The sequence below is a fragment of the Neofelis nebulosa genome, chromosome 13 (assembly GCF_028018385.1).
Source record: "Neofelis nebulosa isolate mNeoNeb1 chromosome 13, mNeoNeb1.pri, whole genome shotgun sequence".
NCBI lineage: Eukaryota > Metazoa > Chordata > Mammalia > Carnivora > Felidae > Neofelis > Neofelis nebulosa.
In genome coordinates, this window is record NC_080794.1 from 84,821,423 (window position 1) to 84,961,108 (window position 139,686).

The following is a 139,686-nucleotide window of genomic DNA, read 5'->3' on the forward strand; positions in this document are numbered from 1 at the left end:
AGGTGTCCTGAACTGGGTGCAAGTCCTAAGATTCCGACAATTTCTTCATCCTATCTGTGACTCGACAGGCTGAAATGAAGTGGTCATTCAAATATGGTCTTCTTTTGATACCTCAAAGCTAAGTCATGCCCAGAGGAGTCTGATTTTTTTCAAATTTCAGTTTAAAACTTGGAAAAGTCAGAGGGACAGTTAAGGGAACCCTCCCTCTTTTCTACCAATTTTTATTTATTGTAAAAATGATGTAGCGTTAGGGGCGCCTGGGTGGCTCAGTGTGTGGAGCATCTGACTTCGGCTCAGGTCACGATCTCGTGGTTCGTGAGTTCGAGCCCTGTGTTGGGCTCTGTGCTGACAGCTCGGAGCCTGGAGCCTGCTTCAGATTCTGTTTCTCCTCTCTCTGCCCCTTCCCTCCTCTCACTCTGTCTCTCTCTCTCAAAAAGAAATAAACAGTAAAAAAATTTTTTAAATAAAAAATGATGTAATATTAAAGGGACTGTAACAATTCATCCAAAATATGACTGGCCTAACACACTGCAATATTCCCATGTTCCTCCCAGCCCTATTCCTATGCACCCTTAATTTTGCATGGCGGTGGTCTACATTATAGTTTCGTAGTCTGCTTTCTCATATGTTATAACATGAGCACTTTCCGTGTTGCTATCTAGTCTTCATTTTTGATGGCATATTTCTTTCTGTTGCCATGTTATACGTGCTTACACATTCACTTTTCTTCCAACTCGTTGTGGCATGATAGCTTCCATTGCACTCATGGTCTTGAGAATCATTTCTGGAGCATCACTTCCCAGGCATAGGATTGTCTGGCCAATTGATCCAACTATCTCCACTGCTGCTTTTTTCTTTCTTTCTTTTTTTTTTTTTTAACATTTATTTATTATTGAGAGACAGAGAGAAACAGAGCGTGAGCACGGTAGGGGCAGAGAGAGAGGGAGACATCGAATCTGAAGCAGGCTCCAGGCTCTGAGCTGTCAGCATAGGGCTTGACGCGGGGGCTCGCACTCACAAACCCGCGAGATTATGACCTGAGCCACCCAGGCGCCCCCAACTATCTCCTTTGTTTTTAAGGCTGGTTATACTCTTCAGCCAGAGGATGAGGACACCAGTGATCTCTTTAAGTTTTGCTACAGGTGTCTCCGTGTGGTCTAGAAGTGCCTCGTTCTGGTTTTTAGGGAGGGGCTTGTTTTTTGCTTTTCCTGCCTTTGGTCCACTGATCTGGGGAAACGGCTCCCATTTCGCGCGCGTGCGGCCGGGAGTTGGGAGGCGGCGACCGGCGGCCCCGGGTTTGCGCCCCGCGGTTCCGGGTTTGCGCCCGGCGGAACGGCCCCGCTGGCCCCGCCCCGTCGGACTACCCGGCCCAGGACTACACTTCCCAGGCGCCCCTGCGCCGTAAGCCCGGCCGCAGTTCCCAGCCGCGAGTTGGAACGCGGAGTCTGAGGAGTCAGAGGTGCACAGCGGCGCGCGATGGCTGCGTGGAGCGAGCGGCTGGCAGGCGTGCGCGGGGTGCTGCTCGACATCTCGGGTGTCCTGCACGATAGCGGCGAGGGCGGCGGCGTGCCCATCCCTGGCTCCGTGGAGGCGCTGGCGAGGTGAGTGGGCCGTGCCGGCCGCGGTGGGCGCGAGGCTCGGCGCGCTGCCGGATCCCACCGGCAGCTTCTGGCTGCCGCCGGGGACGGGGCGGGGCTGTTGCACTGGCCCCGCCCCGGTCCCTGAGAGCCCACCCGGGCCGGACCCCGTCACAGTCCCCCGCCGCCCCTCCACCCCCGCGAGCATAGGGCCTGTGCTGGTCAGAGCTGCCCGGTCCTCTGGGGCTGCCTTTTGCTTCCTGCCGCTGCTGAGCGTTAGGTAAAATAACATACATTACATTCCTTTTTTTTTTTTACATTTTTGTTAATGTGGTTACAGGAAAACTTTAAATGACGTATGCGCTGGCATCGTTTGTTTAGAGGGGAGGAGGAAGAGGAGGAGGGCATCTTGCCCACCAAATCTTGTGCACAGAGGACGACACAGGGACCACAGTTGGTACTACTGGACCCTCCGCTTTGTAGCTGCCATTGATTGGCACGACAGGCCAGTGCTGCCATGATGTTGATGGACAACCAGGAAGGGCCAATGGCCCAGGACTTGACTTCCCAGAGGCACTAGCTGGGAAACCCTGGATTAGTGGCCTGACCTCACTAGGACTCAGTTTACCTACCTATGGATGGCGGTTAAGTGAGCCTCTTTGTCGTTCTCAGGGAGCCCACCCCACCTGTCTGGACAGGAGCCTAAGTGTCTTGTGTAGCAAAGCAGGAGAGGCCAGGAACTCAGAAAAGGGAGATGTGACCTCCAAGAGAGCATGTGAAGAGCAGCCAGACCTGGGAGACTCTTGACACCCCCTGGGAGCTTCGTTTCCTAAAGTCAGGTTTAAGTCCTGGCCTTTGCCAAGTCTTCATGGGGCTCGTGTCTGCAGGGGAAGTGAACAGTAAACTTAGACGCAGATGAGTAAACATAAGATTTGCTGAGAAAGTGACAGAGGTGAGGCTGGACTTCTCTGAAGAGAAGGCATTGGATGCAACCGAAGGGTAAGAAGGGCTGTCTGGGCGAAGGGGCGGAGGAAGTGCATTCCCGCTAGAGGGAACAGCAGTGGCTAAGGCGTGCGGCAGAAGAGAACTCGGCACCTTCATGTTCATGGAACTGAAGAGGGGGAGCTTGGCTATCGCAGGGACTTGTCACAGAGCGGTGCCTGGATTTTAACCTGAGTGTGGGGGAAGGCTTTGAAGATTTAGGCAGAAGGGTCATGGGATCTGATTTATGTTTTTAACGTTTATTTATTTTTGAGACAGAGAGAGACAGCATGAACGGGGGAGGGGCAGAGAGAGAGGGAGACACAGAATCGGAAGCAGGCTCCAGGCTCCGGGCCATCAGCCTAGAGCCAGACGCGGGGCTCGAACTCACGGATGGCGAGATCGTGACCTGAGCTGAAGTTGGACGCTTAACCGACTGAGCCACCCAGGCGCCCCATGATTTATGTTTTTAAAACATAATTGAAACATAATTGAAATTGAAACGTTAAAAGTGGGACCGTGTAAGTACTAGATGGAAACAGGAGAGACTTCCTTCGAAATCTCAGAGTAGAGGACCTTTATAATTATGCCCCCAGATCTAGATATCAACGACAACAAATCAACAGCCTAGTAGAAAAATGCACAAAAGATATAAACAATTCACAAGGCAGAAAAAGCAAATGACCCCTAGTCATATGAAAGATGCTCAGCCTTACTTAGATAAGAGAGATGCACAGGCACTTGAATGGCTCAGTTGGTTCAGCATCTGACTTCGGCTCAGGTTATGATCTCACAGGAGATCAAACTCTCACAGCCCGAGAGTTTGAGCCCGGCGCCGGGCTCTGTGCTGACAGCTCAGAGCCTGGAGCCTGCTTTAGAGTCTGTCTGTGTCTCTCTCTGTCCCTCCCTGGCTTACACACTGTCTCTCTCCCTCTCTCTACCTCTGTCTCTCTCTCAAATATAAATGAATATTAAAAAAAATAAGAGAAATGCACATTGAAACTATGCCAAGGTGCCATTTTTTCAAGAGTATGAGAAAACTGGCAATAATGCACAACTTGGGGCACACATTCACTTGGTGAGAGTTTGCAGAAACGGACCCTGTCATACGTTGCTTGTGGAAGATGCGTTTGGCATTAGCTCTCAGCGGCCCCACTTCTGGAAATTTGCCCTGCCTCCTACGTGAGAAAGGACATCAGCGCCAGGGCATTCACGACAGTAACTTTGTAAATAAATAAAATAAATATATGTATGTATGGAAATAGCTCAGGTATCTACCACGAGGGGAGCTTCGTGGTCCATCTGTGTAGGAGGGGGGAGGTGGCGAGAAGGGAGTGAATGAAAGAGAGGTTTTGGAAGTAGGACTGGTAGGGGAGGGGAGGGGAAGTAGGACTGGGAGGGGAGGGAAGGGGAGGGGAGGGAAAGTAGGACAGTGAGTATTGCGGGGGCCAGGGAGAAGACGAAATAAAGAATGGCCTCCAGTGTCAGACTAGAGCACCCGAATGGATGGAGACAGGGGCGGGGAGGGGGTGAAGGGGTGCAGGGCAGGTGCCGTGATGGCTCATGATGTATGTCAAGTTCTTGGCCCAGTGCTAAACACATGATAGAGCCCATGACAGCCCAACAAATATGCATATATTTATTTATTTATTTATTTATTTATTTATTTAAATTATGGAATTTTTTTTAAGTTTTTTTTTTTTTAATTTATTATTTTTTTAATTTACATCCAAGTTAGTTAGCATATAGTGCAACAATGATTTCAGGAGTAGATTCCTTAATGCCCCTGACCCATTTAGCCATCCCCCCTCCCACAGCCCCTCCAGTAACCCTCTGTTTGTTCTCCACATTTAAGAGTCTCTTATGTTTTGTCCCCTTCCCTGGTTTTATATTATTTTTGCTTCCCTTCCCTTATGTTCATCTTTAAGTTTTGTTTTTTTTCTTTGTTTTTTTTTTTTTTTTTAATGTTTATTTTTACCTTTGAGAGAGAGAAAGAACGCCAGCAGGGCAGGGACAGAGAGAGAGGGAGACACAGAAACAGAAGCAGGCTCCAGGCTCTGAGCTGTCAGCACAGAGCCCGATGCCGGGCTCGAACTCACAAACCACAAGATCACGACCTGGGCTGAAGCCGGACGCTTAACCGACTGAGCCACCCAGGTACCCCTAAGTGATGGAATTTTTTCAACTTGAAGTTTAAATAATAACATACTATTGTACATTAGTTTCAGGCGCACAACACAGTGATTTAGCCATTCTGTACGGTACTCAGTGCTCACCACGGTACGTGTTGTCACCATCGGTCAGCAAACATTATTACAATGTTATTGACCGTATTTCCTATTATTTCCCGGGGAGGTGAGGCCGCTTCTTCTGTGCTAGGCATTCATGCTCTCCTGTCTCTATCTGGGGAGGTCCGCTGACAGTCTGGGGCGTGGAGGGGCTGTGATTCCCCTTTATCAGCTGAAGCTCAGGTCTTGTTGGGGTCCCAGCCTGGATGGTGCGAGGACCACGGAGACCCAAGTCTGCCTGACTCCCAGCCGCTGCGACCCCCAGAGCCACACTTAGAGACCTTTGCGGGAGGAGTGGGTATTGAGAAAGGTCAGGGGCTTCCAACAGCCCCTCCTGAGTAATGCTCCCACCCTGATCCAGGCCTGCCCAACAGATGGGTGCACAGATCCCGGGGTGTGGCAGTAAGCAGGGCTCCCCAGGCTGTTCACCTCTGTGGGTTCTGCACTGGCACCTTCCCACTCATCCCTAGGAGGGGACGGGTTTTGATTTTCTTTCACCCAGGCCGGTTTATGTAGCTGGGATGTCTCTGGCAGCAGCTATACCCGTATAAATCTAACAGCTATGGGAGAGTCTTCAAACATAGCAGAGCCGGTTTTGTGGGCCGAGAGGGCGATTTCCTTCCCCAGAGCATTTAGGATTATTTTCCACGAGGGGACATGGTGCTCCTTCTCCTGGGAGGTTTTATCGCTGTGCTGCCCAGGGGCCTGAAAAACCAATGGCCTCATCCCTCTGAAACCTCCTGGGCCTAAGTGCCCACGCCCCCTCCTGCTCCACCAGGGCCATCTCAAGTGAGCTTTGTGGCCCTTCTCTGCCTCCTCGCCCACCTCAACCCCTTGCTCTCAGCAGCATAAAGACTCCTGGGCAGGATTTTCACTGATGAACCCCCCCTTGTGGCCTGGCACCCACTGAGCCGGGGCCCACGCAGTGCCCGCACCGCGATGCCCTCTGGCGCTCTGGATATTCCTTTTCAGCTCCTCTGCCTGTTCTTGTGCCCAGCCCCCAGCGGCCCACCGATCACACTCGGGCTCAGGGAAGCCCCACACGCCTTCCTTGTGGGTGGCCCTGGGCACGCACCACGTCCAGAGTCCAGACACTCGGTGGTAGTGAGTGCGGTGCTGGAGACTTCCCCCTGCTTTGGGAGTTTTCCGTGGGGGTGCTTCACACATACAGGATGAGGATACCCCTCTTTTGTGGTGGCCGAGCCAAGCATGGGCTCTCCCAGGAACCGTTCGTGGAAGGAACAGGTGCCGTCTGCCAGGGTGAATAACACCATGCGTGTGGCTGCTTTCTGTCGTGTTTACAGCCCCCTGCACTCGATGTGTGTGTGTGTGTGGGGGGCGCTCCTTGATATGCGTGGCTCACTTTGATGTCCTGGGGAGCTCAGTGGAAGCCCTTGGAGCCAGAGCAGCTGCTGGGGAACAGGCATGGTGGGGAGGGGACGAGGTCCCGGGGAACCTTCGTTCACCCGAATGGCGGCTCCCCAGCGCCTCAGATTTCCAGCAGCACCTTCCATTCTGGGAGCCCCGGAGGGGCCGGCTCCCCACTCGTCTTCCTAGACTTTCCCGAGTGACATGCGTCCTCCGATTTTCTGAAAGGTTCCCACTGTTTTGGAGACACAGAGCACACGGAGGGTACGAACTCTGCTTTTCTGGGGTGCCTGCGTGGCTCAGTCGGTGAAGCGTCCGACTTTGGTGCAGCCCTCTGTACTGTCAGAGTTCAGATCCTCTGTCTCCTTCCCTCCCCCCCCCACCCCCCCCCCCCCGTCTCAAAAATGAACACGAAAAATAAATAAAGAAATACAAATCATTAAACTCTGCTTTTCAGAATGGTGTGGACCACAGTAACAGTGGTCACCAATCACTGAAGGAGGCCTGTGATGCCCCGGGTGGCTGCTCGACCCCATAGCTACGTTCACCGCCAGTCGTGAGGTAGGGATTTGGGGCCCCTTTTTAAAGTGACTGAGGCGCAGAGATTCAGGAACGGGCAGAAGCAGAAAAAGTGGCCGGGCCAGGTTAGCCCCTGGGTCCGTGTGACTCCAGGGCCTCAGTGTCCCTCGCAGTGCCACACTGCCTCTCAGTAACGTGCATTTGCTCCTTCATTCACTCCCACACCCGGCAGGTATTTACTGAGCGTTTCTAAACTCTGCAACACCTGCTGTAGGCTCCGGGGACGCTCCGCAGCGAACGAGGTAGATAGAGGTCTCTGCCCTTGCGAAGCTGGGGGTCCGGATGGGAGATCAGTGTAGGCAGCACCCAGAAGGGCCCGCTTCAGACAGAGACCAGGCGGGCGGGGAACTGGGAGCTGGGGTGGGGGAGCACAGTCTCGCAGAGCCGCCACTGTGTGCGCTGGGGTCTTGAAGATGCCAGCTGGGCCGGGAGCATCCCAGATGGAACCGAAGGCCGCACAGGCCACACCGACTCCTTCCTGGAGCTGTGGGGGCCAGCGAGCCCTCTTTCTGCTCTAGGATTTGTGGGCGGGCGTGGTAATGGGACATCTGTAACCGTCCCGGGTCCCCCCAACAGGCCCTTTATTGGAGCCCATTCTTGGGCAGTTGGGATCTCCGAGGGGAGCCATTCAGAGGCAGGGCCCGGCACAGCGGGGGCGACAGGGGCCGGCCCAGGCGCTGACCGGCACAAAGGAGAGCCCCGGAGGCATCTGCATGTGAAAGGCAGGTGGGCATTTACTGCATCCTGTCTCAGGCCACTAAAGCACATCTGCCGGGCCCCGCTGGGTCCAGCCTTTTTGTGGCCGGCGGAAGAAAGTGGACCTCGGCCCAGGGCAGCTTCATAAAGCAATTCCCACCCAGGACCGCCGGGCCCACAACCCTCCTTCCAAGTGGGGCCTCTCAAGCCCCCGGGTGCACCGGAAGCAACCCTGTTACAACTCAGGCGCCTCCCAGCAGGTTCTGGAGCCTTGAGGGACTGGGCCAAGGGAGCCTTGTCCGAAGTCGCCACCCTGCAGACAATAGGACTGACCCCTCCTCGATGCCGGGCCGCCCTGGCAGCGTCCGGCCGTAGGAGTGGCAATAATAATCGCTAGGGACCAGGGGACAGCCGGGAGCCTCACCTTGCTGCCTCATGCCATCCTCCCAGTCATGGCCCAGCACCTGCCAGAGGAGGCCCTTTCGGGATGTCAGAGGGGGCGGCCACTTGTTTGAGCTTGTTTAAGCCAACAGGAGCCGCTCTGTCTTCAGAGATGGCGCCAGGAGAACACGACACCCTCTCCTGGGCTGTGTTCTGTCTGGTTTTGTAACTTTTACAGTGTCAGCTTTAAAAGTTGTAAGTGGCCCCCTCCTCGAGAACAGTCCCGCAGATACGTGAATGTGTGGAGTAAAAAGTCCAAACCCTCGTCACCGGCCCTGGCCCACGCGTTCCCCCACGGTGACACTGTGCTTCCTCCCACACTCCTTCCTCTGTGTTTCCCCACAACCACAGAGGACTTGAAGACACAGTGCCCCCCTTTCCTGACATCACACCGTCCTTGCTCCCTGCCCCGCACTCCTCCCTCATCCACACAGTTCTCACGGCTCTCTGGAGGCTGAGTCCCTGCCGATCCGGAGCTGGGGCGTTCTGACCCTTATGTAGCCTCAGGGCACTTATCCCCCAAATGAAACCCAGGGTGGAACCCCCCCAAATTAAAAAAAAAAAAAGAACAGTGTTTGACAAGTGTATATTTTCTCCGTTCAAATCTACAAATGATTATGAAGCCAGTCAGTGATCACGGTCAAAGTGTTTTGATGAATAACAATATTGAAGTCTGGGCCAGCGGACGGCTCAATGGTTCATAGGTTTATAATTTCATATGTGTGGCTGGGAACAAGCTGCTTGTCCGTCAGGAGAGGAGGAGTGAAGAAATTAGTTTACCCAGACTGGAGTACTCTGTAGCTATTCAGAAAGACCGGGGTAGGGACGCCTGGGGGGCTCAGTCAGTTAAGCATCTGCCTTCAGCTCGGGTCATGATCTCTTGGTTCCTGAGTTCAAGCCCCACATCGGGCTCTGCGCTGACAGCGTGGAGTCTGCTTGGGATTCTCTCTCTCCCCTCTCTGCCTCTACCCTGCTTGCATGCTCTCTCTCAAAATAAATAAACAGACTTAAAAAAAATAAAAACAAAAAAGAATCATGCACGCTGACCCACATAGAGGGAAACTGAGGGATGCTGGATGGGTGTGTGAGACCACACCGGACAAGAGCTGTTTCTCGGTTTCTGATCTCAGCATGGGTGCACAGGGCTACCACGTGGAAATCAAGCGTAGCCAGGCTGCTGGTTCTGGAACAGAGTTAATGGTGTATTCTACCCGTGCTGCCTCTGGTAGGTAGCCCCTGCGGATTAGGGGGTCACTGAGGCATGGGTTACTCAGGGGGCTCACAAAAAGAGGCCATACGCCTCCCCCAGCACCCCGAGGACGTACGGGGAAGCCATATTGGCAAACCCTGCCTGATCCCTGCCCGCAGTGGGGTTCAGGGCGATCTCCCATGACCGTGGGGCTGGCGGGATGCTGCCCACGTATAGAGGAGGACCAAGAGACTCAACCTTGCTTAAAGATGCCTCATGAGGAAGAGTGGGGCCCGTGCTGTCCTCAGGGCAGGCTCTGCCTCTTACCTGTCACCTGAAGAAAGGTAGGGGTACCTGGGTGGCTCAGCGGATTAAGCATCGATTTCAGCTCAGGTCGTGATCCCAGGGTCGTGAGTTTGAGCTCCACGTCAGGCTCAGCGCTGACGGTGCAGACCCTGCTTGGAATTCTTTCTCTCTCCCCTTCTCTCTGTGCCCCTCCCTCGCTCACTTTCTCTCACTGTATCTCAAAATACATAAATAAATTTTAAAAGATTTCTTTTTTTATTTTATTATTTTTTATTATTGTTATTTTTAATAAATTTTTAACGTTTATTTATTATTGAGAGACAGAGCATGAGCAGGGGAGGGGCAGAGAGAGACAGAGAGGGAGACACAGAATCTGAAGCAGGCTCCAGGCTCCGAGCTGTCAGCACAGAGCCCGACATGTGGCTCGAACCCACAAACCGTGAGATTATGACCTGAGCTGAAGTCGGCCGTTCAGCCGACTGAGCCACCCGGGCGCCCCCAGATTTCTTTTTTTTAAAGTTAGGTGTCAGCTTTTGTGTGTGAGAGCCTGGGTTTTGAGTCCCGACTCTGTCCTGTGATCGTGATGTGGTCTTGGACAGGTTTTATAGCCTTTTTGTGCCTCAGTTTCCCACCTGTGTCATGGGGCGGTGTAAGTTAAGTGAGGTGTTTTAACCACCATTTTGCTTGTCCCACATCTAGAAGCTAAAGGAGTATGTTGTTGCTTGAAGGATCAGACGGTGGTCAGGAGGTGGTTACTTAGCAAATAAGTCTTTGAGTTGTTGAACTTGGTGCTGATTTCAACACGAAATCATTCAGCTCTGCCCAAGCTGCTGTATTTTTCACATTTGTATACATTCTCGTGAGGCCAGTTCGTACTAAAGGGTTGTCGGCCCCTCCGAACCCCAGGTCCTCATCTGTGAATGGGGATATTGACCGATCTCTCAGACTGTCTTGAGAATTCAGTGTGAGCCTGTGGATGATGCATTGGGTGGTTGGGAGAGGTGCTGGAGGCCAGTCACCGGGAGCTTTGGCAGCTGCTGTCAGGGTTCCCTTTTGTCCCAGGTGCCCCAGGATTGTTCATCAGGACGGTCAGCCCTGGATTTTTGCCCCAGCCTCCCTTTGCTGGGTTGAACTTTACACTCTTTCTTAACGGTGCTCTCTGGGCTCCCTCACCTCCTGGCCCCTTCTGGCCCTGGTTCACTGGGCATCAGGCTTCCCCCCAGACTGCCTGCTTCGAGGGCCCACATGTCCCCAGCCTGGGCTTGCCAGGGATATGGTTGGTGCTGTCACTACCCATGTCTTCACTGGTACTCATTTTTTGTAATATGCCACGTGCTTCTGATATGGTTGTTACTTCATTTCATTTCATTTCATTTCATTTCATTTCATTTCATTTCATTTCATTTTTAGAGGGGGCGGGGCAGGCAAGCCAGGGAGAAGGGGAGAGACAGAGAGATAGAGAGAGATTGAGAATCCCAAGTAGGCTCTACACCGAGCCCGATGTGGGGCTCAGTCTCTCACAACCATGAGATCGTGACCTGAGCCCAAATCAAGAGTCAGTGTTTAACCAACTGAGCTACCCAGACGCTCAGTTATGTGGCTTTTCAATATAGTCTTCATGATAGCCCCATCAGTAGCTACCGTTAGTGTCCCATTTTATAGATGCGGAAACTGAGGTTGGAGAGGGTCAGGTCACAAGCCTCAGCCACACATTCAGAGGTGTGGGCAGTAGGTGTGTTGCTTTCTGAGTCAGGCTGCCACCCCCTGCCACCTGACCTCGGGAGCGCCTGGCCTCTGTCGGCTGCAGCTCCTGGCCTGGACCAGCCTCTGATGGTGCTCGGGGAGGACTGGCTAGCAACTGGCTCTCCAAGATTGGGAGTGGTCCAAAGACACCTTGCGTCCCTCTGCACCTCAGTCTCCCGTTTGGTGAAATGAGCCATTGGTCGAACACTATGCGAGGTCTCCTCTGGCTTCTGGATTCCCTGGCACTTGATTCTAAGTTGTGTTTATTAATAAATAGTAAATCGATGCCTGTGGGCTCAGCACGTCCCTTTGGTCTGAGCTCCGAGGCTCGGGCGGGTCAGAGGGAACATGCTGGATGGCAGTCCCAGGCACGGGGAAGGCAAACCTCGCGTTTCACAAGGGCTCTGGCTTTGGAGCCTGCCCGGTGTCTGACCTCCTTGCTGTTCCCTGAGGTCACTGGCCGGCTGGTCCCGACTGAGAGGCCCAGCCAGGGCCCGGCTGTGTGCGTCACCACGTCCCTTGTTCTCTCTCTTCTCTCCGTCCAGACTTTGGACTCTGTTTCTTGCCTGGACTCTGACGACACAGTGATGTGCATCGCTGCCCACAGAATGTCGGATGGAGACTAGGGAGGGACTTGAGGGCAGGGGAACAGCTGGCTGTCAGCCTAGCCAAAAGGTCTGCCCTGCTGGGTCGGTGGAAGGAAAGGGGAGGTGCAGCGGGTCCAGCCTGAGCTACTGGCAAAGGCTGTTACTGGTGCCCCTCGGTGTTTCTAGACCGATGGTCACACCATCATGTGGGATGGCTCACGGCGTGCCCGGTGCTGGAGAGCAGAAGACCAGGCACCTATTACCCCATTTCATGGCTGGGATTCAGGGACCCCAAGAGTCTGGCCTTTGGATGCCTCCTGGCCAAGGGCATTTGCAAGGTGCAAGTGCAGGACCCCAGCTGGGAAGCCAGACCCGATTCTCATGGGCCCAAAGCCCTTCTGCTGCTGCTCTGGCCACCGGGCGGCTCCCTGACCCCAGCTGATGCCCATCATTGGAGCCCTCGGGGAGCTGGGCTGGTCCCCTCCCTGAATCAACACGGGCACCTCTTGGTATGCACGAATGACTGGGTTTTTCTACAGCAAAACTGTTCCTGTTCCACTCCTGGGCTCCTGTTTGACCTTCTATTTTTAAAAATTGGGTTCTTAGGGGCGCCTGGGTGGCTCAGTCGGTTAAGCGTCTGACTCTTGGTCTCGGCTCAGGCCGTGATCTCTCGGTTTGTGTGTTCGAGCCCCATGTCGGGCCCTGAGCTGACAGCGCAGAGCCTGCTTGGGATTCTCTCTCTCCCTCTCTCTCTGTCCCTCCCCTGCTCTCTCTCTCTCTCTCTCTCTCTCTCTCAAAATAAATACATAAACTTAAAAAAAAAATAAAAGATTGTGTTCTAAGAGCAAACAAGTACTTCGTAGGATTCAGTTCTTCCAAATGTGTGTTCTCAAGCACTGTGGCTTTCCAAAAGAGAAGCAGCCAAAGGTGTCAGAGTCAGAGAGCGCTGGCACCACTACGGGGCCCTGCTGCCTACGCGTCTTGGTGCCCATAGGGCCGCCGAGACTGATGTTCGCCGCCGCCGGCGGCCTTGACCGGGTGCTGACACCCGCATTTCGGTTCGTAACAGCCCCCTGAGGCGTCGTGAAGGTCCTTTTCCTCTCTGGGGGAGACCGAGGCATAGTTTTATCTCTCTGCCGCTGTCCCCCTTTAGTAGTAACAGGGACCCTCCACTCCACCAGAGAACGTCTTAGTTGTGGCCCCTGGGGCAAAGCAGGCCGCCGAAAGGGGGTGGGGGACGTCCCTCCCCGCCCCTCCCCTTCCCCTCCCCTCCTGGTGTGTTTTTCTGGCATCCCTCGGAGAAGGTTCCAGGCTCCAGCCGGGAGGCCACAACTCCAGCCCAGCCCACGGGCCTCCTGCAGCTCTTGGCGGACCAGCCCAGGGATGCGACAGGATCCAGGAAAAGCACACTCAGCTTTCTCTCCACGCGGAGAAGTCACCCACCCCCTCTGCGTGCTAATCTCATTTGTCGCTGGAAGTTTGACCTGCCAGCCGGGAATCACCCAGGAGCCCACTCGGGGCTCGGGGCCTCCTCCCCACACCGGCCCGGAGAGGTCTCTCCTCGGGGGGGGGGGGGGGGGCGAGGGCGCGCGGGGATTTGGAGTCTGGTTGGCCTGGCCTCCCAGACCCTCCGCACCCTCCGACTCAGAGGCCCCAGGTGGGTGCAGGTGGTGGGGGGGTGGGGGTGGGGGGTCCCGGCTGCCGCTGCTTGCTGACAGGGTGGCCGGGGTGAGGGGGGCGAGTGCCCCTGTGTACTCTGAGACATTAGAGCGGGTAGAGGGGGAGTGAATAAGGCCGGGGCAGCCAGTCCCCAGGCCACTGGCAGGCGTTCACAGCTGTCACGTAGTGAGCACTTACTGTGTGCCAGGCCTCTGCAGGCACATTACAGGTTTCGTTGGAGCCTCATAATGGGAGGCAGGTGCTATTTTCATCCCCGTTTTACAGATGAGGAAACTGAGTCACAGAAGGAATGGCGCGCTGAAGGTCCCACAGCCACTGGGTGGCAGAGCTGGGACCCCGGCCACGGTCACCAGCCTCTGAGGTGCGTCCTCGTCACCACGTGGCCACCGGGCCCGCCGCCTGGCAGTAGGAGTACTTTCCGGCACGTGTGCGCCACAGCAACTCGCTCCGTAGGCCCAGCCTCCTGTTTACCTGTCTGGATGCATCCAGCTCCACTGTGCTTTCTCCTCTGGAATCCTCTAGAAACCTTGCACCAGAGACAGACGCTGGAGCAGCGGTTGAGCAGTGGGGAAGCAGTGCTGCCCGTGGGTGGGCTTAGCTGTGAGCACGGGGTTTCTTCCTGAGGTTCCCTGGGTACTGGAGCAATGTGGTTCCATTCCCCGGTGGGCCCGTCAGATCTGGAATTTGGGTTATTTAGGTGCCCCCCACAGATAGGCATTGCCAGGCTCCGAGGGCTGTGAAAGCAGAGCCGAAGTGGGGCTCTGCCTGGGCGGGCATGGGATGGGGCCTGGGGGGCTTCCTGGAGGAAGGGAGACATGAGCCAGGCCTTGAAGGCCGAGTGAGATTTGGCTGCAGAGGAGGATGCGGCAGGCTCTGGGTGGCTGAAGGTCTCCCTGGGTCACACGAAGGCGACAGCTTCCTGAGGGCCAGAGGGGAGGGGTGGAGGGAGGAGGGAGGAGGGAGGACGGGCCCAGTTGGGAGGGTCTTGTCTGGGGCAGCAGCCTCCTTGCCCCCTGTGTGGTCTCCCCTCCCAGCCCCGCTGTGGCAAGCCGGAGAGGGCAGCGGGCTGGGGAGCTCTGCCAAGGTCGGTCGGGATGGCCAGGAATCGCCCCAGCGCTCTACTTGCTACCGAGCGATAATGAGAGGGTTTCCATTATTTTCGGGTGAGCGCCCCTGGCAGATGCCGACAGCCAGCAGATGTGTGAGGTCCGAGGTGATTTGCAAGGGACCAGTTCATGTGATGCACAGTAATTGCACCAGGCGACGTTGTCACTCAGAGGCTTGTCCTGGCCTGCCGGGATGAGGTAAAGGTCAGTTCAAAGATCTGGTGTGGCCACCGGAAGTGGGGGCAAGCCCCACTCTCGTGGGACTCCCGGGGAGGGGGCGGCAGGGTGAGGTGGTGGCCGAGGTCTCAGAAAGGCGGTCTGGCTGGAGCCGCACCCTGGGATCCTGCAGTAGGGCCCCCGTTCCAGGGGTTCTTGGGTTTTGGGGGTGGGGATAACTGCTGGAGCCGGGCCCAGCCTGCGGCTGAAATCCTGTGGCTTTGCTTTCCTGAGCTGAAGGCCTGAAGCCATGCCTGCCTGGGGCTTTCCCCGCATTCGGAATTCTTGTGTTCCAGGCCTCGTGAGGCCAAATCTGTGACATCTGGCAAGGATGGCAAGGACCCTTTCCCCCCAGGAGATGCTGAGGGTTTGGTTCGTGGGCTATCTTAGTCTGTTTGTCCCGACACATCGAGAAACCGCAGACAGATGTTTGCTGGGAAGTCCGGGATCTCGTGCCTGGAGCATCGGTTTCTGGTGACACTTCTCGTCCTGGCTTCTTGGTGGCACAGAGAGAGAGGGCTCTGGTGTGTCCGCTAAGGGCACGGATCCTGTCCTGTCACAGGACAGGTGTGACACAGCGTCAGGACAAGTGTCCTGCCACACTTGTGGCCTCATTATGTCCTGAGGGCTTCAACATAGGAATTTGCAGGGTGGGGGACACAACTCAGCCCGTAGCATTGGCCGTCCTGGGCCTTTCCTTCCCCGCTGATCCATCGTGCTGCACTTTCTGTCCCTCGTGCCCCACGCATGCACCTGGGCTGCTGGGTCTCACGTGGGCACAGCCCTTCCCTGACTGGAAAAGTGCAGGCCTGCACACGCCACCCCTGTGTAGTCGGTTGATAGCTTGCGGGCTCTGCTACTTAGAAGCTGCATGACTTTATAGGTCTGCCTCTTGGAGCCTCCGTTTTTCTCATCTCTGGAATGGGGACGACGGTTTCGGTCTCTCGGCTCGTTACTCAGCTCGTTCCTGGCCCAGGGGATGCATGTAGGGAATACAGACTGCGTGGCTTTGGACGAAATCAGATCACAGGTATTGAGCCCCGAGGCAGGGCTCACTGTAGTAATTTGTATTCATACTTTACTGTTCTAAGGACACACATTTCTATTACCTGCAGTGATTACAAGAAATGGAGACGGGATCTGGGACTCTTCTCAAATGGTCAGAAAGGGGGACGAACAGACCCACAGGGAAGGGATTTCCCAAACCTTTTACAGTAGGTTTTTCAGGGACTGATCTAATCCTAAGACTAGTACTTTGATTTTAAAGCATGTGGTTTTGTTTTTTTTTTTTAAGTTTATTTATTTATTTTGAGAGAGAGTGTCCAAGGGAGGGGCAGAGAGAGAGGGAGAGAGAGAATGCCAAGCAGGCACCTCGCATTGTCAGTGTGGAGCCTGACATGGGGCTCGAACCCACAAACCTCGAGATCGTGACCTGAGCCGACACCATGAGTCAGACGCTTCACCGACTGAGCCACCCAGGCGCCCCTAACGCACGTGTTTTACGAACTCAGGTTGGGATTTCAAAGGGGACCTGTGGCCGTGGCCAAAGTGTCCCGAAGTCAGTTCTGTTATTTGCTCATTTGTCATCGGCGTCTGAAGTTGCACTCTGAATAGCAGATGTGAGGCTCAGTCATCTCACTGTCACGCCGATTGTTCACTGTTCTGAGAAGGTCACATCATCATTCATTAGCAGTAATTAGTCCCCCGACACCCCTGCACCTCTTCCCTCAACTGCTCCATTAACTTGGGTGCGAATCACACGTTCCAGGCGCCAATCAACGAAGATCTGTCCATAATGCACAAGGTGATGCTATTAGTTACAATATATTAACTGCCTAATTTAAAAATACAAAAGCTATCTTTATGAAGGGCAATTAACCACTAACGTGATTGATAATTCATAACACTCTAATTAGGAAAGACAAATATTAAGAAAGGACTGAGCCACCTGGGCTGTTGATTGAGACATTGTTAGCCTCTCGGTGTGTGTTTCACTCTGTTATTGGTAGATCTACGGATTTCTTGCCAAGTGGCACCTGTCAGCCCCAGTGCACAGAGGGTCAGGAGGCTGATCTTAATGTGGGAACACATGTTCTCCCCGCTGAATCCTGCCTGTTGCCAGCGGGGCTTGTGAGGGAGCTGGAGGCTCAGGACACCCTTGGGGGAAGCAGTAAGTGTACTAAGGAGGGTCCCTCTCGCCGGCGGTCATTTGGATTTTCCATCCCTCAGTCATTCAGCAAATGCTTATGGTGAGCCTGCCTCGTGCCCAGCCCCGTGCGAAGCACTGGGGATGCCTAGGAGAACGGACCAGATGTCATTCCTGGTCTCATGGTGCACGCAGGTCTGGGAGAGAGACAGTAAGCAAAGATATAAATCGGATGATTGGCGATGCTGGCTAGTGTTATAAAGAAAGAAAAATACAGATAGGTAGTATGAGGGCAGCGTCGCACAGGGTGGAGAAGGGGACGCTGGACAGACATACCACCTTTCCCCCAGTTCTGTCATCGCTAAGGAGTGTTGCATTTGGAGCTCCCTCCACCCCAGGACGGAGTAGATTGCCCGAGGCATCCCTCCCCGCTCAGTGAGCCTCCTTTCCAGCTTCATTTTCTGGCTCAGCTTCCATCTACCCAAGGCTGCTAGAAGATTCTGACACCTGAACGGGTCCCCGGAGGGCAGGGCCTGCCCCGCACCTGCTCCTCCCTCCCTGTGCTCCGCCCACCCTTCCCTGGCCTTCTTGTCTGTGCTGCGAGAGATTCTAGTTGGACCTGGCTCTTCTGGGAAGTCTTCTCTGAGACCCCATCCTGGGATGAGACCTTTCTGTCCTCTGGAGCCCCTTTGGCTTTGTAGGCCACCGTGGATGTGCTTCCTGTTCTGACTCCACATCAGTTCCAGGATCTGCTTTGGGGTCAAGTAGGAATGAGCCCACGTCCCTAGAGGCCACAGATCCAGGAAGAGGAGCAGAAAGTCCTTGAACTTTCTGAGACTCAAGTGTCCTTAGTCATCAAGCAGGATAAAAAGTGTCACTGCTAGGGTTGGGGCACAGTAGCACTTTTGGTTGGGTCTCACTTATTTGCCTGAATGGAGATTGATTTCAAGTGCGTAGTTCTGAGTAACTGGGTCCAATCTGTGTGTTTACTTCTGCACACGGGGCCGTCTCTGAGCACACGATTGGAGCCCGTCTCTCTCGTACGTGAATATCTATGTCTAAATAACAAGGGGCGCCTGGGTGGCTCAGTCGGTTAAGCGTCCGACTTCAGCTCAGGTCACGATCTCACGGTCCGTGAGTTCGAGGCCCGCGTCGGGCTCTGGGCCGACGGCTCAGAGCCTGGAGCCTGCTTCCGATTCTGTGTCTCCCTCTCTCTCTGCCCCTCCCCCGTTCGTGCTCTGTCTCTCTCTGTCTCAAAAATAAATAAGCGTTAAAAAAAAAAATTAAAAAAAAAAAAACAAATGTTACATGCTTAACACTGGATTAAATGTATTATTTATATTACAAAAAACTGTAAAACTTGAAAGGGTGGCTGAAAAGTAAAGATGAGTTCCTGCGTGTTTGGGGACCACTGACGTGCGTGTGTCTGGAGATCTGTCTACGAACAGTGCTGGGTGACCATTGCGTACCTGGTTAACTTTACTAGGGGTTTCCCGGGCCTCCCGACTTGTGGCCTGGTGTCTTTTCCACGATCTCACGGTGCCGAGTAGGACTGCTCCTTTGTGCCAGCCGCGGCTTGTCCAGAGAGGGCTGTGTGTTCTGGGCCAGGGCCCGTGTGGACTTCCCCCCCCTCCTACTGGACCCCTGGCTCGTGGGCTCAGCCATGCCAGCCTCCTTTCCTTCCCTGTGCTGGGCGCCCTGTGCCCTGTTCTCCCTTCAGGCCTCAGCTCCCGAGCAGTCTCCCCACCCACTCCGGTCCCCATCTGTCTCTTCATCCCGTCCAGTCCTTCAGAGCACCTCTCTGTTCGCAAATCACAAATTCGCCTTCCTTTGCCAAGTTTCCCTCCCGCCCACCGGATTGTGGCTCCAGGGGAGTGGGGAGCCTGTCTGCGGTCAAGGTTACGGTTCGGTGCACCGGCCCAGCCAGGCCACTTAGTAGGTGCTCAGTAACCTTGTGGGAGGTTGCGTGTTATTGCCTGTGGGGCCTCTTTACGCATCTATGTTGTGGCTTTGCGTTCTGAGAGCCTGCCCACGTGCAGCCAAGACGAAGGAATGTGGGTGCTGCTGACCTTTCACGGCACCTCAGGGTCACGTCAGGTTAACGCTGGGCCTGCAGGGCATCCCCGTGTCCTGCCTGTCTACCCGGGATCGCCCTGGGTGACAGGGCACCTCAGTGATCGCCTCAGTGACACCAATGAGAAGACACAGCCGAGCTTGGTCCCTCAGCCTTCGCACTTTAGGGGAAATATGGATCCCGAGTGACTTAGGCACACGCAGCTCACACGACAAGTGGAATTGCTAACCATGCAATGGTATAGAGAAGTTGCTGCGGACATTCATAGGTGATCTCCAGCCGGGCCGAGTGGGACCGGACGGTGGCGGGGGATCTCCAGGGGGTCTCAGAAGGTGGGAGAATTGGCACGTGTAGAGAGGCAACGTGTCTCAGGCAGAAGGAGTGGAGGAAATGTGTCCCAGGTGAAGGGTGTAGAGATGTGTCGCAGATGAAGAGGTGGGGACGTGGCCCAAGCAGAGGGAGTGGGACATGTCCCAGGCGGAGGGAGTAGGGACGTGTCCTGGGCACCAAGCTCAGTGAGGATGGAAAGGAGGGTTGTGGGGCCTGTCGGGGCTCCTTGGAAAGGGTCAGCCCTAGTTCGGCATCCCCGTCCTTGACCCCAGGTCAGCCGAGGCCCATCTCTGGGAGCCACAGTGGCCTGGCCTGCGCGGAGGGTCCTGACTGCCCTTGGGAAGCGCCCATCTGGCTTCCTCCTCAGAGGCCGCAGGCTCTGAGGGCCGACAGCACCCTCTGCCTGTCCTGTTCCCACTTCCAGACTGAAGCGGTCCCAGCTGAAGGTGAGGTTCTGCACCAACGAGTCACAGAAGTCCCGGGGGGACCTGGTGGGACTCCTGCGGCACATGGGCTTCGACATCTCTGAGGGCGAGGTGACCGCCCCGGCCCCGGCCACCTGCCTGATCCTGAAGGAGCGAGGCCTGCGGCCACACCTGCTCATCCATGACGGTAGGCCTGCTGGGCCTGGGCCTGGGCCTGGGGATGGTGGGGGTGGGGGAGGGTGTCCCTCTCCCCTGGGCCAAAGTCCTGGGAAGGACACGGAGAAATTTGGCTCCTGCTGGGAGCCTGTGAGATGGAAGCTGAGTGGGCTTCCTGCTGGGGACCAGGCCCCTTCTATCCCCGGCCTAATAGCGGACGATGAGGCACGTTCCAGATGCCTCAGGAGCATCCTGAGCCTGCTCTCTTTGATCTAGAAGGGACCGAGGGGGCAGGGAATTGTCATGGGGCAAAGTTCTAGCTTCTAGGGTTGGTGGGGGTGGGGAGAATGAGGGCTAGATTGAAGCCCACAGGTTTCTGTCTGCTACCACCCCCTACTCTCTCCCTGCCTCCCCTGCCCCCCCTACCCACCCCCCCCCCCCAAGCTTAAGCTCTGTTGGTGAAAAACAGCCCTGCTCTCTGGCAAATGGTACAAGGTTTACATCCCAATCTTAGCCTAAGACAAGGAAAGAGCCCCTTTGACCCTCAGTGCGGAGTTCTTCTGGAAAGAAGTAGAAGGAGCAGTATTATCTGGTACCTTCTGAATATTTAAAAAGAAGAAACATAAGCAGTGCTTCCGAATTCAGGACACTTTCCTGTCGATGCACTGAGCCCTCTTTCTTCCCCCGCGCTTGGTATTTTTATTTACAAACCACCGGCAGAAGGATACTTCTCTGCCTCCCGGCAGGAGCGGGAAGGGGGGGCGCAGAGTTTGAGGGTGCTCCCTGAAAGGCCCGAGTGTCAAATCCATAGCTCTGGTGCCAGTCAAGGGCAATATGCCCAGGCTTTAGAAATCCTGTTTCTCAAAAATCCTTCCTCTGTGATCTGGGATCACTGCCAGCGTCTTTAGAACAGGTCCTCAAAGAGAAGGAAAAACTTAAGAGAGAAAATCCCTGCCCCTGGGGCAAAGGGAGGGTTGGGGGTGGAGTGAGCAGGGAGGGAGGGGGGAGGGTCAGCATTTGCCTCTTAAGGGCGCAGAAACAAGTAGATATTAGAGCTCGCACTGGCTGGAGGGGCAGCCAGAGTGGCCTCTTGGGCTGCAGTCCTGCCTCTGTTTTCAGACTTGGAATCTTTTTCCAAGTTTTATTGTTGATGAATTCTCCCCCCCGCCCCACCGCCAGCATTTTATTATGACATTTTGAAACATACAGCGAAGCCGAAGGAATTTTAGTTGGAATATTTGTATGCTCGTCACCTTGACTTTACCAGTGACGTTTTTACTGTATTTTGTTCTTCATGCGTCTGCCCGTCCCTCCGTCCATCTTTTCATCTTATCTTTTTGATGCGTTTCAAGGTAAACGGCAGACATTGGTACACATCCCCAAAACTTCAGCACATCATTAACTAGGGTTCAACATCTGTTTATATTTCTTCTTTCTTTTTTTTTTTTTAATTTTTTTTTTTTTTTTTTTTACATTTATTTATTTTTGAGACAGAGAGAGACAGAGCATGAACGGGGGAGAGGCAGAGAGAGAGGGAGACACAGAATCGGAAGCAGGCTCCAGGCTCCGAGCCATCAGCCCAGAGCCCGACGCGGGGCTCGAACTCATGGACCGCGAGATCGTGACCTGAGCTGAAGTCGGATGCTCAACCGACTGAGCCACCCAGGCGCCCCATATATTTCTTCTTTCTGATAGGAAATTTATGCACGATGAAATGCAGACCTCTCTAGCGTACTTCTGAGTTTTCGCAGATGCAAAACCCTGTCACCATCAGGATCTAGAACTTAACCATCACCTTGAAAGTTCCCTCACGTGCTGCCCAGTCAGTGCCCATCCCCTCCTGCCTCGGGGGTACCTAGTGTTCTGGTTTTTTCCCTTCTGAATAGGTCTGCCTTGTCTAGAGTTTTATATAAATAGAATCATACAGCATCTAGTTGTGTCAAGGGTTCTCCAGGCCACACTCAGGCTTGATGATTTGCTAGAAGGACTCACAGGGCTCAGAAAAGCTGTCAGACTCAGTCACAGCTTCCCACAGTGAAAGAACACAGCATGAACTCAGTCAGGGGAAGAGAGGTGTGGGTGAACTCTGGGAGAATCCAGGCGACCTTCCAGTGGTCCCCTCCCGTGGAGTTGCCCTGAGATGCACATCTCCCAGCAGAGATGTGTGACAGCACCTGTGACATGTTGTCACCCAGAGAAGCTGACTGGAGCCTTGTGCCCAGGATTTCTATTAAGGGTCCCTCACGTGGGTCTGTAGCACCTGGGTGACTAATCCTGGCTGCTCAGTTTCCAACCCCCCAGGGCCCCAGGCTTACAAAACACTCTTTTCTGGTGGAATATTCCAGGGGCTCAGAGGTGATCTCCCAGGTGCTGGTGGAAGGCCTGTCCTGAGGACAGCCTTTCTTTGGAATTTGCAGGATCCAAGCAGCCCAGGCCTGCTGGGTTTTTGTTTGTTTGCTTGTTTGTTTTTATTAAAAAAAAATTTTTTTTAACATTTCATTTATTTTTGAGAGAGAGAGAGACAGAGAGCAAGTGGGAGAGGGGCAGAGAGAGAGGGAGAGACAGAATCTGAAGCAGGATCCAGGCTCTGAGCTGTCAGCACAGAGCCCGAGGCGGGGCTTGAACCCAAGACCCATGAGAGCATGACCTGAGCTGAAGTCGGACGCTTAACAGGCTGAGCCACCCGGGCACCTCTTTGTTTTGTTTTGTTTTTTAAGTTTATTTCTTTTGAGAGAGAGAGAGAGAGAGACCAAGTGTGCAAGCAGGGGAGTGGCAGAGAGAGACACAGAGAGAGAGAGAGAGAGAGAGAGAGAGAGAGAGAGAGAATCCTAAACAGGCTCATGCTCAGCGCGGAGTCTGACACAGGGCTTGATGTCATGACCCTGGGATCGTGACCTGAGTGGAAATCAAGAGGCAGACACTTAACCAACTGAGCCGCCCAGGTGCCCTGCAACTTTCCCTGTTTGATGGAAAATTGGCGAGGGCAGAGAAGGTGAAGGAGGAAGAAGCTTTCCTCAGGGCATTGGAGAGCCAGGCCAACAGGGGTGAGGCCTTCCTAAGGACGGGTGAGCTGGGCCAGCAGGGGTGAGCTTCTGCTCCTTCTTTTCAGCCTGTGTGTGTGTCCCAGCTCTGCTGTGTTCAGTGGCATGGGGCTGGAATGCTCGATGGTTCCTAGAGTCTGGGTGCAGCAACAGCCGCCCTCTAAAGGTTACCAGCAGCCGGATTTGACCCTACATCCAGGGATCTGTGTCTTCCAGGCGAATCTCTTCTCAGTTGCAGGGCTGTGGGTTTCCTACCTGTGGTATTAAACTGGGTAGTCCCTGGGGTGATGCCAGTGTTGGGGCAGGGACCCCAAGGGCGGGCCTGTCTTTCTCCTAACAAGCCCTAACTGTGGAACATTCCTTCATCTGTACAACGGGAGTAACAGCCCTTCCTGGTTCACCTCCCGTACAGCTGTAAGTGTCAGGAGGAACATCCGAGAAAGGGGCAGGGCCCACGTGGCAGGCAGAAGGGGTCCCGGGAGGAGATGGGAGGTAGGCCACGTCACCCCAGGGCTTTATCCTTTTTTCTCTTTTCAGGAATCCGCTCAGAATTTGCCCAGATCGACACGTCCAACCCGAACTGTGTCGTAATAGCAGATGCAGGAGAAAGCTTTTCTTACCAAAACGTGAATAAGGCCTTTCAGGTGCTCATGGAGCTGGACAATCCTGTGCTCATATCTCTGGGAAAAGGGTAAGTCAGCTTCAGGAAGAGCGTTTCTGGCTGCTTTGCATGCCGTTCTGTGGGCCTGTGCCTTAGAGAATCAGTAAATGGTGCAGAAAAGTGGGTGTGGCGTGAGCACAGGCTGCCTTCCCTTTCCCTCCCTGCTTTGTTTCTTTCTTTATTTCTTCCTTCCTTTCTTTTAATGATGTTTGAGGAAAGTAGAATCCTCTGACTTCAGGAGCAGGTTGGTCAGGCTTCCATGCGGGCTCAGGGCTGGGAGAGGCTGGGGGAGGGGAGGGGAGGGGAGGGGAGGGTCACCGCGGACGGAAGCTCCATGGAGTCTCAGGGCACCAGTGCTGGCTGTCCCAAGGTTAGGTGCGTTCGCACAGGGTACAGCACAAGGCATTGAAGGATTGTCTCCAGGGGACACGTGAGTAGGGAAGAAAAGGCTTGACGGCCCGGAGGAAAGCTCTGGGCCGGGCTCCACGTCTCGGGCTGCAGAGCATGACCTCTGTAAAGTTGTGATCTTATTACCAACATTTTTGTCGGAGCCTTTAGCACAGTCCTCACTGTTTCTTTCTTTCTTTCTTTCTTTCTTTCTTTCTTTCTTTCTTTCTTTCTTTCTTTCTTTCTTTCTTTCAAGCATTTATTTTTGAGAGAGAGATAGCAAGCTGGGAAGGGGCAGAGAGAGAGGGAGAGGAGAATCCCAAGGCACAGAGCCCGATGTGGGGCTCGAACCCGTGAACCGTGAGATCGTGACCTGTGCCAAAGTCGGACGTTCAACCGATGGGCCACCAGGTGCCCCAAAGATGTATTTATTTTTGAGAGAGAGAGTGAAAGCTGGAAGGGGGCAGAGAGAGAGGGAGACATAGGATCTGAAGCGGGCTCTGTGCTGACAGCAGCGAACCCAGTGAGGAGCTTGAACCACGAGAGCCGTGAGATCATGACTTGAGCTGAAGTAGGACGCCCAGCTAACTGAGCCACCCAGGTGCCCCCATCCTGTAGTCTTTTTAAGCCAATACCTTCTGAGGGACATTAAGTTATTTCTGATTTTCCACCAAAGTAACGCTGTGGTCAGCATCTTCGTGCATTTAGAATGGTGGGCATATCTGAGGTTCTGGACTCATGTCACCAAGTTGCTTACCAGAAAGCAGACTTACTCTGTCATCAGCAGAGGCAACACTAGGGTTTTAGAGTCACGGGCTCTTAAGGGTGCAGGGGCACCGTGGAGGCCTGCCCCAGTGTTTTGTGCCCTGCAGGAGTTTGGGGGCCTGCCTCTGGGGAAGGCTTTCCCAGTTTAGATGCTTCTGCTGATTGGGAACTCCTGACCTCTGCCTGCTGGACAGGGCAGGCCATTCCGGTAGTCAAGGGAGGGACCTTGTGTTTGGCCACCAGCCATTGGTAAGTACTTTCTGTGCTCCATTTTGTTTAATTCCGATCACGACCCTGAGACTTGTAGGCCATGGCATCATTTTACAGGTGGGCTCATTGAGGCCTAAGGAGGTGAACTAGGCCAGGATCCCCAGCTGGTAAATGCTGGGAATGCCACCCGGACGCCGTGCTTGTCACCTCTAGGCTGTATTCGAGAGCAAATGTTTGGCCCACACAAGATCCTGCATTCTGGGGGGACCTGTGTTTAAAAATGGGGAGATTTTTGATCTCGGCTCAGGTCACGATCTCTTAGTTTCGTGAGCTTGAGCCCCGCATTGGGCTCTGCGCTGACAGCACGGGGCCTGCTTTAGGATTCTGTCTCTCTCCCTCTCTCTCTGCCCCTCCCCTGCTCGTGCCCTCTCTCTCAAAATTAATAAATAAACTTCACAAAATAAAAGAAAAATCAGAAGATCTGACAGTACAGGGCCCCACATTCCTGAGCACACAGAAGCTCAGCGGAGGCCACTGCCTCCATGAACTGTAGTTTACCACAGACCCCACCACGTCCTGTTGTCCCCTTCACCACACTCAGTCACTTGCCACTTATCTTGTGCTGCTCGTTGTTTTTCTCATAGTAGAGAAGTATTTCTTCATGGCTGTGCCTCTGTCAATAAGGCAAACAAAAGAGATTTCAGGAAAGAAAAGAGAAGCTGTATTTCTTTTAGGAGGTAAAAATATTCTCGTGTGTTTATCACACAAAATAAAATAATCCAGTATTAGGATTCTTCACAGAAACGAAACCAAGTGGATTTGGACACACACACACACACACACACACACACACACACACATCCATATATATGTGTGTGAAGAGAAATTGGTTATTGAGGCTAGGTAAGTCCAAAATCTGCAGGGCAGACTGGCCGCCTGCAGACCCAGTGAAGAGTTGTGGTCTCAGTCCAAAGGACGTGCCTGTGGGCAGCATCCTTCTTGCTCAGGGAGGTCAGACCCTGCTGTTCTGGCCTTCAACTGATTGGGTGAGGCCCACCACACAATGGAGAGCATTCTGTTCACTCAGAGTCCACTGACTGAAGTGTTAATCTCACCCCAAAAAGACCTTTACAGAAACACGCAGAATAACGTGTGACCAAATATCTGGCACCTTGGCCCAGTCAAGTTGATGCATAAAATTCACCATCCTAGTCCCTTTCCAACCTCACAACCTTCTAAAGTTTAGGGCACTGCAAACCATAGAACCTGGCTTGCTTAATTCACTTAGGTTCCAGGCTTGGTCCTTCAGGCACCCCTAAAATCAACCCCTCCCCAGAGAACAGCATAATTGAGAAGCTCTGTTATAACTCATTTATGTTAAAAGTTTTTTCTTGAAAATTGTCTCTAATTTTTACAAGTTTTTGTTCCAGATTTTAGGTAGCGATCAAAGTAGATATGTTGTTGAACAGGAAAAACAAATGGAATCAGCTGCTTTTTAGCTTTGTCATTCAAGAGTAGGCAAGGGTTTGTTTTACGAAGCAGCGGTTAGGGTGCCTCTGACTTAGGGTGTTCTGACTCGGGCTATGGGTCGGGTGCTCAAAAACGAGAGAAAGGAACCGCCAGCTTTCGGGCTTAGGTCAGCAGCTTCTCGGGACAGCCCAAGGACAGCTGTCCCGTCCAAGTGGGGGTCGTCGATGGTGAGGGGCCGTCCTCCGCCAGAACAGGGCTGAGCGGCGCCCCCGAGGAGGCAGGACGGCGGAGGCACTGGGGCAGAATGTCCTCCTCCTGGAAATGGAGTGATTTACATTTGGCATCTGTTTGGACCGGGAGTGGGAATTGCCTTTGTAATTTCTTCTGTCATGCTGCCGTCAGAAAATTAAGCTGTTTACGCGACAGACTATGGAAGGTTAATGGCTCTTGTGGGAAAGGTCAAGTGGTCATTTTGAAGGGAGGCCGTGCTGAATAATCGGAAGGGCAGAAGAATAAAGCATAAAATCTATCTGACTGCTTCTCCCCAGCTTTTCCCGGTCTTTCCCAGCACCCCCAGTTTCTTCTTTGTGGCTGGAACCGAATGTTCCAGAACACTCTGGAACTGAGTGTTCCAACCAGGCTTGCTGTTGCTCTCCTTATGCCAGTAACAAAAGATACTGCATGAAATCGCTTATGTTCCTGGAATAACCTGGGCTTTTCCATTTAAAAAAATTAACAGGTACTTCTAAATTTTTTTTTTTTTTAACGTTTATTTATTTTTGAGACAGAGAGAGACAGAGCATGAACAGGGGAGGGTCAGAGAGAGAGGGAGACACAGAATCTGAAACAGGCTCCAGGCTCTGAGCAGTCAGCACAGATCCCGACGCGGGGCTTGAACCCACGAACCGTGAGATCATGGCCTGCGCCAAAGTCGGATGCTCAACCGACTGAGCCACCCGGGCACCCCAACAGGTACTTCTATTTATTGTGCCTCTAAAAATGTTTTCAGCCAACAGATGGCCTTCAAGGTGGCTCTTTTGTTTTCCTGAAGAAAGAGGAAATAAAGAAAAATTCTGGACACTATAAAAACAACTCAGATTCAGTTAAAAAAAAATTCTTAAGGGGGCACCTGGGTGGCTCAGTCAATTGAGTGTCCAACTCTTGATTTCGGCTCCAGTCATGATCTCATGGTTTGTGAATTCGAGCCCCATGTTGGGCTCTGTGCTGACAGTGCAGAGCCTGCTTGGGATTCTCTCCCTCCTTCTCTGTCCCTCTCAAAATAAATAAAGTTAAAAATAAATACATGCATGCATACATATATACATAATAAATAAAAGGGGGAGCATTTTTAGGCCCCCAGTTCTGTAAGCAGGAGGTAGTTCTTTTTGACTACCAGGCATCTATCTTCTTGAAGGTGTGCGGTGTCCCGGCTGGTTATGGGGTGGCCCCTAGAGCACAGAGCCTCAGATCCCTGACCGGAAAACCTGGGGTTCGCTTGGAGACCAACGAGTCCTGTCGTGACAGGAGCCCCCCCACCCCACCACCACCCCAGCTTCGTCACAGGGGCTCCAGGCTCCAAACCCCCATGACGAGTGAGTGCCGGGGGACCAGCCCTGGCCAAAGCCAAGAGTTTGGCCAAAGCCTTGCGGCACTGCCCGCGGGCATTGTGTGCTGGCGGCCACAGGCCAGGCTCCTGCAGCCCTCGGGGCCTCAGGTGGGGCAGAGCCGAACAGGCAGGGTTCCCGGGCCCTGCCGAGCTGGAGGGAAGGGCACAGCCCCGAGGCAGCTCCCGGGAAGCTCGGTTCTCACCGATAGGCACAGAACAGGTTGTAACCCCCACAAACTGGGAAGACTTGCGTTCCTCCTTTCTGGCCCAGCCGGGGTCTTACCGCCTGTAGCTCAAGCCGGGTAAACGCAGTGATAATATTCTCTAATATTGTTTGAGCGGTTTTCTGCATGTGAGGCGTCATGTTGAGAACTTCTCTTGGGTCTCTGCATCCGTGTTGTCCAATGTCTCCCAGACCCGAAGGACATGGGAAAGAGAACCGGGCACCTGGTGGGATGGGTCTCACATTTTAATAGTCCCGGGCTTCCAGGAACCCTGTCTGTAGAGAGGCACGGGTTAAACTATCTCTGTTCCTCTTTATGGTCAAATGGCTTTGCTCAGAGAGAAGAAGGCTTCGTCTACCATGTGTCCTGAGGGGTCTGCCTATGGCCTGGGGTGGGCCGGACAGTGGAGGCCAGGGCCAGCACTGTGCTCCCGAGAATCTCGAGATCATCTTCAGAAAGGCATGCTTCCAAGAGCCGAGCTGTGTGGGTCTCCAGTGAGACAGGGAGGAGATAGCTGTCTTCTCGTAAGAGCATCTGGGGCCCCTGAAACCTAGCACCTTGACCTCTGGCTAATAGGAGCTGCGGTGGGGTGCCGTGGAATAATGGAGTTTTCTTTTTCAGGAAGCAATTAGGGGTTAGTTATTAGCAATTAGGGGTTCACCACATGCCCTGTGGACCTGCTGTCCTTCCCTGGAACACGGGTCACTTGTCTTTCTCTGTGTTAGCGGCTGGATCCATCTGCCCCCGGGGGTCCCCAGAGGCCGGCAGCAGGGGACCATTGGGACTGAGATCTGCTGGCCCACTGGCTCTCTTGCCCGGGTGTGGTGACCTGGCCCTGGGCCCTGTCGTGCCGACCTCCATCGGTCGTGCCCAGTGTGGCATCTGGACAGACCCTTATCCGTGGCTCTGCTCTCTTGAGCTGGCAGAACAAGGACAGGGCAGTCTCTCTTGGTACGGCTCCCGGGCCCAGCTCACCTTGTCCCCTCCTGCTCTTTTGTAGACGTTACTACAAGGAGACCTCTGGCCTGATGCTGGACGTCGGTGCCTACACAAAGGCGCTCGAGGTACCTCCCTGAGTCTGTCCGAGCCTCCTTCAGATCTCGGGGCTGTTTGGGGTGTTTCTGGTCTTTCTGGAGAAGGGGGTGTACTCCCATGTCTGAATCGCCTCTTAGGTTTCCACAGTGGGCCCTCCTATTCGGGCCTTCAAGCTGAGCGCCCTCTCTGCCCCAGAACTTGGCCCCTCAGCCGCCTTGGTCGTCACTCAACTGTCCTGTCCTTCATGCTCCCCCACACTCCAGCCTGCTGGCTGTTGACCTGGCTGGCCCTCCAGCATGCCCACTGCCACTCTCCTCTCAGACTCTCATCGAACCACCTGCCTCGTTCCTAACACCTGCGACACCTGGAGCTTGATGTGTCCCGATGGGATTCCTTCCCGACTCCCTCCTCCAGCTTCCAGGGCCAGGCTCAGTTGGGGCTCCCCAGGGTCCCCTCTGACCCATGCCTGATCACCTGCCCCAGGTCACTCACTGCTACCCTGGCTCCTTCCTGCCTGTGCTCAGGTGGGAGGGTTGAGCACACTGGCAGATAGAGCCATGGCCCTTTTCTCCTGGAGGGCAGGTGACAAATGAGAGCATCAGCCCAGGTGGCCCGCCTCCTGCCGTGCTCAGGGTTTTGAGCAGGGGCCCACTAGGGGTGCCCCCCAGCATCCTGTGCACCCTGATGTGGGGTCGCGATGCTCTTGCCTATGAGATGTGTCTCGCAGCCCCTGTGTCCTGCCTCCTGGAGGCTCCCGGCCCCCGGGGGGCACATTTGGGGCACTCTTTCCTCGATTCCCCGGAGGGAGGCCTTTGGATTCGTATCCACCTGTTAATCCTAAACCCATGCCATGTGTCCTTTCCTATTTTCCCAGTATGCCTGTGGAATCAAGGCCGAAGTGGTGGGGAAACCCGCTCCCGGGTATTTCCAGTCGGCCCTGCAGGAGATGGGGATAGAGTCTCACGAGGTAGGCCAGCTGCTCGCGGGCGTGTGTGGAAGCGGGTCTGTCGGGGGTGGGGGGGTGGGGCTGGGCACTCAGGTGGGGCAGCCCTGGGGCCTGAGGTGGGCCTGAGGCCTTGGGCAGCCTGTGGGGTTTGGCTGGGCAGCCAGGTAGGTGGGCCCCTCCACCCATCAGAGCCGATTGTCCTGGGGAAAGACCGCAGAGGAGGCCCACAGAATGCCTTCAGCCTGTGGAATGCGTTTCAGCCTAAGAGTAAGAAATGCCTGTGGCTGTGTCCCAGTGACTTTTGCTTCTTCTCCGGACAGATGGGAACTGAAGTGTATTAATGTGTCAGTGTTTTATTTTATTTTATTTTTTTAATTTTTTTTTTCAACGTTTTTGATTTATTTTTGGGACAGAGAGAGACAGAGCATGAACGGGGGAGGGGCAGAGAGAGAGGGAGACACAGAATCGGAAACAGGCTCCAGGCTCCGAGCCATCGGCCCAGAGCCTGACGCGGGGCTCGAACTCACGGACCGCGAGATCGTGACCTGGCTGAAGTCGGACGCTTAACCGACTGCGCCACCCAGGCGCCCCAATGTGTCAGTGTTTTAAACATAGTTCGTTGAGGGGCACCGGGGTGGCTCTCAGTCGGTTGAGCGTCCGACTCTCCATCTCTGCTCAGGTCACCATCTCACGAAGAGCCCCGAATCGGGCTCTGTGCTGTCAGCTTGGGGATCCGCTCTCCCTCTTTCCTTCTTCCCTTTCTGCCCCTCCCCTGCGCGTGCACATGCACGTGCTCTCTCTCAAAAAATAAATAAACTGAAAAAAATAGTTCATTGGAAGGCCAACATACAGCAAGAGTCAAACAACATGTAAGCACTAAATCGTGCGTCTTGCTACCTTTACATTATGACTGTTTGGGGCACAGATGGCCTTCCCAACATCTTAAAAAGAAAAAAGCACGATTTTTTAAAAGAATTTGATGCCTCCAGTGCCTCCCGCTTCCCAGGTAGTGTGGAGTTGGTCCCCAACAGCAGGTGGTTTTCCGAGAGCATCGCTGAAAAGACCATGGGCACATGTCTGCAGTGGGCCCCGGACTGTCTGTTTTGGACGTTGAAACTGAGGACAGCATCAACATCTGCAGCGAGGCTGTGCCCCCAGGACCACTGTGATGCTTGCTGATTGATTGTTGGACCCGAATTTCCCACATGTGTTCTGGTCTAGAGCACTGGTCTCTCAAGATGCATGGGGACAGTCCCAGAAGTCTGGACCCTCTGGCCCCCCCCCCCCCACCCAGTCTCCCCAACATCTGTGAATGTCAGAAGGCAGGGTCTCTGAGGTTGCCAGGAAAAACCCAGAAAATGCCTTGTGAGGTTGGTAAGAGAGGAGAGAGAGAGGCTTGTGTTTTGAATGAACAAAGACCACAGGAGTAATGACCCTGAGTTTTCACGACTTTGTTTCATAGGGTAGAATTTCTTTTTTTATTGTGGCAAATTTCAGACATACATGAAAGCAGAATGATACAGCGACTCCCCCCACACAGCCATCACTCAGATTTAACAAAAGATTTTTGCTGCATTCCCTTGTTGTATCTTTTTTGCCTTTTTTCAACTTGTTTTCTTTTTTTTTTTTCTTTGCTGTTGTATTTTAAATCCCAGATTTGTTGTCGTGTGTATCCTTTCATATTTTAGTAATGCCTTCCAAAAAAAAGATAGTTATTTTTCACATAACTACAACACGTTAAAACACCTAACAATGGCCAACAAACACACAAAGAGATGCTCTGTGCCATCAGTCAGGGAAATGCAGATCAAAACTACAGTGAGATCCCACCTCACACCCACTTGGATGGCCATCCATAATCATTTTAAAAACAAAACACAAGGGAAGATGGCCAGCGTTGGCGAGGATGTGGACAAATTGGAGCCCTCGTGTGGGAATGCTGGCCGGAATGTGAAATGGGGCAGCCCCTCTGGAAAACAGCTCCTGGAGAAGGTAAACAGAAGCATCCTATAACCCAGCAATTCCACTCCTATGTACGCATCCAAAAGGATTGAAAACAGGTGTCCAAACAAAAAGTTATACATGAATATTCATAGCAGCACTATTCAACATCGCCAAAAGGCGGAAACAATGCAAATGTTCATCGACACATGAACGGATAAACAGAATGCGGTCTATTCACACCATGGAATATTTCAGCTATAAAAAGAATGAAATACTGATCAATGCCACGATGTGGATGAACCTGGAAAACATGGGAAGCGAAGGAAGCTAGGCACAAAAGGCCGTATTTTACATGTTACGTAGCATTTGTATGACATGTCCCAAATAGGAAAATCTGTACAGACATAAAATAGATTAGTGATTGCCGGGGGAGTGGGGGGTGGGGAGGGGCTGTTGATGGGACAGTCTCCTGTTGGGGTGATACAAATGTCTGGAAGTGGACAGGGGTGATGGTCATATAATGTGACTATGCTTTATGCTACTGATTTGTATACTTTAAATGGTTACATTAGTACATTTTATGTGTTTTTTTATCACAGTGGAAAAAACCCCAACCTACAAAATCAACAGTGATTCCTTAGTATTTCCCAGTAATCCATATTCAAGTCTCCCTGCCTGGCTCAGAAATGTTCTTTGACGTTGATATGTTTGAATCAAATCCAAACGGGGTCCACATCTCCTGTGCGGTTGTTTTGTCTCTGAAATCCCTCTTTTTAACTTTTTTTCCTTATTTTTTTTAAAGTTTATTTATTTTGAGAGCGAGTGTGAGCAGGGGAGTGGCAGAAAGAGAGTGAGAATCGCAAGCAGGCTCTACACTGTTAGTGCAGAGCCCGGGGCTCAAACCCACAAAGCTGTGAGATCATGACCTGAGCTGAAATCAAGAGTCAGACGCCCAACTGAGCCCCCCAGGAGCCCCTCTTTTTAACTTTTTGTCATGGAACATTCCAAGTATCTGTGCAAGTAGGGAGAGTAGCATAATGAGCTCCTCGTTTCCCATCGCCAAGCCTCACTAATTATCAACTAATAACCACTTTAAAAACTTATGTGTAACTGTTCATTCTGAAGTAATTTCACACTTACAGAAGTCGCAAAATTAGCACAGAGAATTTCCATCTGCCCTGAAGCCAGCTTTCCCAAATGCTAACATCTTGCTTAACAATCGTGGGAGAATTATAAGATCAGATGTCATCATGGGCCGGCACATCCGCATCTTTATATGGGACACGTTGCATTTAGCAGTCCCTTCTCCTGTGTCCTGCCTCCTGGGCCAGTCCCTCAGCCTTTCTGGTCTCTAAGGACAGTGGCATTTTTGAACAGTACTGGCTGGTTATTTTGTAGAATATCCCTCAACATCAGGTTTTTTCCTGATGTTTCCTTGTGACTTCATTTAATTTTTGGCTATGCGCTTTGGGCAGGAATCGCACAGAAACAGTGCTGTGCCCTCTTGGTGTGCTGCACGGGGACAGGTGCATGGTGGCACTTTGCCCCTTATTGGTGAGGTTCACTTTGATCAGTGTCGGAGGTGATCGGTGCCAGGGTTCTCTACTGTGAAGTTACTCCTTGTCCCATTAACTAGTAAGTATCCTGTGGGAAAGCATGTTGTCTGTGTAAGTATCCTTTCCCGTTATTCTTTTCCCGTCTCAACGTTTGCATCCATTGATCAATCATTCTTTTAAATTAATTAATTAATTGTTTGATTGATTTGAGAGAGAGAGAGAGTGAGCAGGGGAGAGGGCAGAGGGAGAGAGAGAATCTAGAGCAGGCTCCACACTCAGTGCAGAGCCAGATGCGGGGCTCGATCCCATGGCCCCGGGGATCATGACCTGAGCCAAAGTCAAGAGTCAGATGCTCAAGCGACCAAGCCACCCCAGCGCCCCTCCAGTGATAATTTTTACCTGAAGCAGTTCTTACTGTGGTGTTTGCCGAATGGTCATTTTGTATTTCTGTCATTCCTTCTGTAATTTGTTAGTTGGAATTTACTGTAAGAAAGAGCTTTCCTTTTTTTGGTCCCCATTTGCTTGTTCATTCCAATATGGACTCAGGGCTATTTGTTTTATTCTCTAAGTTACAATTCATTCCCGTTGTTATTTATTTTGTTGTCAGATTGTCCCGTATTTGGCCATTAGGACCCCTTTCAAGATTAATACCCTCTTGTTTAATCTATACTCTACCCATTCTTCTCCCCTAGATTATTTTGATAATTTTTTTTTAACATTTATTCATTTTTTTTTTTTTAATTTTTTTTCAACGTTTTTTATTTATTTTTGGGACAGAGAGAGACAGAGCATGAACGGGGGAGGGGCAGAGAGAGAGGGAGACACAGAATCGGAAACAGGCTCCAGGCTCCGAGCCATCAGCCCAGAGCCTGACGCGGGGCTCGAACTCACGGACCGCGAGATGAGATCGTGACCTGGCTGAAGTCGGACGCTTAACCGACTGCGCCACCCAGGCGCCCCACATTTATTCATTTTTGAGAGACAGAGCACGAGCTGAGGAGGGGCAGAGAGAGAGGGAGACAGAATCGGAAGCAGGCTCCAGGCTCTGAGCTGTCAGCACAGAGCCTGATGTGGGGCTCGAACCCACAAACCACAAGACCATGACCTGAGCCGAAGTCGGAGGCTTAACCAACTGAGCCACCCAGGTGCCCCTCTCCTAGATTATTTTGAAATGTTTATGAATTTATTTTGAGAAAGAGAGTGTGCACGTGTGTGTGTGCAAGTAGGGGAGGGGCAGAGAGAGAGGGAGAGACAGAGGATCCCAAGCAGGCTCCTGGCTGTCAGTTCAGAGCCAACCACGGGGCTCAATTTCATGAACCATGAGATCACGACCTGAGCCAAAATCGAGTCAAATGCTTAACTGACTGAGCCAACCGGGCGCCCTTGCCCTAGATTATTTTGAATCATATCCCAGAACTCTTGTTACTTTATGTATGAATATTTCGGTGCCCCTAAAAGATAGGAATTTGTTTCAAAATCATAGATAATGCCATTATCACGTCTAAAGAATACCAACAATAATTCTTTAATTAAATGTCCAATCATTGTTCACGTTCCCTTGTTGGTCTTATAATTGTTTCATGTTGCTTGCAATTTGTTTGAATCAGACTCAGATGAGGCTCTTGCATTGTGATTGGTCCGTGAGATTCTCAAGCGGTGTTTTTATCTACTGATTCCCAACTCCACCCCACCCCCATCTCCCTCTTGTTTTTTCCTTGCAACATTATGAAGCAGGAACTGGGCAGTTTGTCCTGTGGAATTTCCCACAGTCTGGATTTCGTTGATTACACCTCGGAAGTATTCCTTCACATGCTCGTCTGTCCTCTGTTCTCTGGAGATTGATAGTTAGATCTAGAAGCTCGCTCAGAGTCTGGTTCAGTTTTTTCATGATTACTTTATAGGCGGTGATGTGTCCTCCATCAGTAGGCACAGAGTGTCCCCTTTTCTCCTTTTGTGTTGTTAGCTGCTATTCGTGATTGGTGTTGACTCCTTTAATTCATCAAAGGCAGCAGAATGGTGATATTTGAATTCTGTCATTCCTTCTTCGTTTTTCCCTCTGGATTATTTCTATATAGGAAAGCTGCTCACCAACTGTTTGTTACCCTGGGGCGCAGTTCATATAGGGAACTCCAGATAAATGCCTGTTTTTTTTTTTTTCATTGTTTATTAGTTTTCAGAATAATGAGTTGATTCCCTAGCATCTTCCCAAGGTAACAAAGGGTTTTTTTTAGGGGCACCCAGGTGGCTCAGTCAGTTAAGCGTCTGACTTCAGGTCATGATCTCATGATCCATGAGTTCGAGCCCCAGGGACAGGCACAGAGAGAGAGAGAGAGAGGGAGAGAGGGAGAGAGAGAGAGAGAGAGAGAGAGAGAGAGAGAGAGAGAGAGAATCCCAAGCAGACAACACACTCGGCACAGAGCTCGATGTGGGGCTTGATCTCACAACTGTGAGATCACAACCAGAGCAGATATCTAGAGTCTGATGCTTAACCAGCTGGGCCACCCAGGTGCCCCTTTAATTTTTTTTTCATGTTTATTTATTTTGATGGTGGCGGGGGGGGGAGGAGCAGAGAGGGACGGAGAGAGAGAATCCCAAGCAGGCTCCTTGCTGAGTTGGACTTGGTCTCATACTCCTGAACTTAGATCATGACCTGAGCCGAAGCTGATGGAGCCACCCAGGCGCCCCTCAACATTTACATTTTTTTTTGTAGTTATGTAGAATATTTGCTTGATTTCAAAATCAAATCCCTAAAATAAGATACGGTTAAGGGAGTGGAGCTTCTGTCCTTTTCTTTCTCTTCCTACTCCTCTCTCTTGGTAGCCCTTTTTATAAATATTATGGCTTACCTTTTTTTCTGTTTCCTTTTGTTAACATTTATTCATTTTTTGAGAGAGAGAGTTAGAGCCCAAGTAGGGGAGGGGCAGAGAGAGAGGGAGACACAGAATCCTTAGCAGGCTCCAGGGTCTGAGCTGTCGGCACAGAGCCTGACACGGGGCTCGAACTCACAAACCGCGAGATCATGACCTGAGCCGAGGTCGGACGCTTAACCGACTGAACCACCCAGGCGCCCCACCTTTCCATTTCTTAAATGTAAACAACTATGTATATATTTATATCCAACTCATTGGATACGGTTAAGAGGGAATAAATTCTGAAGATGATTTGTTACAGGGCGGAAGAAAGGCTCCCATAACGTGGATTTAAAAGCCGGTATTTAGAATTATATGAGAAGTGTGATCATAGTCGTCTCAGAACCTCCTCCAAACAGACAACACAACAAAAGCTGCCCCTATCTAGAAAATAAGGCCGGGGGCACTGGATGTCACATTATCGCTGGATGTATTTGGAGAGTTTGACCTGGGATGATTTCCCCCCTCCTCTTTGCTTTTTGGCATTTTTCAGTTATTTTCCCCGCTGGCACCTTTTCCATTCTGAATGAGAAACTGTCTTCCCCAAACCCCAAAGAGCAGCTGAGGCCCGTATGGGCGTCCCGTTAATCTGGGCATCTCATGTGGCGGGTGCTGGGGCTGTGGGCGTTGTGTTTTAGATTCCTGGTGAGTCTTTGTGTGTGATGAGGTCAAGGTCCCTCGGCTGTCCAGTCGATGGCGAGCATCGGATACCCTGGGCAGCTAAGGAATTGTTTTCTCTGGTGGCTCTGAGCACATGTGGCAAAGCTGAATCTTATTTACTTCTCATATTGTCATTCTCCCTTCCACCCTCAAATGTCATTTCTGTCTCTCCCCTTGACAGTTGAGTGGCAACTTCTGTGTGCTGTTAAACCCTCACCCCACCGTTTTTCTAAAACGTTCATTAACGTTACTCGAGCCTCAGGATGTGTAGACCTTTTAAGGCAGTATTTCAAAATAAGGCCATCTCAAATGAACTGTGTCTTATGCACAACGTAATAATTCTCTGATCCTGCCTCTTTATTTTTAATGAAAAATGCCTGTGAGGAGCAGTCTTGCTGTGGAAGTGCCAGGGCTGTGGCAAACCTTAAATTTTTCAAGCCGCTTTAATCAATAAAGTTATCAGCAGTCATTTCCCTTGATAACTGCTCCTTCCAGGCCAGGGCCTGCTTCCTCTGCTGAGTCCTCAGCCTGCGCTCAGAATGGACATAACCACCCAAATGCAATTTCCATTCTAACCTTTCCTCGACAGCCTAGAAATAACAGATTGCTGGTATTACTCTAATAGATTGGAAATTCAAACCTCTTAGAGGTAAGCAGGCCCTTTCCAGGATTCAGTAATAAGGCAAAGAATAACATACCTTAAAGGTTGCTTCTAGAAATACCTAATTTCTCATGGCTTAAGGCTTCGAAATCAGTGGGTGGTTTTACAGCTTCATACTACAGCCCGAAAGATGTGAAGGTTTTGGCAGTTTTCCATACACGTAGAAATTCCGTCCTTTGCAAATCATGCAGGTTTCATGGAAATTGGGACTGTTGAAACCAGAGTGCTTAGTTAGCACGGGAGTCGGTACACAGCAGCCAAGAAGCTGGGGGTTGGGGGGGCGCCCATCTCACTGATGGGGAGCCCAAGGCTTGGAGAGGAAGGACCTCGAATGCGTGAACCGTCACAAACCTATTTATTTCGTGGAGTCCTTGCTCCAGTCCTCGTCATAGGCATTTGCACCTCCATATTGAGGTCAAGGCAGGATTCCCCACCTCGGCACTCTTGACATTTGGGAGCCAGATCATTCTTTGTGGTGGGGAGCCACCCTGTGCATTACCGGATGCTTAGGACCCCCTTCCCCCAGTTGTGAAACCACAGCTGTCTCCAGATGTTGCCAAATATCCCCCCAGGGGCAAGGTTGCCCCCCAGGTGAGAACCACAGCATTAGGGAATAGTTACAGAAACCCTAGTGCTGAACCCAAGATTAATCTGCTGATGAGGCCTGTGGCCAGGACCCCATCCCCTCCAGGCCTTTGCTGTGCCCCAGGCCTCCAGGGGGGCGTCAGCCACATAGCAGGATTTTTCGGTTTGGTGATTGGACTTTTTAAAGGCACACGAAGTAGGACAGTATCACTTTCTAGTTTCAAAAATACTAAATATTGTTGACTGAATACCAACCATAGAAAATAAAGTTAGACAGGATCTTAGGGGGTGAGGGTAAATGCCTCACCTAGGGATGGTCTGTCGAACATGTGGGCAAGGGTTGTAGGTTTCTCCCAAGAGGGCTGGGCATAAAACGCGGACTAGGCTCTGTCATTCTGCTGTCATTCTGCTCACTGGTTCTCAGATCGTTCATTCTAGCTACGCGGCTACAGGGACAGGCTGTGGGTGGGGAGACCTGTGGGTGGGGAGGGAGTGTCCAAGCGGGGCCACTCATTTCTCTCATGGCCTCGTCCCCCTCGGGAATTTCCGCGGAAGGCCCATCCCCAGTCCCCTCCACCAGCTCAGGCCCACCACCCGCGAGTCTTGGGTGTCAGTTCAGGGAGACCTTGCAGGGACCATGTGAGCCCAGAGCACCGGGAGAGAGTGGACCAGCTCCTGCAACCCGGATTTGAATGTGAAGCTCTGTCTCCAGACAGGGACAGGCCTGACATCACAGCCCCGGGTTTAAGACTGTCTGGAGTTTCGGGAATTGTGGCTCTGAGGTTGTCGTAGGCATGTATCCCAGTCACAAGGGGTCTGTAAAACCTTTACTTACTTATTAACGATATTTATTTGTTTTTGAGAGAAAGAGAGCAAGGGTGTATGTGAGCGTGAGCATGGGAAGGGGAGGGGCAGCGAGAGGGGGTGCAGCGCATCCAGAGCCTTCTCTGGGCTGTCACCACAGAGCCCCCCACTCAGGGCTCAAACTCACGAACTACAAGATCACAACCTGAGTCGCAATCGGATGCTCAACCGACTGAGCCAACCAGGCGCCCCAAGAGCCTTTTAAAAAATAAGATTTTCTTCTCCTCAAAGCACAAGAATTTCATCGTGTGAAGTAAGTGATGTTTGTTAAAGGCAAAAGGGAAAATTCAGAAAGTACAAGGAAAAACACTGTTCCTCATCCCACGAACCAGAATAACACAAATCCCGCATCACCCTTCCAATATTTTAGTTTCTACATATACATTTTTTTAAAAAGTTTATTTTTATTTTGAGAGAGAGAGAGAGAGAGCACGCAAGAGGGGGAGAGGGGCAGAGAGTGAGGACAGGGAATCCCAGACAGGCTCTGCTCTGTCAACACGGAACCCCCCATCGTGGGGCTCGAGCTCACCAACCATGAGATCGTGACCTAAGCTGAAGTCAAGATTCAGACGCTTAACCGACTGAGGCACCCAGGCGCCCCATCTGTAGATACGTTTTTAACACACAGTTTGAATGATCTTCTTTTTTTCCAATATTAAGTATTAAATACAATACTGTATTGGGAGCAGTTTCCTTTGTGCCTTTTTAGACACTTTCACAAAATAACGTCTGTGGCTCTGTGGTGTTCTTCCATATGGGCTATACCATAATGTTCTTTATGTCCCCTGTCGTCGGATGTTAGATGACTCCCAATTTTCCTATCATACCAAACCCTATGAACACCCTTGTATGTGTGCCCTTTTGTACAAATCTAATTATTTGTGGAGAAATCTTACCTAGAGGGTAGTTGTTGGGCCATGATGCACATTGCTTCTTTTTTTCTTTTTTTTTTAATGTTTTATTTATTTTTGAGAGGAAGTGGGGGAGGGGCGGGGAGAGAGAGAGACAGAGAGAGACAGAGGATCCAGAATGGGCTCTGCACTGACAGTAGAGAGCCCGATGCGGGGCTCGAACTCACGAACCAGGAGATCATGACCTGAGCCGAAGTCGGACGCTTAACCGACTGAGCCACCCAGGTGCCCCGAACATTGCTTATTTCTGTTTCAGAAAGGTGGTATCAGTTTATCTTCCTTACCAGTTGTATCCCCCCACCCCCATCCTTACCACACCGTTTTTACTTTTTTATGACATAGCGGTCTTTGAGTTGTGCTGTGCTTTGGAATTGGGCCTCACGAATGTGTCGGACTGTGGGGGGATTCCTTAGCCGTGGGCCATCTCCGGGTCTCTGAGGGGGCCCGGGTGCCTCCAGACCTGCAGGCTGAAGACCCGGGACGCATCGAGTGCTAGATGTCCTCTTGAGGCATCTCCCTGGAGGGGTGTGTGCCCCTCGGGGCTGAGATCCGGACTGAGCCCCCGGCTCCTTCACCGCCAGCCCTGCTGTGCTGCCCTGGGAGAGGGAGAAGAGCTCCTGGGCAGAGTCCTGGGGCGACCAGAAAGTGTATGACAGGTGGGCTTGCTCCCAAACACGGTCACCTGTCAGCGCGGGTTCTTCCCCTGGCAGACGGTAAGGAGGTGCTGGCAGGCAAAGATTGAAGAAACGTGAACGAAGCTGCTTGAAAGCTCAGACCGGAAGACCTGCCTGCGGGGCTCAGTGCTCCCTCCGGCTCTCCGGGTCTCCGTGTTCCCTGGGAGTCCAGCCTCGCCGGGTGCCTCTGCCCTGCCTTCACCGTATTGCAGTCAGAAAGGAAGTGCATCCCGGGCCTGACAGGTAGGGGTTTTTTATTTCCCCCGACGGCGCACCTCTTGACCTCTATCTTCTTGCCAATGATTTTTTAAATCCTAAATGATTTGGCAATAATTGCCCCTCGTCGCGTGATCATTGCCCTTCACCGATAGTAAATCTGTGAAATCCCCGGAGGCCCCAGTGCATTTTGGTTTGCGGAGCCCACAAGCTGGCCCGGACAGGCATCACTGCTCCGGGCAGCTGCACGCCCCGCAGCGTCCCCGGCACCCCTGCGCTCCCCCAGCCTCACACGCGGCTTCGGGGTGCCGCCCGGATCGGGCATCGGCTCGTCGTGACCGAGTACAGCGGCCGCTTCTCCAGAGTTCTTCCTCCAAGGGCCCAGATCTCTGCTTCCGCCTTTGTGGGTCACAGCAGCAAATGGCCTTGCCCAGGAAGCCCCGGGAGGCTGTGTTCCGAGGGCGAAGACTTTCTACTGCCTTGGGGGAACGTGTGCACAAAATCTTCTTTTCCCCAGAAGCGTGGAAGGCATCAGGCTTGACACGGATTCGTTGGAAGACCTGTTTCATTTCCAAGTTACTTCTAGCAAGATGGCCCCCGGAGCCTCCGGTAGCAATGGACAGGGCCCTAGGTTGGAAGGCTAGGAACGTTCAGAGGCCTCGAAAGGGCAGAAAGCAGAATCTCATCCTGGGCCTCGTGGCTGGTCCGGCGCCCTCCTCCCGGAGGAGCCGTGTGGTGGCCCGGGTGACCCTGGCTTGCAGGACCACCCGTGTGTGAGCCCTGCTGCTCTTGTCAGGAGGCACACGTAGCCCCCTGGCTGTTTTCTTGTATTTGGATTTGGGGGCCTGGGTGGCTCAGTCAGTTGTGTCCAGCTTCCACTCAGGTCATGATCTTGTGGTTCATGGGTTCGAGCCCCGCGTCGGGCTCTCTGTGACAGCACAGAGCCCGGAGCCTGCTTCGGATCCTGTGTCTCCCTCTCTCTCTGCCTCTCCCCCCTCTCAAAAATAAGTAAACACTAAGAAAAAAAAAAGCAACCCATTTGTATTTGGCAGTGCTCTCCCAAGCCAACAGTCATCCTAGAAGAAATTTCCAATTTTTACCGTACCTGGGTACTTGGCACTGGCACTATTACTCACTTAATTTTTCTTTAAATCGATGGAATTAAAAAAAATTTTTTTTAATGTTTATTCATTTTTTGATAGAGACAGAACATGAGTGGGGGAGGGGCAGAGAGAGAGGGAGACAGAATCCAAAGCAGGTTCCAGGCTCTGAACTGACAGCACAGAGCCCGATGCGGGGCTCAAACTCATGGACCATGAGATCATGACCTGAGCTGAAGTCGGATGCTTAACCGATTGAGCCACCCAGGCACCCCTTAAATCGATTCATTTTTAAAAACTTAAATAAGTGTATTTTAAAAGGAACTTTGGGGGCATCTTGGTGGATCGGTTGGTTGAGCGACCAACTCGGTGTTGGCTCAGGTCATGATCTTGAGGTTCATGAGTTCAAGCCCTGCACTGGGCTTTCCACGCTGACAGTTCTGAGCCTGCTTGGGATTCTCTCTCTCTCTCCTCTCTCTGCCCCTCCCCTGCTCACACTCTCTCTCACTTTCTCAAAATAAATAAACTTAAAAAAAATAATAAATAAATAAAAGGACCTTTGATCACTCCTTTAAATGGAAAACCAGAATCCCTTACTTACCATAGAGATTACTCTAAAAATAAATGCAAAACGGTTACATTAAAATGCGTGTCCGTGTTGTACCTAAAATCAAACAGCGTGTCACCCGTGTGCAAAACTGACTTTGGAAAACGTGGGATTGGAGATAAGATCAGAGGCCATTGGTGAAGCGTATGAAGTTTAGAATATTCGCTGGAAGAAATGCAGTTTTTTTCAAGTTCCTCATGCATGTGGCAGGCGGCTGTGACCGCTAGCCGTTGGCAGAGGTCTCAGTGCTGGTGGTCATTGTCCATGTCCGAGCTTCTACCTGGGGCCTCCCTGATGAAGGCCCCTTCAGCCTCTGCTTGAATATGATTGAGTGGTACCTCCGAGGCAGCCTGTGTTGGTTGTTAGAAGAGCCTCGTGTTTACCTGGAACTACCTCTCTGACCCCCAGAGTGGCACCAGCTACGTCTTTGGCCTTTTCCACAAACTCTTCATGATTTCTCCAGTTATTTGAATGCCTGCTCAGATGTTTCCAAGGACAGTCGCTTTGGGCTTATTAGCCTGTGCTTTGTGGAATGCATTGTATGGCCCTGCCCTGGGGAAGGGCGGCAGATGGGTTGTTAGCACACATATGGGGTCCCCTGCTGGGAGTGCCCCTACCTCCTAACCTGGCCGGCCCCTCTTGCCCTTCAGGTTGAAGCTCAAAACCTCACGTCCTCCAGGAAGCCTTCCCTGACCACTATACCTCACAGCCTCCTGCACCTTATCACAGGTCTTGGCTACGTATTTATGAAATTGTCTGATGAACGTCTGTCTTCTGTATTCAACCAGGAGCTTCATGAAGGCAGGGACTGTGTCTCTTTGATCCCCTGTGTCCCTACTGCCTGCCCCCCACAGGGGCTTAATACAAAAGTGCTGGGTCACTGGAGGCAAGAGTGCCATCATAGAGACTGGACTGTCTCCAACAGGGCTAGATCAGGAATTTCCCCAACAAAACATTTCCTAGTGTGTTTTTCCTTTTAAACATATGCAGATAACTTATGTGCAGGCACTGTCCTCGATGCGTAATTGATATGGTTTCATTTAAATGCCACACCACTTAGACCCCTTTCACAGATTGAAGCGGAGCCTCGCCCAAGACCACAGAACTAGCAGCTAACAGAGCTGGAGTTTGAGCCTGGTTGCTCTGGCCCCATCTGAAACCTGAGCTCAGTCTGTCCATTCTGCTGGTCACACAAGGCCTGCCTCTGCTTCCACTGCCCTATATCCCCCACTCTGAGATGGGAGACATGTTCCTTGCGGACTCCTGTCCTTACAGGCAGAGTCCAAATTCATTTCCCCAGTGTGAACGCCTCACAGTCATCGTTTGGATTGTCCTTGATTTTGGCTGGTGTATCTATTCGCTGATTAGCCACCCACACCTGGCATCTGAATTCCAGAGGGGAGACTTGTGGAGTGACTGTCAGTTTCGAAGCTTCCACCCTGTCGGCATCAGGACACCCGTCTTGTCACGTGGAGTCCGGTTTCTCAGACCCATCTGGCCTCCAACCACGTAAAATCCCAACTGGACTTGAGAACAGATCTGGAGCATGTTTGATGTCTAAGGCGTCCGATTTTTCTTCCACTAGCAGAATCTTGTCCTGAGAATATTTTGAAGCTTTTAATCAGAGTTTTGTGGTAGTTAAGTGAGGGAAGCTGTTCTTTTTTTCTTTAAAAGTACATATGTGGGGCGCCTGGGTGGCTTGGTCGGTTAAGCGTCTGACTTCGGCTCAGGTCATGATCTCATGGTCTGTGAGTTCGAGCCCCGTGTCGGGCTCTGTGCTGACAGCTCAGAGCCTGGAGCCTGTTTCAGATTCTGTGTCTCCCTCTCTTTCTGCCCCTCCCCTGTTCATGCTCTGTCTCTCTCTGTCTCAAAAATAAATAAACGTTAAAAAAAAAAAAGTACATATGTAAGAAAGTATGAATCAACGTAAACAATAATATTAGTAATACATGTGGATATCGCAAAAGGAGACCCAGTAATGACTAAAGTTCAGGCAGCACTGAAGTAGACTCTACTTTGGTGACCAGTGAGGAGACCTATTGGCTGTACCTCCTAAGTGTCTCCTGACGTCGGCAGCCATGCCTTAAATTAGGACACTGATCCAGTCAAGTTTTTGGATATCAGCTAAGTGCCAGCATCAGCCCATAGCCCTGCCTGCAGGAGCTCACACGTTTCTAGAAAAGAACGATGAGTGAACCAGTACAATGCAGTAGGGGACGTGCCAGGGGGTAACCAGAGAGTTTTGGGGGGGCCTCAGATCCCAGCTGGGTTCAAAGGTGGTGGTCTTGAAAGCCTGTTAGGAGTTGGCTGGTAGAAGAAGAGATCAACATATGCCATGGATCACTCTTTCTCTGTCCCTTTGTGCAGATCCATATTTCCACTTAGTACCATTTTCCTTTTGCCTAAGAGACTTCCTATTACATTTCTTTTGTGTGGATCTGTTGGTGATGATGCCTTTAAGCTTAAGATATCTGAAAATGCCTTTATTTTGCCTTTGTTTTTGAAGGATACTTTTGCTGGGTATAGAATTCTAGGTTGGCATTTCCCTCTCTCAGTACTTTAAAGATGGCGCCCCACCATCTTCTCACCTGCATTGTTTCCAGTGGAAAATCTCATGTCTTATCTTTGTTTCTTACTGTGTAACAGTACTTTTTTCTTGCTTCAGCAGCTTTTAAGATTTTTGCTTTGTCCCTGACTTTGAGTAGTTTGATTATGTTGTGCCTTAATGTAATTTTCCTCATGTTTCTTGTGTTTGGTGTTGATTGGGGTCTTGGATCTGTGGACTTATCAGTTTTATTGTGTTTAGAAAATTTTTAGCCACTAGGAAGTCACATTTTATTTCTGTCACCTCCTCTCGTCTTCCAATTACACGTGTATCAGGCCCTTTGAAGTCATGTCCTAGCTTGATGATGTTCTGTTCATTTTTGTTAAGTTACTTTTTTCTCTTGGTTTCATTTTGGATGGTTTCTATTGCTATATCTTCAAGTTCGTTAATCTTTTCTTCCGTGTTGTGTAATCCATTATTAATTTCATTCGGCAGATTTTCCATTCCAGACATAATGTATTTCAGGTGCTACCAGTATAAATAAAATGTAGGCATTATTTAGTACCGCACACTTGCGATTAGTTGTAAATGTCAGTAAATTGCGCTGTTATTAGTAACTAAAAATAAAAGCAGTTCTCTGTCGGAAAAACAATCTGATGTAGTTTCCATCTCTAGAGGTTCAATTTGGATCTTTTCTTTTATCTTCCATGTCCCTACTTGACATTTGGAACATATGTAAGATAGTTGCAGTAACTAATTTAATGTCTTTGTCTGCTAATTCCCACATCTGTGTGAGTTCTGGGTCAGTTTAGATGGATTGAGTTTTCTGTTCATTATGTGTGATGTTTGCCTTCGTTGCATGTCTGATCGCTTTTTTAAATTAGTTGCCAGACGTTGCAAATTCTACTTTTCGGAGGGGGAGGGTTCTGGATATTTTCGTATGCACTTTGTTCTGGGATGCACTTAAATGACTTGGAAACAGTTTGATCCTTCCAGGTCTTGCTTTAGAGACTTGGGAGGCAGTGCCAGAGCAGGGTTTGGTCTAAGACTAATTACTCCCCACTACGAAGGCAAGATGCTCCTGAGAACACTACCCAGTGCCCTGTGAATGATGAGATTTTCCAGTCTGGCTGGTGGGAACAGGCACTATTCCCAACCCTGTGTGAGGTCCGGGCACTGTTTTCTTTCATTTTGCAGTGTGATTCTTTCCCTGGCCTCGGGTGGTTTCCTCACTCACGTGTGCTGATCAGCAGTCTGCAGAATGCTGCCTCATTCAGAGGGACCCTCTGTGGATCTGTGCCCTTCTACTCTTGGTAGTCCCCTCCTCTCTGATACTCCATCCTGGGAACTTCAGCTGCCTTGGTCTCCCAGCCCTTAGCTCTTTCCCTCCATTCGGGGAGTCTGCCAGGCTCCGTGTGGTTCTCCCTCCCTGCACCCGCAGTCTGGAAACTGAATATACTCGTGGGGTTCACCTCCTATGTTTCCTGTGTCCTAGAAATCATTGCCCTTCATTGCTTGATGTCCAGTGACTTGAAAACTGTTGTTTCACATAATTTGTCTGGTTTTCATGTTGTGTCGGGTGGGAGAGTATATCCCAGAGGCTGCTTTTTGAAATGATCACCGGGCTGCAAGCGTTTCCTTTGTGTGTGTGTGTGTGTGTGTGTGTGTGTGCGCGTGTGTGTGTATTTTTGTTTGCATATTATTTTGGTTTTATAGGTAGTACCCTCATTATTGAAAGCAAAAAGTCCTAAACTGTGAGCTACAAAGATTTGCCAGAAATTTAGTTAATTTTCACAGGGCTAGTGGTTGGCACCTGGTTACGGAGTTTTTAGCTGCAGGTAAAGTTCAGCCTGTGTTCAAGTAGAGGCGAATCTGTGTCAGCCTCCCCACGTGGCCTTGTGACACCGTTATCACTTTGACACCTGAGGACTGATTTCAGATTGCCCACGTATGCGCTGTTCAGAGCCACTCGGCTCTTGGGAGGTGGGAGAGTGGGCAGCAGGAGATATATTCAAGGTGGGTTGACTTTTAATCAATACGATGACAATATTGCCTTGCCTAATTTGTATGGTAGTAGTTTTAAACATCAAATCAAGCAGTTGATTATGTCAAAACAGCTGAAGGAGCACAGGAATAAACTCTCCTGACATCACTTCTGAGCTCATTTCCCTGCCTGGCAGGCCATCATGATTGGAGACGATATCGTGGGTGACGTCGGTGGTGCCCAGCGGTGCGGGATGAGAGCCCTGCAGGTGCGGACGGGCAAGTTCAGGTGAGTGTCCCTGCACATGGTCAAGTTCATCTGCCTGCCTGCCTCCATGGATTCCCGGGGTGTCCCAGTTTTCGTTTCGTTTTCTTTCCAAAAAGAACAGGATGTGGTTATCTGCTGACCTTTATATAACTGTCCTCTAAGGAGGGGCCTAGCTGACCTTTTCATAGGTCAGGTAAAGTATCAAAAGATACAGGGGCCAAGTTTCACAGCTGGGATTTGAATAGGGTTTAGTGTGGAGACAAGAGAACAAAGGCTCCAGCTGCCCCAGGCCACAGAAGGGCAGGCCCATTTTGGGCAAAGTAGTCAGTGGGGGGGTGGGGGGGCGGTTTACAGATTGTGGGCCCTCGGCCCTCCCTGATCACCCTCCGTCTCCTTTTGCTCTGTCTTCTCAGTTCGTGGGAGACAGAGAAGCTAGAGATGGCACATCCTTGGTCAGGGACACCTTGGAACCGAACCGCTGTGTCCAGAGAAGCCGTGTTTCTTTCCTGGGTCAAAAGTCAGCCTAGTCTTGGTCAGGTTGCCGATGGGCACCTCTCAGGGGTCAGGTGCTTGTGGGCACGTGGAGGTGCCCTGTGGTGTCCGGGTTTGGCTTGTGGGGCCGTTGAGGGTGTCTTAGACGTTAGAGCATTGTCTTGACTTGTTCTAGATGGTTTTGATGGTGGCCATGAAGAGAAAGTACAGTTTTGTGGATGCTGCAGAGACTTGGTTAAAACACGGTTACCCAGGGGTACTTGGATTGGGGTGGGGGGTTGCATCTGTCCTGAGCGATCTGTTTTCACAGGGTCCAGGAAATGGATTAGAAGGACCTGTTCACTGTGAGGCCCCTCTCCCGTGTGCGAGAGCCAAGAGACCTGTGGGTTTGGGGCCCAAGTGGATGCAAGGGGAGTGAGGAACGCTTGCCCTGCCAGCCACCTCCTGGATCCTCCCGGGGCACTAGAGACTCTCTTAAAGCCCCTTGGCACACCTGAGATCTAGGCCCTCTTTCTTCCCCAGGCCCTCAAAGGAAGGCACCCCAAAATTTTGTATCTTTTTATTTGTTTGTTGTAAGGATGTAAATCAGCTTTTGTCAGCACACAGGGCAGAGTGAGAAGACCACTGTCACAGGTAAGGCAGCAAATGAGCCATCTGAGAAGGAGGCCACAGGGCAGAACAGGAGGCTGGGCTCTGTGTGCGGGAGGGCAGGTGGGAGGCCTCTCGGCCCTGGCCGCTCTCCAGAGCCACGCTGTTGAGGACGGTGGTCATGTGTTGCCGGTGGCTGCCGAGTACTTGAACTGTGGCTGGTCAAAATCGAGATGTGCTGGACGCACAAGACAGATTTCCAAGACTGAATGGTAGAGAAAGAATGTGAAAAAGCTCGTGAGTAATTTTTTGTACCGATTACACGCTCCAGTGCTAATATTTTATGTTAATTTCACCTGCCTGTTTTAATTTTTGCCAATGTAGCTGCTAGAAAGTTCTTGCTTGCCTCCCCGGCTCACATCAGGGCTCAGCGCATTTCTGTTGGGCACGGGGGTCCCTGCACCTCCCCCTGTTCCCTGCAGATGGCACTCGTGACACACAGACCCCAGCGAAGAGCCAGAGAAAACCTTGTGCTCTGCGGGCCCCCGTGGGGCTGGAAAGCCAGAGGGCTCCATGGCGCCCTGCCTGGGGACTGCTTCGCGGTGTTCTCTGTGGTTCTCCCATGTGGTCGGCTTCCCCCAAGAATGCAGCTGGGTTTTCCTGGGCTGACCTTCATCTAACTGGTGTTACTGCCTGTTTCACCTGGCCATAGCTGGTTCATCCTCCCTGGTATGAACACACCTCTCTCTTCCCCTCCCCCGGAGGGCACACTTGGGTGGGTCCTGGTTTAAGCTTTCTTTGAAGTACTTCCAGGAACGTCTGATCCATGTTTCGTGGGCACGTGGGCATGAGTCCTTGTAGTGTCAATCCGCTAAAGCTGGAATTGCCGCGTCGTGGGGAATACGCAGGGTCAGCTTTACCAGACAATGCCACACTTCCAAATCGGTTGTGCGGGTTTATGCTCCCCCCGCAGTGGGCAGGGCCCCACTTGCCTCCAGCCTCTTCACCACTTGGCTGTCTTGCATCGGGAGGCCCGTGTTCTCCCCAGTTTATGCGCCTAGAGCCCTCAGGGGCAGTGTCGACACCCTCAGGGGCAGTGATGCCACCCAGAGACTGGGGAGGGACCCAGAGGGGCCTCGGGAGAGAAGGCACAGGAGAGGCAGAGGTGGGCACGTGTGGTGGCATCAGTGGCTGCGAGGGTGGGATAGGCAGGGGCAGACACGCCCATCTGGGCCCTGCCCTCTGGCTTTGCCTGGGTTTGGCTCCCTCCACACCTGCTTGGTGTACCTGCTCTTTGATTGGCTGGTGGTCGGGGGACAGCACAGGAAGTAGTAACCCTTTGTGGTACCTGACCGTCATTATCCTTCTTGGTCCCTGACCAAGCCTGCTTCATGTCCTGGGCAAGAAGGAAAGGTTTTCAAACTGTGGACAGCTTGGCCAGGCCCTGTGGGGCACTGGAAGGGGGTCCCAGGTGAGGCCGGGAGGTGGCCACAGAGTGAGGCCCTGAGGCCTGGGGGCGGCCCAGAAGTTAGCCTCCCAGCCCCTGGAGCTAGCTTCCTAGGAACCTGTGGTGCCTGGGCCAGCCCCGAGAGGCTTGTCCTATCTCCCTGCTGACACACACAGAGATTTAGTGGCCCCGCTTCCCATTTGTAGACGTGGAAACTGAGGCCCAGACAGGGCAGGGGGGTCGGTACACCTATTTTGACCTGTGGAAGAGTGGCCACCCAAGGATGGGATCCCAGCCTCCCCGGCACAGAGAGGGTGCCCGGGCCGTTTTCTCTGGCCTTTTGGACTGTAGACCCCGGAATGGGGTGGGGGGTTAGGGTGTGTCCCTGGCAGAGGGGCCTGAGCCAGCCCTGACTGGAGGAGGGGCATCGGAAGGTCTGGAGGCTCCCCTAGCTGAAGGGCCAAGCCAGCCCCATGGTGTCGTGTGAGGCCAGTGCCCCGGGTCACCCAAGAAGGTCAGTGTCAGCCTTGGAGACACATTAGTCCCTGAGGAGAACGCCGGGAGAAGTGCAGCCTGGCCTTCTCTGCGTTCTCCTCCGGTTTTCTCCTCTGCTCTTTCCTCCTGTTTTCACCCCCTGCCCATCGCGTCTGCCCTGGGCCTCACCGCCTCCTTCCCGGTCTGCTAGGGCCCGCTTTCACTTTCCCTTCCTCGCACACTGCTTCCTGCTGCGGCCGCTAGAGGGCGCCGTGCTGCCGGTACCGGGAGGGGCCGCGTGCACACCCACTCACACGTGACGCGCCGTGTCCCCTACGCTCACACCCGCAACACACTCACGGCTGGGTCCCGCACCCTCACATGTGCATACCCAGGTCCCACACACACAAATACGCACCCAGCCCTCCCCCCCGCCCCCCACACCCAGGCCCCCTCGAGCAGCACACATGGATGGGCGTGCTGGCACACCCACATGCACTCGCACCCAGCCCACATGCCGGCCACACCTGCCTGCATGCCCCGTTTTCCTCTTGCAGCAGCCGGTGTCTGTGCTGTGGCTGGGGCAGCAGGCCTGGGGGTCCTCGAGCCGCTCCAGCCCCTTCTGCCCCATCCCACCCCTAAGGCTTCGTTGGTGCTGTGCCCAACCACCTGTCCTACCGTATCCTTCCTCAGTTGCCTGAATCCTGCCTTCAAGGCCTTCCCTAGTGAAGGAACTCCCAGGTCCTCCCACACGGAAGGGCCCTTAGGGGACCCCTGGCTTCATATGAGGATGAGCTGAGAGTCCCAGAGGGACTGTCTCCAGGGCAGGGGTCACCCCATGGCAGGCTGGAGCCCGGGCTGGACCTCACCCCAGGGCCCTGTCTGTCGTGCCCCAGACACACCTCACCTCCAGGAGAATCGTCTGCCACTGCCGGGGCTTCCCACGGCCTCCTTGTTTCCAAACCTTTTCTGAGATTTCCAGAATAGAAACAATTCCACGTACTGGTCTCCCAGGGCTGGACCTGGGAGGTTTCACCGGTAGATCCGTGATGTTCTTTGTAGAGAGGAGCGTCTGGTCCGGGGGCAGGCAGCTGTGTGGTCCTGTTTCTAGACTGCTTCGCTGGCCCTTGCCTCAGCTCTCAGGACGTTGACACCTTTGAGGATCACGGGGCTCCCACTTCATCTGATGTCTCCCCGCGATACGACCTGCGTTGTGCCCTTTGGGCCAGAATATCACAGAAGTGGTGCTGTGTGCTTCTGGGCGCATCCTGTCGGGAGGCCTCCAGCAGTATCGATGGTGTTGATGTTGACCGATTAAGATGGGGACCGCTGTAAATTTATGCAAAGGTATGGGCTTTTCTCCCCCTTTGTGAGGTATGACGATTTGCGGGGTGACACTTGGAGGATGTACAATCCCAGTCCTCACCCTGCTTCTATCCGTTGTCTCTAAGGTCTGTTACTGCTCCTTGAATTAACTATTTCTGTGACGGTTGCTAAGTAATTGCATTTTTCGTTCTTACGCTTGATGTCGGCATTCTACCGTAAAGAAGAATGTTTTCTCCTCCCCGTTTATTTATACCCGTGCGGACTTGCGGAATTCTGTTCAGTTCAGTGGGTTATCATCTGTTCCTCCTGTCATTTATTCCGGTGCTCACGTGGTCCCCGACGTGGCTAGCGGCAGCTGAGTCCTTTGGACACATCCCCACCGTTCTCTGAGCCCTTCCTTACTTTTCTGGCACAAAGAGATGTTTCAGGTTCATAATATTCTGTCTTTGCGTCAGCCCTGGAGCCGCCCATTTCTCAAGGAGCCCTAGTTCCTTTTAGTGGAGAGTGATATTTAGAATGGAACCCTAGGGCACGAGGCGGTCTTCCCATGCCTGGGTGGGGGGGGGTCGCTGTTCTGAGACCCTCTGTGCGGACAGAAGTAGGACACGTGCACTTGCAACTCACACGTCCACCCATCAGCACCTGTGAATCTGTACTACCAGAAACAGCACACTCACACCAGTACCTCTGATTCTAGTCCGACACCACAGGGCTCATCCCAGCCTTACGCTTTTGCACATTTGTGCCTTCCTTCTACAGGGAGAAGCCTGCTTTACGTTATTCTCTCTCCATTTACGTATTTGCTCAGTCCCCCTGAATGTAGCCAACCTGACCTTGCCCGGCTGCTGAGTACCTGCTCCTCCCCCGCCCGCTGCCCCAGGGCCCCCTCCCCTGGGTCCCTGGTCCCCTTCCCATGCCCAGGCGCCATGGGCTACACTCCTACAAGGAAGGGGGGGAAGATCCCAGACTTCCGCTGCCTCGTCCGCCTCCCTGCTGTCTCCCACCCTGCTTTGTACGTGAAGGGATGAGTCTTTGCCAGTTTTGTTTTCCCCACGATGCCTTGCATGTGTTGGGCGCTCTGCATTTGTGAAACTGAGCAGCAACCGTCTTCCATTGGCAGGGGCCTTTCGGCTTCCCAGCCATTTTCACGTTTGGGGCCCCCTTCCGAGCCTCAGGGTAGGCGGAGAAAGTCTGCTGTTTTCTGGGGAAGAAGCCGACTCATCTAAGGTCACCCCAGCCAGTAAGGCCATTCCAGGGCATTCGTCTGTCACAGTTGTCCCTATGCCTGGATGAAAGCCTAGCCCTGTCGTGTACGTGTTCGTGTGGGAGAAGGGACCATTTGTCCTTGGCTTCCGGGCACTCACCTGGGCTGCTGCTTGGAAGGCTGAGTGTGGAAGACAATAGACAGAGGGGAGCCCCAGGCTCGTGTCCTGGCTCTGCCACTTACCAGCTGGAAGAAACGCCAGGCCTCAGTTTTCTCATCTGTAAAGTGAGGGTTTAGGGGGAAGTACTCCCTTTGGTACAAAGGAGGAGCCCGATAAATACCCAACTGTGGGGGGGATAGGTCAGCGATATGACACGTGTGCACAGCACAGCCGGGCCCGACCCTCCAGAACTCTGGGGCCTTCCTGAGGGCAGGCCCAGCCAGGCCCCCACCTCTGGGTGGAATCACAGTCACGGCACCGCTTTGAAAATTCGCCCCTAGAGACCACGTCCTCCGATTTCCAAGACATTCTCGCAGACCGGCTCTTGGCCTCCCCGTGTGTGGGGGGACGGCAGTGCTCGTGGACGGCGGGGCGGGAGGAGTCCGGGTACGGCCATGCTTATTCCTCTTCCTGCTTGTAGCCTTGTGGCAGCCCGCCAGCATGGCCCGGCACAAGCCTCCCTCGGGGGAGAGACGCTCGATTGGAAAAGCTGGCTTTTCTTTAAAAAGCACGAGTGCAGTAGGCTCTGCCCCAGCGTACTGGGGCACCTGCTCTCCGCCGCCCTCACCGCCGTGCTAGGAGACGTGGCCCACGTCGGCTGCCTGCTGCTGCCACTGGGAGCACATCTGAGAGGCAGCTCAGCTTTGCAAGCACCCGCTGTGTGTTCAGCAGTGTCGAGGAGGAGGAGTTCCCAGCCCGGTGCCGGGCACAGAGTGTTTGTCCAGAGGGGCTGGGAGGAGGGGTACTCAAAGAGGACTCTGTGAGATGCAGAACGCAGGGGGTGAGGGATGTAGGGTGAGGGTGGCCGCCCAGGGGATCACCCGGTCGGCAGGGACCGTGTTCGCCCTGCGTCGTGTCCCGCCCCGAGCGGGCACAGGGCTGGCCGCTCTGCAGGCTCTGAATGACGGAGTTTGGGGGTGGGGGCTGGGGACGCAAGGGGACCCGGGATGGGAGCCTGGAGATGGCGGGCTGGCCAGAGCAGAACCCTTCTGCCGCTGCAAGAAACCCTTAAAGGCCCCAACGCGTGACTGAGAGGTGGGCGGGCTGCAGGAGAAAGGCCCGCGGTACGGCCGCCCGTGTTTCAGGAGCAGGCGCCCCTCGTGGAGCCAGCTGGGTGGCCACTGCGGGGGGACTTGTATCATCGTCCCCCCCGCCCCGGAGGCAGGTGGAGGCAGGTGCGGGATCTGCCTGGGTCTTTGTAGCACAGCACCGGAGCCTTTTCTCCATTTTTGGTTTTTTGTTTTTTTTTTTTTTGCATGTCCTGTATTTGGGGTTGTAAAGAGAGCTGATGGCAGGGAGGGGACAGCAGTGGCTCATCAGAAGCTGCAGCGGCAAGGGCAGGAGGCCTAGGTGGGCGCCTTTCAGCCCGACCGGCCCTGGCCCAGGGGCAGGGGGGCCTGGGGGCCCGGGGAAGGGCCTGGGCTTCGCGGCCCGTGGGCAAGGGATGGAACGTCTGGCGTTGTGACCCCGCGCGGGCTGCTCTCTGTGCTCCATCTGGGTTTTACGAAGCCGTGAGGTGCAGGTGAGCCTGCCATGAGCCCGGTCCCCTCCCTCCCTGGTGCCTGAGTGGAGGTGTCCCCTGGCTTCTGGCTCTGGCTTACACAGGGCTGGGAAGAGCTCATTGATCAGGCTGCATAAAGTAGCCGTTAGGCGGGGCGCCTGGGTTGGCTCAGTCGGTCAAGCGTCTGACTTCGGCTCAGGTCCCGAAATCACACTCTGTGAGTTCGAGCCCCGCGTCAGGCTCTGTGCTGACGGCTCAGAGCCTGGATGGAGCCTGGATGGAGCCTGCTTCGGATTCCGTGTCTCCTTCTCTCTCTGCCCCTCTGCCTTTCATGTTCTCTCTCTCTGTCGAAAGTAAATAAACGTTAAATAAATAAATAAAGAAAGCAGTAGTTAGGCCTTGAAAATAGTTCCAAATTAAGACTTTGCCAGAATCTGAGTATTTTCTCGTGTGCCCTGGTCTTTGGAGCCTCGTGGTTAAGCACGCAGGTTCCGGGACCTGCCGGGCTGTGAATCCCAGCTCAGCTGTTTCGCCAGGGGCTGGTTACCTAACCTCTCTGTGCTTTAGCTTCCTCACTGTGGGTGGTGAAGTAAGGTGTCTTCTTCCTAAGGTGGTTGGGAAAACACAAACTGGCCGCAGCAGAAAAGGGACCCCTTGCACCAGAAATTGGTTCATTTACTCTCAAAGCAGCTGTGTGGGATGGTTAACTGTTCTTTTCTTTGCTTGTGTAATATAATTTATTGTCAAGTTAGCTAACATACCTTGTATACAGTATGCTCTTGGCTTCCAGAGTAGATTCCCACCATTCTTTGCTTCCATACAACACCCAGTGCTCATCCCAAGTGCCCTCCTCGATGCCCACCCATTTTCCCCTCCCTTGCCCCGCACCCCTCCCATCAACCCTCAGTTTGTTCTCTGTATTTAAGTCTCTTATGGTTTGCCTCCCTCCCTCTCTGTTTGTAACTATCTTTTCCCCTTCCCCTCCCCGTAGTCTTCTGTTAAGTTTCTCAAATTCCACATGTGAGTGAAAGTATGATATCTGTCTTTCTCTGACTGTCTTATTTCACTGAGCATAATACGCCCCAGGCGATGGCTAACTATTCCTATTTCCGAGCGGTTGAGTAACTTGCCTGGGGTCACAGAGCTGGTGAGAGCTGGCCTTTGAACCCCTAGTCCACCATGTGCAGGGTTCCCTGTGATTACTGTCTCTCCATTTGTTTCTGTATGGCTTTAAGTTAGTCCGGTGGATTTTTATTTTTATTTTTTTAATGTTTATTAATTCATTTTGAGAGAGAGAGAGAGAGAGAGAGCCAGCAGGGGAGGAGCAGAGAGGGAGGGAGAGGGAGAATCCCAAGCAGGCTCCATGCTGTGAGCACAGAGCCTGACTCGGGGCTCGATCTCACGAACCATGAGATCATGACTCGAGCCTAAATCAAGAGCTGGACGCTTAACTGGCTGAGCCACCCAGGTGCTCCAGTCCAGTCAAGTCGGCCACCAGGGATGTGTGCCGTGAGGTCCTGCTGGGTGGGGGCTGGTGCCAGGAGGAGCCACTCACAGCTGCCAAGGGAGCTCCGAGCCACAGGGCAGAGAATGTGGCTCAGGGTCCTCAGGTCGGGGCTCCAAGCCCCAGTTCTGCTCTGGCCCCTCAGGAGAATTAGGGGGATCCCTGTGGGGCTTCCAGGCCCTACTCCTGGTTCAGGCGGACCAGCTGTCTTGTCTGTATCGGGGTTCCTTGTGAATTCCACTGGGCAGAGGCAAGGGGTTCTGCTTCTTCCGAGCATTCGAAAGCTTCAAGGAGCACTGTCTTCAGATCCCGTCCACACCCCACCCTCCCTTTTACAGGTGCAGAGGCCGAGACAGGCTAGGAATTGAGCCGGGGGCTGAAGGGGCCCACCCCACCCCTGTGTGCAGCCCCACCTCACAGCCGAATGGACCCGGCCTTCCTTGGACTCCCTCCCCAGCGTCCCCCTGGAGGCCTCACGGGTGTTGTGGAGACTGTATCTAGGGGCTGGCAGGATCCAGGTGGCGTGTGGAAGTCATCCCCCATCCTGTTCTGGCCAGAGTCAGCCAGGAGGGGAAGGGGTTAACCTGTTTAGGACCTACCAGTAGAGGGGAAGCACCAGTGTCCCCATAGGAAATAGTTTCAAATAAATTCCTGTCCTGCCTCCCTGCCGCCCAGGGACGGAAGCTCAGTAGCGCCTCCTAGTGTCCAAGCTCCTCTCTGCAGGCCTGAGAACACTCTAGCCCTTCTCCCCGACCCGTGTGTGATGGGCAGGCCGAGGGACCCAAGAGCTCCAGGGAGACCAGCTGTCCTGCAGCCACCAAAGTCCAAGTCTCCCAGGTCGGCGGTGGGGGGGGGGGGGGTTCTGTAAGCCGAGGCCTGGGGGAGCTGAGGGCAGGCAGGGCTGGGGGAGGGGAGGGGAGCAGAGAGCTTCAGTGTCACTGTGGAAGGGACTCTCTGAAGGCAGGCAGGAAGCAGGACAGGCCCCCATTCGGCAGAAGACCATTGGGAATCTGATGCATCGAAAAACGGATCTTGTGTTGCCGCTCCGAGCCGGGAGAGTGGGGTCGGATTCGGCAAGGATCGGCTTGGACAGTGGCTCTTGACGGGTCAGGTTGGAAGCTGTCAGTAGTCCGTTAGCTCCTGGGGGATGGATGGACTGAGCTGTGAGGGGCTGGGCGCCTGGACTGTGCCTCCTGCCTCTGCTACGGACCGCCAGGTGATGGCTCAGGCCTCCTGATCGCTCAGGTAATGAAACTAATAGCCATCTTTATAAAGTTTATTTATTTATTTTGAGAGAGAGAGAGAGCATGGGTGGGGAGGGGCAGAGAGAATGGGGGGGGGGGAGAGAGAGAGAGAGAGAGAGAGAGAGAGACAGACCTAAGCAGGCTCCTCGATGTTAGCGCAGAGTCTGACGCAGGGCTCGAACTCACAAACTGTGAGATCATAACCTGAGCCAAAATCAAGAGTCGGATGCTTAACCACCTGAGCCACCCAGGCACCCCAGTAGCCATCTTTTCGGAATAATCCAGCACTTACCGAGTGTAAGCAGTGGGGCTTTTCCTCCTTTGTGCAACCAGCTTGCAGGGTAAACACAGTTTTCTGGGTTTTAAATGAGAAACTTGAGGAGTCGAACCAGGTGTGTCTGACTGCAGAGCCTCTGCTTGGAATCCCAGGCGAGCTCGCCCAGACTCAGTTTCCCCACCTGCCGTCTCTGCCTCCTCCTTGCTGCTGAGAGAGGTACTGGGAACACGGAGCTTGGGGATCTCATGGGGGCCTAGGAACGTGTCGGGGGTTAGCACTCTCTGTCCACGTGGCAGGGCTCCCCGTTGTTGCCGGAAGTGGGGACTCGGGCTGGAGGCGCGAATCGGGGCTGCAGAGAGTGGGCGGCGGGCATGCCCGCCCAGAGCAGGCCGTGCAGAGGCGAGGTGGGGAGGCCAGGCCTCCCAGGGCACCTTCTGCCTGGCTGCCCCGCTCCAGGCCGGAGGCAGCTGGCGTGAGCCCCACTCTTTCTTGCGCCCCAGCACGGCTGCCTCGAGGTGCTGTTTATGGGCTGCGCTCATTGTGGATAATGCCTGCGCCTTATCTCATCCGTCACACTGCCCCCATTTCACAGATGGGTACTGAGGCCAGAGGGCCGGGTGGCCAGCGTGAGGGTTGGTCCTAAGAGCCGGGCTCCCCATTTCCTGCTTTCTGTGCCTCCTGCCTCGGGGGTGGGACGGGGAGATCTCAGCCAGAGGTGAGTAATGTAGACTGCATCATAAACAGAAGCCTCTGGGCTTTATTTTGCCCTGTTACAAGCGTGTGTGGGTTTCTACCCCCAAGCGTGAGCCGCCACAGAGCAGAGACATGGGGTGTAGGTTGGGCTCAGATTGGGGGTGTGGCCCAGGTGATGAAAACACCCTCTTAGGACCTGGCAGAGTCCTTGTCCTCTGCTGTGACTGATCCCCCTTCTGGGCCATTCCAGTTCCCCCTTCCCAGGTGACCCCCCCCCCCCCCAAGCCTCCCACCCCGGCGCTGAGGGCTGGGCCCACCCTGCGGGGTCTGCTGAGCACCCTGCCATTTGCTGTCGCTTTTCCCGCGGTCTGCAGGTCTCGCCTCGGTGGGTCTCACGGCCCTGCCACTGCCCTTCTGCTTCCCAGAGTGCCGTCTCCCGGTGGCCCTCTCTTCTCCCTGTGGGATGTTTGATGTGAGGAAAAGAGAGGCCTGATGCTGCGAGGCCCTGGTCTGCACACGCCCGGCAGCTTCAGGAGAGCAGACTGCCGCTCCGACCCCCCCTCAGCCCCCCTGGCCGAGGGGAACACGGTGGACAGGCCTCCCTCCCCTGAGACAGAGGGCCACGCACGTCTGCCCCGGACCGCGTGGCTGCCCACGAAGGGCTGGCAGTGCAGATCTGGAAGACACCAGTGACGGTGAAGGTATGGGGACGGATACTCCATGGAGACTCACACATCTAGGAGAACCCTCGGGAACTCTCCGGGTCCTTTCCACCCACCCCATCTCACAGAAAAGTGAGCCTCCGAGTGGCTTCTGACTTGCCCGGCTCCTGCAGCTGTTGGAAAGCTGACTGCATCCTAGAGCCTGGGTGTGCTCACCAGTGCGTGCCCTGGTTGCCTCTCAATTCCTGCAACAGAGGCGTGGCGGAGGAAGGAAGCACTTCCTGAGAAGTTTGTGCTACCTCCCATGACATTTCAAGGCACTTTATTTCTCAAAATATTGTCGGGATGGAGTTATTTTTAGCTCGGCCTCGTGGGATCGGAGAATACTGTTGCTGCCGCTTGGGCAGACAGACTTCTAGTGTAGACCGGTTCTGCGTGACCTCTTTCTGGGAGAGCCACGTGGTCTGAGGAATTGTGGGGTGCCCGTGAGGCGAAGCAGAGCGCCCCCAACTGTTCCCTGTGGCTCAGCGACCATCTTGAAACCAGAATGCCCCCCCCCCCCCCCCCCCCCCATCCCCAGGGTGCGGGTTGGGGACGCTGGAGCAAAGCATCTCCAGTCAAAGCCACTTGTCCGTCTTCCCATCCTGCTCCGGTCACTTCAGGCCTCAATTTCCATATCTTTAAAATGGGAATATTAAGAGGATCGCTGCTCAGGTTGGGGAGAACAGAACAGCGTATTCTGCAGAAAGCATTCAGCACGTTTCCTGGCATGGAGTGAGTGCCCAGCGAATACTGGTAGTGTTATTTTTATTGGAGGGAACTCGGGCCCCAGGATAACTGCGAAGGGAGGGACTTGACTTCCAGGCACTCGGGCCTGACCGACTCTGTGGCATTGCTGTACTGGTGTGGATGTGTGAGCCCTTTTCTGGGGAGATACTCTGGGTGCACCTGTGCTGTCCGGCCTCCCGAGGCTGGGGGGTCTCCCACCCAAGCAGGGGCCTGCAGCCTGAGCACATGGCCCTACCCTGTCCCTCCTGGTCCCCGTGGCCCCGGGTCCCCACCGTGTGCTGGCGGTGCCTGGTCCCTCCCGGGGCTGGGCTTGGAGCAGGGGAGTCGCACAAGGAGAGACCTTCCGCTACGGTCTAGAGCCCTGCTCTCATCCATCTCTGGATCTGCTCTCAGAATGTTCTGGGGGAAGTTGCTGACACAGGACACAGTGCCTCAGAGGGCTGGCCCCTTCCACCTGGCACCCCCCCCCCCCCACTGTTGATGTGACCCCGCCTCGTGTTCTTGGCCCCCCTTGCAGCCTGCTCTGTTTACTCTGTTCTGCTCTCCACAGTTTGAGTGGGGATTTTGCAGAGGGCCTTGGGCTGGTGGGGGCCAACGTCTCGCACTCAGCTGCCCACTCTGGCTGCCTGGAAAGCCGCCATGGTTCCTGGTGCTCCCGTGTAGCTCGGCGCCTGGGGCCTGCAGGGGCCTCGGCTGTGGGGAGCACACGCATCATCTCTGGCAGGCCCTGATGCGGCCCCCAGCCTGTGTCCACACTTGTCCCCGTCCCGATGGGTGGAAGGAGCGAGGGGGCTTTGAGGGGCTCTCCTGAGATACACCTGCAGCCCACACTCCTGGAAGTGGAAGCCCGTGTGGGCTCGGAGGCTGAGTCACCAAAGGCCATCGTCATGCATTTGCCCTCCCAGCCTTCTCTTGGTGCCTCATTAGACCCGACCGGACAACCGGAGGCAGTTGGGGCCCGGGTCTGCCGCTGGGGCCAGCCTGGAGGTACTGTGACTCTGAATAGGGCCATCGGTGGGGCTCTGACGCAGGGTGACTTCCACTTACTTGCTGACTTACATGTTTACAGACAATGATCACAACAGCCTGAGGAGGCGAGTATTAATATATCCCCATTTACAGTTGGGGAAACCAAGGCACAGAGAAGTTGGGTTCCCCACCGAGAGCACACAGCAGCTCGTGGGCACTGGCATTCTGTTTCTAGTCTGAGTGCTCAGGCTGGGGCCGTCCATGGCACGTGGTGTCGAGGGGCATCTAGGGGCTCCCTGGGGCGCTCCCACTCTCATGGGATCTCACAGATTGGAGCTGCCCTCCCACATCAGGCCCGCTCTGGCCTTGCCTGAACTTCTCTGGCCTCTGTATGCAGGGACTGGAGAGAGGGACTGAGAGCCCCACAGTGACCTGAGTTCATGAGCGGCCGGAGGGAGGTGCCATCTGTCCTGGACGCCCTCTGCCGGCACAGGCCAGCCTGAGGCCGTGTCGCCCACACCTGGGGCTGCACACCCCATCTGGGAGCCATCGTGCCAGTGGGACGAAGCAGAGATGCCCCAGGGAGGCCGAGACTTAGGAGCCTGGGAACAGGGTGTCTTTCTGGGCTCAGGGCCTTTCCCTCAAGATGGAACATCTCGGCTGCCAGAGCTTCTCCCAGCACGAATTCAGTTGTTGGTATTGAGCGCGTGCTGGGGTGTATCTTGCGTTTCTCATCTGCCGTGTGGTGGGTTTAGCGGGGCCTGTCTGGGCCGGAGCGCAAGCAGCGGCACACGGAAAGGCCCCTTTCACCTGGAAGAACTCCATTAATGCTCGGAGTGGGGGGGGGGTGGTGGTGGTAACGTTTTTGATAAGGCCTCCAATGTGGTTTTTGTTGTTTTTTTTTTTCTTTTTAAAAAAATTAATGGGATTTTTCTGATCGTGAAAGAAATCCATACCTTTCTAGGAAAATACAGAAAAGCACAAGGAGGAAAATCCACAATCCCACCTCCCACAGGGAATCACAGTTAGTGTTTTGTTTTGCCTGTTTCTTAAAAAAAAAAAAGTTGTACTAAATGAAATCGTGAAGCCTGGCTTTGGATTTAAGATCGTACTCAGAGTCGCTCGCATCCGAGCGTGCTCCTGTCCCTGGGACGTGGTCGTGCTCTCACAGAACTGCAGCCTCCTGGCCTCCCAGCCAAGCTCCCCGGGACCCAGCCAAGTTCCCCCGGGGTGGAGCCTGTTCGGGAAGCTGCCAGCCCAGCCAGAGCAGGACGGCAGGCTGGAGGCCCCCCCCTGCCCTCTACCCCGGGCTGACTTGAGCAACAGAGAAGGTCAGAGTCAGGCATGTTCCTCCTGGTCCCCTGGGTGCAGGGAAAGCCCTGTCATCCCATCCTGTCTCCCCTCTCTAGAACCCCTGGGTAGGAGGAATTGTGTCCCCCCCCACCCCCACATGCCTGCCGGCCCGGACCCCCGGGAGACCAGGAGCAGACTAGTTGCTGGCACGGAGGGAAGGACACGTAGCAGAGAGTGACAGGCGGGCTTCAGCGGCCACAAACCTGTCCCATGAGTGTGTACTGGCAGGTGGCCGTGGAGATCCTGGGGGAGGGTTTGTGAGTCCCTCTCCTCCCTGCCTCACCCCTGCCCGGGCTGGTGGGGCACAGCCAGCCCTGGATTTACCCTCCTCATGGGGTGGTCTTGTGCCCTCACCGGTGTGGGCAGCAGGGGCAAAGGGCAGGAAACTGGCACCCGTGAGTTGCAGCATTGGCCGCACTAATGGGGGTGGGGTGAGCGGCCTCCACGCACCCCTGGCTACTGTTAGCCTCTGTGCCAGGGTTCCGTTTACGGAGGTCAGGATTCTTTTTAGATTTTTAAAGCTTGTTATTGACATGTAACATACAGAATAGTGTACAGAACTTAGGTAAAAAGCTTAACAAATTTTTATTAAGTGAACACACCTGTGTAAGCAGAACGTGACCAGTCCCCCCACCCCCACCCCCCCCCACCCCCGCCCCCGAGTCTCTTCCAGTCACTTTGTTCCCTGAGATAATCACCACCCTGATGACCTCTCAAAGCAGAGATTAGATTGCCTGTTCTGGAACTTACTGTAAAGGGAATCATACCACATGTATTGTTCTTTCTCATGGTCAGACTTTTTTATTTTTTTTAATGTTTGTTTGTTTATTTATTTTGAGAGAGACAGAGAAAGTGCATATGCACGAGCTAGGGAGAGGCAGAGAGAGAGAGAGAGAGAGAGAGAGAGAGAGAGAGAGAGAGACAGAATCTGAAGCAGGATCCAGGGCTCCAGGCTCCAAGCTGTCAGTGTGAGATCATGACCTGAGCTGAAGTCAGACACTTAACCGGCTGAGCCACCCAGGCGCCCCTCTCATGGTCAGACTTTTAAGGGGGGGGTCTGCTGGGTGGGTGGCTGGAACCGTGAGGGGTCATCCTGGCATCTGTGGTGGGAAGCAATGCTTCTCCGGCCAGAGGTTGTTCAGTCACCCTGCAAACATTCCCTGAGTGTTGCTCCTGCCAGAGGAACAGTAAAACCTGGCTTTGCGGAAACCTTCGGTCCACGGGGTAGGGAGCCAGTGTAAAAACAGGCAGTTTCTCTCTCTGGGGCTGGATGGCATGGGGGCTGAGCTCACAGACACAGAGTGAGCCCAGAGGGTGGATGGGGTCTCCCTGGAAAGGTGGAGCCTGAGCGCTGTTCTGAAGGGTGAAAGGGGAGTTTGCCAGAGCGACAAGAGCTGGGGAAGGGCAAGTCAAGAAGAAGGGAGAAGAGTCTTTGTTTTCCCAGTGGGCCCAGCTCCTATAGAGGCAGCCCCGGCCCTGGCCCTGTTGAGGCGGGAACCAGGGAGCCACCTACCAAGTCAGAGGCCAGAGTGGTGCTTTGCTCCCCCAGCCCTTAGAGGAGGCCCACGCAGCATCACACATCCTGGCGTTGGGCCCGTGCCTCCCTCTCTGAGACTCTAAGCCTGCTGCGTAGACAAGACGTGCTGTGATTCCCAGAGGCACCAGAAGAACCTGCTGGTCAGAAACGTCTCCCTGTTTTCTTCCACCATGAGACTTAAGGGTTAAGGCAGATGCAGGACAGGGGATGGTGCGGGACAGGGGGCCGCTGTGACTTGGCCGGGACCCACCCCTTGCGGAGCCTCCGGAAGAGGTGGGAGTTGGATAGAGTCTCTTGAGGTCCCTTCCTGCTCTGCCCACCTCCCAGTTAGATGGGATGACTCACAGCGAGCGCTTGAGAATGGAGGTCAGTGACCCACCGTAAGGCCTTGGGTGCCCAAACGTGGGTGAGCACGCACGAAGGCAGGCCCGAGGGCCGAGCTGGAGACGGGGCACAGCCCTCGCCCCCAGGGGCCAGGGCTGGGCTTCAGGGGGTTGTGTGCAGAGAAGGTGTGAGGGGGACATTGAGGGTAAGGGGCTGTGTGAGGAGCTGTCCTCGGGTTCTCCGTGTGCCCTGGACGGGCCCTGACCTTGGCAGAGGCCGGGACACATCCAAGAAATGACCCTGAATCGAGTCAGGTTCACACCCTGCAGGGGCCACTGATCTTTGTTTGCAAGGGGAGCCCCCTCCTCATTCCACCATCAGAGTCTGGGGAGCTGGGTGGGCCCAGCCACCTCCCAGAACCCCTTTGGGATGCTAACCACGGGCAGGCCGGTCTGCTCAAGCCCACACGGCTGCCTTGATTTCACAGGCCCTGATTTCACCTCTGGGCTGTCAGCCCCTGCCTGCAGGAGACCCGACATGTGTTTTTATATCTCACCACCTTGAGGTTGTGCGGGGTGAGGGGAAGGATGCGGTCAGGGCTGTGAGCACAAGCTTCAGCGCTGTGGCTGCCTGGGTCGGGCCTCAGTGTTGTCATCTCTGAAGTGGGGAGAAGGATGCCGTCCTCACAGGACCTCACAAGTAAACACATCTGGTGCCCAGCAAGCCTTTGGTCAGGGTGTGGCCGTCTCGGCACAGACACCAGCACTTGGTGGCCGACTACATTTTGACCCACCCATGGAGTTGGGTCCCCTGGGTTGCTGGCACCCATGGAGGTGGGATCCGTGTGCACCATGTGCCACACATTGGGGCCGGCTCCCCGGGGGACTGTGGCTCCCCGGCCTCATCCCGTCTTCCCCTGCCCCACGGATGTCAGTGTCTAGAGCCAAGTCAAAGACGGAGCTTCTCCAGGGGCGGCCCCTCCGTAGTCCCCCCGACACACAGGACGGGAAGAGGCCCTCAGCCCCTGCCTCGCCCCCAGCCCTTTGGAGGAAGAGGGGCTTCTGTGCCCCAGGAAGTTCTGGGGGATGGGAGATGGCTCCCTTGGGGCAGGCGACCGAGCAGGCGTGTCTCCACATCCTCATCCGGACGAGGGGTATATGATCATGCGTGTCCCGTAGTTAGAATCGCGCCTGCCCCCCCACCCCCTGCCCCCAGCCCTGAAGCTCCACAGGTGATCACTGCTGCCTCCAAACAAGCCGTTATTCCGGTTCACCTGTTCGGGGCCATCTCGCAGCCCCACATCCGCCCCCGGCTGTGCTTCTCCGGAGGCCTTGTACTGGTTTTCAAGAACGTGAGAACATCGGAAAGCATAGGAGACGTGTTAAAAACGTGTTCCTGAACATTAATACATATCCTCAGGTGGAACTGGGGTCTTACCGTGAAGGCTGACATCGTCATCTTGAGAAGTTCCGTCGGGGAGAAAATGCAGCCTCTTCTGCTGACGTCGGGGGCTCAGGAAGCCCAGCGATGGACAGTGGTCGTCACAGCTGTGATGGACGAGGAGGCAGGACGTGGGGCACTGAGGAGGCGTGTGTCAGGGGTGTGCTTGGAATCGGGGTGTCTCTGGCTGGCTGTCCTCCCTCCGCCCGCCAAGCTGGTGGGAAGGTCTAGGACGCGTAGGACTCCGTGCGGGCGCAGCGTCCGCAGGGGGCACCTCTCAGGAGCAGAGTGGGTTGGCAGGGACGCGCCACGGGACTGCCAGCCTCTCCTGACCTCGGATGGCCGCTAAGGGACAGGGTCACTTAGTGCCCGCTGTGCCTGGAGCCGGGCCGGGTGCTGCACACAGTCCCGCCTTTCCATGGCAGTCCCAGCCACTCACGTTTATTTATCAGAGGTGCGTTCTGTGCGAGGCCCCTGCCAGGCACTGGGAGGCCCCTGCCAAGTATTTGCTCGTATTCTTAGCTCAAGTATCAGACGCTGAATTATTTGGTCGTACTTGGGCCTGAGAAGTTGCCCAGAGGAGTCCGGAGCCATCCGAAATTCCTCCTCGGTCGTGTCCTGCAGCTGCCGAGCCTTCCCGTTCTCCTGCCTGAATATTTCAGGTCAGTCACCACACGCACTCCTTGCTGCTGCTGGCCTGGGTCCCTGTCATAACCCTCTGCTCCCATCAGGACGCCTCTGGCTGCGGCTGACAGGACACCTGACCAGCAGTGGCCCCAACCCTCAGGGTAGTTATTTACCTAAGAACACAGTCGGGCTCAGGGTCGGCATCGCCGTTTACCGGGCCGTCTTTGTCTTTCTGGTCCACCAGCCTCCATATCAGAGTGAATCCAGGTTTTTTGAGGCTTGAAGTTGAGACAAGCTGAGACAAAAGGGGCATTTTAAGAAAAAAAAAAATACAACATTAGGTTTAATGAATACACAATTAGGTTTGAGAGAATCGGAAACCTATGTTTCACCAAAAACCTGTATGCGAATATTCAGAGCAGCGTTATTCATGATATCCCTAGAGCGGAAACAGCCCAGATGCCCATCAGCTGATGAATGGGAGACAAAACGTGGCGTACCCTTACGATGGAATGTTATTCAGCCATAAAAGAGAGTGAGCCCCTGTCAGGCTGCACCGCGTTGGTCCTTGTGAACACGGTACAGGTGCATGAAGCCAGACGCAGAAAGCCACATATTGCGTGGTTCCATTTATAGAAACGTCCAAAATAGGCAAAGCTGTGGAGATAGATGTGGATTAGTGATTGCCAGGGGCTGCAGGGGAGCCAGGATCGGTGAGTCACTGTTTAACAGGTGTGCCTGGGTGGCTCAGTCGGTTAAGCGTCGGACTTCGGCTCAGGCCATGATCTCACGGTTCATGGGCTCGAGCCTTGCATCGGGCTCTGTGCTGACAGCTCGGGGCCTGGAGCCTGCTTCGGATTCTGTGTCTCCCTCTCTCTCTCTCTGCCCCTTCCCTGCTTGTGCTCGCTCACTCTCTCTCTCAAAAATAAATAAACAATAAAAAAAATAGGTACAGGTTTTCCTTTGGGGTGATGGAATGTTCCAGAAGTAGATCGTGGGGGGGGGGGGGGTGCCTGATGTTGTGAACACACCAAACGCTCCTGAAGTGACACTTGCAAATAGTGAATTGTATGTGATGTGAATTTCACCTCCATTTAGAAATGGCTTTTGATGTGGACACATTGTCACCTCATGGTCAGAAGATGGCCTGTTCTTCCACGGCTGTGGGCCTTTGCCATGGTGTGGATGTTGACAATGGTGACAGTGGCGATGCCAATGGAGATGGTGGTGACAGTGGCTGGCAGGGAGGGAACACTTCTCCGGGTGCTGCTTTCTGCGGACTTGTTCCTGAATTCCCTCGTTTAAGACTCAAAACCAGGGGAGGCTTTCGCCCCATCTTACAGACAAGGGATGGGGCACCGGGTGGGCGAGGTCCTGGTCCCCAGTTATGTAGCAGCCGCGGCAGCCGGGCGTGTGGTGGTGCTGGTGACGACGATGGCAGTCACTGCTCCGTTTCCTGAGCCCTCAGTGGGCCAGGCACGTGGGCTGCAGACATCGCCTCCGCTGTCCTCTGGTTATTAGAAAGAGCCCTCGCTTGAGCGTTCAGGAGACCGACCACGGCTCTGCGAGGGGAGGGGTGCTGCCCAGGGTCCCAGAGCGAAGTGGGCAGGGCAGGATTCAGAGCCACGCCCTCTGAGAGCCGAGCTGTGCGGTGCTGGGAATAAACCGGGTGCAGGAATGTTGCAGCACGCAAGGGCCCTTGCCCAGTTGGGGCCCTGTGGGCGCCCACGTTGGCAAGATGTCTGTGTCTCCTCCAGACCCCGAGGCCACCCCCAGGCTCCTGTGCCCCAGCCCGGGATTCCACCTCCCTGATCTTTCCACCCAGGGCTCCCCACACTAGACGTGCCTGTCACTGAGCACACGGTCCCCTCTGCTCACCTGGACCGTGGCCTTCGGTCACCCTCCTGAGTCACTGAGTCACCCCCACCCGTGGCCTCAGCTCGGTCACACCAACACGGGCAGTGGCTGCTGGCTGGTCCTGTGTCTCCATCTGCCCACCTGCCACCGCCACCTCCAGTCCGTCTTCCCTGGGAGGCAGAAGGACCTAGAACCCACGCTCGATCATCCCGCTCCCTACCTTGAACAAGAAATAATGTGGTTTCATGTGGCCTGTGGCAAGTGCGGGTCTTATGTGTCCCCCTGCCCTCCAGCCTCACCTTCCCCAGACGCCCCTCCCTTTGTCACATTCCATTCTCCTTCCTTGTCCCTCTGCGTATTTGCGCCTTCTTTGTATCAGTGTGTAGATAATACTGTTGTTAGAGTTTTGTGTTCTACGTTTGTACTTATTGTACTTAACGTTATAGCACGCATATTGTTGTATTCACTGTGGGCTTTAAATTTTCTACACCTGTTCCCTCTCATCTCTCCTACCCCTACCTCCATCCCAGAATAATCTCTGTTAACAACCTGCTTAGCCTCTCTCTGCTCCATCGTGTAAACCAACCCCCCGCCCCGGCCCACACACATCCTTTAAAGAATGGAATCATATTGTTTTCTTGCTTTTCTCCCTTCCCATCCCAGACACCCCCCAAGGCCATGGTAGAGGGGCTAACTCATGCTCTTCAGGAGCCATGTGTGCCTCCGCGGCGGGGACGGTCTAGCTCACTCCTCCCATCCCCCGATAACAGAGACTCAGGTTATTTCCTTTCTCTTCAACATTACAGATGAAAAAATATGCTTTCTTAAGCCGTTTTTTCTGTTTTAAAACTGTTTCTGGTGCACCTGGGTGGCTCAGTTGGTTAAGTGACTGACTCTTGATTTCGGCTCAGGTCACGATCTCAGGGTTCCTGAGATCAAGTCCCGCGTCGGGCTCTGTGCTGACAGTGCGGAACCTGCTTGGGATTCTCTCTCTCCCTCTCTCTCTCTGCCCCTCCCATGCTCTGTCTCCCTCTCTCTCTTAAAATAACTAAAATGAAGTTTAAAAAAAAAGTTAAAAAATAACTGTTTCCGATTTCTCACCTCGATGGTTTGGACTTTAGATTCTCTTAGTGATTTTATCATTTCTATGGATGTAAGTCTTTGTGGAGGAAGGAGATGTTCCGGAAAGTCTGCAGCTCGCCCTTCCCGGTGGCTGCTGGGTGGAAGTTTGAGCGTGCCGAAGGGTGAGCCTCCGTCCCACCGTGTCTTGGGGGAGGTTTCCATTCTGGGTCTCCCCGGGGCCCGTGCCGAGTGCACGAAAAGCCGCCCTTGGCCCTGAGGCCCTTGCCCTGGCTCCATGCGTGGTGACACAGCATCGCCTCAGAGGGGAAGGTCTGGGCTGATAGTCTCCCTCCTGAACAAACAGTTTCCCAGAGCAGGGCCGCCCAGGCTGGTGAGGGTGCTCGCAGCGCTGTGAACACGGCCTTATTTGGAAAGGGTCTTTGCAAATTTAATTAGTTAAGTTGAGGCCATACTGGAGTCGGGGGGGGGGGGGTTCTTAATGCAAAACAAGAAGAGAAGAGACAGACACGGCGAGAAGTCCCCTGCGTGTCTACGGAGGCAGAGGCGGAGCGATGCACCCACAAGCCAAGGAGCAAGGAGGGCCTGGGGCCGCCAGAAGCTGGAAGAGACAAGGAAGGACCCTCCCCAGGAGCTGTGGAGGGAGTGTGGGCTTGGAGCACGTTGGAGACTCCTGGCCTCCAGATCTGGGAGGGAATGAATTCCTTTTGTTTTAACAACCACCCCCCCCCCACCCCAACCCCATTTGTGGTGCTTTGTCACAATTAACATCAGCCTGTCTGTCTAGTACTGACCGAGACAAGTACATACGGGCATCTCATCGTTGAGTCTGGAAACTGTCCAGAGCCAGAGACCGGCAGGCTGGAGAGGGCAGGGGAGGGGACTCGGGGAGACCGCAGGTCTGGGGCCCGAGCAGCTGGTGGAGCGTTGGGGGTGGGAGCCGGGCTGGGGTACGTGGGTCGTCCTGCCTTGGTGCCCAAGTGGAGTGCCCCCCAGCCATGGTTGGGCCTCCGACCCTTGAGCTCCGAGCGACAGGCCGGGGTTGAGATCAGCCACACAGCTTGTCCCGCAGAACCGCAGCCAGAGCCTCAGAGGGGCCAGCTCTTCCACGGGGGCCTTCTCATGGGCCAAGCTGCCCAACCTGGAAAGAACAGGAGAAGGGGGACAGTTTAGAATAAATATATGCATTTTTAAGCGCATGGCCTCTTTTAACTCGTACATAGTATTGGTGATTGTTGTATTTAGGCCTGAATGGAAACTAAGTCTAATATAAAAATCTAGGGGCGCCTGGGTGGCTCAGTCAGTCAAGCGTCTGAGCTCGGCTCAGGTCGTGTCTCACGGTGTGTGAGTTTGAGCCCTGTGTTGGGCTCTGTGCTGACAGCTCGGAGCCTGGAGCCTGCTTCAGTGTCTCCCTCTCTCTGCCCTCCCCCGCTTATGCTCTGTCTCTCTCTCTCTCTCAAAAATAAGTAAACATAAAAAAAAAAAAATCTAGCCTAATTAGCTTTTTCCCACAAAACAATTTCCAGCAATGTATCATGGACATGAAAGTGAATCTGAAGAGTGAATCTTATCTGCTCGTTTCAGAAGCGTCAGGGAAAGAAGGGGGACGGTTTCTGAGCCTTCCTTCTGAAAACCAGCTTTTCTTTTCTTTTTCTTTTCTTTTCTTTTTTTTTTCTTTTTTCTTTTTTCTTCTCCTCTCCTTTCTTTCCTTTCCTTCTCTTCTCTTCTCTTCTCTTCTCTTCTCTTCTCTTCTCTTCTCTTCTCTCTTTTTTTCAGTCTTAGGCTTATGTGTAAGACCTTGGAAACTCACAGAAGAAACCATTTGGTAGCCTTTGCCCTTAATTGGGGCATGGGATAAGGCTTCCTGCCGCACCCAGTGCTGTGAGTGGCAGGAATGGGCCTTTCCTTCACGGAATGGTCTCCCAGGCGGGGCCAGCCTCTGGCTGCATCACAGGGCCCGGTGTCCAGAATCAGAGGCTCGGGTTTGAATCCCCGCCCGGTCACTGCCTGATGGGGCACTTTGGGGCAAGTGACAAACTCTCTGAGGCTTGCTTTTCTCGTGTGTGAGCGGGGATGGTAAGGCCTCTTTGTGGGCCGTTATGAGGATTAAATCCAATCAGGTTGCGTGCATGTGAAGCGTCTGGCATGGTAATTGCTGGCCGCGAGGGAGTGGGTGGTACAGATGTCCTGACCTCGGCGTGCAAGGCAGATGGCCCGTCTCCCAGCCCCTCATGGGCCTGGGGGGTTGGATGGACTCCTCTCTTCTTCTTCATGCCTGCAAGTGGGGCTTAAACACCTCTGGTGCTGGGGAGCTCATTCCCGGTCAAGGGAGCCCGGTCCACAGTCACTGCCGTTGTCTCTTACCGTCTTTCCCGATCTGTGTCTTGTGGGCTCTGCCTCAGGCATCTGTGGGGCAGGGGACTCGTGGATGACCCTGGTCTCGTCTGTTTGAGCCCTGACCCCTGTCTCCCGCCCTTCGTGTGCTGAGAGGAGAGAGGACCCACCCCCACTCTCTCTCCTGGTAGTGCTCGCGTTCCAACGGTGCCTCTGCTTTTGTGTGTTCCCAAGACTTCCGGCGTTGCGTGCAGGTGCAGGGAGAGCACGGTGCGATCTGTTCATAGGGATGGTTCGGCTGCAGTACGCGGAGGCCGCCGCGTAAAGGCCCAGCCCCAGCATGTTGATGTGCCCAGGGCCCTTCCTTCCTGCACCGGGGGTGTGTGCGCGTGACTTCTCCCCACACTGACTGACTGTGGAGAAGACAGACCTGCTTCCCCTCCAGGCCGAGGCTCTGGAAAAGGGGCTCTGGAAAAGGGGCTCTGGAATGCCAGCTGGAATGCCAGCTGGGGGGGGGGGGGGGCGGGGAAGGGAAGCCGGGGCGGCAAGGGGGGCCCAGCCAGCACAGGTCTGAGACATCCGGGTCGTGTGCTCACAGCCCTACCATCACCTCTGTGCCCCGGGGTCACGTCCTTCCTCAGCAGCAAGGGACCAGCTCAGTGCCCCACAGAGGAGCTTGGTCTATGTGGGATCTAGAGCCGAGCTCTGGAGCCCAATAGCCTGAGTGTAGATCCTCGCCCACCCCTGCATAACCTTGTAAGCTTCAGTTCTCTGTGTCCTCTTGCTTGTTGTGCCTCCACTGGTACTTAACCCATCTGTAAAATGGGACCACAGGAACCACCGTCTCCCAGGGTGCTGGTTTTCATTATCACGCCCACCAGCATCAGCTCCCATCCGCCCCCTGGGGCTCCTGAGGCAACAGCACACCCCCCTCCCCACCTCATTAACCACCTGCCTCAGAGACCAAGCAGGGGGGAAGGCAGGTCGCACCGAGGACCAGCTGGCCCGTCCCCAGAGTTGTGGAGCCCTGCTCACCTGCCTTCCCACTGCCCCAACCCCGCCCAGATTCCAAGCCTGCCTACCACCCCTTGGGCTCTGGACTCCTACCTTTCCGAGCCCTTTTTTTAGTCACACTCGGCCATTGACAGACATCCACATCCCAGTGCCCTCATGGAAGCCTGTCCCCGCCCCTGCCGCCCGATGGGCTGTTCTCTCATGCTGCATGTTGTGGAGGGGACTCTCCCCTCCACAATCTCAGGGAGGCGGGGGCCAGCTGATGGGATGCGGTCCTGAGTAGGAGATTCAGATCCGCAAGAGCCAAAGTGGGTGGGGGCGGCCACCTTTGCCAGGGTGGAGAAGTGACCCCCAGCCTTCTGAGGTTCTGATGCTGGTGGTTCCTGCCTGGCTGGCCTGGCCTCCGCGGGAAGAAAGTCCACAGATGTGAGGGACCCAGTGGGGTCCCCTGGCGGGCCTCCTTAAGGAGCAGTGTGGCCCAGCCCCGGGCTCCCACCTCTGGCCGCCTGCTGAGCTGCCAATCTCCCCTCGGAGCCGGGGCTTGTGCTGGGACATCCAGAGGGCGCCGTGCCCCGGCCGCCTGCTCTGCGGTCTCGCAGGTTGTAGGAGGGACCCCGCAAGCAGGTCCAGCATCCTGAGGCCCCAGGACGCTTCATACCTCACCCCTGCCCCCTACTGCAGGCACTTCCTGTCCTGTCTCCCCGCTCTGCCGGGTTGTCCTCTGGAACCTTTCCTTGCTGTCCGCCCTACCACCATCCATTTTCCAGGCTGTCGGGTCGGGGTTCCGGGCACTCATCGCCCTATCAGAAGAGGGGGCCCTGCCCTCTGTGCCCACCTGGCCCTGTGGCCTCCCTACTCCCCATCCCGGAAAGTAGGTTAATAATATTCATCAGGCCTCTCCAGAGATAAGGAGAGAAAACCATCTCTGCCTGGAGGGGCTGAGCGTCATAATTAACGGGCTGATGAGTGTCCAGATCTTGAGGGAAGAAAGGGGGGCTCCAGTGGCCAGGCTGGGCACAGCTCTTAATCCTGGGGCCCTGCTGTCCTTGCCTCACCGCCGAGGCGGTCATTTCTAAATCAGGCCTACACGGACTGGACGTGTGGCCACCATCCTTTGGAAAACGCCAGAGATCATGCGAGCACCTCCTCTCCCCCTTGCTCCAAACCCCCAAATGCCCCTGAGCCTGTGAAGGACCAGCCCCAGCGTAAGGCCCTTAAAGCCCCAGCATTTTAACCGCCCATCCCTGAAGAATTAGGAGGACCCCCTTGCTGATTTATACGCTATACACTTGGGGTTTAATTGGAACATAATTGTAATCCATATGCCTGTTAAGGTAATTACACTTATAAACCTAATATAATCCATAGATCAATGGGTTCTGGGCTAATTAAGGCAACCGTAATTAACATTTACAAAAAACCTTGCAATTACCGGGCTATCCTTTAAGCTGGCCCTCCGAGCTGATAATGAGGGCTGGCTCAATGCTCTGTGGCCGCCTAAAGCTCTTGGATTCTGCACCTTGGGTCTCTGGACCGAGCGCTCGCGCCCTACCACCCAGGAGGTGGGGTCGGCACCCGCACCTACCACCCTGGAGCTCTGAGGCAGGTAGGTACCCGACTGATGACCGCCACACCAGGGGAGCCAGAATCTTGTGGCTCGGCTGTCCCCGGTGCTCAGCTTGGGTTCTGGCTCGGTGGACTCCACCTGGCAAAGCAGATCTTGGAGAAAGAGAAAGAGAAATCCGCTCGTTGAACTAAAAACCAAACTCGGGGGGATATGGAGTCTCCTAGCCCAGCCTCGGAAGTTTTGGGGGCCTGTCCTCCTGCCCCACCCCCTGCACCTGCAGCCAGGCTATCCCTGTGCCCTTCTCACTGCCCTCGGGGAGAAAGTGGTGTGGGACTGCCCGCTCTTTCCCCGTGGGCCCTCCCGGGTCCATCCAGCGTTGGGGAGTTGGGCCTCCTCGGTGTGGAGGACTGCAGGTGGCAGGAGAGACCAGAGGAGCACAGCCAGTGCCCAGAGGCCGTGTCCAGGGCTGATGCTGAGGGAAACCAGCCAGGACATCTAGATGCCCTTGGTTGTCTGTGGCTTTTATACCGTCTCCAAATCTGTGTGTCCGGGAAAAGGAACCCTGACTGATACAGAACGTTCCAGACCTCACCCCTGCCCTCTCTCTACCCCTTCCCAACCTCAGGAAAAGTTTGACACCTGCATGCTCAGGTCAGGATTGCCCCTGTTCCTCTGTGTTGCCTGGTTCCTGGTAACACCAGCGTTGTGAGCTGCACGGAGGCCGGCCCGCCAGCCCCCCCACCCCATCCGGAGCCTGAGATAAGCGGCCGCCTCAGCAGGCGGTGTCCACGGGGGGGGGGGGATTGCCACAGGCTAATCTGTCTGGAATCTGTCCTCTTCCTGCCCAGGAAAGCAGCGGCAGTCTGGGAGGGACAGGGCCCTCCTTTTGTCCTTGTAGCCCTGTCCCCTGGGAAGCAGGTGCTCCTTCAGACAGCTACCATGGGGTCCCTTTGGGAGGGATTCGGGTGCAGACAGCAGGAGCCCTGGAGCCTGTGTCGGGAGGGAGTGTGGCAGGGCTCTTGCTGGCCTGAGCTCTCTCCACCACTTGAGCCGGTGCGATTTCGGCAGGTACAAGTTACTGAACCACTTGAAGACCGGCTTATGGAATGGGCATGTGATGAGTAAAATCATGTGCTTGGAGGACTTGACATAGCGCCCGGTCCACAGCACACGCTCAGCTAATGCTGCTGCTGCTGCTGTCACTGTCACTGTCACTGACAGGGGCTCTGGAGGACACAGGGTGGATGGCGCAGGGCGCGAGAGAGCAGGGCTAGATGGAGGCAGGGCCAGGTCGGGGAGGGGCCGGATGAGCCGGGCCCAGTGGGGGCAGGGCCAGGTGGGGCCAGCATCTCGGCTGTCCCCACCACGCCGACTCTGGGTCTGGTGCATACAGGGGTCCCAGCGCTGGCTCTTCTCCCTTGTTCATTTCTGCGCACCTTCCCGTCTCTGGACTCCAGAGATTCTGCAACTCTGGCAGAAACTCCCAGACAGGACCAGGTTCGTCAGTGGAGGAATGAGGCAAACAGGTACAGGGTATATCTCCATGGGGACCCCATGGCTGGTCAGGGCTGGCACACACACGAGGGGAGAAAATGACACGTCATAAGAACAGCTGTCGCTTACTGAGTCCCCACTGCGTGCCAGACTCTGGGTGAGCATTGCACAGACTCATTCCCTGACTCCGGACCTCAGCTCAACACAGCCGGCATTCTAGTCGCCTTCCACGGATGAGGAAGCCGGACCCAGACGGGTTGAGTCATTGGTTAGAATTCGTCCAGCAGGGGAGTGCTGGGCCAGGATTTGAATCCTGCCATTCTTTTTTGTTTGTTTGTTTTTAGTTTATTTATTTTGAGAGGGAGAGAGAGAGAGAGAGTGAGAGCGAGAGCACATGAGCAAGGGAGGGGCAGAGAGAGGAGGAGAGAGTGAGAATGTCAAGCAGGTCTGCACGGTCCGTGTGAGGCCCGACGCAGGGCTCGAACTCATGCACCGGGAGATCACGACCTGAGCCGAAATCGAGTCGCACGCTTAACTGACTGAGCCACCCAGGCGCCCTAGAGCCCCGCCACTCTTACCACCACTGTGCTCTCTCCCTCCCAAGGGCCCACTCTCTCCTGTGCCAGCCAGTGGGGCTGAGCGAGGGATGGTCTATGCGGCCTCTTCTCCCTCTCCATAGTAGAGAAGAGGAAAGATCTGGCTGGGCCGGGCTGCGGCCCCCACCCCACTCCCACAAGGCCAGCATCCCCCGGCGGGGCCAGAGAATGCTGGGGGAGGCCACCCTCTTCAGGCAGAGTCTGCTGGGTGGGTGGTGGGTGGGGGTGTCAGACACCCCTCCTCCCCAGATGGGGGCACCTGAGGTCACCTGACCCTCCCACAGCCTGGGAGGCGAGGTGTAGGGCCACGGAGAGTGTGGGTGGGCCCCCTTTCCCCCGCATGGGGCCGCTGGGGGGCTGGCCTCCTCTGGGACCCCAGTCCTGCCCTGCCTGTCGTCCAGAGCCCACATACTATCATTTCATATATTTTATCCCATTTTCTAGTTGCCTCAAGGCAGGCGAATCACTCTTTTGTGACTGTTAGCCTCTTCATTTTCTCAAAATTTCAATGTAGCGAGTTATGTTTTCTCTTGCTGATAGTAAAACTGTGGGCATTCCTGAGCCCCTGTTCTAGGCGCACATGGACTTGCTGGTCAAAAGATGTGCAGAATTCTGAGGTTTTTGGTGCTTCTGCAGAATTCTCCCCCCAGTGGCTGTTGTACCCCCATCTGCAGCGTGGACCACATGTGCTCTATACCTTTACGTCCTCACCAGCTCGTACCAGGGAGTGGTTATCATCGCTTTCCTTTTATTTTTTAAAGTTTGTTTATTTATTTTGAGAGAGAGAGAGAGAGCAAGGGAGAGACAGAAAAGCATAAAGAGAATCCCAAGCAGGCTCTGCGCTGTCAGCCCAGAGCCCGATGTGGGGCTCAGTCTCACGAACCATGAGATCATGACCTGAGTTGAAATTACAAGTCGGGTGCTTAACTGATTGAGCCACCCGGGCGCCCCAGTATCCTCAGTTTCTTAAAAATGTCTCCATTGATAAAAATAAAAATGTTACCGTCTCTGATTACTAATGAGACTAAAGGTTTTTTTCTCATCTTCCTTGGTCACCGATTTTCTTCCCCTTCTGTGGATTGCATATTCCTATCCTTTTTCATTTCTGTTGTATGTTTTTAAAACCGAGCCTTTTCTTTTCATGAGAAATCTGCATTTCATCAAAGACGGAGTGCGGAGTCTGTGGCTCATTTATTCCCTAGAGAAGATGCTTCTGTTTTGTTCCCTAATCTAATAAGATACCGAGAGATGTTGGCAAATTACTCTGCAGCCTGCAAGGCGGGTGGTCGGTGTGCGGAAGGATCCCAGCCTCATTCGTTCCTTGGCTAGGGCTCTCTTGACGGGTCCCTCTCTGCGCCAGGCCCGGGAGCAGCTGGGCTCCCAGACCCAGGCTTCTTCGTTTTTGCAGCCGTGGCGTCCCGGCCAGGGGGGCCTGCCATGCACCCCACACCTGGTTTTGAGCGGATGAAGGAAGGAAGCAGGCACCAGCAGCAGCAGCTGCGGATCAGGGCCTGGTGCTCAGCAGATGCCTGTTGAACGAGTGGTAGCACTCAGCCCCACAGGCGCACTGACGTGCCCTCAGAACGCGTGCGTACCACCCCCTTTGTGTTAGGGGTGCGAGTCGACATGTAGCTTCTTGTGTCTACTTTGTGCGCAAACTCCCGTGTCCCCAGGAATTGGGGAACCAAGGATACGTAAGAAAGTGATTTCTGTCCTCGAGTAAATCACTGTCCGTTTGGAAAACGGACTACTGGTCCTGGGGGTGGGGCTGAAGCTGGTGGGCTCACCCCTGGCGAGGCCATTGATGGGGCCAGGTGTCCTTCCCATCCTGCAGTGACATTAGGTGAGGCTGGCCACTGTGGGCAAGGGGCCCAGGAGTGGACTGGCGGGGGAGGGGGGGGGGGTCCCCACACGGCGGTCTCGGGCTGAGTGGGTAGCATGTGGACGGAACATGGAGGGGGCCGCAGGGGGTCTAGGGAGTTTAGGGTGCGTGCAGGGGTGGGTGAGGGGAAACACGGAAGCGAGCAAGGGCTACAGCCCTGAGCCCCTCCTTTCTGTGTGTCCTGATTCTAACAATGGTCAGGTGGAGACTGTCCTGTTTCTTCCCGTGTCCTTTCTGTGCGCCTGGTGCTTCAGGGTCACAGGGCGGTAGTCAGGGGTGCACAAGGCTGTGAGAGAGAACGAGCCACTTAGCCCTGCCTTCTCCTGCTGCGACCGGACAGCTGCACCAGCCCCTTCGAGGGCCGCTCTGCAGCTGCCGGGCCACCTGGACCAGCAAACGGGCCCAGCGGCTCCCTGGCAGTGCACTTGGTGGCCTTTGCAGGGGGAGGAGGTCACGATGACACTTCTGGCATCCGAGCCCCGTGTCAGGGAGCAGCAGCTGGAAGGACTCCCCGTGTCCTCCCTAGTGGATGTCCTCTCATGGCCGTTGGGCACCTTTGTCCCTAAGGAGCTTACCATCTACCCACACGCACAACAAACTCGCATGTAGCCCGTGCTGCGCGCCTCGATGCACGTACACGCATCGCTAGGCACAGGCCCCGATCGTAACCCCGCTTTCCGGGAGAGGTGCAGAGAGCGGGGAGGTGTCAGTCGCGTGCCCAGGACCCACAGTGGGAGGCGAACGTGGCTCAGCCCCCGACGGTGTGACTCTGGAAGCCGTGCTCTGGGTCTCCCTCGTGGTTATAGGGCGTCCCGGCCTCTCCCGTGGGTGGGTGCGCGTGGCTTGTGTGTGTTCGGTTCAGACACAGAACCTCCTGGAGAGGCTTGCAGGGAAAGATCAGGCAGAGGGGCTGACCTGGTGTGCTGGCCCGCCCTGTCGGGGCCGGGAGTGGCAGGCAGGGGCACTCACCGCCCACCAGACGTGGAACAGAACAGCCCAAGACCCACTCTTATTTTGCCACGGCTCTTTGTCCCCATTTCCATGTTTTGTCTTTCCTTTATAGTCCCAAGTGTTGAGCCTAGCAGAACACAGCTGCCTCACCAAACAAAAATAGATCCCATCCAAGGAAGGCTCTGCGGCCGCAGACATTCTCATGCTCTCAGCAAAACCAAGTTCCCTTGCCAAGAGCTCTATGAGAGGATGTTTGGAAAAAATGTCAAGGCATTCATTTTTCTCTCGACCTTTTTGGTCGGAGTTGCGGGGCCTTAACGCTGGAAGTAAAAGAAGTTATAAGTAAAGACGCAGCCAGTGGCCTGGCCTCCTCCCCCAACTGGCCGTCAGTGGTTTCTCCACAGCTGTTACTGAGCACAGGGGTCCCCATGTGGCTCTGCCTCCGTGAGAGGAAGTTGAGGGCTTGAGAGGAAGTTTCCAGAGAGCAGAGGGACAGGGAGCCAGGTTTCCACACGCTACCATAGCCAAGAGAAGGAGGCATCGAAAGAGAGAAGTGACGGTGGAGAACACTGTCGGGGGATTTATGGGGGTGGGTGTGGCTTCCTGCACGATGGTTCCATCTGAAGACGGTTTCAACTCTTAGAAGGTTTGCTGCTTCTGCCCTGGATTCTGGGAGTGCCGGTTCCCTATTGCCCTTCGGCCCCCCGGCGGCACTGATGGTCCGCTGGGGGAGTCTGGGTGTGTCTGAGGGCACCTGCCTGTGATGTACACCAGCTGGCTCTTAGCTGTATTTGCTCTCCTGCCCTGGCCTGGCGGTGGGTCCCAGACTTCCAGCCGGGGGGCCATCTGGCTTCCCCCAGGGCCCACAGCCTTCCAGGGAGGCCACAACCCAAGTTGCCTGCTGAAACGGAGGCCACCCACCAAGGCCACAGAGGGGGTGTGGTGGCGGGGCCGAGGATGTGTCTAGCGGGGAAGATGTCCCGTGTGGGCCCTCGTCTGCCCGGGCTCCAGGCCATCTTGCTGTGGCGCTGTCTCACGCAGGATGATGGGCCGTTCTTTTGTCTCTGTCCTAGAGGGCTGCCTCTGGCGGGTCTGGGGGTGGGGGTGGGGGGGGTCGGGCGGGGGGACTGTTTCTTGGAAGGACTGGGTTTTACTGCTCTTTTGATCCTTTGGTGGCACTATCGCGGGCCTTAGTGCGCCTGCACAGGACTCGTGCCACTGACTCTGGAGCCCCGAGTACATTCCACGGGGAGAGTCTTCAGTCACATCTGTAGAGTGACGCCCTGCGGCGGTGCCCCCCGAGGTGTCGGCCTCGGGGCCGGGCAAGAGAGCAGCTTCAGGCGCCCAGGGGAGAGGCACGACGTCCACTCTCCAGGCCCTGGGGCTGGTTTGCGTTGCACGTGACCCCATGCCGGTCCTGTCCTGAGCACAGCTCGTGGCGTCAAGGAATACACTCGGGTCCACAAGGAGACAAGCAGCCTGTGATGGCTTCAGAGAGTTTCTGGTCTGTTTATCTTGGAGGGGAGAGGGTTGTTTTTGGTTTAAAATTTTGAGTTTTAATTTTATACACATGATAAGTTCATGTGGAAACTTTGGAAATTGTAACCAGTCTGAAAGAAGCCGCTCAAAGAAATCCTTTTGTGATCCACCAATGACGTGAATTCACACTTTGGGATGTGTTCCTCCAGCGCCGCCCCCCCCCCTTTTTAGTATTTTTTTAAACACAATTGAGATTGTGTTTTATGTACAGTTTTACAGAACGTACTTGTCAGCTCTGAAACGGATTCATCTGCGTTTTCGATACGGGCCGCAGGGAAAAGACCAGATTGCCGAGGCTTAGCTGTGGGAGAGGGAAATCTAAAAATATCCCTTTCGTCAGCCTGGCACGAGGAACCCTATGGCTCCGCGTTTTCCTCCCAGGAGAGTAAAGGCAGAAGTAGCCAAGACTAAGAGTGGACCTTCTGGTGGGTGTTTGGTTTTTACGCTCACGGAGCGCGTGTGGTGCTCTCACCGTCAAGCCCGGAGACGAGGAAGGGGCTGTCACCGGAGGGAGCCTGGCCTGGCTGGGGAGGGGACTGGAGCCCAGCTCCTTCCTGAGGACCCTCGGGAGCCGGAGGGGTCTTCTGTCAGATAACCCACCATGGCTTTACCCAAGATCCACCCTGGTTGCAAGAGGAAAAATCCCAACCGGGAAGAGCGTTTGTAGAGATTTGTGTTTCCAGCAAGGTGGGGTAAAAGCACCTTTCCCATTCTTCCATTTAAGTACAACTAAAAACCCCTGGACATTGGGCATCCTACACACAGAAGAAGACTCTGGAAGGTGGAGAGAGGAAGGCACACAGGCTAGCAGCCTTGGGGCCTGAGGAATGACAGCGGTGAGCTCCTTGGGTTGTTTTTTTGCATCATTGACCCCCAGACTGGGGGTGGGAGAGGCCAGAAACTGGAAACACCAATGGCTACAGACAGAAAAGCCCCACAAAAACCTAAATCTAAAAGGTTTAAACCTAAAAACAAAAATCTAAAGAGGTTTAACCAAAGGACAGACAGGCGGCCTAGCAAGACAGAAAACCTGTAGACAATGACCCCTCTACTCCAGCCAGATACGGCAGCAAAACTGTGGTCCGTCTCCGCCCTTGCCAGCAAGGGCCAAATGGGGAGCCTGGACCCTCATGAGGCTATAATGAGCCCCCACCACTGGGGGGGGGCAGTATCGGAGCAGGCCAAGTAGGGAGCCAGGAGCCAGGTGGTAATGAGGGCCCCTCAACTGGGGTAGCCGTGGAGGCCACGTGGAGATCCTGTCCTCTGCCCTCATCCAGTGGTAATAAGGCCACTTCACCCCCCACTTCCTCCCACACACAGCGTCAGTGGAGGCCATATGGGAAGCAATCGTGAGGCATTTCTGCTCCCACCCTCGACCAGCCGTCATTAGAGCCTCTCCCCCACCTCAGTGTCAACAGAGGACCAGTGGGGAACCTGGACTTTCATCCTACCTGGGAGCAGTGAAGTAGCTCTAACCCCCTTCTCCTGCCAGAGATGTGTCCAAAAACCCACTAACAGAGAAGGTTTCAGTAAGACCCAGAGTCTCATACCATAGTACCTCAAATGTTCAGGCTTCAATGCAAAATCACTTGTCGTGCCAAGAACCAAGAAAATCTCAACTTGAACGAGACAGGACAATCAACAGACTCCAGCACTGAGGTGACACAGATTTAGGACAAGGATTTTAAAGCTGCTGTCACAAGAATGCTTCAGCAAGCAATTGCAAGAATGCTTGAAGCAGACAATAAAGTAGAAAGTCTCAGCAAAGAAGTGGAAGATTTCAAGAAGAACCAAATGACAATTGTAGAACTGAAAAATACAATAGCCAAAATAAGACAATCAGTGGATGGGCTTGGTAGCAGAACTGAGGACAGAGGAGACAATGTGGGAACATGATGATAGAAAAATAGAGGTTGTGCAATCAAAGGAGGAAAAAATGGACCGAAGAAAACGAACAGACGTTTCACCGAGATGACATGGAGATCAGCACGTAAAAAGATGTTCTGCATCGTTAGGTGTTAGGGAGATGCAAATTCAGACCACAATGAGGTATCACTATCAGAATGCCTAAAATAGAAAATAGTCCCAACAACACATGCTGATGAGGATGCCGAGAATCTAGAAGACTGTGGCGTTGGTGGGAATGTGAAACGGTATGGCCCCTCGGCAAAGTTGGGCAGTTTCTTAAAAATCTAAACACACAACTGTCATAGGACTCAACAGTGGCACTCTTGGGCATTTATTACAGAGAAACGAACACTTATAATTCACGTCAAAACCTGTCCTAGCAATTTTTCTCCAAGCCTCAAACTGGAAGTGACCCAGATGTTCTTTGGTGGGTGACTAGTTCAACTGTAGGTCCATTGCACGGAAAGGTGCTTGGCAAAGGGGAGAAACGGACAACTGATACGCTGGATAGATCTCCAGTGATAAAAGCCTATCCCCAGGTTACGTACCATCTGACCCTGAGTATATAACATTTCCAAGAAGATAAAATTATAATGATGGAGAACAGACTCTTGGTTGGCAGGGATTAGGGAGGGTGTGGGAGAGGGGAGGGGGGGTGGGCGTGGCTACAAAGAGCAGCATGAGGGATCCTGATGGGATTGAAACCTTTTTTTTTCTTTTTCTTCTTTAAATTCTTTTTTAACGTTTATTTTTGAGAGTGAGAGAGAGAGAGAGAGTGCGCACAAGCAGGGGAGGGGCAGAGAGAGGGAGACACAGAATCTGAAGCAGGCTCCAGGCTCTGAGCTGTCAGCACGGAGCCCTACGCGGGCTCAAACTCATGAACCATGAGATCATGACCTGAGCCGAAGTTGGACGTTTAACCGACTGAACCACCCAGGCGCCCATATGCTTAGTAGATTTCTTATAACTGTGTGTGAATCTACAATTATTCAATTCAGTTATTGATAATTATTGATTATATTTGACTGATAATTATTGATTGATAATGATTAGTAATTATTCAGTTATTAACTGTTTATTCAAAATAAACAGTTTACTCAAAATGCCCTGGAACAAGGAGGAGGGGTACCCTTTGTATGTAGCAACTCAGAAAAATGCCTGTGATATAAATCGGAAGTGCCAGGGGCCGATGATGGACCGTTCAAGGGTGATAGCAATTCCGGAATAAGCATGCTCGTGGGGAAGGACGCAGGAAGACAACATTCCCAGGTGCCCAGGTGGCTGACTCGGAGGGCTGGATCGACCTGTCATTTGTCTGTCTGTCTGTCAGTCTGTCTGAACACCCGTCTCCCGCTGTGCTTCCTGGTTCCTCAGTGGGAGACAGATGAGGAGAGGACAGTTGCTCTGTGGGATGGGGGAGGCGGGCCGTGTGCTGTGCTGTGGAATTATGGGTTATGTTTCTTCTCTGTCTCTAAGTTCTAAGCGTGCGTGCTGATTACATTATTTTCTTATGATGGAAGAAGTCACATATTTAAAAAGGAAAGCAGACAAGCAAAGTTAAACTCTTCTGCTGGCCATTCTTGGGGAGCTCGTGGGGCACACTGAGCTGCTAGACAGTCATCTGACAACAGCCCTGGGTTCTAGGGACGGGCGAGGGGACATGTGCTGTGACTGCTTTGCTGCTGGGGCTTTGCCCCGCGCTTCCCTGACGTGGCAGGACCAGATGGTGGTGGGGAGGGGGGTTGTCACAGGAGCCTGTGTCTCCACTCAGCAGTGACGTTCTCACCCCCACATGTCCCGTGTTCGGCTCTGTGATATCGTGATTTCCAGGAAGAAATACATATTTGGTCCTCGTCTCTGGCACAGAGCTCCGAAAACCTTTGGAATTCCCTAAGTGGTAAGAGGATAAAGGTGTCTCATATTCATAACAAACCTCTTGCAACCACATCTGAGGCCACTGTAGGGAAGCTCTTAAGGATGTGGCTGGTTGCCAGGGAAGCCAGCCACGTGGTTAGAGAGTTGGTACTTGGTGCGTCACCCCCCAGCCCCCTGGGGGAGAGCAGAGGGGCTGGAGAAGGACGTCAGTCACCAAGGCCAGTGATTTCATCACCCGTGCCTTTGTCGTGAAAAGTCCCTAGGAACCCAGAAGGATGGGCTTCTGGGAGCTTCCGCGGTGGTGCACGGGTACGGGTGCCGGGGGGAGAGTGCTGTGCTTGGAGAGGGCATGACAGCTCTTCGCCCCTTTCCCTGAACCTCGAGTTCTGTGAGCTGCTCCAGCAAGTTCATTGAACCCGAGGAGAGGGCGGTGGGACCCTGACCTGTAGCGGGTAGATCCGAGGCACAGTGACGCCCGGCCTGTGATTGGCGTCTGCAGTGGGGGAGGGGCCGTCTCCTGAGACTGAGCCCTTGGCCCGGAGGATCTGATGCCGTCTCCAGGTAGACAGTGTCAGGGCCAAGGTGGGCTGTAGGCCCCGCGCCTGGCCGGGTGGGGAAGACGCCTCGGGGGCTCCGCCCACCCTGATGCTCGCCCTGCCCCGGGTTTGCAGATGTGACACCTGCCGCAGGCCAGGCCCACCGGAGACCCTCAAAGGCCTCCGCTGGGCGGACCCCCCTTCGCACAGCAGCCGCCGCGGGCTGAGAAGTGTTTTCCCTCCCTTGGAAACGTCTGGTGGAGACGGAGGGGTTTTGTTTGTTCGCTTGCCTGTTCTTCAGGCCCCTCGCAGAAGCAAGGACTGGTCTCCCTCGCGTCCTTTGTTAGAAATGAATGAAGAGCACGGGGCCTGCTGGCTTGCTGTACAGGTCACTGTCCCCAAGAACTCGCTGGCCCTTCTCTGCTAAAGTGCATCTGTAGTTAGGGTTACGGAGTAGTCTGTGGGGAGCAGGACCCATCGAGCTGCATTTCCACATTTTGCACCTACTCTTAGAAAGCGTGCTATTTTTATTATTTACTGATTTATTTTGAAATGTTTCTTTTATGCTCGAGAGAGAGACTGAGAGAGCGAGCGGGGGAGGGACAGAGAGAGAGGGAGACGCAGAATCCGAAGCAGGCTCCGGGCTCCGAGCCGTCAGCACAGAGCCCGATGCGGGGCTGGAACCCACAAACCGCGAGATCGTGACCTGAGCTGAAGTCGGACGCCTAACCGACTGAGCCATCCAGGCGCCCCGAAAGGGCACTATTTTTAAATTGATTGCCGCCAGCCCGGAGGCTAAATCCGACCCCATGTCCCTCGGACCACGCCTGTTGGGAAAAGAGTCCAGCGCCCAGAAGGCTGATAAGGAAGCGAGGCAGCCCCAGGCCGTTTCCTGGGTGGCCACTTTCACCCAAGAATTTCAAGGTTTTTCCGGTACCCGTTCTTGGCACATGCGGTTCTGTCAGGTGGGGGTAGAAGCCCAGCTCCCACCGTCCGGCATGCAGCTGGAGGCCTAGGGGCGTTCGGCCTCGTTCAAGGTCGCCGGGAGGCAGCTGGAGACGCTGGCGTGCAGAGCCTGGGACGCGGCTGCCAGCTCCCCGCTCCAGCCGCGCATCGTGTTACAGCGGGGTCGGAACTGGGTCGGAAGGCCGCCGCTGCCCTTCCGTGTTAAGGAGAAAACCGGACTTTATCCTTTTCGAAACACGACAGAACAAAGGCGCCTAAGCGGAGAGCGAGTGCCCCGGCGGTCCCCCGAGGGCCTCCAGGGAGGCTGCTCAGTGTCGGCGCCCGGCCGCGGGGTGGCCTGCAGAGCGGGGCTCCTCTGCCCGCAGTGCTGTGTTTGTTGTGGGGGTTGCCAGGCCACTCTCAGGAGCGTCAGCAGGCGAGGCCCCAGGACAGGTGCTCCAGCCCAGTGACTCCCCGGCCCAGCCGGGCCAGCGGGCGGCACCTTCTCCAGCTACCCCTCGGGGGCCTGGAGGCTGGACTTGTCATCCTGTCCATGCCCAGGCACCCTCACGGTACCAGGAGGCTGGCTGGCATCGCTGGGTCCCCAGAGACCCCCCCCTCTCGGGAGTACCACGGTGTGCTCAGTACTCAGTACTCAGGCGTGCTCAGTACTCAGGCGCGCTCCTTACTTGTCCCCCTGGGGCACTAAGCCAGGAGACCTTGTGTGCTGGCCACCATTGCAGGGCCTCTGCCCGCTTTCCTCTGGTTTTCCCAACATCGACCCTAAGCCTTTGGCTCAGGGGGCGCGTGTAACTGTGGGTCAGGCCTGTGGAGCGAGCTGGGACCAGCTTACACATCTCTTCTCCACTCTGTTCAGCCGTATCGTGTTGGCAGCTTGAACTTGGACACGGAAATATTCACACCTTGCCAGTCTGCAAACACTCACAGACCAGGGTTTGCTCCCACCCCCTCAGGGAGCTAGATCCCTGGCACACCTCTAGCTTCTGGGGACTTTGGTGCAGAGCGAGTGGCGTCCCCACAGAGACTTGACCAGGTCACCCTGAGGCCCGTCAGGCTGAGAGGTGGGTGGGCCACCGACCTGTTTCCCTAGACGACAGAGGCTGGGGGTCTGAGGACAAACCGCCGTGCCTGGAGGCTGTTCGTCTCAGCCACCTGAACAGTTCCCATTGGATTTCCCCAGGTGGCCCCGCTTTGCCCAGAAGCAGGGCCCTACCTCCCCAGGTCAGGCGCCCCAGGCGCCCCATTTCTATGCGTGCCGGCGTTCCAGGCCACACACCTGTATCCAGCCTGCTCAGCTGCCAATCTAGTGAGGGGGTCCCCACAGTGAGGAGTGCAGGGGAGGGGCGGGGAAGGGGCAGTTGCTCGGGGCTCCAGAATCTCAGGGCTGGGGTTAGAGTCCCAGAGGGTGTGGATCTCACACCTCCCTCCTCAGGACCCCCAGCCCTTTGATCTCAGATGTGATGAATGCCGGGAAGGGAAAGACCCAGGGAGCCTGATATTGGTGGGGAATGACTGTTACCAGCAAGTTTTGGTTTTTTTTTTAATTTTTTTTTTCAACGTTTTTTATTTATTTTTGGGACAGAGAGAGACAGAGCATGAACGGGGGAGGGGCAGAGAGAGAGGGAGACACAGAATCGGGAGCAGGCTCCAGGCTCTGAGCCATCAGCCCAGAGCCCGACGCGGGGCTCGAACTCACGGACCGCGAGATCGTGACCTGGCTGAAGTCGGACGCTTAACCGACTGCGCCACCCAGGCGCCCCTGTTACCAGCAAGTTTTATCTGTTCTTTGTTTTAAATGTTCATAGCATGGGGGCACCTGGGTGACTCAGTCGGTTAAGCATCTGACCTCAGCTCAGGCCGTGATCTAGCGACTCATGAGTTCAAACCCCCCACCCGGTGGCTCTGTGTAGACAGCTCAGAACCTGGAGGCTGCTTCAAATTCTGTGTCTCCCTCTCTCTTCCCCTCCCCTGCTCACACTCTGTCTCTCTCAAAAATAAACATAGGGGCACCTGGGTGGCTCAGTCGGTTGGGCAATCGACTTCGGCTCAGGTCATGATCTCGCAGTTTGTGAGTTCAAGCCCCGCATCCGGCTCCGTGCTGACAGCTCAGAGCCTGGAGCCTGCTTCAGATTCTGTGTCTCTCCCCTCTTCTAACCCTCCCCTGCTCATGCTCTATGTCTCTCTGTCTCTCAATAATAAATAAACATTAAAAAATTTTTTTAAATAAATAAAAATAAATAAATAAACATAAAACAATCTTTTAAAATGTTTATAGCATAAAGTACATGATTCTGAAATGTACAACTTGGTGAATTTGTACATACGTGCACATGTGTGAGCTTCCACTCAGATCAACATAGGGAACAGTCCAGCCTCCAGAAGGTTCTCTTGTGCCCCTCCCCAGGTAACTATCATTCTGATTTCCCACCAATAGATCAGCCTTCCCACTTTTATGTGTCCCTCAGAGCGGATGAGGAAGTCCCTTTACTTGGAGAAGATTTTGATTATTAACTTAGGTTTAAAGGCTTCTTTGTAAGAGGCAAATCTGGCCAAGTCCTCCTGGCTTAAAATATCTCTGGGGGCTCCCAGGACTACCATGAAGATTGTGTCCATTCCAGAAACAGCTTCACCATGAGCCAATCGGAACCTGCCCTTCAGATCTCAGGTTGGCTGTCACTTCCTTCAGGAGGCACCCTCTGTCCCCACAGCACCACACCGTAGCCCCTCACAGCCCTTCTGGCTGTCCCTGCTGTCCTCGGACTTGCCGTCTGCCCTGCTGGATGGAGGGCCACTCCCGGCCCCATCACACAGCCCCTGAATCGGGTTCCACCTGGGGCAGCTCCGTGCGGCTAACCGTCATTAAGCACCTGTGAGTCAGGCACTGAGCTGGCCCTGGTGGGGACTGTGGGGGGGCGGGGGGGGGGGGAAGGGGACAGTCCAGCTGGGGTTGGTCCAAAATCAGAGCTTTTACCCTCTGAGCGGCCAGGTTTAAAAAATGTTTTAATTGAGATTATAATTCATCCACCGTGAAATTTGCTTTAAAGTGTGCGATGTCAGGGTTTCCGGTTTTTAGAATATTCACAAAGTCACCGCTATCTAATTCCAGAGTATCTCCATCACCCCACAAAGAAACCCTATACCCATGAGCACTTTCTCCTCATCCCCCAGGGCCCCAGCCCCTGGCAACCGCTAGGCTACTTCAGCCTCTGTGGATTTTTGCCTGGTGCAGACATTTCGTGTAAATGGAATCACACACCATTTGTCCTTTTGTGCCTGGCCTTTTTTTTTTTTTTTTTAAGTTATTTATTTATTTATTTATTTATTTATTTATTTATTTATTTATTTTAAACGTTTATTTATTTTTGAGACAGAGAGAGAGACAGAGCATGAACAGGGGAGGGGCAGAGAGAGAGGGAGACACAGAATCCAAAACAGGCTCCAGGCTCTGAGCGGTCAGCACAGAGCCCGACGCGGGGCTCGAACTCACGGACCGTGAGATCATGACCTGAGCCGAAGTCGGACGCTTAACCGACCGAGCCACCCAGGCGCCCCTATTTTTATTTATTTTTGAGAAAGATACAAAGAGCAAGCGGGGGGAGGGCAGAGGGAGAAGAAGACAGAATCCAGAGCAGGCTCCACGCGGTCAACGCAGAGCCTGACGCGGGGCTCGAACCCACAAACCATAGACCGTGACCTGAGCCGCAGTCAGATGCTTTAACCCACTGAGCCACCCAGGCGCTCCTGACCTCGGGTTTCCTCTGGCTGCTCTGTTGGATCAGATGACGGGAGGTGAGGGCAGAAGCAGGGAGAAAGACCACTTAGGAGGCTTCTGCAGGAATCCCAGGGAGAGGTCGTGGTCGCTCGCACAAGTTGGGATGAGCATGTTGTAGAGAAGCTTTTTTAGATGTGTATTTATTTTTGACAGAGAGAGAGGGAGAGAGAGACAGAGCATGAGTGGGGGAGGGGCAGAGAGAGAGGGAGACATAGAATCCAAAGCAGGCTCTGAGCTGTCAGCACAGAGCCCGACGCGGGGCTCGAACTCACAAACCGTGAGATCGTGACCTGAGCCGCGGTCGGTCGCCCGACCACCTGAGCCACCCAGGCGCCCCTGTCCTCCTGGCCTCTTACGTGTACATAAACGCATCCTTTGTCGCTTTGATGGGATCGTACCCTAAGCGTGAAGTTCAGCGGTCCCGTTGTTCCCCCAGGATACCCTGCTGTCTGTGTCTCGCCTGTAAGGAGCCACCACCCCCGTTTTGCAGCCACACGCATGTGGCACATGCTTGCACTGTTGTATATTTAACGATCCCCAGACTGGTAGACATTGCTTTTTCTGGCGTTCCACTATTTTAAACAGTGTTGCAGTGAAAATGCCTATGCAAACATATGCGTATTTTTAAAAATAAACTTTATAGTTTGGAATAATTTCATAGTTACGGAAGAGTTACCAAGATGGCAGAGGGTTCCTGTCTGCCTTTCACCCAGCCTCTTCTCTGGTTAACATCTTCCGTTTCCATGGGCCACTTGTCACAATTAATGAACTGACATTGGTACGTTTATTGGTTCATTTTAAATAAACTCTAAACCCTATATGGATTTTTACCACAAGCATGTTTTTGTACACTCATTTGATTGTTTATGTTTTTAATGTTTATTTTATTTATTCTGAGAGAGAAAGCACGAGCTGGGGAGGGGCAGAGAGAGAGAGAATCCCAAGCTGTTTACTTATTTGTTTTAAAAAAATTGTTTTTAATGTTTATTTCTGAGAGCGTGCGAGCAGGCGAGGGGCAGAGAGAGAGGGAGAGAGAGAATCCCAAGCCAGTTCTGCACCGCCAGCACAGAGCCTGACGTGGGGCTCGATCTCATGAAGAGAGAGGTCATGCTCTGAGCCGAAATCAAGAGCCAGACGCTTAACCGACTTAGCCACCCAGGAGCCCTGATTGTTTCTTTAAAATAACTTCCCCCCTCCCCCCAAAATAAATAAATAAATAAAATAAAATAAAATAAAATAAAATAAAATAAAATAACTTCCCCGAAGTAGAATTGTCAGGTCAGAGGGAACGTCTAGAGGCTCAAAGTGAAAAGGTGCCAGCTTCCGGTTATGTAGCAATTAGACAGACATAGGAGGGAGACAGCTTCCCCGCACCCCGCCTAGAACACAGGAGATTCCCCGTTCTCGAATGTGATTCCTGTCCCTGACACTGGGACAGGTCCGAGTTTGTGTTCGAAGCCTGGGAGGTGAAAGGCCACCGTCGCGGCCTCCGGGCACACGGGCCCCACGCCTACGGCACAGCACGGCTGTGCCCCCGCGGTCACCGTGCTGTGCCTGTCCGCGAACACGCCAGGCTCGGGCTGTGCCTCCCCGGTGCCCCGGGGCCTTGAGAGCCGTGTCTGTAGCTGTGGCTGGCATAGAGCGGGTGCTCAAAACCTCCGTGCCGGCTCCTCCCCACGGCGCTGAGTTACATCCCCGTGCGTTCTCTGTGTGCCTGCATGTGTCAAACCTGCAAGGCAGGCAGATGAGCCCTGCCTGTCAAAATATTTGTTGTCACACAGGATAGTAAGTCATTTTCGACATATGGCTCTTGACTCACAGCTACAGCAAACAGAACAACAGCGCACAGGGGCTGCAGGTTTGCTGGAAAGTGGGAGTCGGGAAGATGCACACGGGACTCATTCGTTCCCCTTGAGCAGGGCCCTTGAGGAGGGGACTGCGTCACCGGCACCTTGGTTTCCTAGAACTTCACACACAGAGGGCCTTGCTCTCTGATGGGGGCTTATGTTGGCCTAAAAAAAAAATTTTTTTTATGTTTATTTATCCTTGAGAGACAGAGACAGAGTGTCAGTGGGGGAGGGGCCGAGAGAGAGGGAGACACAGAATCCGAAGCAGGCTCCGGGCTCCGAGCTGTCAGCACAGAGCCCGACGCGGGGCTCGAACTCACGAACCGTGAGATCATGACCTGAGCCGAAGTCGGACACCTTACCGACTGAGCCGCCAGGCGCCCCTCGTTGACTTTAAACTCAATGAGGTGTCCTGTGTGCAGAAGGGGTGGGTGCCTCGGGACTGTGGAAAATCAGAGGCAGGGGGCTGTTCCTAAGGCTTCAAGTTCACAGGGACCGACCCCGGCATCTGTGCTGCCCCAAAGACACAACCAAAATCCTGAGGAGTCTGGACCAAGGGAGGGGAGTGGTCAAGTTCCATTGAGTCCTTGAATGGCCCCGGGGGACGCAGCCCGTAAGGTGGATGAGAGGGAGGATGTGCGGAGAGAGGAGCTGGGAGGGAACAGAATGCAAGGCGAGGGAAGGGTGTGGGGGCAGAGGTGCAGAGCGGAGGAACAGGGACCTGTCATCTGGAAGAACTCAGGATAGATTCCAGTGTTTGACTTGCTGAGGCCACGCGTCTCCTCATGGCCTCGCAGTGTGAGGTCGCTCACGGGGCTTCTGGTGTTCAGATGTCACAGGCGCAGGGTGGCTTGGCCCAGGCCGCTGCTCTCCTTCTCCATGCTGCCCCCAGGAGACCCACACAGGCCTTAAGCCCCACCATGGGGTTCTTCCCCGGCCTCTGCGTCCTTGCCCATCATCAGACACCTCCAGCCCGGGGACTGGAGGTTCCCAACGGAGCCCTTTGGGAGTTTAAGCAGAAACAGAATACGCGCCTGGCATTAGCGTGCTGGCTACTCAGCAGGGGAACTAGGGAGTATGGCAGAGGATTCTGGTAGGTTCAACTTCAGCCCAGCCATCAAGGTTAATGGCACTGCAGTAAGACCTTACGTGCTCCCTACGACGGACCGAGAAGGGTGCCTCAGCCCTGTGAGTCCTTCCCCGTGAACCACGGGAAAATGTCAGACATCATCACGTCGAGGAAGGAGTTGAAGGCGGGGACCTGAACAGCCCCTCGTGCACGTGTGTTCGTCGCACCATTGCTCACGATAGCCGAAAGGTGGAAACAGCCCAAGTGTGCGTCCATCAGCGGGTGAGGGGATAAACAAAACGTGGTCCGTCTGTATGGTGGAATATTCCTCAGCTGTGAAAAGACACAAAGTTCTGACGCAGGCCACACCACGGGTGAACCCAGAAGACGCGATGCCGGGTGAAATAAGCAGACGGAAAGGGACAACGATTGTATTATTCCGCCCGTGTGAGATATCCAGACTAGGCAAGTTCGTAGAGGCAGAAAGTACGATGGTGGCTGCGAGGGGCTGGGGGGAGGGGAGGTGGGATGTTCTTGCTTAACGGGGACAGAGTTTGTGTTTGGGGCGACGAGAAAGCTTTTGAACTAGTTCGTAGTGATGGTGGCACAGCACTGGGAATGTAAGGAATCCCACCGTACGCTTCACAAGGATTAACATGGCAGGGGCGCCCGGATGGCTCCGTCGGTGAAGCGGCCGACTTCGGCTCAGGTCACCATCTCGCGGTCCGTGAGTTCGAGCCCCGCGTCGGGCTCTGGGCTGACGGCTCGGAGCCTGGAGCCTGTTTCGGATTCTGTGTCTCCCTCTCTCTCTGACTCTCCCCCGTTCGTGCTCTGTCTTTCTCTGTCTCAAAAATAAATAAACATTAAAAAAAAATTTTTTTAAAATAATAAATAAATAAATAAATAAATGCACACACCTTGAGGGACAGCCGAGGAAAGGGTCCCTGTTCTCTCCAAGGATTGCCACGTTTCCTCCCTCCCTTCCCTCTGCTCAGATGCCACGTATTGGTCAACCCCAGCTGCCAGAACAAAACACCACAGACTGGGGCCGAGACACTGGGCGTTTATTTTCTCCCAGTTCTGGAAAAGAAAACGTGGCTCTCAGCTGCACTGATCATTTCTCTGTGGCCCGGAACACTCAGGCCTGGTTCTGAATCACATTGTTCTCTGAACACCCAGGGTTTTGATTATTAGCTGTCGAGGATGACTTCATGTGGAGATTTTACTGCCTCATGGTGTGCACGCATATTTAAAACAGAAAAAAAAAAAAAAACCTGGCAGGACTAGAGTGAAAATACAGCTTTCCCAGAAATATATTTAAAGAAGAAGAAGAAAAAAAAAAAAGCCATTAAGAACCCAGAAAAACATAAAGCACTAGTGTGAAGTGCGAGGCAGCGAGGGAATTCGGGGGGCGGGCCTGGGCCGCAGCAGTAGGGTCAGACCCCTCTCCCTATCCTGCCCCCCTCCACGTTCCCCCCCACAGCCTGTCCCCCGGCCTTAGAAGCACAGGGCACAAGGCTGCATAGACACACACAGCCTTCCTCCCTCCCTGAGCCGGAGGACCAGGAGGGCCCCGGGGCGGGGGCCCCAGATGGAACGCCCGCGGTCAGTGTCCACGCTGCCGAGGGACACCCGCCATCCCTGCTCCTTCCTTCTACAGCCAGTGAGTCCCCGGGCTCCGCCTCCACCCCATCTGGCCTGCGCCCGTGTCAAGGTGGCGTGGCCGTTGGTCCCTCTGAGCCCTCCGGCGCGTTGCCCCATTCACACAGCAGCCTCTAAAGGAGACCAAGCAGGAGGCGAGGGAGGTTAACAATGGTGCCCGCTGAGTGCTCGCTCGTGTTAGGCCTGATGCCGACTCATTTGGTCACTAATAGGAAGTAGGTGTCGTTATCCTCCCCACTTGAGAGCTGGGGGAACAGGGCCCAGGGAGGTGCCAGCCCGCCCAGGTCTGGGGTCGGCCACGCGATGAACCGGGTGTACCGGTGCTCCCGGCCCGCCGGGTTCTGCACCCTGGGGACCGAGGCCAGACGGCTCGCCCGAGCTCCAGCCAGCCAGAGACGGGCTGTCCCCTGGACCCACGCCAGCCTCCTGGGCACGGAGGGTGTGCCTCTCAGCCCCCCACCCCCGCCCCGTGCAGCCTCGTTCCCCCATCTGACCTCCTCTTTGTAGCAAGGCATCCCCCTGGAATGGGCCCACCCTGCGATTTTCTTGATCCAAAGAAAAAACTTAATTAGGTTCATAAACTGTCACACTTGACGCTCTCCAGAGGGCCTGCCTCCGGTTTCCAGGGCCCCCGGGGAGGCTGAGGCCCGGAGGCAGGCGGCAGGCAGGCTTGCCTGTGTCTGCCCCTCACCCCTCCCTTTGCAGAGGAGGCCGGGTGGCCTTCGAGGCCTGGCCCGGCCCTGGCTTCCCCGCCTTGAAACGTGGCGATGGGGTGCCTCCCTCCATCCTTCATGGCAAGGTGGCGACGGGCCCCCGTCCCCCCACACACGTGCACATGCGCGCACACACCTTTGCTCCTTACTGGCTTCTCTGCAGACTGCGCGTCCTCTCTCAAAGCCCCTTTCGTGCTGTGATTAGCCGTTCTCACTCCTGTGCGATGATGCGTTCATGTGTGTGCCCCCACCCCTACCCTCTCCCGGGCTGCGAGCCCCCTGAGGGGAGGCCACACCATCACGGTCACCGAGGTCCCCAGCACTGGCCCAGACAGGGAAGCCGGCTGAGGGAACACTGATGCCTCCAGGATTCGGGGGATTACGCCGTTTGTCTTCTGCCCCTGCCGCTCTTTCCGGAGGCTGCCCGAACCTTCCTTGGTGCCCGGCCTCCAGCGGGCACTCATTCTTGGCTTGCACGCTTCGGTTTTGGCCTTTGGAACAAGAGCCTTTTGTATCATTTATCTTTGGCCGCACCCATGTCAGGCTGCTTGGAGGGCCCCTTTGAGGCCCAGAGAGGTTTCTAGTAAAGGGGATTCCATTGAAAAGGGATTTCCCAGGCACATAATCTGGGAGAAGCTGGCTGCTTTAGCCTAACGGGCTGACCGCCCCGGTGCTGAAGCACGTGCTCCCCAGGGCCTCCCAGACGCTGTCGTTGGGTCTCTGCCTCTTCAAGACACGTCTTCCCAGCGCTTATCCGAAGCACACACGTGTCCTAGCTGGCCGAGCGCGACCGCAGGATCCTTCTTCCTGGGAGCATCTCCTGGCACCGGGGTTTGGTGTGCATTCGGCAGAAGGCGCTCCCACCCAGGGCAGTCCCCCCACCACCATGGGGCCAGCAAGTGTGAGTCACTCCCGCCTCTGGATGGAAATAGCTACTGGAAAAAGGTACAAGAATCATAACACTGAAGGCCTTCCAGTTTCCCTCAACTCTGTTCATGCGACATGGCACCGGCAGGGAAAATCGCACATAGGACCTATTGATTTAGAGGCCTGGCCAGCCTCGGGAAATGAGCCTTTCAGGCTGGGCCAGGAAGGCAGCCAGAGTTACATTACAGCATGTCAATGTATGGCTGTCCCCTGGTGTGCATTCCAGTCTCCCGTTGATGGACGCGTAGATGGTTTCCAATTTTTGCGTGATTATAAATCATGCTGTGGTGAACCGTGCTGGCAGGCCTTCTTGTGCAAATGTGCTAGGTTTTCTTGAGAACAATTTTCCCCCCACTTGCCAGGTAATAAGCATCACCGTGGAGAGCTGGTTAAATACACATATTACCAGGTCGGTCCTGGCGGGTCTGACTTCGGAGCCAGGAATCTTTGATTTCCTTCAACAATACTTCAGTGAGTCCTGTTATCGGGGGAGGCTAGCACACCCTGATTCAAGGGCAGGAGGGCTGGTCCGGAGCGACGGCCTCTCACAGTTTACCAGTTAGACGCTGCTGATCACTCCCAAGTGGATGTGCCCGTTTCTGTCCCCTCCAGCAGTGGAAGAGAAGCCTGTGTTCCCACATCCTCGCCAATTCTTGGTACTGTTAAGTTTCTAAAAAGCTTTTCCAAATCTGGAGGATGTGTAATAATATCTCATTTTAATATAAACTACATTCCCTGTACTTTGTGTGGGTTGAGCTCTTTTTCACATGTTTAATGACCAGTCAAGTTTCCTTTTGTGGATTATCTATTCATATCCTTTGTATACTTTACTATGGAATGCTTGTCATCTTTAAAATTACAGTTGACCCTTGAAAAACCCAGGGTTGAACTGCATGGGTCCACTTATACATGGATGTTTTATAGCACAGTGCTGTAAATGTAGTTTCTCTTCCTTATGATTTTCTTAGTATTTTCTGTTCTCCCACTTACTTTATTGTAAGAATACAGTATATATTATGTATGACATATTAAAAATGAGTCAATCGACTGTTTATGTTATTTGTAAGGCTTCCAGTCAACAGTAGGCTATTTTGGGGGAGTCACAAGTTATACATGGATTTGTGACTGCTGTGGGGTCCTAACCCCCACGTTCAAGAGTCAACTAATGGTTTGTGACAGTTCTTAATAGAATCTACTCCTGCTTCTTTGTCGGGTGTTTGTGTTGCAAATATTTACTCCCAGTCTGTGGTTTGTGTCTCTAGTTAGTTTATGGAGTCTTACTGAAAGTTTTAAGTTGAAATATATAATAAGATGTATTAATCATTTTGTTACAGTTTATGCATTTTGCGTCTTGTCCAAGACATCTTTCCCTCCCCATAGTTAGAAAGATATTCTACGTTTTCCTCCAGCAGTTTTAAAGTTTTACTTTGCTCATTCAGGTTCTACATCCACTTGACGTTGACTTGTGTGCATGGCATGAGGTAGGGATCGAATTTTATTTTCTATATAGTAACCAACAGTTGTTCAAACACTGATTTTCAGTAGCCCACCCTTGCCCCACTGACTTGGAATGCCACTTCTGTCCTGTGTGAGTTTTCCATTCTTGCTCTTATCAGTAAATATGTTAAAAAAAAAAAAAACCAGCTTGGGGTGCCGGGGTGGTTCAGTCGGTTAAGCCTCCAACTTTTGCTCAGGTCATGATCTTGTGGTTCGTGAGTTTGAGGCCTGCATCGGGCTCTGCGCTGACAGCTCAGAGCCTGGAGCCTGCTTCGGATTCTGTGTCTCCCTCTCTCTCAGCCCCTCCTCTGCTCACACTTTGCGCCTCTCTCTCTCTCTCTCTCTCTCTCTCTCTCAAAAATAAATATGTAAATAAGTAAACATTAAAAAAAGCAAACCAGCTTTATTGAGATAGAATCCATAACCACATACTTTATCCATTTAAAGAATACAATTCAGTGATTTTTAGCATGTACACACACCATCACCGTCAGTCAATTCTGGAACATTTGCATCACCTCCAAAAGAACCGTGTACCACTGTCCCCATCTAGCTACCCATCCCATCTCCCCAACCCAAAGCAACCACTCATCTGCTTTCTGTCCCTGTAGGTTTCCCTATTCATACATTTCCCCATTTCATACATTCCGTATGAATGGAACAATGCGAAAAGTGGTATTTTTTTTTTACTGGCTTCGTTCGCTTGGGTATAAACCGAGGAGTGGAATTGGTGGGTCATATGGTAACTAATTTTAATCATTTGAGGAACTGTCGGTCTGTGTTCCAAAGTAGCCACGCTGTTTTCCATCCCCGCCTGCAGTGCACGAGGCTTCTAACTTCTCTGCATCCTCTTCTGTGCTTGTTATAACTTGACTTTTTTGATTCCACTTGGTGGGTGGTAAAGTTATCATTGTGGTTTTGACATGCGTTTCTCCTCCCTTTGACAAATCGGAGGCCATGAGGATTCACCCCTGTGTTTTCTTCCAAGAATTTTCTATTTTTAGCTCTTCCACGTAGAGCCACCTTGAGTTTATTTTTGCCTATGGTGTGAGGTAAGGGTACAGCCTTACTCTTTTGCATGTGGCTATTCCGTTGTCTCCACACAGGCGGGAAAAAGGCTACAGACCTCTTGTGGACCTCCACCTCGCTAATACTAATTTTAATGACTCAAAACATGTTATAAATTAAAGGTTTGCTCATTTCAACAGACCTTTGCTGGATTAACAGTAATTAGGTTGTATTGTCATCATCTTGGGAATTGCCCCGCCATGCATCTGTGCACATGGGCTTATTTATACATGAGCATATACATCATCATGTCATGGAGTCTCTTAGGTTTTACCTAAGAGAAACTTGGAGGATTATCAAGTTCAAGTGGTATGCTTTAAATGTAACAACTAGCTGTTCGGGGGGCGGGGTGGGGCGGGGGGAGCCCTGATTGGTAGCCCTTGCCGCTTTCCGTGGCGTAAATACTGCCATCGGGGCTGATTTCAAGCCACCAGAGCGAGGTCGCCGAACGTGATGTTGGGAAGATGTGCGATCAGTACAGGCTGGCTTAATTTTTGTTCTGAAAAAGAAACTGTGGTCCCACAACTCTTTCTGGGGCAAAACTGGTCTGTGTCAGGGATGTAGTCGTCAGCTGGTCTCACCCCCGACGCTTGTTTGTGGTTGTGCTGCCGTGGCCCTGGGAGAGGCGAGGAGGCTTGCGAGTCTGATCTTAGCAGAGCACAAAAACCGTCAGTAGGCTGCAAAGAAGCAAAGTGGCTTCCGGGTGGGCTGTAGAGAAGGGACAGGAAGGGGGCTGGGAGAGCAAAGGAGTCCCACTGCCATAGGAAATGCCACTGGCCGGGGCACTCTCTAGGCTCTGACCCCTGCACTGCCCACGTCAGATACACTTAGGAACCCTCAGAGGGAGCACCTGCGGCCCTTGAGGGGAAGGCTGGGATCTGAACAGCCCAAGGGGTTCAGAAGATTCAGGGCCAGGGGATCTGCCCCAAGCCATACATATCTGCTCCTGACCTCCGAAGCCCGGTCCCGGGGGAGGGGTCCCCACAGATGAGTGAGGCCGCCCCCAACTCAGCACGTCTGGGCAGGGGCTCAGCGAGCGACCTGCCCCGTCATTTGGACCGAGGCCACCTTCCTTCTCACACTGGCTGCTGTAACTTCCTCTTCTGCTCCTCGATTCAGTCTGAACGCTTCCCTCTCCCCGTTTGGCTCACTCTTCTTCTCCATCCCTTGCATCGACTCTGAGGCCAGGGGGCCCTTGACCGCGATGTGACAAGAAATGCCCCTGGCCCTACTGTGCCCGGCCTCCCCCAGGTTACCACGGTCCCTCCGCTCGGCCTCCACGCCATTTGCCCTAGCAAATTCTCCAGTGTGGCTGGAATACATCCTGAGTTTAACACAAAGCAAAACAAAAAGGCCAAGCAACATTTGCTCAGACGTCGGGGCTGGGCCTGACCTCACTGGTGTCTGCAGAACCGGGAGGGCATGGAAGCCCCGGCTGAGTGCAGGTAGGGCTGGCTGCCGGCCTTTGTCACGATGGGCATCCCAGACCCCCGGTCACACTGGCAATGCCACCCTCCCAGCCCCGAGAGGCGGTCCCACTGCCCACCGCCCCTTCCTGGCAAACCACGCTCACAGGTGCTCTGTGTTCAGAGAGGGCAAGGCTGAGAAGATACAGCCCGCGGAATGGGCATTTGTTGAGATGTAAGGGCTCCGTGGGTTCTCAGTCCAGATGGAGCCGTGGGCACAGTGCATTGCAGCCTGGGCCCGCCTCCAGGGTGACCACGGGGTCTGGCCACCCAGAAGCTTTGCTCTCTAGAGAGCAAGCTATGCTTTTTTTTTTTTTTTTTAATGTTTATTTATTTTTCAGAGACAGAGAGACAGAGCGTGAGAGGGGGAGGGGCAGAGAGAGAGAGAGAGGGGGAGACACAGAATCCCAAGCAGGCTCCAGGCTCCGAGCTGTCAGCGCAGAGCCCGACGCGGGGCTCGAACTCACGGACCGCGAGATCGTGACCTGAGCCGAAGGTGGACGCTTAACCCACTGAGCCACCCGGGTGCCCCGCCAGCTATGCTTTTTAAATTTAAAAAAAGAAAAAAAAGAAGGAAAAGTTTTTGCCAGTGTCTGCACAAAGACCTCCATATTGGTGAGTTCTCACTCCTCAGGACCTGCTGTGACAGCTTGCAGGGGACAAGCGTGCCTTCCAAGGAGGGGGACATACATGCCCAGTGGCCACCTTGTCCCCTGTGGGCGCACGGGGGCTGGCCCGCGTGTTGCCTTGTGCTCTAGGAGCCGAGGAAGGAAGAGCAAAGGGTGGAGAAAACCACATGCTCGTTCTCTTGACCAGCTGTGTTGCCGGCAACGTGTGGTTATTTATAACCGTGGCGGAGCGTCCGTAAATCGTGGTTTTCCCCCAGCCTCTGACATGATCTCATGGTGTCCCTCCGCTAAACCCTCTGGGAGAAAACGGCCCGCAGTCTGCAAGAACCGCAGCTTGTGCCCGGCCTGTGCAGACCCTGGCCAAACCCTGTTCTAGGGCCGCGGGGTTTGCGAGCAGCCTCTGGGGCAGCGTGCGCAGGAGGAGCGTCCGTGGGTGTTAACAGGGGCTACTCAAAGCAGCCTGACGGGTCGAACGGAGTTTGGCTTGTGCGCGGCGGGCACCTTTTCCCGAATAAAGCGGCTCCGAGCTTCAAGGTGGTGCCTCCTTGGGGGCCTGCCTGCTTACCGCGTGCACCGCAGGCCCTAATCTTTTATCCGCCCCGTTCACCAAAGCTCCCACTGCTGGACTGAGCCGTGCCCACCATTCAGGCTTCAAAGCCGCCTCCCAAGACACGGAGGCCACTCAGCAAAGATTCACACTTGGCTTCCGAGAGGTGACGCGGGCTCAGTTACGGAGCTGCTCCGGCACGATTCACGCTCCCCACCCCCGCCGTGCCCATGGCCGGACCGCAGACCAGAGAGGGTGTGGGCAGTGGCCCTGAGGGCTCAGCCTGACCGCTCTGTCCGGGGCCTGATGGGCCGGGAGGAGCTAGCCGGCCAATTTATGGGAGAACCCCACTCCCTGGAGGCCGCGCTGCCGCAGGGCTCACCCCTCCGCAAGTTCGATGCCAGTCCGGGACTGGCCCCTCAATTCCCACTCGTGTCCATCCCGGGCAGACCGGTTGGCCGTCCTGCATCTCTGGCGACACCCATGCTTCCCACCACCCCTCCGGGGCAGCCCAGGCCGCACTCTGCAGAACCGAGGTCGGCCTCTCGGTGCACACGGGGCCCCTGGGGCTGCAGCCCCTTGACGTGCAGGCCCCCCGCACGCATGGACTCTCCAGCGCCCCCCACCCCGCCCCGGCTTGGCTTTGAATGAGTTCATTATTCCCAGCCCTGCCTCGGCATGCCTGGCCGCCAGTTTCTTCAGGCTGGCGGTGCTCGGAAGCTGGCCGTTGCCAAATCCAGTTGTTTGGCTTAATGTTTCAAGGCCAAGTCCTTTCAGGAAAGCTCTCTCCACCCTCACCCACCCCCTTAGTGAAATAGATGTGCAATTGATTGGCTTTGCAGGGTTTTAATCCATCGTTCTCTGCAAAGAATGGGGTGAAGGGCTCATTATTGATTCACGTAACATTCTCCCTCTCCTTTCCAAGTGCACCCAGAGTGGAAGTGGGAGACTAAGGAACACGAGCATTTCGAGGGTGGGGGCCGCAGAATTAGCCCTGGCCGAGGTCTGTGCACAGGAAAGTGCTGCGGGCTGCCAGGGAGTGACAGTGCCCATGGGTGGCCACAGGGACATGCTGGAACCTTCCACACAGGGTTTGCTGCAGCTGGCCATCCCTGTTGGCGCTCCTTTCTGTGCCTGTGATGTTTCAAAAGGGCCGGCTTCATTAATAATCCATCTCTGTATTTAAACGCCCACCTCTTCCCCACGGCGGGAGGGGGCAGCGCCATGCCGGCTCCGGGCTTGGCCTTTCCTGGGTTTTCCTGGTGTGAGGGCGTGAAGGGCACACTGTCAGGGGCCTTTCTTGAGCTCTGGAGGCACCATCAGAGCCAAGAGAACTTTTCCTGGCTCAGAACCCTGAGTCTGTCTGTTCCGTCTGTCTGGAGCTTCCCTACACCTGCTGGGGGGGGGGGGCGTGGGGGGGGGGAACCGTCCCAGCAGAGGTGCCCAGTGGTGTGCGGATGAGGGAAGGGGAGAGACCCTGGACCCGGAGACAGAGCGGGGTCACAGCCCAGCACGGCCACTTGCCTGCTCTGGGACCGAGGGGAGCTTGCGGCCCCCATTTCTGAGCCTGCTTTCTCCTCCGTAAAACAAAGACTAGATCATCGCTGTGCAAATCAGGGACAGAATGGGTCCCTGGCGTGGGCTGTGCTTCATAGCGTGAGGGAAGGGACTGTGGTTTTAGCACACACTGTTGCCCACCTCGTAGAGGGAAGCCAGATACCTGCCCCAGACGGAAAAGATCTCGCCCGTCACCATTCTTTCGTGAAATTTCTGCCAGAAGGCTTGAGGCTTTCGTGTCTCCACGGCTCTCTGCACAGGGAGCACAGCGCAGCCCTCCAGGGTATGGGGGCAGGCGGTAGACTTTGCAGGACACGGCCAAGAGGAGGGCGAGGGGGGTGTTCAGTGCTGTTTCGGGGGTCTGGGCTTGTTAATTCAAGAGATGGAGCTGGAGGCACGCCCCCCCTCCCCCCCCCCCCCCCCCGTGGCAGGAGGCACGCCCCCCATGGCGGACCATCAACGAACATCCTGTTCATATCCCAGACTTCTGCCCTGGGAGCCTGACTCATCCCTGTTGTCCCAGGTTCCTCTGGAAAGCCAGGGCTCCACACAGCACAGGTGGCCAATGTCAGCTCTAGGACAAAGTCTGGTGTAGAAGCTGAGGCCCGGAGAGGGAAAGGGACTTGCCCAACACACACACGGCCAGGCTTGGGCACTGGGCTGCCTCCCTTGTCCTGCAGGCATGGAAACTGAGGCAGCCCGAGGGACAGCCCAGCTGCCCATTAGAAGCACCTGGGGAGATCAGACCACCCAGCCCTCAGGCCAGACCCCAGACCAACCAAGTGAAAAACTCTCTGGGGTAGGGTTCAGGGGTCAGCATTTCCAGTCACTCTTTTCAAAGAACCAGCTGCTTGTTTCCCTGACGTCCTCCGTCATTTTCCTGTTTTCCGTTCCTCGCTTTCTGCTCTGATCTTTTATTATTTCCTTCCTCTGTCTTGGGTTTATTTTGTTCTTCTTTTTCTAGTTTCTTAAGGTGGGAGCATAGATGACGGGTTCGAGACTTTGCTCTCTAATCACGAAAACGTCCAGGGCTACAAATTTCCCTCTGGGTCCTGCTTTAGCAGCACCCACAGCTTTGACGGCAGTGGGTGGTTCTAAGCTTCCCCTGAGCAGCCGGGTTTGAAAACCAGCCTCCGCTTTCCAGGGTTCTGAGGAGGAAATTGGGCTTTGCCTGCTGAAGAGCTTTGTTTAGGGACCAGACATCATCAGGGCTGTCTGCTCTTCTCCTTCCCCCACCTCATAACACACTGGACAAGTTAATCCTCAAGTTTATATGGAAAACAAGTAAATAAGGAAGCCTCTGGGGTGGGGGTGGGGGTGAGGAGAGAACGAGGCAGGCCTTAACCTGCTGTTAAGCGGAGCACAAAGCCTCAGTTGTGGGGACAGGATGGAACAGTGTGGTCCCGGCGTGTGCCCGGGCCGAGGGGCCAGTGAGGGACAGCGTTCCTGCATGTGCCGGGCCCTGTGCCTGGCCTCTGGTGCCCCGGACGGCATCGTAGATGGCATCCAGGGCCCCGCTCCCTGTTGGATCTCCAGCCCACCCAGCACCCCGAGGCAGCCGGTCCTGGTACCCTCCTCCCACCCGTCACCAGACGAGTGCCTGCTGGTTCTCGAATCCTGGCGTGCCTGAGCCCTTAAAATACACTGCACTTCGGGGCCCCCGGGTGGCTTAGTCTGTTATGTGTCCGACTCTTGGTTTCGGCTCAGGTCACGTGCTCACAGTTTGTGAGTGTGAGCCCCACGTTGGGCTCTGCGCTGGCAGCACGGAACCTGCTTGGGATTCTCTCTCTCCCTCTGTCTCTCCCTGCTCCTCCCTTGCTCGAGCTCTTTCGCAAAATACATAAACACTAAAAAGAAAAAAAAAAAAGGCATTCGTGTCTCCACGAATGGAGCTGGTGTGCCTCCAGCTCCATCTCTTGAGTTAACAAGCCCAGACCCCCGAAACAGCACTGAACACCCCCCTCGCCCTCCTCTTGGCCGTGTCCTGCAAAGTCTACCGCCTGCCCCCCTACCCTGGAGGGCTGCTGTGTGCTCCCTGCTCCTAGGGTGCGAGCCCCGAAGGTCGCCGGTGGAAAGCGCTGGGTGAAAGGCTGTATGGGAGAAGGTGTGTCATGGGGCCAGTCCCGGGACTTGGGGAAAACCCTGACCCCGAAGCCTGAGCTGCGAGGGCTGCTGGGTTCCGCCCCCCCTCCCCGGGCCTGTTTCCCCATCTGCAGAGAGGACAGCGTCTCCCTGCGGCTCACCGAGTAAACGCATCGGGAGGCCGTCACCCTCCTCACCCACGGCCCATGATGGCGGACGGGACCCTGCTGGAGCTGTTTCCAGGGCTTTCTGGAGGCCTCAGGGCGGACTCGTGTGGGGCTGGTTTATGGCTTCCCAGTAAATCGCGGGACAGGACTAGGGTCTGCAGAAAATCAGAGCAGTGCTGAGTAGATGTCCTAGAAGAGCGGCTCGTCTGCCTGCCTCCTGGAGACGGGCCTGACGAAAACAAGACCCCGTCTAGGACTCGCCCAGGGCACGGCGGCCCGCCAGGAGCCGGGGCGGCTTGCGTGGGGTCCCCGCACACACAGTCGGCCCACGGTGGGGCAAGCCGCCCCGGCAGGCTGGCGTCCCCAGGGGCCGGAACGAACGGCCCCCTCACCGGGCGGGCGGCTTTGACCGTTTACGAGGCGCCGTCTGGACTGTGACGAATGAGGTGGCATCCGTCAGCTTTTCGGGGAACCTGGCCGGGGTGGAAGGTGCTAAGTAAATATGGGGGAGGGGCACTGGCCTCCCTGCTGGTTCACTCTAGGCTCTCCCTTTTTGTGCCTCAGTTTCCCCATCTGTATGGAGGCACGGATGAAGAGGGCCCCCTCCCCCTCCCCTGACCCCAGCCCCCATGTTTGTAAGTACAGGCAGGAGAGAGAGGGTCCTGGGAAGAACGGAGCCCAGGGACCCCCTTCTGCCCAGGCCTCTGCCGTGTGGGTGGCAGGCAGCCCGGGTGCCGAGATCTAGGCTAGCTCTCCAGGAGGGCGTACTCTCCTCGTTTTGGGCCCTGGCAGGATTGCCTCGGGCCAGCATCTGTCCCTTCCTGGGCCTCGGGTTCCTCACCTGAGAAATGAGGGGTTGTGCCCTAAAGCCCTTCCAGCTTTGGGGTTTGGGGCTCGTTTGCTTTTCCCTTGGTTGTGTTTCATCCAGCAGGTTCAGGGAAGGTGCTGCCACTGGAGTCACAACCGGGGTCCGAGTCCCAGCCCTACCACGTGCTGGCCACGTGACCTGAAGCAAAGCCCTTGTTGCCGTGTCTTTGTCTCTGGGAGATGAGATCCCCAGTCTTCCCCGGGTTGACAGGAATGCGGTGCCACCACGGACATGCTGGGCGGACCCCTTGGGACTCTCCATCCTGGAGGTGGGGCGTGTGGACCCGTCCAAGCCCCCGAGGGGCTGGCGGCCGGACAGAGGGGCCGGGGGGAGCCAGCCCCGGGTGGTCCCCGGTGACATGTGTCTGCCGTTACAGGTAGGGCCCAGCCCCAGGGTTACCTTGGTGCACCCGGGCGGGCCCCCCTCTCTAATGACCTGGAATGCTCTGCACAGCAGGTGGCACTTGTAAGCCCAGCCAGGCGTTTGGCCCCAGGGCCGGGGCTGGCCGGGACTGTCGTCCCCGTGGCTGGCGAGCCCCAGCCCAGGCGGGGCCGCCGCGCCTCTAGCGTCTGTCCGGGCTGGCGCATAATCTCGACCTTCCCGGCCTTTTCCATACCTCTGGAGAAGCGGTGGCAAGGCGAAACAAGGGAGTATTTTTATTATTACGTGTGCCATTAAGACAGCATTACTGCAGCCTTGGGGGAAGTTCAAAAGAGAAAAGGCTCTACCCGCGGTCCCACCACACTTGGCGGTTTATCTCAGGTTTCCTGCCCGCTCCCTTCTGCGACCTCCTTCTGCTTTCCCCCTTCATCCTGCCTGTGTGTGGTTCACAGCTCTGCCGTGGTTCATGGAGCGGGTCAGCCGGACTAGGCTTCATTACTCCCCCGGGGTCGGACATCGGAGCCGGTTCCTTTCTTGCTATAAGTAGCACCGTCACAAGCATCTCTAAAAGTACTTTCCCCCCCCCTCGGCTCAGCAAACTTTTATTGAAAACCTACCACATGCCAGACTCTGTATGAGGTCTCTTTAGAATGCCGTCTTTAGGAAAGATTTCCAGGAATGGGGTTAAAGAACATCGTTCTTTTTATAGACCTCAACAACGACACCAGATGACCTCCAACAGAAAGTGGCAGCTTGCGATCCGGGGAGGAGGGGGGCAAAGGGGACAGTGTCTGTGCCCCGCCCTCCCCCCCACTCCCCCCCGCCCCCTCGCGTGGTGTGATTCCGTCCCTTTCTCTGCTGCCCAGCTTCCGGTCCGAGAGGGCACGGCTGCCTCGAGGCCTCCCGAGTGTTCACGCTAACTACTACCGGCCAGCCCACCCGGTGCTGGCCACCACTCACCTAGGGGCTTAACACACACCATTGTACTCGGTATTCAGTCCACATCCCTGCACCTCAGAAGGGGAAGTCCCAGGGGGGTGGGCCGTGGCCACACAAGTCCACAGCCTGCGTGCAAAATGCTGCAGCCAGGTCCCCCCACCATAGCCGCCACCGGCCTCCGTGAGGTCGCGGGGGGTGTCATTCCCTCCCTTTGTGCACGGGGAGCTCACTCCGCACTCGGTGGCAGGTGGGAGCCAGGCCAGCAGCGCCCCGCTCCCTGCCTGGCACGGAATGCCCTTTCCCGGCTCCGGGATGGAAACTGGCATCGGGAGCCAGTTGTGAGTGAACTGGATACAGTTTCTTCTATCCCTTGTGGTGCCGGAGGCTCCTGACCGTGGGTTAGTAAGTGACAGGCAGTTAACTCAGGACCTCACGACAGAGCGCATTTCAGTGCTCGGTGCCCAGCATTACATGCGGTGTTTCATTTACTGTCTCGTTCCATGGGGCCAGGATGCCCCTTTACGATAGCACAAGTCCTCTCCACGCGAGGGTGTCGGGTCCTTTGCGATCACATTGGCCTTCGGAGGGACTTTTGAGCACGCTGGGTGGGGTCCGGGCACTGGCGCTAGACCCGCTCGGCCCGTTTCCTCTGTGCGGGCCCTGGGCCAGGCCTCACCACGCCCTCCCACCGGGCAGGGACAAGACCCTCCCGGTCTGTGCTGCTAGGAAGGTTGTCCTTCCTGAACAACCATCTGCTTCTGTGTAATCTACAGGGTTTCCCTTTTTTGCTTTGGCTGCCAGGGAACTCAAAGCCACATTTTTGTTGTTGTTCAGATTCCCAAGCCTGTGGTACAGGTCTTTCCTCTCTTCTTGACTATGGTTTCTGAACCAGGTCGCTAACTTTCTCTGGCTGTCCTAGTGTAAACATCACCGTGTGCCTTTCTGAGCTACCCAAGACGCTGGAAACAGCTCTTTATTTCATCCGTGTTGTTCTTTGCGGCAGAAGCCTGTTCTTTCTCACTGCCGTGTGTTTCGTCCAACAACTAGACCGCGGTTCATTCGTGCTGCTGTTGCAGGGCACCTGGGTCGTTTCTCGTTTGCGGTCATTCGGAACAGAGCCGGCAGAACGTTCCGGTCTACACTCCCCGGTGAACACGGTCTCATTTACCCCGGGGCACGTGCCCAGGATGGAATCGCCAGGTCACGCGGCACGCCTGTGCTCCCAGCAAGGGGGTATCAGCCGAGCTGTGTTTTCCCGAGTGCCACATCATCTGCGCTCCTGCCAGCCACGTGCGAGGGTTCCCGGTGCCCCGTCCTGCCAGCACTCAGTGTCCTCCACCCCGGCCATTCTGGGGGTGCGTGCTGTGTGCTGCCTGTAACTCCCCCGGCCACGCGGTGCTGGGCACCTTTCCACGCGTGCAGCGGCCACGTAGACCCCCTGGTTTGTGAAGTGCCCGTTTTCACCCTTTGTGAGCGGAACAGGCACAAAGTAGGTGAAGGCTGGTGGATCCGAGGTGAGTCCCCAGAGTCCCCGTGTGAGTCCCCAGAAGGCATTGGGGTTCACGAAACCGCGTTTCTCGGGTCAGGTTGCACTGTCTCACGCTTTGGACCCGAAACAGCCGCCGGGGAGGAGCGGCCCGGCTCGTCAGCCCGGGGCACCCTGACTCAGGAGACTTTCCTCCCGAGCAGACAGATCAGGACAGAGTTCGGAGGTGAGCCTCCTGATCCATCCTGAGCCTCTGTCTTCCTGTATCAAGGGGGCACATTGGTGCCGCCTCCCAGAATAGCTTGAGGAAGTGCCAGCCCAGCTCCCACCTGTAGCACCCCCCCCCCCCCCCCGCCTTCAGCAACAAGATCCCCCCCAGCCCAGCCACCTAGGTCTGCACGTGGTGGTGGAGAGGACACCGGGCCTTCGATGAGCCGAGTTCCGGGAGGGGGTCACCACCTCCCTGCACCCTCCCTCTCTCCTGGGCCACCTCATGAGACTTGAGTGTGCAAAGCCAGGGTTGCTGGGCTAGCCCTGGGGTCAACCTGGCCTCCCGTGGTCCAGCCTCCAGAGGAGAGGGGGGAATGTGGTCGTTTGCAGGTGGAGGAGGCCAGGAGTGAGCGCCCCCGCCCTGTGCTCCCGAGGACCCGGGTGGGAGTACACACAGACTCCTCGGGGGAGTCGGCCGTTGGCGAGCATGTTGCCGGGGGCCGGGCCGGCTGGCGGAAAACTAAACACACACCAGGTGTTCGACGTGTTTTTATCAAAATATTCCGAACAGCTGTCGGGGGTTCCTCTGCGCGAGGCCAGATGCCCAGCCCCCAGAGGGCCCGTCCCTCCGCCAGAGCGAGCCTTTTAGGTGAGCCCCTGCCCGCTGCTTGCTAGCCCAGCCCCGCGGGCTCCTGGGAAGGTCTAGGCCACGCTGCAGGCTGGGGAGGCAGACAGGGACCCCGCTCGGTGACCCCCGGGCAGGCCACCCACCCTCCCCGGGCCTCCGGGTTGCCAGCCGTAAGATGGGGCGGTGGCGCCTACCTCCTGGGCCGCTGTGGAGACCAAAGCCGCTAAAGCGTGCCGGGCCGGGGCCCTTGCCAAGTCCCTGGAGGGAGAGGGCTGTCGGTGACCGTCACTATTATGAATAATACTCTGAACAGAGCATCCCCTGGGCTTGGAGAAGTGGGCCCCGAGGGCAGGCTCATGGGGGGGCGCATAGGCTGGGTCAGCAGCTCCCCAGTGGCCGCCCCTTGTCTGTCTCAAAGGAGTCCAGTGCGGCCCCTTGCCGCCTGTCCCCGGGCACAGCCACACGGGCATCTCTGCAGGTCTGGCACCGCGCTCAACGCCCGCCGAGCAGGGGCGTGGCGCTCACGCCTGGCGGCCCGGCTGGGTCCTGTCCACAGCCCCGGGGGAAAAGCTCCCCGGAGATACTTGGCCCTCAGGACCTTCTCCCAAAGATGGCGCCCGCTCTCCAGACACGGAGCCGCTGTGGGCCTTGCCCCTCTCCTCGGCCGGAGCGGCCCCGCGGGGGTTCTTACCCACCCCAGTCCAACGCGCGCCGTCCGTCCATCCACCCGGACGGCGCATCTGCTGTGGGCCGCGCCCTGGGCCGGCTGCATCATCTCACGGACGGTCCACCACAGCCCCCTGGGGGGGGCGGTCTCCTCGGCCCCAGCCCCAGATGGGAGGCTCTGAGTGGTCTGGCCAAGGCCACACGGTGGGCACGGCCAGCCCGGTCCAAACCCGTGGCTCAGACACCCTCTCCCAGGCCCACCGGGCCAGGACGGCGGGAGGGCCACACGCACTCGGTCTGGCGGCCCCCGGCCCTCCCCACGCCCCTGTCCAACCCCTGCCCGAGCGGGAAGCCTGAGGCCCGCACGTGGTTGTGATCAGGGGCCTCCAGGGGCAGGCCCGAAACGCTCTCTGGGAACAGATCGAGGGAAGAAAAGAAAAGCCGCCCGCTGTTTGGACGACCTGTGGGAGCCACGGGGTGTGTGATGGCCGACTGCTCGGGCCCGACAGAGCTATCCGCCTCGGGGTCCTCTCATATGACAATGCCAGGCCCCCATTCCGGAAGATCGCAGCCGGATTCACTGGACTTATGTCCCAGAGAACCTATAGGTGTTCACTCAGGGGTAGGATGGGTCCTAGAGCCCCCTTGAGTCGGGCTTTGCGAGGGAGCCGGGGCGCGAGGGCGTTCTAGGCGGTGGCACGGGCGGTTTGGGGGACAGGATAGGATGAACACCGAAGTCACGGCAGGGGGGCGGGGGTGGCCGGCAGGGCCAGGGCCAGCTCGTGGGCCACAGTAGGAGGGGTGGATCTGGTCTTGGCGGGGGTGGGGGACCGCAGGAGTTACGGCGCCCTGCCCGACTGCTTGGCCCTATCACCGCCGCTTCCGTGCAGCCCTCCCTCCGCTTGCCTATGCTTCTGTTCCCAGTGCCAGGACTTTGCTCAGGGCCCGGCCCTCGGGTGCGGGCACGGGAGCCCGCTTTGCCTGCGGCACAGAGAGCTTGCTTCTCGGGGTTTCGTTGGACTGGCCACGTAGGTACAGGGCTGGCCCAGGCTGGGTGTTGATCAACACGATGTGGGCTCAACCCAGCATGTCCCGAAGCCACTGGTCTATGACTGTGGCCTCACCGTGTATGTGAATCGAGTCAAGGCTGGCGTGGGGGCTCCAGCCAGCATCGGGGGTTCTGGGGCCCTCTCGTCAGGGTGCGGGAATCTCTCAAGATGGCCACCGCACCAGCCGGCAGTGATGTGGGGCCACCCCTTGCGTTGAGCGTGTCTCCAGTCTGTTGTCAGCACCATGGGCAGTGAGAGCCGCACAGGAAGCAGCTGGCACCGTGGGGTGGGTTCTGGTTGACGGGGCGCCACAGGCCGAAACCTACCGTAAACAGGCCTGTTTCCTCCCTGTGGACCGAGTGGCCCCAGGGCGGGGGGGGGTGGGGGGGGGTTGCCAGGGTCCACGGTGACATCCCTCCCGGGCTGGGCTCGGGCCCCCACTACCCTCTGCCTGGCTGGACCGCGCCCCTACTCCGGCCCAGCCCCAGGTGCCGGTGACCACAAGGCCCGGATGAGAAGGTGTCCCGGTGCTCCGTGGCTTTGCTGGGCGTGCCCAGCCGTGGGGGAGGCTGCGTGTGGCTCCGGTGCGAACGTGCCTTTTCTTTCCTTCTCCACCGACACTGTGCTGTCCCCACTGCCATTGTCGAAGGTGGCAGGCACTTCCCAGCACCCACCTCTGTCCCGGAGCCGAGCCAAAAGCCCCTCCGTCCGGCCGGAGGTCGACCAGCACTCACTCTGGTGATTCCCAGCTGCAGAATCTGTCCTGTGTGCCAAAGGAAGCGTCACGACGATGAACCGGGGTTTAACTTTTCCAGAAAGCCAGATGCGTGAGGTTTAAGTCCCAGCTCTGCCATTTACCGCTTGGCGGCTTTGGGCACGTGCCTTCCCCTCGTACGTCTGTGCCGTCACCTCCAGAACGGCGAGTCACGGTGCCCAGCTCACGGGCCCTTGTGCAGGGCACAGGGGAGACTCTCCTCCAAGCCCACCCGCAACAGGTGGGGGCCGGCACACGTCCGTGCCTTCGTTCTCGGGGGTGTAGCCTCTGGGCCGCTCGCCCATCCCCCAAGGCGGGCGTGCTTTGCTTGCATCCTGGAGCCTGCCTGCTGGCCGGGGTCGGGGGAGGTCTGGTCTGTGGCGAGTGCTTTCCCTGCCTCAGTTTACCCTCCAGGGCTCAGCGCCCCCGAGGTTGATCCCACAGGTGCTTCCTTCCGCCGGGAGAGACTCTGGTCCTTCCCGGCTGGAGGACGGGTCAGCCAGGGTAGAGTTCCGGGCTCTGGGGTGTCCGGTTAGCCCAGCCCCGCCCCTCACCCCCGCTCACCACCATATCCAGGTGGGGGGTGGACGGGCCACGGGCCACAGGTGCACATGCAGGCGGGCGTGTTTCCCAGCTGGCGGGCGTGGGACCCTACCTCTCTTGACGAGCAGAGGCGGAGGGATGGGGAGACGGCCCGCCTGCGATACCTGCGCCCCCCGTGCCCCCTCCGCCATCAATGTGAGGCTCCGGGCTCCACCGTCAGTTCCGTGAGGGGCCCGGTCACCCAAGGTTCAAGGGCGTTGGTGGGAGGAAGGCAGCATGAGGCGGCCCAGAGGCAGGGCGGTTCCCTTCTGCCCCTCCCCACCCCCACTCATTACAGCTCAGCAGGCGGCCAGGTGAGGGGAGACCCACGCGCCCGCCAGGGAAGGGAGCCGTGACGTGCAGCCACGTCCACCCCAGCAGAGGTCCCGGCCAGCAGAAGTGTGTTCCCGTTTCCTCCCCCGGCCCGGGAGCTGTGGGCCCCACGGGGGTCCGGGGCAAGCACTCTCTCCGGCCTGGGGCTTTATGTCGGTGTTTTCTCCCCGTGTGATGTCCAAGCAGGTCACGAAGCCCCCAGTCTGCGTGAGCTGGTGTGGCGAGGTCTAGGGGCCCTGGGCTGACCTGCGCACAAGCCGGGCCTAGGCAAAGGGGCACAGGCCTGAGGGCTGAGTGAGGACAGGGACGGAAGCCTGGGGCCCCTCGTGAAGGAGGGGCCCCACGGACCTCGGCCACACGCAGGCACCAGCTTCCGCTAGCAGAGGGCCCAGCGTTTTCCCGGAGGCGCCCGTCTGGGCCAGGCCCCCCCCCCACCCCACCTCCGGAGCCCAGGTCCCGAGCCGGCCCAGGGGACAGAGGGATAGAAGCAGCCCATCGGAGATCTGAGGCCAACTGCCCTCCCGCCACCCCACCGTGAGGTCACTGGCCCAGGTCAGGGGGTGGCTGGCTGCCCCAGTGGCTCCCAGCAGGTGGCCGAGAGGAGGCATTTGTAGGAGGCCATACTCTGGCCCCCGGGGTCTTGGACTCCGGTGGCTCAGATGGAGACACACCCTCAGCCCAGCCGTGTCCCTGCTGGCCCCACGGCAGCCTCTGTCCTTCCCTCCAGCCTCGTCAGCACAGCCCGAGTTGGCGTCACTCTGATGCCGGTGCCCGGTTCCCTGAATCCACTTGGCTGGCCTGCCCCCAGGGCCCAGCTCTTCCAAAACAATCTGGGACAAGGACACGTGCCCCTCCCCCCCGTGGGCAACGTGGTGGCCTCCGGCCTAGGGGGCCTGTGTCGCGCCCTCTGTCACGCCCTGCCCCAGAGCAGAGCAGGGCAGGGAGGCGGGCCTGCCACTGGGCGCCGGCCCTCAGTAAGTCCCCGAGGGGAAGCTGCACCCGGGTCCCCGCAGTGGCTCCCGCGCCGGCCCCTTGTGGGCCCCAGGGAGGCAGGCGGGCACGGAGGTGGGGGGTCTGGCCGCCATTTTTCTCCAGCCGGTACAAAGACTGTCCCTGTAAAGCTGCCCTGGCCAGGGCACAGACCGGCCTTGTTCTCTGCCCCTGTCGTTGCCTCCTTCCCTCTGCTCACAGGGCACGAGGGGGAGGAATAGCTAATGACAGGCGGCGCCCTGCCCGGGTGGGGGCCTTTGTCCATTCACTCGACGGCAGGCACTTCCTGGGTGGCTGCTGTGTGCCAGGCCCGCGTGGGCGACCACTGAGGGCAGGAAGCCGGGCTCCTCCCTCTGGGCGGCCCGGGTCAGCGGAGCACCTACCAGAATGGCATGGGGGTCGCAAGTGCCGAGCGCTCAGAAAGGACAGCGCAGCTGGCCGGGTGGGGTAGAGCTGGAGGTGGGAACGAGTGAGCGGGGTCTTGAAGGGTGAGTAGGAGTTTGCAGCTGGAGCAGATGTGAAGAGCGTTCCTGGCCACAGTGTGGACAGAGGTGGGAGAGCAGGGGATGCCCGAAGGGCAGCAGGCCCCAGACGCCGGGTGGCTGGCACCTGGCCGGGTGGCACCGGTGACGATGGGTTCGTCTGAGGAGCCGGGCTGTGGCCTGGGCGCCACCAGAGTTTACACGGGCAGAGGTGGGAGCAGAGGAGCAGTTGAGGAAGCTGCCGTGATCGACCCACAGGCTCTGGGCTCAGCCAGAGACACGCGAACGCCACCCGAGGAGCCCGGGAGGGCAGGGAGGGACGCGCTGGCCCTCTGCAGGACAGCCACCTGGGAATCTGCCTCTGCTGCTCTCTTCGGGCCGGGACCTGAGGGCCGCGTGCTCCCGCCTCGGGGTGACGTCCCCAAGGACCCGTGTTTCCACGCCAGCCTCTGGAGGGCAGTGAGGACGAGGCATGGGGAGAATCCAGACTTCATGTCCCCTTTTCTGGAAGTTTCCCTGACCCCGCAGGTCCCTGTAAGTGCCCTCAGAGCTCTCGCCCTATGAGCCTGGGAGGGCCGAGGGCAGGATGGGAGGGGGCAGCCCAGGTGGTTCTGTCACAAGCCCACTTGAGTCACGTGCCCACCATACAGAGGAGGAAGTTGGGGCGCAGAGAGGCAAGAGACAGCTCATGGTGGGCAGAGCAGGGCACGTTGGGGAGGGGCGCGGGGGGTACAGGGAAAGGGGGCCCCCTAAGTCACAGAGGGGCGGGGGGGGGGTGTGACCAGGGCATACGTGGCCCGCAGCAGGGCCACTGAGGCCGTCCGCTCTGCCCGGGAGACTGGGGTCCGACCTCCCGACCCTGCCCCGACTTTGTGCATCCTCGCGGTCTCCTTTGTGTCTCTGCCCCTTCCCTCCACCCCTCTCTCCCCTCTCTCTGTCACCCTCCCCCATGTCTCTCTGTCCCCCTGCTCATGACTTTCCTGTTTCTCTTTTCCTCCCTCTCTGCCTCAGTTTCTCCATCCTCCTCTTCCTTCCTCTGTGTGTGTGCATCTGTCTGGTTCCTTCTGTCCGTCCCCCCACATCCTGTTCTGTCCTGGCAGGGCCTGCTCCAGGCCAGAGGGGTCTCTCGGCCCCTTTCTCCATCACCCTCTCTGCTCTCTTCCCACTGCCAAGGGGCACATCTTTGCTGGCTTTCCTGGTTCAGCCTTTGCAGTGTGGCGCCTCTGAGGCCTTGCAGGTCACAGGTCACTGGCCAGCACGGAGCAGGGCGCTCTCTTAGGCCGTTGGACAGAGTGCAGTTGCCCGGTGGACTTGAGGGCGGGCGGCCCAGAACCGGCCCCCTCCTGGAACCCCGGCTCCCGGGGAGCCACAGCCCACGGCAGCGTCACGCAATTAAGACATAAAAGTCCGTGATTCCCTCTGTGTGTTGGCAAACACCGGCCGGCTGCTAATGCAGTCCTTTCTTTTAACGGATTCTTGAATTTAAATGATATGTAATTAAACCTAATTAGCCACGTATGCCATTCGGCTAGGTGCCGTATGCCGAGCGAGGCTGGTGAGAATCTCATTATAAAGCATCTTCTTTTACGGGCAGATTTCTCGTTCCTTCTCAGGGTCGAGTTCATGCGACTGAACGGGAAGCCGGGCCCGGGGGCCCGGGGAAGGTGTCTGAGGAGGGCAGCCGGGGCCAGCCACCCAGGGACTTGGATGATGAGCCGGGTGGGGGTTTGCTGGGAGCAGTCTGGTTCCTTTGAGCAACCCACCCTGGCCTTGCCCTCGGGGGGCAAAGCTGGGAGTGCTGTGGGGACTGGGGTTGGGAACGTGGAGCAGGGCCCAAGGGTCACCACCTGGACAGGTGCAGTCTAAAGCCGGCCCGGCCTGGCTATCCCCCCGCCCAGCCCTGGTGACCCCCTCATGGGTGGAAGAGGGCCGTGGAGCGACCCCCGGGCCCCAGGGGTGGCTGAGGGAGGCCCCAAAGGGCACGTCCAGGCTGGTGCAAGACTCGAACCTCGTGCACACAGGCCAAGCAAGAGGGGAGACCAGCGGCGGGGCCTGGCGGCGGGGGAGCAGTGATGCCCGCCAGGCGCCTGGCCTCCTGCCAGCCGCTTCCTGCAGGCACGTCTGCGAGGCCCCCTGAGCTGCGCCCTCACTGGTGCGGGGACTGCCGGGGCTCCAGGTGGCCGGGACATCCCCCTGCGGTCCTGGTCCCAGCCCGCCTGCCCCTCTCACTCCAATGCCTGTGGTTACCTGGCACCCCCTAGGTCTTCCCTGTGCCCCGTATACTGACGTCTGTCCCCCCACCAGCCCGTGTGCCTAGGACGCAGGGCCCGTGCCTGCACCTGTTACTACCTCGGTTTAGAGACAGGGGCACCAAGGCACAGAGGCGTAAGGTGCTTGCCCACGGTCACACGGCGGACGGAGGGTGGAGCCAGGCTCATCCTCGGGGCGCGGAGGAGGAAACTGAGGCAGGGAGACAGTCGCCAGGGTCGGGTTTATTGCCGCTCAGGTGCTCTGTCTTCGTCTGTCTCAGAGGGCCCTCCCCGCCCACCGTCCGCCCGCCTTGCTGAGCCCTGGGCTCAGAGCTGCCCGGAGAAGAATCCCCTCCCCTACCTGCTCGGGGACGTGAGTGTTGGGGGCAGGTCAGCAGCCTCGGGGTGACCGAGCGCCCCTGCCCGTCAGTCTGTACTGGGGAGGGGCACCGGCACACCGTGGAGCCGGGCATGGCCAGTAGCGCTCACCGGATGCTTCTGCACGGCGGGAGGGCCTGAGTGCTGGCTCTCCGAGGACGGAGAGCCTCCTGCAGGAAGGGCTGTCCACAGAAACCCTGGGCGGTTGGGAGGCGTGAGTGCCATCCTGGGTGGAGAAGAACGGAGAGGCCCCGGGATGGCGGGTGGCCAGAACCAGAGGTCCGCAGGCCTTCTTTGCAGGGGCCCAGGGAGTAGGGGCCGGTTGAGGCTCTGGGAGCCACATGCTGCATAGTTTTTAAAAATTTATTTATTTTGAGAGAGAGCGGGCACGTGTGTCCTGGGAGGGGCAGAGGCGAGGGGGAGGGAATTCCAAGCAGGCCCTGCACCGTCTGCGCAGAGCCTGATGTGGGGCTCGAACTCACGAACCGTGAGCTCATGACCGGAGCCGAGATCAAGAGTCGGATGCTTAACCTACTGAGCCACCCAGGCACCCCTGGCATATTCTTTTCTGTTTACAGTAGCTGGAGGGCTGCACAAAAGCAGGCTGCAGGCAGGGTTTGGCCCAGGGGCCACAGAGAACAGGTGCAGTGATGGGAAATAGGTGCCTTGTATTTGTCATATAATTTGCATTACACGTGACTTTTTGTTACATACCCGTACGTGTGTATACGAAGAACGCTAAAAACGAGCAGGGTGATGGGTTTTCCCCTCCGCACCACCCCTGTAACCAACCACCACCCAGGTAAAGATCTAGAACGTGGCCAGCACCCTCGATCATTCCCCCTGCCAAGAAGTAACCATCTTCTGGCCTCTGCCCTGTAGAGACTGGTGGCATGCATTCCTGAACTTGGCAGAAGTGGGTCATCCACTTTGGGTTCCTTGAGCCTGTCGTGCTGCCCGTGGGGCCCAGCCACGCTGCAGCGTAGACAGCAGTGCCTTCTGAGTGGCACTGTCGCGGTGTTGCGGTGTTCTGACGCGCGCACCTCCCGCCCTGTCTCTCCGTGGCCCTGTTGCCGGACGTTTGCGCCGTTTCCCCCCTTTTTGCCATCGTGACCGAAGCCGTTAGGAACATTCTGGTCCGTGTCCTTCGGGGAACATGTTGCGTGCACACGTAGGAGTGAAACTGGTGGGTCGCAAGGAGGGGCCAACGCACGGTTCGCTAAGCGGCCAGGCCACATACAACCTTTGGACGGTGACCAGTACCTGTTTCGGCACTGACGCGGGGTGACACAAATCTTCAGTCCCCGCGTCCGTCGGGTTATGGCTGTGATGGCAAGAATGAAATAATCCCCTGGGATACCTGCCCTGACATGAGAGCTATTCTTGCTCGAGGTGTTGGCCCCAGTGGGGGGGGTGGGGTGGGGGAGGGGGCGTCCCACACACTCATCCTCTTGTGTTGTCTCTGAGGCTCTCGGTTTGGGGCCTCTGCAGCCCCGGGGGAGCCACTGGGCCGACCCTTTAAAACGAAAAGTAGGTTCCCTTGCTCTAAAAGGACAGCCATTTCAGGGTAAAAGTGCTTTGCAAAAACCAAACCGTTCAAAAGGGACAGTTTGGCTTTTAGGATGTCGTCAGAACCTGTGTCAACCACTTCCTTCCAGACCAGGGTGGGAGCTTCCGAGGTGGTGACCTGGGGGGATCTGAGTAGCAGGTCCCACAGTGTGCGGTGGCAGAGGGGTGCCCCGCCCCCCCCCGCTGCCACCGGGCTCGAGCTAGAGCACTGGGGAGGGGGCTTCTGGTGGCCGGGACCTGAGTCTCCGGCTCACAGCCCCAAGGACGAGGTCCCAGCCCCTCCCACGCCGTCCAGACCGTCGGGGTGTCCCTAGGAGCCCGCCCCGGGGCCCTCCCCGCGGCTAGGCCTCCAGTCGCATCACGGTTCCCCTCCCACGTGCCCACCTGCAGCCCTGCTCCACCTCAGGACTCAGGCCACGGCCCCCCCTCCAGGAGCCCCCCTATGTGGGATCCCCTTGGTGCCGTGTGGGCCCACAGGTGTCTGCGTTTCTGGCGTGGTCACACTTCCCTTGTGCTCAGTGTCCATCCAGACCTCGGGCAGTATCTAGGGAGGGGACGAAGGCTTTGGAAGGTTCTAGGCCCCAAAACCCCAGGCAGAGAGCTGCTTTGCCAGAAGCCCCCCCGTTTCGTGGGAGTGACCTCAGAGGACAGTGACCAGGTGGCAGGGGGACCCCCCAGGGTGTGGGCAGGAAGGCGCTCTGAGTGGGTTGAGCTCATGGCCCTACTGTCAAGGGTGTGACGTTTCTGCCAGAAGCAGGGACGGAGCAGGGGTCTGTGGTCACTCTGCTCCAACGGAAGGGGTTTGGAGAGGTAACCAGGTGGGGAAATAGGAGGGGGAACGTGTGCGCCGGGATGGGGATGGCTGGGATTGGGGGGGCGGGGGGGGCACATCTGTTAACCGGGCGCAGAAGGTTCTGGAGGTTTCCCAAGGGCAGGCCAGGCCTGTACTAGAAGCTGGGAGAAAGAGGGGTCACCGACGGTCTAACCTATAGCCCTGCTCTCCAGGCCCAGTGACGAGCACCATCCAGAAGTGAAGGCTGATGGGTACGTGGACAACCTGGCAGAGGCCGTGGACCTGCTGTTGCAGCACGCGCACCAGTGATGAGCCTCGTAGGGTCGCCCCGGCCTCATCCCTCCCCTCCCCCAGTGCCCGGACCACCTGAGGCCCTGCCCTCTGCCCTTGGCCCCGGATGGGCAGGCGAGAAGGTCCCAGCCAGGCACCTCTGGCTGCCCACTTCCTTCCTCTGTCTCCCCCTGCTCCCCCCCAACCCCCCCGGGGAGAGCTGTTCTTTCCGGGATGTTCTTTCCCGTAGTGAGGTTGGAGGGTGGGACAGACCTGTCTGGGAGCCAGCTCAGGGGAACCGTCTGGGTATGGGCTGGAGGTGCTCCGGGGACACCCCGAATCCCAGGTCCACAACTCCCCAGCCGCACCTGGTCCTGTAAACGCTCCACCTACGGGGACTGGGACACCTGCCCACTGTGTCTCTACCAAACGTTCTCTTCTCACGAGCGAGGAGCCTGGAGAAGGCAGGGGCTTCCTGCACGGTCCACACAGCGCAGAGCTGAGCCAGCCTCCCTGGGACCACCCAGCGACCCCTGCCCACCTCCCGGCCCCCACCCAGAGTCGGAGTGGCCACTTAGCACCCATCCCTCCCACCCCAACCCCCCCCCCCCCCCCCCCCCCCCGCCAACTGCGACAGCCCACTGCCTTCCCTACACCACAAGTCACCTTGGAGCCAGAGGCTGGGGCAGCTCCCAGGGGCACCGAAGACGGCCGTCCTAAAGAGCAAGACTTGTAACCACTGGGATCAAGGCTGCAGGCACATAGGGTGCTTCTAACTCGATAGACTTGAATGTGTCATGCCCGGTGTCTGCAGGGGCAACTATGGGTTGAATAAACCGCCCTGACCTACAGCCGACTCCGGCTTTGACTCAGAATTCGACTCCGGGAGAGCCTGGGGGTGGGGAGGGCTGTACAGGGCTGGGCACTGGCCTGGTCCTGCCGTGCACTTGAACCACTGAGCGCCAGAGCCCCAGGGCTCCTGAGACACCTCACGTGCCCCAACCCCGTCCGGGAAACGGGGGCCCTGCGGGGACAGCGGGCCGCCCTCGGCCCCACCCGGGGACCGGGTCGACCAGGGCAAACGTTGGCCCGCTGTCACGGGCAGCCCCGTGGACGGTGGTGGTGAGCCACAGGCTTCCAGAATTCGCTCACAGCCCAGGTTGCAGGTTTTGGAATCAATCAGCCCAACAGATAACCTGGTTGCTGTGTTTCTCCTCAGATCAATCCAGACCGATTGGAGAAGCCAGGATTCCCCTCCGATCGATCCCATCAAGACGGATAAGTCTTGGGACACGACTTCGCATAAAGGAAGCCCTGGGTCCTCCACAACAGGGTTTCCACTGAGCGCAGGCAGAGGCAGGATAAAAGGCCGGACCCTGAACCCTGAGCCCCCTGGCACGGAGGTCCAGGGCCGGCGGGGGCTGTGCTGTCGTCCCCAGGCAGGCCGGCCACCATTAAATCAGGATTAAGAGGAACCAGTGGCCAGGCCTTTTCAGCAAGATGAGAGGCCACCGGCGGGGCTGGTGTCGCTGGCGGCCGAGGGAGGAGGGGCGTTTGGCCTATTAGCTGGAAAAGATGCAAACTGCCTGCGCCTCGACAGAGTCCCCTAATTACAGCTTGCTAGATCAGCCGGCACCCGGTGGGCTAAGCTCACCAGGGCTTGGGGGCCAACGTCCAGGAGACGGGCTTGCCACGTTCCGGTCGGTTTGCCTCGTGGGTCTTTGGTTTTCCTTTTTTCTTCCTTTTCTTTTTCACAGGCTGTCCTTGTCCACAGGGGTCTGCGGTGGATACGGGAGGCTCTGTGCCTGCCGCCCGGGAGTGGGGGCGGGGAAGTGTCTGAGGGACAGCTCTGGGGGCCGCAGACGGCTGCTGGGTCTGGGTGAAAACCGTGGTGCCCCTGGGCTGTGGGTTCAGCGAACCCCACTTTACAGACAGGGAAACGGAGGTGTGGAGAGCAAGGACCCGCCCACAGGCTGACGGTAGTAAGGGCCGAGCTGAGACTCGAACCAAGGTCTGACCCACATCCATGTCCTCCCTAGTCCCTCCCACAGGCCTTCCGTGGGGGTGGCCTGTGGTGGCCCACTGGCTGTGACTTCCCAGGTGAGCCCCGCACACTGGCGTCCTCCCTCTGGAGACGACACGTTCTCTGGGACTGAGGTGCACTCAGCCCTAACGCCAGGGGGACCATTTCAGAGCCTCGGCTGTCCCATCTGTAAAGGGGTGGCTTCCTTTCCTTAACGGGCACCCCGAGCCCTGCGGGGGACCAGGCCCCTCCAGGACGCCCTGTCACCCGGCTGGGGGTGATGGCCCCTGTCCTGCTGCCACTCAGGGCGATGGTCCCTCACCCCCGGGGCCTCCCGGCTGCCCACTGTAGCCCCTCCTTCCCAGCAGGGTTGGGGGACAGTTCTCAAGCCACAGACTGACAAAGCCATCGGCTATGGGGCGGGGCTGGAGTTCAGGGCCGGCAGTGGCCTAAAAACCCTTCGGTCAAGAGTCCACCCCGGAGCTGCCGCCGAGAAACGGACCCTGCAAACCCAAGGAACGCGCCAGGCTGGCCCCCTGTGCCCTTCTGGCCGAGCCCCGGAGTGAGGCAGTGGTCTGGGCCCCACCACACTGCCCGGCAGGACGTTCCAGGTTCTGGGGGCGACCAGAACCCCTTCCGGGAGGGGGAGGGGCGGATGGGGCGGAGAGGAGGACAGTCTGTGCAGTATCACCTCTTCGGGGGCAAAGGGCTTCACCTGCACCCGGCGCCTGGGAAAACCGGATTCAGACGGGGTTCATCACCTAGCAGGAGGGTTTCTGTCTCACATCGTCTCCAAGTCCAGGGCCGGCTGGATCCGGACGCCCAAAAATTCCCAGGCGACGCTGAGGCGGGGCAAGGGTGCCCCCCCCCCCCCCCGCCACCAAGCTCCCCCAGGAGAGAAAGGAGGCCGCGTGGCAGCGGGAGGGCCGAGGAGGATGTGACCTGAGGCTGGGAACTGGGCCAGGAGTCTGAGGCCTCAGCACGAGGCCTGGCCTCCCCTGTGGGGCCAGCGCTGCCCCTCTCGGGTAGACGGGCACAGAGGTGGGGACGCGGGGAGGAACACGTGTGCGCCTCCTGGGGGCTCACGGTGCCACCTCCTGCCTCAGCATGACTATCCGGCGGGCTTACCTTTTCTCTCCCTCAGGAGCATCCCGTTTAGACGACAAACATACTGGTCTAAAAAGAAACCCGGAGTCACTCAGGGTCTGACCACAGTGACCGTTGAGGGGTGTTTCCTTTCGGCCGTCCTTCCATGAGAAGAGGAAGGTTTCTGATACGCCCTGGATCGTCCTGCACGTCTGCTTTGGTGCTGGGGAGGTTGGGGCTCTGATTCTCTCCGTTGCCTGACATCAGAGGCAGGGGTGAGCTGGCCCGGTGCGAGAGAGGGCACCGCAGAGGGCCCTCAGCCGGACCTGACGGCAGGGCGGAGGAGGGCAGAGTGCCACCCGGCGAGCCCAGCGCCCTGCCACCGGGGGCGGCACAGGGTGAGCGGCGGGGTGGCCATCGCCAGGCAAGCCGAGCTGGAGGGCGGGTGCCCCCGGAGCGAGGCCGGCGTGAGGCGGGGGCCCAGCCGGGGACACATAAGGGGACGCGAGGGGCTGGGGTCTGTCTAGGGCCGCTCTGTGCCCTCCTGAGGTGGGGGGGGGGGGACGCACACGAGGCAGGGTCCCTGGGCCTTCCCCCTTCCCCCAGCTTCAGCCACAGCAGCCATGCCTCCCCTGTGTCGTAAATTAGGTGTTCTTACACCATTCTGGAACAGGGCCCGTTGCTAAAAAAGGAAACAAACACACGAGCCGGGTCCAGAGTGTACCTCACACCCGGAGGGGCACCGTCGGGACCTCGCTGGTGGAGGGTCTAGGCAGAAACCCTGTGCTCAAGTTTTACAGGCTTCTCAAGCCCATCCTCGAGGCTGCACGTGTCCCGAACGTCCCGAGCTCGGTCAGCCAGGGGTCCCTGAGGCGGAGGGCGAGGCACAGGGACTGTGTGCCCCGGAGCCCACTCTGGCTCGAGCCGCGCGCGCTGGCCTATCCCTGGCTGGCGGGGTGCTGCCCTCGGACCGGCCACGGAGGAGGCGCCCCTGCACCACCGCCTGGCCTAGCTGGGAGGCAGCTGAGCCGCGTGCGGGGCTGCCGGCCAGGCCTCCCACAGCAGCGTGGCCTGGAGCAAACCACCGGGCTGCTGAGGGCAAAGCCGACTCAACGACGCAGGCTCCGTGACAGGCAGGTCCCTCTACCAGCCCGGGCTTGGAGGTCGCACACGGGGGCGTCTCCGCTCTGCCGTCCTAGGGTGCCTGGCTCCCGGCTGCAGTGAGGGGCCGGGCCCCTCTACCTCCAAACACGTGCGCATACACGTCACCCGGGCTGCCTGCACGTCGCCTCTAGGAGGGCTCCCTTGTGCCCGCAGCCGTGGCCAGCCCTCCCGCTCCCAGGAGCTTACTCGACCCTTTGCATCGGAGCCTCCCGACAGCTCAGAGATGTCTGCTGTCCCCATCGTACAGACCCGGCCCCGAGACCCGGAGGAGGCAGAAGGGTCCAGGCTCTGCCCCTGCCAGCCCAGACCTAACGCTCCCGTGGACCGAGGGGGGACCCACCGAGTTCCCCCAGAGCTGACAAACCACACAGCAGGCTCCCAGCGGCTGGGGACTGAACCAGGAAGCTTTATTTACACAGTAAGAGTAACAAGCAGATTCCTGAGAGACTAGAGCGGTACTAGTGCAAGACGGTCGCGGCCCGCGTGGGAGGACGGGCGGCCGGGGCGGAGGGCGGCACACACACGGCTCTGTCCCGGGCAGGGCCCGGCCCGGGGCCACCCGCTCCGGCCGCCACACTTCCTGAAGCTCTGCGGCCCCGACGACGGGTCGGTTCGGGGAAGCACGCGACGGCCCCCGAGTCGGCCCGCGAGCCGTCACCGAGCCCCCGGGACATCTCCCCCACGCGCTGAACACACAATTTATTTGCCAGAGAGACTATGCTAGAAGATCAGACTATCCTACCTAAGCTACGAGATCTCTGCTGTGGTCTGGGTTCTTTTTCTCTTTCATTATTATTACCGTCTCTTTCTCTTCCTTTCTCTTTAACGATTAGGCAGTGTTTTCTCGGACTGGAGCCAATGGGAGGGGCTTGACCAACTACGTGGACGTGGCAAGGTGCGGTGTCACGGCCCGTACGGGGAGCACAGCGCCCTGGACCGCCCCAGCCTCGGCCCTGGCCGAGCCCCGGTGCCTGGGGCACTGCCTGCGCCCAGGCCCGAAGTGGTCATCGGTCAGGGGACAGCCCCGAGGCCACAGAGTGCACGTGACTTGAGCCTCCTGGGCAGACACGGAGCCGCGGCCCACACCGTGGCAGAGCCTCCGGGGCTGTGATTTAAATCCCACGGAAGCTCACTCAGACACGCAGCGCCCCCCCCCCCCCGCCCCGAACACCCCCCCCACCCCTGCCCGGGCAGCAGCAGTCAGAGCAGGGAAATCGCACACCGCCCCTGCACTAGGAGACCCATTTAGGCATTTGGGTTCGTTTTCTTTTTAATGCGGACTTTTCCTTTATTTAAATTTTCTTCCAGCGTACAAATTCACAAAACTTTCCTGCTACAAAAATTTTGATGAGAAGTAAGGCTTTCTGAGAATGAAGATCTACGTATGATCAGAACAAGCACCCCTGCGGCCTGGATGTTGTGTCTGCCCGCGGGCCCGGGGCCAGGCCCCGGCCTCCGCCGCGAGTAAGGCAAGAGGGTCTGCGGTCATGTAAACGGTGAGGCTTCGGCCCTAACCCCGGCCCGGGCCTGCGAGCAGCCGGCAGCTCCTGTCGGTCGGGCGGCTGTAGAAAATGCTCCTTCTGGAACAGGTGGGGATGCCTCTCCTCTCCTCCCAGCCCTCCCGGAGCCACCACCCTGCTTTTGTCCTTTCGGGCCCCCGAGCGGGCAGGCGGCCAGGCACAGCCCACCCTCCTGGCTCTGAACTTCCCCCATCTCCCTGCAGGGGCAGGAGGTCGCGGGCACCCACCAGGAGGGGCAGGGCCTGGACAACAGCGGGGAGCCTGCCAGCACACCCGCTGCCCCATGGGGACGGCCACACGCAGAGGGAGCCTCCCCGGGGGGAGCCTCCCTCCAAGCGCCTCAAGACAGAAGTCCTGGGGTCGGCAGGGTGGGCACACACTTGGCTCCCTGCACGGTGGGGCGGTGCCTCCTGCAGGGGGCCGGCTCTCTCCCAACACGAAATAACTGACGGGCCTTTCTTTCTCTGGGCAGAGGGGACAGTGGCCATTGTCTCCCCCCCCCCCCCCCCCCACTGCACCGCCCCTGTTGGGGGCTTGGGCTAGGAGCTTCGGTGGGAGTGGGACAGCAGAGAGGGGCCGGTGGAGGCCGGAGGGCCAGATCTTGCCTCGGGCTGTGGTACCTTCTGCCCAAAAGCGCCCTGGGACTGGATCTACGTATGGGTCGACGGGACCAGCCTGGGAGGAGGCGGGAAGGATGCGGCCGTTTCGCAGGCTCACGGCTCCTTCCTCGCCACCAGGCCCGAGAAGGGAGGAGGGGGCCGGCAGGCTCCGAAGGCAGGTCACCCACCCCACGGCCTGTGACACCCCCACTGCCATGTGCCTCCCCGCCTGAGCCTGAGGAAAGGCGGCTGGGGGTCACCGCTCAGGCCTACCCGGCTCAGCTCTCGGTCCCTCACCGCGGTGCAGACCAGCGGTCGGGGCCCTGCCTCTCCTTCCACAGGAAGGACGGCTCCCCCCGCGGCCACTCGGTGGGGGCGGGGTGCCAGTGCCACCCCCCCCCCCCAGGCTTTCTGAGGACACGAGACACCAGCGTGTGCTAAATTCACAGGCTGCCAGGCTCCTCCGGGTTTGCTCTAAGACGTGGCCTCCGGGACCCACTGGGTGGGCATCAGGGGAGACGGCGTGTGCACCCAGAGCCACCGGCCCCCGGCTCTGGCTCTCCAGGGTCCCCGGGGGACGGGCCTTCGGTGGGGGCCACCGAAGCGTAGCCGGCTCTGGCCCCGGGGCCTGCCCGGCGCCCACACAACCACCGTGCCGTCCACCCTGAGGCCTTTCAACACAACCTCGGAGGGCCACTGAGGGAGGGATTTTCTCTACGAGCATCTTAGGGCCGGTTTTTAAGAAACGCCACCTAGAAACCAGAACCTGAGTGCCAAGCTTCTGACCTAGCGAAGGAGTGAGTCAAGCTGCCCGAAGAAGGCCTTTCGCGAGAACCGTGTGCACTCACGCCGTGGAAGCGAGGCTCTCGCTGTCCGCAAGAGACTACGGACGTGCCTTTGTCACACGTCCGCAAACCCAAGAGAACGCGTGTTGTTTTTAGCCCTACGGGGAAAGGGGCCACTTGCCACTGGCTGCGGAAGATGCCAGGTTGGCTACGAGCCAGACTCCCGAGAGCGCAGGGCCCACGCGGGGCGTCTGACAGCCAGGCTGCCCGAGAGCAAAACCTCAGGGGGTCGGGGTTCCCCGTGAGCGGGGAGTCCGCAGGGGTGCGGGGAGCTGGGGACAGCGCTCTGGGCCTGCGGCAGGGCGGGCGGCAGGGGACGCTCCGCGCACTGCTCCCCCCGCTGGCCAGCAGGGGCGCTCGCCCCGGAGGTGGCTGGTGTGCCTGATTAAAGCCGGCAGCAGTCCCCACCAGACAGCGAGAGTGTGCTTAGAATTCCGCGGAGGGCCTTGCAGGCCCCCAGCCCAGGCCCCCCGAGCAGCCACCAGGCATCCTCCACCCCGGAAACGTGCACAGGGCCTGGTGTGTGCACCTGCTCCCGGCTCCTGCCTCCTGAGGACGTTTTCGAGAGGTTTCCCGTTACTGGTGACCTCTCTGCACTCACCTGAATCAGCTAAGCTAATCACGCAGTGGCCATGTCGCCACAGAGAATGGCTGCCGCGCGCCAGCCTGCCCAAGCGGCCCCCGGAGTGGCACAGAGCCACGGGGTCAGGCTCTCCGCGCCACGGGAGAGGCAAGGAGGTCTATCTTCTCGGCCAACATAGCCACCCATATCCACCCGACGCAGACGCCTCGAACGAGCAGCCCGAGCCGTCCCCCAGGCCCCCAGGGTTCCGGCGCAGAGAGCCCCCTCCCGGCCCCCCAGGGGCCTCCGTCTCCCACCCTTGGAATTAAGGCCAAACGGTTCCGGTGTTACTACAGAGGGAAGCGTCTCCCGAACCTTCCCAAGTCGGGAGCAGGGATACCTGGGGGAGAAGGCACGGAATAAAACGGAGTGAAAGAAGCTGTGGGGCCGACCCCCCCAAAATGAACCTGAGCAGGAGGCCGGGAAGGGCCTGACGCCACCGTATGGCCCTGAGCACAAGCCCCGCGAGCAGCCCCCCTGGGAGTCGCACGTGCAGAGCGTCCAGCCCTGCGGGAGATGCGCGAGGCGCCCGGTGGGGTGGCCGGCGAGGAACGGGGGTGGGGAGGGAAGGGGCCCAGACCAAGAAGCTGCTCTCGGGCTCCGGTGGCCCGGTGGACGCGGCCGCCGTGCTGGGAGGAGCCGGGGCGGTCGGCCGCGCGGCGGGGCCAGGCCCACGGGCGGGACAGCCTCTCCGGAGCCAGAGCGCACGCTCCCCGGGACCCGACGCCCCCGGGGAGCTCCCCGGGTGGGGCTCCCCGCTTCAAGTGCCCGCCCGGTGCCCGCTGCCCCTCAGTTGTTCTCTATCTGTTCGATGTCCAACTCGCCGTCCAGGGAGCAGGGGCTGTTCCCGGCCACCCCGCGGTCCCGCCAGGCCGTGGCCGGCCCCCAGCCCCTGCCACAGCCCTCACCCGGGGCACAGCCGCCTGACTCCTCGCAGCACTGCTCCTCCTTGCAGGCGAGCTGGTCGTCCAAGGCCGGGGGCAGAGGCTCAGGGACCGGGGTCCCGGCGGGGGTCCTGCCCCCCAGGCTGGAGGCCGAGGCCGAGAGCAAGGCGGTCCAGGACCTGGTGTTGCTGACGTGGAGGGCGAAGGGGCTGTGCGGGCCGCAGTCGTCCATCCCCGCACTCAGGCAGCTGAGGCTGCTGAAGGTCTGACAGTTCTGTGGGGAGACAGACACACAGGTCACTAAGGATCACGTGCCTGTCCCATAACCCAAGGACCGCACGCCCCAGACAGCCAGGCCGCAGCTCCCAGCGCTACCTGGCGATGGGTCCTCCGGGCGGTGGGAGCCCACCAAAGCCTAGACTCCCCCATCACCTGGACAAGGAAGAGGGGCCATCGGCAGGTCGGTACGAACACTCGTTAACAGAGACACCGAATCCAGTCATTCGCCCACAAATTAGGAAAGAGTCTGAGCTTGGACCACCCAGTCCTAGGGCAGGCCGAAACCCCTGCGAGGACCACCTTTCTGAAAGGTGGTCTGATAAAAAGGTGGTCTGATAAATTCCTCAGCAGCCAGTTTCGCTTCTGGGATTTCTATCTTCGGAAAACAATTTAGGATGCATGCAAAAATTTACCAAAATGATTTTCCTTGTCCCACTGTTGGGTTGAAAAGAAGAGAGTACCTCAAATACCCCACGATAAAACGTTCCGCAAAGCATGTCTCTGCGGACAAGGGGAGCCTAAGGCTCTTCGGCCGTAGAAGGAACACCTCCAGAGTGAACTTCCAGACCGAGTAAGAACCTCGTCAGGCTGCAGGACCACACAGAGGGCTCTACTGCTCACCCCCCGACTCAACCATGATCGGGAGTGGGAGACGGGGCCAGGAGGGTAGAGCTGAGGTCCCAGCCCGGAGCACATCCCAGCCATCCGGGGACCTGGCTTCCATGGGAGCCTGAGCCCTGCCTGGAGATGTAGATTCTCCGGCGGGGGTTAGGCCCCCGTGCCCTTGACAAGCACTCGATGGCAGATGCCACAGCTCTTCTGGAGGGGAGGCTGGGGGGCCTCAAGCAGACCCTTCAGCCTCCCTGGCCTCACCTGTTAAGAGGCAATGGTCCATACCTGTCCTACAGGGCTCTCGGAAGGGCCCAGAAAGCGTGGCTGCCAAGAGCTCCCTCTGTGTGGGGCCAGCCTGGTGCCTCCCCGAGTGGCAGGTACAGCTTAAACAGGATCCAAGGTGCTTGGGGACACTTGTTCTCCAGACGGGGCAGGCCCAGCCCTGTGCACAAGTGGGTTAGGCTAACTGCCTGCTTTCACGACAGAGCAAAAATCAGGGCAGAGGGCTGTGATGGATAGAGGTGCCCACAGTCTAGCCCTGGGGACCCCCCCCCCCCACCCACAGGAGCAGCAGCAATGCGGTCTCTTTTCAGAGGGGACTCGAGAGAAGAGATGTGCTAGAGGGCAGGAGAGAGGGCCCTGCATGCTGCGGGGCACAGGGGAATGAGGGCAGGGTTCTGGAACACCAAGATCACAGGCTGCAGTGTTCGTAGGTCACTCTGAAATAAAGATGACCACCGGCTGTCACGGTGAACAAGCTACTGAAACAGGCTCAGCAAAAGGAAAAGAAAAGCTCTCTCTGGAGGAAGGTGGCTGTGCCTGTCGCGTGCACACTCATTGTTCCTGAACGCGCCAGAGCAAACCATTCTGATGGGTTTGCTTTTCTTGGAATCTTTTGATTAACTGAGAAAGGTGAAGGCTGGGGTGCTGGGGGTAGGGGAGGCCTCCGGGTAAGAGGGCTAGGATTGAGGAGAGAGGGGCCGGGCCACCGATCAGACCCGTGATGCTGGCCCAGGCCGTGGTGGAAGCACCCCTTCACCCCATCCGCCCCAGTCACGACCCCACCCCAGACTGGCCCCGGGCTTGGGCCGCCGTGGGGTTCAACGAGGCCTCAGTCTGCACAGTGCACATTCCCTATCCCGTCACAGTGCAGGGCTGGAGACACACGCTCCCAGATCACAACACAGCCTGACTCTTGGTGGGTGGGGGCCCCAAATGCCTGCAACGGGAGGGTCTCTGGGGCCCGTGCTGCCTCCCAGCCACTCTCCTGTCCTGTCTGGACCGGAGCCAGGACAAGAGAACTGGGTAGGGGGCATGAGACAGAAGGCAGATGGCCTTGCCCAGACAGGGGTGTCCATCTTCCCCCTCAGCCTGTGTCCCCAGCTGCCCTGGGCAAAGGAGGCACAGGAACACAGTGAGGACAGGTCAGGGAACCCTGGCACCTGGGGAGCCAGACCCAGCGCCCCCACCCCACTGAGCAGTCTGTTTCTTTGTCCTACAGGAGGTGCAGCACATAAGAATTGGGACACCTGGGTGGCTCAGTCGGTCGAGCATCCGACTTCGGCTCAGGTCTTGATCTCACGGTTTGTGGGTTTGAGCCCCGCGTCGGGCTCTGTGCTGACAGCTCAGAGCCTGGAGCCCATTTCGGATTCTGTGTCTCCTCTCTCTGCCCCTCCCCCCGCTCATGCTCCGTCTCTCTCTCTCAAAAATAAGTAAATGTTTAAAAAAAAAAAAAAAAAAAAAAAAAAAAAAAAAAAAAAAGGACCCCGTGCACAGCGATGTGACTCCTGTTACAAAATAACAATGTCTGCTCACCCCAGTGTGCGGAACACCTGAACAGGTGGTGCTGTCTCCTGGGAGCTGTAACCTGGAAACGGTGGGAAGCGCTGGCATAAACCTGGACAGGAAACGTTCACCTTCCCAAGCTTCTCGGGTCACCCCGCCTGACCCGGTGGATTAAAGGCGCAGGGGGGGAAGGGTGCAGGGCTCTGCGCCTGACTTTATGGCAAATGTCTCAGGGTGTGTCTGGGCACTAATCATGTTAAACATTAGCCACATCGCCAGCAGGGTGCTGGGGACCCCGGTTTGCTGGGACCTTTCAGCTTTTGCCTCAAGTATTCCCTAAAGAGAGCTGAGGTCAGACAGACTACGAGAGTCCTGGGCTCTGCCCCGAATCCCAAGGCTTCAGACAAGACGCTCCAACCCATGTACCTCGGTGCACCTGCTCTGTCAAGGGCGCCCAAAGGCACCTGGGTCTACCCTGCTCCAAGCTGTCTGGAATAACTGGGCCCTTTCTGCTTTGAAACAGGGCAAGAAGGGGGCGCCTGGGTGGCGCAGTCGGTTAAGCGTCCGACTTCAGCCAGGTCACGATCTCGCGGTCCGTGAGTTCGAGCCCCGCGTCAGGCTCTGGGCTGATGGCTCGGAGCCTGGAGCCTGTTTCTGATTCTGTGTCTCCCTCTCTCTCTGCCCCTCCCCCGTTCATGCTCTGTCTCTCTCTGTCCCAAAAATAAATAAAAATGTTGAAAAAAAAAATTTAAAAAAAAAAAAAAAAAGAAACAGGGCAAGAAGCCGCCAGGTTTGGTTGGTGAATATCATGCCAAGCAAAGCCCAGGTTGTCACTGAACCCCACCCAATAGTCCCCAAAGGCACCCGCCCCTTGGCTGCAAAGCCAATGTCACCTTGAAAGCTTTGTTGACTCAAACTCAGCCATCTGAGCCACAGTAAAAGCCAAGACCAGCCTGCTGAATGCCACAGCTGGTGACATGCCCCACCCGCCAAGGAAGAATGTGACTGACACAACGAGGCAGTGTGTGTCCTGCCCGGACTCCCCCCCCCGGGTGAGCCGACCCAATGCCTGCAAGACACCCAGGGCGTACGGCTACCTTGTGCCCACCATGCCCTGGGGGCAGAGTCCCACCCAGCCTCTCTCCCGGCAGCTCACGCGACAGGACGCTGCAGGGGCCCGTTGGAGGCCTGGAGGCCTGTGTGCCCTCAAAAACGTCTGCCCCAAACTCTGTTCTCTTCAGGCCCAGCCCTGGCCCAGGAACTGGCCACCGACTTGGGCACAAGCCTGCTCAGGTCGCAAAGATCAGAAAGAGTGATCAGTGTGGCCTCAGGCCAGTGGCCGGAAACAGTGCTCAGCACCCCAGTGCTAGAGTCTGGGGCGACTTCAGAAAGGAGCCCCTAAATGTCAAGATGTTCCCATCAGACCTGCCAGACCTCAGCTCTAGCCAGCCACATTCCAGCCTGCCCCCACCCGTCTTCCCAGGGCTTCCCAGCCAGGAACGGTGCCCCCCCCCCCCCCAACATGCCCTTTCTGTGCAGATACTCACTCCTACACCCTCCTGTGTGGGAGCCCCCTGGCCCAGCTCTGGGGACAGAGACAAAGGCCCTCGCCCTCTGCGGTGCACCCCTGGCACAACTCTGCGTGATCCTCACAGACGGAGACCCATCAGACCCCGGGCGGCAGCAGCCTCTCCACGCCCAGGCCCCTACCCCCAACCCACACTGTGACGAGTCTGGCGAAGGCACAGCCCCTCCAGCTGACAGCATCTCTGGCTGGAGCTCCAAGCTAAAGCCCACATCCCCCCTCGGGGAAACTCCACTAGCTCAACAGACACCTGGCCCCATCTTGCTGCACACGCCGACTTGGGCCCACGAGCTCACTCCCCTCGTCCGGGGCTACTGCTCTGATGCCAGCCTGGAGGGGCACGAGGGAGGCCTCCAGAATCATCCGCTAGCCGAACTGCACCACACGCTTTATCAAGAACAGCCCAGGGCTTAAGGCTGGTGGCGGGACAACAGACTTCTCCCGAGAACGGGAGGAGGCTGGAGGTTGCGGACGAGGACGGGGCCCAGGTAGGCTGTCGGAGCGCTGTGTCCCCATTCTCCTGACTGTCCCACCCCGAGGGGGACAGGTGGGTTTTCTCATTCCCGCCTCCCTGGGCCCCTGAACGTAGAAGGCCTGACGGAGGAGCTCAGACAGAGCTGCTGGACCTGGAAGAACCGGGCCCAAGTCTAGGTCCCCCACTGCTGACCCTCCAGGACAGGAACCCGGGTCCCGCTCAGAGGCTGACCCCAGAGTCCCGACAGTGGAGCTGGCCTCCCGGGCGTTTGCTGGGGAGGAGCAGTTGCCGGGGCCCCTCTCCTCGGACGTCCTGTGTCCTGAGCACAGCACCCACGGGAAGCCGCCCTGAGCGTCGAGCCAGGGCAAACCCGCCTCCCGGCGGCACACCCCTGCCCAGAGGGGAGGAGGCAGAGCCCCTCTGCTCCTACCGCTGCCCATGTCCTTCCAGGTGGACTTCTGCTTCTCCTCCTGTTAATTCCGCCTTCCTCTTTTGGATCCGATTTTACAGACCTCTTTGTGTGACACATTTTTAGGGCGTCATCTCAAATCCCTCCAGAAACAGGGGCATAAACAGCTCCAACCAACGAGTCAGGATGATCAGACCCGGTCCCCGTCCTGGCCTGAGTTTCCAGGAGCCCGGCGGCCGTTCTGAAGTCCTGGGCTCAAGGCTCTGCCTAAGCAGAGGCATTTCCTCCCCCAGACAGACATTTTCATGGGAACAGAACTCTCTGAGCATCAAGAAAACACCAGGCCACGAGAATGGCGAGCAGCCTAGAAATTTTCTAAGTCTCATTTATGCTGGAAGTTGGCACAAAAACACCCAAGAAGGCAAGACGTGAGGTTTCCTGGGGTGTCTGGGTTTTCGGTCGTCGTCGTTTTTAACTATGTCACAGAAGAGAAAAAGGTACCAGCGTCTGTCGGGCCCAGCTTGAAACCACGTTTGATAAATCTGAATCTTGCACGTACCCGTCTCTCTCACAAGAAGCCCTGGGGCCCGAGGAAGCGGGTTGGGTCTGGTGACAGGGACTGGAAATGGCTGAGCACGGGGGCGTGAGCCGGCCCGCGCTGAAGGCGGCCGCACAGGACCCCGGGAAGTCCAGCCCTTCGCTCCGGACACCTCATCGTCATGCCCCCGCCACGGCCCAGCCCCGCTTCCTGCGGAGGGCGGGCCAGCTGCTCGCCCAGGCCTGTGTCAAGGCCCAGCCCAATTCTGTGAAATGCTTCCCTTTGGACTCCACAAGAGGCAGCCTTTTTGAGCCTGGACCGCTTCTCTACCCACAGGGATCAGGGAAACCCAGATAAGCCTGGGTTGCTGAAGCCTGAAAATAGGAAATAAAGTTGCCCCCAAGGGGAGCCTGTGGAGCCCCGGAGCGCTGCTGACTTGGTTGGCACTGGCTCCCCGGGGCTCTTCCCAGATCACAGGTTCTAGAACCAAACAGCCCAGCGGGCCAGGGAGTATCTGTGGGACAGAAGGATGGCCCTGGGCACTTACTAGGAAGTCCCTGCCTTCCTGTGCCTCGGTTTCCCCAACTCACTTCTGTAGAGGCCGCGCATGTTGACTGAACACCTCTTCGCCTGCCAGGCTCCCACTTACCCCCCGAAACTCAGCCTTGCGTCGTCCCTTCTGGAAGCCAGCCGCAAGCCTGTGTGCGCGCCGCCTGGTCCCACACAGCCTGGACCCTACACCCCACTGCCTGGCTGAGCGGCTGCCTCACAGTAGGTGCTCAGTGCAGCCTGGGCGGACGAGAAGGAGGGACCCAGCTGGTTAGCCCCACCTGGCTTGGCTTGTGTATCTGCGCAGCCCTGAGGTCCCCAGGGTGCTGTGGGCAAGGACAGGACTTGGTGGCCCAGAGCCCTGCGAGCCCGCTGAATGGCACCCCTCCTCCCCCAGGCCACACTGGCAGACATTGTTTCTGCACCAGGCCCCCAGGGGGCAGATGGCCTGCCCGGACACAGAAGGTGTAGAAGCCCATGCCAAAGAGCCTTCCAGCACTCTGGCAATCGGAAAATAAACATTTTGTTTCTGCAGCACGCATCCCAGCCAGCCACTCAGGACAGGACTTGCGAAGCCACCTCGATCTCGGCTTGGCGTGAGAATTCCTTGCCTAACAAAAGTCGAGGGACCTTTCCAAAGCACACAGGGCTCTGGCGGGCGGCCAAGGCTAACGTGCTGCCAGCATGTACACGGTGTGTGTGTGTGGGGGGGGGGGGCCATACAGCTTCTCCAGCAGCAAGACTGGGGGCACGGAAGGTGGGTCCTCAGAGGGCATGGTGGGCACTGGTTTCTGCACAGCTACCTGGAGCTGGGTGCCCTGAGGGCCGTGTCAGGGCACAGGGAGCCAGGACTACAGAGTAGGGGGCCCTCGCAGCTCTAGGTCTCAGTTCCAGAAAAAGAGGATCCTTTCTGCAAAAGTGAGCAAACTATCAACCAGTCTACCACGTGCACTTTGCAGACTGGCAGACTGAGGTCCGGACCCGGGATGAGACCCGCCCCGAGCGGCACAGCTAAGCTGATGTGCAACCAGACCTCTGACTTCCGGGCCGTGCTCAGGAGAACGTCTGATCCTCAGGCAGGACGGCAGCCCAGAAAGGACTGGACAAGCCCGGGCTGGAATCCCAGCTCCCACGTGCCCTCTGTGGGCCCTTGGCAAATCATTACACTTCTGAGCCTCAGTTTCTCATTTGGACCATGGGGCTAATTAAGAGCCCCAAACAAAGTCACAGCATTGTTTGGAGAATTAACTGCAGTGACAGCACCAAAGAGGCCAACGAAGGTGGCTTGGCAAGCTTGAGCTCCTCCCGTCCACACTCTGCCCCCCTCCGCACCGTGCTCAGGGGCACAGGGTGTGCCCCGGGGCACTCTGGAGACACAGCACTGCCCGGCGAAGGGGTCATGGGGCTCAGCTTTTGGAACAAAATCTATAGACTACTGGTGGTCAAATCCAACTGCCCTTTTTACCCAAACCTGCTCGCAAGAGCAGACACCGTAGCAACACAGAAGGTAGAATCTCTAGGAATAAAAACCTAAGAACTGGGAAACATGATCTGAAGAAAACTGTAAAGAACACAAACGTAGGCCTGCACAGAGAATAACGTGGTATGTTGCAGACTTGACCTCAGAAAAAGTATAAATTCTCCCCAAGTTAATTCCTAGAATATCAATCGCACCTCCCCCGCCATCTGAAAACAAAAATGATTCTCAAGTGTTTACTGGAAAGATAAACAGGAGAGAGCAATCAGGCAAACTGTACGGAACACTGAGGAGAGACTCTCCCTATCAGATGCTAAAACATCTAACGAAGCCTTAACAACTAAGAGTATACGGGCCGTGTGAGGACACACAGAGACTAAGGGGATGTTACGAAACAGACCCAGTGCTTATAAAGGGGGAATCTCAAAGTAGGGAGGAAAAAGATGGAATTTTCAATGGAAAATTCAGTGAATTTTCAATTTCAATTTTTATGACAATACTTTGTCACCAATGGAGAGCCATTGACAACAACAACAACACAATGGAGAGCCATTGACAACAACAACAACACAGAGGGCTCCACCTTTATGCCACACACACACACTCCACCCACACTGACCAAAGACTGTGATATAAATCATAGAAACACAGAATTCCTCTATAATCTTGGGATAAAGGGACCTTCCTAAAACTCAAAACCTAAAGCCATAAAATAATGAATACATGTGATTAAGAACTTATATGTGTCCAAAAAATGCCGAAAGCACTGATGGGAATGTAATATCGTACAGTCGCTTTGGAAAACAATCTGGCAGTTTCTCAAAGGGTTACCATGTGACCCAGCAACTCCACCCCTAGGTACACACCCAGGAGAGATGAAGACGCGTCTACACAAAAATGTGTACACGAGATCTCACAGCAGCATCCTGCCTCCTGCCCCCAAAGTGGAAACAACTCCACTGTCCATCAACCAGCGAATGGATAAGTGAAATGTGGTCTGGGAACGACGGAATATTATCTGGCCACGAAAAGGAGAATCACGGACACCTGTTACAACGGAGGTGAACTTGGGAAACATGATGCTGAGTGGAAGCAGCCACGTGACAGACCACGTGCTGCAGGATCCCACCTACGTGAAAAGTCCAGAACAGACAAATCCATACGCAAAGTCATTACAGGTTACCTGGGGCTGGGGGCGGCCGAGGGCACTGGGAAGTGACTGCTAGGGGCCCGGGGCTTCTTTCTGGGGCAATGAAAGGTTTTAAAATGGACTGTGGTGATCCACAGGCACACCAATAGGAACATACAGACTGGGGAATGTAAGAAAACCACTAAACTAAACCTTTTATTTTGTTTTAAAGATTTTAATTTTTTTAATGCATTAAGATTTTATTTTTAAGTAATCTCTGCACCCAATGTGTGACTGTAACTATCAAAAAAGAAAATATATATGCGTGCGTGCGTGCGTGCGTGCGTGCGTGTGTGTGTGTGTGTGTAAGAGGAGGATATATACCAAGTTAGAAATGAAGTAAAAGGATGACCCTCGGGCAAAACCTAATTCAAATGGTCACTGACATTTTCCAAAAAAGAAGACCCCCGTTTCCATATTAAGTCATGTTGATATTTCGGGGCGCCTGAGTGGCTCGGTTGGTTGAGTGCCTGACTCTTGATTGCAGCTCAGGTCATGATCTCAGGGTTTGAGGCATTGAGCCCCACATCGGGCTCTGTGCCGACAGCGTGGAGTCTGTCTGGGATTCTCTCTCTGCCCCTCCCCCTGACCCTCTTCATCTATCTATAAATAATATTTGTAACTAATTATTTATAAATAATCTCTATAGTATTTGTATGATTTATGAAAAAATAAACTTAAAAACTTTTTTAAATCATTTTGTTGTTTCTTCATCAAAGTTCTTTTTGATTTTCTTTCTTCCCTTATTGGCAGGAGTGAGGCTTATGCATTTTTTAAAACGGCACTTGGCAAAACCGTGTAGCCCTCCCAGCCCTGGGTTCCTGCACTTAATAATCACCAATTTAAATGTGAGGTTCTTACAAGCACAGGATGTGAAAACACCAGGAAGTGCCAACCCCGAACCGGCAAATGGGCCACACGCGCGCCAGACGTGTGTGTGTGTGTGTGTGTGTGTGGGCGGCCAGCGTGCGGGCCTGCCCACGCGGCCGGTGGGCGCTTTCACAGAACACGGTTGGGGGGAAATCCCTGGGAAACATCTCGCCGCCGCAGAGGTTCGCGTGGCTCCCCGCCCACCCACCCGGCAGAAGCTGGTGAGGGGCTTCGGGCTCCGTGACCGAATACTGCCAGGCTCTGCGGGCGCCCAAGGTGGGGCCGGGGGCCGCTCTGTGCCCAAACCCCGGCTCTCCCGGAACAAGGCCCCTCGCTCGGATGGGGCGCCAGCCTTGTCCACACGGGCCCGTGTCAGCCATTCGGAGCAGCTGTCCAGCCCTGCCTGACGGTGGCACCGTCACGAGGGGCCTTTAGGACACACGCCAAAGACGGGCCTCGGGGCCAGTCTTCCACGATCACGGTGGGTGGGTCGGAGCCCCCTGTCTGCCTGCCGTCGTATTTCTACATCTGGCAAAGAGATGAGAAGCAGAGATTAAGTTCCAAGTGTCAGGCTCAAATGTACTTCCTTTCAGTTTGGCACGTGGCGGGTAGGACCTCTTCTCTCCTCCCCAACAACAGAATCTAAATCAGGAAGAAAGGTAGGTAAATGCTGCAGGAACACACCTGCCTGAGTTATCTGCTCGAACAGGCCTCAGCACGGAGAAGGGCAGAAGTCCAGAAGCCCCTCACAGGCCGCCCCTTTCAGATGACAACGTGCCCCCCACCTTAGGATGAGCCCGGCTCCCCGGTGGGTCCACACACCCTTCGTCACTCCTGGGGGCCGGCGTCCTGCGTGGGTACAGACAGTGCTGGCTCTCCTCGGTGCTCGGCACCTGTCGACGTGGTCAGAGTGCGAGGGCAGGCTTGGGGAGCAGGGATGTGCCAGGCCCCCCACCACACACGGGGTACCCTGCTCTGTCAAGGTCCTCTGAGAAGAGGCCCCAGAGGACCCGTACAAAACGTCCAGCTGCCCTCACCCCTGCAGCGTCAAGGTAGGCTCCCTCCCCACACCTGGAGAGGCTCCTCATTGGCTAGGAAGCTGGCCACGGCAGGTGACATCGGCCCCTGCCCTGCTCTGTGGCTTGGTCAAGGACAGGAGTCCGAGGGTGACGGCTCCCCTGGGAAGGTGCTGGAGGTAGGAGAATGGTCCCTGGCAGGGGCATCAGAAGCAAGGTCTCGGCGCCATTTAGGAGGGCCTCGGGCAAACCCTGCTCCCCTCTGGGCCTCCACCTGTCCTCTGTTCTGGGAAGAGGTGGTTCCCAAGGGTCACCCTTGCTGGTTCTGGGCCTCACGGCAGGCTGTAGGAGGTAAGAGATGACGAATACGCTCCAAGGGCAGCGTTATCCAGGATGTGCCTGATGGGGATGTGGGCACCTGGCTTCTGGCCCCAGCCTGCCACACAACGGGCGTGTCCTGGGAAAGTCCTGCCGGCTCCGGGCCCATCTGCACAATGAGACAGTCGTCCTGCATGAGCCCAGGGTGTCCCCACCCTGCCCTGA

General features: G+C 56.3%; 2 protein-coding genes and 1 long non-coding RNA gene across 6 annotated transcripts in view; 1 reads left to right on the forward strand and 2 right to left on the reverse strand.

The window, feature by feature from the left end:
* Nucleotides 1–1,386: 1,386 nt before the first annotated feature.
* Nucleotides 1,387–120,472, forward strand: LHPP (phospholysine phosphohistidine inorganic pyrophosphate phosphatase). Of its 4 annotated transcripts, none has more exons than XM_058698051.1 (7): nucleotides 1,387–1,601; nucleotides 19,732–19,919; nucleotides 23,467–23,620; nucleotides 29,253–29,316; nucleotides 30,162–30,254; nucleotides 47,646–47,737; nucleotides 56,811–56,997. In XM_058698051.1, the coding sequence occupies exons 1-7, from the start codon at nucleotides 1,477–1,479 to the stop codon at nucleotides 56,971–56,973; spliced, it is 879 nt and encodes a 292-aa protein (XP_058554034.1). In that variant the 5' UTR covers nucleotides 1,387–1,476; the 3' UTR covers nucleotides 56,974–56,997. The 4 variants fall into 4 exon arrangements, with proteins under 4 accessions (XP_058554034.1, XP_058554032.1, XP_058554033.1 ...); XM_058698048.1 differs by lacking the exon at nucleotides 56,811–56,997 and adding an exon at nucleotides 119,559–120,472 and having other exon boundaries at nucleotides 1,392–1,601; XM_058698049.1 differs by lacking the exons at nucleotides 47,646–47,737; nucleotides 56,811–56,997 and adding an exon at nucleotides 119,559–120,472 and having other exon boundaries at nucleotides 1,389–1,601.
* On the reverse strand, nucleotides 48,754–49,864 carry LOC131493523 (uncharacterized). Its single transcript, XR_009252723.1, has 2 exons — nucleotides 49,538–49,864; nucleotides 48,754–49,061 (listed from the first exon to the last, which is right to left on the reverse strand). It is a non-coding gene; the product is annotated as an uncharacterized LOC131493523 (long non-coding RNA).
* Nucleotides 120,473–125,133: 4,661 nt separating the features above from the next.
* The window catches only part of FAM53B (family with sequence similarity 53 member B), a 75,811-nt gene continuing 61,258 nt past the window's right edge, over nucleotides 125,134–139,686 (reverse strand). The window contains exon 4 of the mRNA XM_058698047.1: nucleotides 125,134–128,633. Within this exon, the coding sequence (XP_058554030.1) occupies nucleotides 128,265–128,633 (369 nt within the window). The 3' untranslated portion in view covers nucleotides 125,134–128,264. The remainder of the gene's footprint in view (nucleotides 128,634–139,686) is intronic.

Coding starts and splice junctions, on each gene's coding strand:
- LHPP (XM_058698051.1), top strand. CDS start 1,477: ATGGCTGCGTGGAGCGAGCGGCTGGCAGGCGTGCGCGGGGTGCTGCTC. Junction 30,255..47,645: donor TGGGGATAGAGTCTCACGAG/GTAGGCCAGCTG, acceptor CCTGCCTGGCAG/GCCATCATGATTGGAGACGA. Junction 47,738..56,810: donor GTGCGGACGGGCAAGTTCAG/GTGAGTGTCCCT, acceptor TCCCTTTTACAG/GTGCAGAGGCCGAGACAGGC.